The following is a 144,179-nucleotide window of genomic DNA, read 5'->3' as shown; positions in this document are numbered from 1 at the left end:
ATGGGACCACTGCCTGCTGCAATGAGAGATTGAAAATATCTGTGAGAACACAAGCCAGCTCATCTGCACAATCTCTAAGGACACGTCCAGGGATGTTATCTGGGCCTGCTGCTTTCCAAATGTTAACTTTCTTCAGTGTTTTCCAGACAGAGGTGACATCAAAGCTTAGCACTTGCTCATCAGGATGGGGCACAGCTTTCCTAGCAGGAGTGATATTCGATGTCTCAAATCTGCCAAAAAATGCATTCAGTTTGTTTAGGAGGTCTGTGTCATCCTTGCATCTTGGTGGATTCACCTTGTAATCCGTAATGGTCTGGATCCCTTTCCACATTTGCCTGGTGTTTGTAGGGTCTTGAAAAAAGTTGTGAATATTCTGGCAATGGGCTTGCTTTGCACCTTTTATGGTACTTTTCAGATTTGCTCTGGCTGTTCTAAGTGCCAGCATGTCGCCAGATTTAAAAGCCACATTCCGTACTTTCAGCATCTTGCGGGCCTCATAAGTCATCCATGGTTTATCATTCGCCCTCACAACAATGCTTTTATGCCGTACTTTCTCATTTCCCCAATACTGTAGTAGCGTGGCCCATATAGGAGCAATCTGTAGCATTATGAGGTCTTAGTTATTGCCTTTAAATCCCCTCGAAGTTGCCAGAAATTGTTATTTTAATGTGTCCAAAGTTGCTACATACAACCCCTCCATTTTAATAGAGTAGAACATTAGTAAGAAGCATTAGTAAGCAAAATAGGCAGCACTGGGACATTGATAGCATTGCCTAAGGAAGGCAGGGAAGGAACAGTGCTGGAAAGCTCAGGGAACTTGTGAAAGTCTATTAAGAACTGCAGAAGGAGGGATCAATGCTTTGTTAGGACTAGGGCAAATTCTTGATTTAAAAGATCAAGATTAATTAATCTTTAATTAGTACTCCTTCTTCCTTAGTTTAGTTTCAATTACATTAAAAACCTTAAATTGAATTTAACTTCTCAGCTAGCTTTTCTTACTTTTTGGGGAAGGAGCCTCAAGTTTAAAATCAAAGGTCAGGCATCCTGTTTTAAGTCATCCTAACTTGGCTCTTCTTATAGGCCTCTATATTTAGAACCATTAAAGAAGCATGCTTGGGATGGTATGCTAGTCGTATATGGGTCTACCCTTGCAGGAATTGAAAGATACCCATTTTTGGAGCCATATTCACCCCAACTTTTCTCCTCTATATGTACCCACCATTCGTCCAAAAAAGTTCTGTTGCAAACAGTCTTTTCAAAGGGTTTTTTTTAAAAAAATTTTTTAATGAGCATTAAAGCATTAAAAAAGCAGGATGGATGAAGTTTTTTACATGGAGATTGCAATTTTTGGTGAAGAATACAGCAGTTAACATTTTCCTTCTTAGCAGCACTTCCTTCCCTAAACACAATGGCTTCTTTTAAAACTGCTTCCAACAGATTCTTACATATAGTAGATCCGGCACTAAGGTAATTAAGTAACAAGTCGTCAGCTATCAGAAGGTACATTCTCATTCCATATTGGGAAGAAATTTAAAAGCGGTGATTTCAGTCATTGAGAGAAGTACTGAACTCTCTCCTTCTCTGGATAAATCCAAACAGGCACTTGAGAACCTTCGTTCTACTGAGGTTACGTGAACTGGGATTCCTGCACTGAACAGAGGATTGGAATGGATGACCTAATGGCATCTTTGCAATTCTACAATTCTGTGATTCTCCTATTATATAGATCTGCATAGAAAGCTATGGGTTATGAATGTGTCTGCTCCTTTTGGCACAATAATCCAAGTGTTCATTTCTGCTGCTCTCAATACCGGCAGCATCCTGTTCCAGACATAAAAGCACAATTGGCAGCTTGTCTGTTAAGACAATTTAGCATGGTCCCGATCCAGGCTGCCATGAACATTCTTTCTGTTAGGCTTTCCATGTGTCACTTTCAAATAAGAAAATCTAGAAAAGGATAGGAGGAGCATCTGTACTTAGCAGATTTTCAAAACGATTACTAACGGAGATATGGAAAGTTAGCAAGACAAAACAATGAGATACGGACCGTCTGAATGTGTGAGAACTGGTGAAAACAGGCATGTTGTTCGATAATGCACACAGCAAGAACACCAAGACAAATAATTTTATATTTGCTGTTCAGTCGCTAAGTTGTGCTCAACCCCTCGCAACCCCATGGACCACAGCATGCCAGGCCCCCTTGTCCTCCACTGTCTGCCGGAGTCTGACCAAACCCACGTCCTCTGCGTTGATGACATTTCGTATTACCTAGTCTATTTTTCTCATTCTATCAATGTAATATTTTCTGGTATATGTTAGGAATCCTTAATGCACCTGTTAATCTTGTGTTATATTTTCCTAGCATCAGGGACATGTAGTTAATCGTGTCTCCCCAAACACACTGGAGTTTGGGTAACAAGAGATGAAACCAGATATATGGATAAACCACACCTATACACTCCCCACAAGTATAGATTTTTTTTTATTTACAATACCCTATAAAAATGTAAATTTAGAAATTTTCATTAATCATAACCAAACCAAAAAGTAAAAGCACAATAATAATGGACCACTTGATCGTGTATACTGAAGGAGTAACAGTGGGGGAGAAGGCTCAAGGAAGGGGTGAAATGTCCAGTAGAATGTGGTTTCAAGAGGCAAATAGGGGAAGAGAATACTGTGGAGAAGCAGCCAGTTAGTAACAGGAGGTCACTCCTTAGAGCAGGGGTAGGCAACCTCGGCTCTTTTATGACTCATGGACTTCAACTCCCAGAATTCCTGAGTCAGCTATGCTGGGAGTTGAAGTCCATGAGTCATAAAAGAGCCGAGGTTGCCTACCCCTGGCTTAGAGGATACCTACATGTGCAAATTGTTTTTAAAAACAGAGTAAAAATTAAAAAAAAACAAACAAAACTCACCACATTCCAAAAATAAAAATAAGACAACCCAGCAGGACTTAGTAATGTACGATACCAAAATTCAGTAAGATTAATCTGCTCTAGAGGAACTCATTCCTGGCATCTTCTTGGTTAGTCTACAGGGAGATCTTGGTCAGCTTGAAGCAAGGTGCAGGTCAGAGACAAGCTTAGGTAGAAAATGAGTCTTGGGAAGACTAGACACGTGTGCAAAGATGATGTTGCTGCTTCATCACAAGGTTCAGAAAGATGACTACTTTGTAGGGAATGGGCAGCACTACAAGGCGGCATCTACCACAGGAAGAGCAGAAAATAGACTCAGTGGGTCAATCAAGGAGGAATTCCCATCATCTAAAAACACTCCAACGTATCAGAGGCACGGAAACATCAGGCCTCTCCACTTCCACAATAAAAAGACACCACTACCCCTTGGCTCTGTGTTCTTAGCAGTGATACAGGAAGGGTCTCTTCTCTTTAATAGTCCATCAGTAGTGTAGTGGGCAGAGGGGTCTGTGTAGGGAGGAGAAGCCGTTGCAAAAGTGCTAAGGAAAAGGATGGCGGAGCTTGGCTAGAATTCAATTGCGACAAGGGCATGCAGAAGGGAAAGCACCACCCCAACCAAGCTCAGGGCAAGAGAGCAATCTTCTGTGCTGGGCCAGAGACATCATCCCATAAGGATTTATATGAAGAAGGCACTGCCTCCTCTTTGCCCACTAAAAGATGCTGGAGTGACAGCAATGATGGGACGCCAGCATGACGACACTCTTGAGGCCTTCTACCGTATTCCTTGGATCAACCTGGGAAGAAGGGAATAAGAATTGTGAGGCGGGCTGTAGCAATGCTAGCCAGAAAAGTGAACAGTTCAGTCTTTCAGTATACGCTTTCTAAGCAAAAACTGACAATCTGATGAAACGAATTAAAACACTTGTTTATTTGATGTAAACGGTACGGTAGAACCCCTCTTTGAAATAAAGAGGATTATTTATAAATAATGTGAATAAGATTACATTTTTCCACTGCATGAGCTTACAGTCTAAAAAAGACCACAATGAGGAGAAAGGCATGAATAATCATGAGGAATGCCAGAAATTTCCATTATATACACCTCTCTACATCTTATTTCAAATAGGCTGAAAATATTTTGCAAAAAATACTTCAACCTGATTCAATGTTCTGCTCATATAATGACATTTAAAGACGTTACAATTATTGGATTTGGTATAGCCATATTTCTCTTTCCCGACTGTTTTCTTTTTTTATTCTTGTGCTACTGAAATACTGCGGGAATTTTAAGAAAAGTGGACTGAATAAACACTCGTAACATCCAAAGTGTCTCTCCTTCTTGCATACACTCCTTTATTTGCTACTTTAGTAACCCACCTTTCCTTCAGGAACTCAGTGGCAGATCTCCTCCCATTTTTCTCCACAACAACAATCCTATGAGGTAGGTTGCACACTAAGATGGAGTGATCAATGTCACGTTCTCCAGTCTCGTCTTCACTGCTATTCTTTATTTCTTCCCTTCATAGATGGATAATAGGACATACTTACTGCAATTTTGTCTCTAGCACATTCAGCTTTTGTGGATCAACATAGCGAGAGAAGAGCGATAAAAGATTAGAGGGAGTAGACACTGGCTTAGCCAAGACCGCCTGAGGGATCCGAAGAAACTCCCTAATTGCCATGATCATCACTTCCGTCCTGTCAAGGACAAAGTAACAACGGTTATGAAAACAGGGACTTTTATTCAGTGTTAGATACAGAAATTAAACTGCGGACAGTGGAATTGCCCTGGAAAAATGTTGCATTAAGCAAGCCGGCTTTACATTTCGAACAACTTTCTAAAGTCTAAATCACTGTTCCTCAACCTCAACAACTTTAAAATTTGTGCTCTAATGCCCAGAATTGGCTGGGAATGCTGGCTGAGGAATTCTTGGAGTTGACATTTACACATCTTAAAGTTGCTAAGGTTGAGAAAGACAGGTCTAAATGTATCCAATGCATACCATTTACGACTCACCACTGATTATCTTGTGTGAGTTCTGTAGCAGAATCTGAACTTTGCAACTCCTCTCCTCGACTTAAGACCAAGTATAGCAGAGAGAGGCCGAACTAAAGAATGGGGGGGGAAAAACGAAACAACAAAAAATTACATCTGCATACTGCAAAGCAATTCACATATCAATACTCTCCAAATTGAAAGAAAGAAAGCATCCTAGCTTGCTGTCTGGGAAAATGGGCTTTTGTGGCTGACCATGATCATTTTGTGGCCCTGAAAGACTGCCTACTCTTGCACCAAAGTAATTCTCAATTACAGTTAAAGCAAGAGTGATAAAAAGCACGCAAAACTGTCAGTTATCTCAAGGAGTATTACCCCTTAATATAGGGGAGGGGGGGAAAGTTACACTAGCTCAAGAGCTTCATTGAACAGATAGTACAAAAGCATTCCTATCTTAACAGCTATACCCAGGCTACATTGTAGACTAAGTATCATAGATTATCTTTCCTTCATTCTTCAGTCATTTCTGGGGGAGGGAAAATTCTGACATTAGCATTATTCCACATTTCATGAGCATTAAAAGGACCGCATTGGCTTCTAACACAGGTAGCCTTGACTTATGGCCACCTGAAATTATGACTGCCCCCCAAAAGGGGGCTTACAACCCATATTCGATGTTCCAATGGTTGGGCCCCCTCCATAGTCACAAGACTGAACTGCAGGTGCTCAGCAACACGGCCACATTTATGGCTGTTTGTAACATCCCATGGTCACCTGACTTGACGGTATTAACCTACATCAGGGGTAGGCAACCTTGGCTCTTTTATGACTCGTGGACTTCAACTCCCAGAATTCCTGAGCCAGCCATGCTGGCTCAGGAATTCTGGGATTTGAAGTCCACGAGTCATAAAAGAGCCAAGGTTGCCTACCCCTGACCTACATTTCCTTCCAGTTTTCGGCAAAACCATGTCTATAGCGAACAATTAGTTCACTTAACGACCGTGGTGTTTGCTTAATGACTGTGGATTCCCTTAATGGCTACCACAAAACCAGTCATAAAGTTGGATTGGTCACGTGACTGTTTACAACCTATGACTGTAATAGACAGGCTCCATCACAGCCATATGCTGAGGATTATCTATACATCCTGAAAAGAAGTAGCACCCTAAATTGGAACCACCAGGCAGGTACGATAAGGAATAGAGCAAAGCACAGTAAGAATTGGAAACCTTGTTCTGGAGAACTGCTGTGAGGTGGAGGTTGGCAGCTGTGGTCACTGTTGCACTGTGAGGTAGGTTCATTAGCTGTTGTAGGATGCTGGTAACAGTTCCCAATGGAAGATGATAAAGAACAAGGGAAAAGGGCCTCAAGAGGCAGGGAAGCACCTAAAGAAGGTTATGTTAAAACACATGTCACTTAGACAATACACACACTACACAAAGAGATGGCCTGGAACAAATCTAGAGTGCCACAGCCATTTCTAATTTTTTTTAATCTGGTAGAAATCATGGCACATTTTTTATTTGCTAAACAACAGTATGTAAACAGTAAATTTCAGTGGAAGTGGTTACTGGAAAAGAAATGGGGGAATTAAACTATATTACAAATGGAATGAAATTACAGCAAGGTTATTAAATTTTCATTCAAACCAATGTCATTAATGAATCTTGCCACTTTCATGGGTAGCTATCTTTTGGACTACAGTCCTTCTGGATTAAACGAGCTCAAATACTCAAAAGTTTTAATATCATATTTTAATACAAATATTCTAGGTAGTTTCATTCAAATATAAGTCCAACCATTATTTTTATTTAATTTTTTTTAAACTTGGTTTCTTAACTTTTGTATTTTGGTTTTTAATTACCCTGTAAACCGCCCTGAGTCCTCCGGGAAAGGGCGGTATATAAATGTAATAAAATAAATAAATAAAAATAAATAAATTTCCATGTATTTTATTATAACAGTGAAACACCTCAGTAAATTCTCAGGAACAACAAATCTAAAATACAGAAAGTTTCTTTTCATTTCTCAAGAGAATACCTGAAAGTGCACAAAGAAATTTCTGAATGATAAAATTCAGGATTACGAATAACCACAATGGTGTCCTTTGGTTGTCTGGGACAGAATTTTCTTGGATAGCAATGATTATGGAAGTTGTAATCTAAAATGTCCAGAGGACACAAAGCTTATCCCAAACATCTGAACAATTTGTTATGGAAAAATACTTCAATGACACCATTCCTCCAAAAATTAGATTAGTCTCAAGCCTGTGGGCCTTTTGCAAGATCTGGCTCTTCTCTCAGACATGGGGGTCAGGAGGTGGTTGAACCATGAGTTGTGTGAATTTGCTGCTTGACTGGTTTATCTTCTGTGGACTTTCTCCTCATTGGTTTTTATTTTTGCATTTTGTTTTGATGTTTTTATTGTTCTAGCCACCCACCACCATCATCATTGTCATATTTTTTTCTTCAGGTTGCATTTACCTCATCTTGAGCATCTTTCTTGATTAGAAAGGGCAAATTTCTGGCTGTTGCCATTAGTATCTCAGCCGCTTGTTCACTGGACAAGAAAGGTAGGATCCGTGCAACGAGATGTTTTCCTTTACGTATACACATAATCTGTACAAAAGGGTCATCACTAAGTCTGATGGAAGAGGATATATAACTTTCAGTTAGACAGAAACCAAACATGTAACGGTCTTCATATTTTCCAAGTAAAGCAAGCAGATCTCAGGATCTTGGAATAATTTTTGAATTTACAGCATGAAATGTATGCCTTTCAGGGGGTTTTAATGGTGAATGTATGGATCTATGCAAACCCATCCTGAAACACAATAGAGAGGTATGGAAATTTTTTTAGTCTGGACTGTGTCTCTGATTTGACATCTTTATCTGTTTTTATGTTCTTTCTAGTTTTTTACATTTTCCAGAGTCCATTGGAGTTGGGTAGCTAATAAAGTCAAATAAACTATCCCTGGGAGTTGTGTTGGCCATATTGATGTCAAATATCACTTTTTTTTTTGCTTTTATTTTACTGATCACTGTAAGCTGAGCTAGCAATTAAGTGATTTGAAAGAGACATTCAGCTCTCTTTTGAGAAGTGACAAACTGGGAGGAGTTGTTACAACTGTTATGGCAGCAGCACTAAGCCTAAGTCCCAAAATAATAGTAGTAAAGCATGGTGGAAGATAGGAGGAAAAAGGGGGAAACAAACCCCCAAAATATTACATGTTTTTGCACTTTCTGATACAAGGAATCTCTACTAAAGACAGAAGTTCCTTTCATTAGAAAGGAATTCAAAACAACATTTTCTTTACTGAATTGTTTGTAATTCTACCAGGTAGGCTCTTACCTTTCTTGATTGGGCACCTTTCCCCTCAGATTGTCATACATGTCACAGATTTTCTGCTTTCTCTCCTCCATCAAGGCCAACCTGTCCCCTTCCAAACTCAAAAGGTAGCGTCTCTCATAGTCTTCTACATCCAGGAGGAGGCTATATGTCTAGGTAGCAACACACAGATTTTAGGCATGCCACCTAACATTACAACACTTCCAAAATTTGAAAATGGTTTTAAACTGATAAATCAAGTCCACGCTTTATTGACAGTAGATAAGGAACAGATTTCTGATTTAAACAGCAAGCATCTGGCTTGGCAAGCTAGTCTATTTCTGTAAGATCATTTCACTTATTTAGAAACAACACTAGAAGAACAACGTTGATTCAATACATGAAAAATTACGGTTAAGCTATGGGAAGGATGCTCTTCAAGGAGACTATTGTTGAAATTGTATCTTAATTCAAATCAGGACTCATGTTGTTTTGCACTATGGAACTGATTTCAATTAATCTGCTACTGTTACCAGCTGCTGCTGGATGAAGAATGAATGCCAAACTCACTTTTTCAATAGTGAAGAGAGTCTGGCGCCTTTTATCTCGAACCTGCTTCTCCTTAGTTTCCTAAGGAAGAGATAGAAATTACAGCTGAGTGGACATACATTATTCAGAAAATTTCTCTCCCACAACCCGGGAAGAAAATTCAAAAATCCCCTTGTCATATTTGAAAGGAAAAACATGAAATAGTATGACAAAACACCCACTCAAAAACAAAGTAATTGTCACAAGAGAAACTTACATCTTCCTCTCCTCTTAAAGTCACAATAGCATCTATCATTTTGCGGGGGTTGTTCACACTGGAGACGGTCAGCTTCCCTAGCGAGCCCTCAAACTGCACTGCAAGTATGGAAGAAAAACAAGGCAGATGGGTCTGATGAGTCAAAATATCTTCACATGCACTTTTGATGTTCTAGTCTTCCTGCAAGTCAGCTAAATAAAGCAAAGAATGGACAAGGCGGCTCCATTTTGACTTCACTAACAGCTTGTATCTAACCCTACAAAATCCTTCTATTCCTTGGTATGCATAAGCTTGTTTTCCTTTACTGCCTCTACAATATTATGCTAAATCTACTGCAGCGGAATTGTAAAAGTGTTATACGCTGGAGTAAAATTAAACACCATGTGTGTCCATGAGGAGAGGAATATTTTTCCTGAATACAAGAAGCAAGGAAAATAGTAAGGAGCACATCTTTCCTGTGTCCAATGCATAAATTTTCTACTTGCAGATCTGTCTGAGAATAAATTACCTTAGCTGTGTTATCTCAATCCCCCTCCATTCCATTCATGAACTTTCTGTATTTTATCTCCCACGCACTGCATATATTATGTTTCCCAAAAACAAGACCCGGTCTTATTTTTTTTTCCTTCCAAAAGAGGCACCAAGTCTTATTTTCAGGAGATGTTTTACTTGCTTACCTTAGGACCGCCGCAGCCAGGCCTCCCATGCCCTGACACCTCCTTTGCTGTCCCACTTCTTCTGTGGCCGCTCACCATCACTCGTGGGCATCGCCCCCGGCCTCCGTTTCGCCATCAAAGGCCTTCCGGAAAGGCCTCTGTGCAGCTGAGAAACGAGCTTCTGGACAGAAAAACTGAAGCCAGGGGGCGCTGCACGAGTCAAACTGGGGCCAATTTCTTAGCTGCAGAGGCCTTTCCAGAAGGCCTCTGATGGTGAAACAGAGGCCAGGGGCGCCACGTGCATCAATCCAGAGGTCATTTCTTGCCTGCCGAGGCCTTTCTGGAAGGCTTCTGACAGTGAAATGGAGGCTGAAGATGACACGTGCGAGCGATAGCAAGCAGCCTCAGAAGTGGGCCGGTGAGGTGAAGCAGGTGTTGGGACGTGGGAGGCCTGGCTGCAACTAAGGTAAGTGGGTGCGGGGCACGGGGGGGGGGAGGTCCACCCACTATCCCCACTCTAGCTTGATTTTTACCCATGTGCCTTACCCCACCTCGTGCAACCAGGCACACTGGTGTAGGCGGGGTCTAATTTTGGGGGTAGGCCTTATATTGGGTGCATGTGTAAAAATCAAGCTAGGGCTTATTTTCGGGGTAGGTTTTATCTTTGGGGAAGCACAGCATAGACTAGCTTCTTCCTATACAACAGAAACTCACCTGGCTTATAGGCATGCTCTAGTTTCGCCACTTGTGGGGTGATTAGTTTAGTGCGTTCCTTTTTAGGACCATCACCATGCATCTCCTCAGCTGCAGACAGTTTTTCTAGTTTCTGAAAATAGTTCTAAGGCATCGAAAAGTTAATTAGAAGCCAGCTTGAACATCATGAGTTTGCCCTATTTTTGAACAAAATGAGAATCCACTGTCCCACCCAGACAACAAAGGAGAAACTTTGTATAAATGGCCTGCAAGGCGAAGAGGAATAGAAGCAGAACAGAACAATTCCCCTCCACCACTCCCATATTGCATCTGTTTTTGTCACTTTCTTATCTATCCAAGCACCCTTCAGATGCTACTGTTCTGTACCAGCCTACTACCGGCCCTGCAGAAAAGGCAGGGACAACCCCTTTACAAAAAGGCAAGAGGCTGGAACTAAGCCTGCCAAATTTATTGACACAAAACAGAGCAAACAGAACAAAACAAAAACACGAACCATGAAACAGGAGCTATTCAAACGGTTGCCTTCAGCAAACCAGCCCTCCCACACATTCCCCTTTTAAACAGTTCAAGGCGTGGCTTCTCTCTGCCTCTTTCCGAGGTGCCCCATTGCCTTCCTCTGTTTACTCCTGATTGACTGCCTCCTGCGTCAGGCGTCCTTGAACAGGGCCAGCTGTGGGTCATCTTCATCCACGCTGTCAGGCTCACAGCTGGGTCTGCGTCGTAACCAGATGGGAGGGGCCTGGCTGAGGGCTCTGCGAAGCCTCAGGGCTGTTCTCTACAGGCTCTCCAACACCCCCCTCCTCCTCCTCTGAATCGTCCGACCCAACTGCCGAACCTACAGACTGACCCTGAATCACAACAGCTACTGGCTGCATCTTCCATTAGGCACAGCCAGGGGCTATAGAACGGTCACTTGTTCAAATACACAGAACACCAACCTGATAGTAGAAGTCGTCTAAATAAGGATCAGTGCTTTGCAGTTGCATCATTTGAATCTTGGATACCCAATCTTTCTCCCGTTGCAGCATAAGATTAGCATAAGGGTCCTTCCTGATCTGCTCTTGATGGTTATTTCGGTGGCTCCCTCGGTCCCCAGCTGACCCATTTAGATTCCTGTGTTGACTAAAAGAAATGCAACATAATCTGGCAAAATACAATTCACAGCTGTATTCTGTATCCTTTGAAGAAAGTACTCTGTGACAGTAGCCTGCAACTTATAAAATACAAGTCAGTCCTAAGCAGAGCAGCCCCTTTTAAGCAAATTTCTTCACTTGTCATGAAAGACAGCTCCAGTTTAGTATAATGTTATATAATTTCAGTCAATAACATATGTTTTGATAGGGCAAAACAATACTCTCAGGCTGAGTACTTCTTTCAATGAATAGGGCAATGAAGAAACAAAAGTATAAATGGCAGATAGTGGGACAGGTATCCAGGCAGATATTTTCTCAAGAACGCAGGTAAAGCCTTGTTGAAAAGAGCAACTCATTTTGTCAAGTCCAAAAGTTCACCGCTTGCTCTATAAAAATGCATAAGAGGAATACACCTCCCTGTCTGTTCTTCATATCTAGTAAACAGATGCTTTGCTTATGGAAATTCAATTTTAGCTATTATAGCTAATAACTAACAAAAGTCTACAGATTATCTAATACAGTACTGTTAAGGCTCTGGATTTTCTCTCTCCTTGCAATGTATTTTTGAAATTTGTCATACAGCTTTTAAAGAGATTATTCACTTTCCCATAGTTGCTTCTGCCACCCCTAGCTTTAATGATAGGGTTTTATCTAGCCTCTTCCCCTTCCCGGAATTCTTGTTTTACATGTTTATAAACACAATCACTGCACTGCAAGTGTGCAAGTTGCTTGGGACACAAAAATGTGTTACCTTGATGCACGTGGAACGCTGACCTCGCCCTTTGCACTGTGGAAGCAATAAGGCTCTCCTTTATCTTCATGAAAGCACACAAGCGTATTGAATACTCACTTCCTGCTCTGCTGCTGTCTCTGGTGTAAGAGTCGTCGATGTTGTGGATGAAGGTGAGTTGTGTCCGGCCTGAACATCTGTGGCCGAGGTCTGGAAAATAAAAGATCCTTCTCAGAAAGGGCCATGGAGTGTTCACAAACACAGCTCAATCTAGTAGTATGTTAAAAGGATGGTGGAAGAAGTAGGTTACCGTAGATTCTGTAAGTGAGCTCCAGGACATGGGGAGTGGTGTTGCGATGGTGGTGTAGCTGGTGCCCCAAAAAAGGCATGAAAGCCACCGGCTGGAGGCATCATCTGTCCTACTCGGCCCTGGAGCAGTTTTGGATTCATGGGTGCAAGAGGGCTGCCAACAAGACCGGACACCCGTGCAAACTGGCTGGGAGACATCCTCCCTGCCTACAGAGTGGAGAGGGAAAGCAGAAGCATCAGATCTTCAACCACCCATACAGACTTGCTAATAGTTCCACTGCTCCTGAATGCATGAATCAGGAAGTGATAGAGGCACAAGCAGCAAATACAAAGAGGAAGAACTTGGTATAGCAGAAGTGAAGGTTCCACTGGAATGAAAGGCACGTAGCTCTTGTCAGGAAGAAAGCTGCATGTAAGAAAGGAAGAGAAACAAAGGACAAAAAAGAGGGCAAGGCCAGGATACACGATGAATCTGATTTAATTTAAACATACAATTAACAAAACACTCAGGGTTTCATGCATCTTTGGGATTTCAGGTTCTGCTTCTCATGCAGAAAATGCTGCACCCAATAATGGAAATGAGAAGTAGGCTGTTGCTTACCTGTGCTCCTCCGAGTAGCTGTGCTCTCTGGAGGTGGGTGAGAACAGGAGTAACATTAGGAGGGAACGGATGGCCTAAGAGGGACTTGTTCTGGTAAAAGAAATGGAATATTTGAATTCTTGAGGTAAAATTTAGTTTGCTTCTAGATACATTCAGGAGGAGGAGAACAAACAATACAAAAACTAGAAATGCCTGAACAATCAAAGAGAAGCAATAACACCACTTATTCTTTTTATATAAGCAGTGATTTAACAAAAGCACCCAGAATAATTATGTTAAAATACCAAAATAACTTGGACAGCACAATGAAAATGTAGTTAAAACTTTGTAAATATCTAGTACAGCAACTGTCTCTATCATACAGACAGGATAAAGAAAGAGGAAAGAGACAGAGGCTAAGCAATTCAATAAAAAAGGCAATATTTTCTAATAACAAGAGTGCCATACTTTATTGAATGGTCAATATGATCTGCAGATCACAAACCCCTGAAGGGCTAAGTATGGTTTACAGCCACTAGCATGGAGTTAATTCTGAAGCCAACAGCTTTATTGTAAGAGACCCGAGAGTCTTTATCCATAAATTGTTATAAAAATAAAAGCAAGGGTACGAGTATTTTTTTCCATATTCACTATTTGCAAGAAAAGCTAAAGTCTTACGTCCATCTTCCCAAAACTAATAGCTTTCCGAAGTGTTAGGATTACAATTCCCAAAAGTCCCGCTCCTCTTGAAGACACCACGTTATGGAAGTTAGACATGTAGGAAGACTGCTCTGGGAGTCTCCTTTCATTGACATGTTCTCTGCTGTCCACAGAGACTTAAATGGGCTCAAGATCAGAAATTATTATTTCAAAACAGGGCAGGGTGACAATATAATTAAGATTACATTTAGGAGATATCACCATCAGAAACACGGGAAGGATCAAGTGATCCAGGAGACAAGGGGAGGCAAGGCTCATTATCAAAGGCCAACAACATGCAAAACTAACGAGGCAAGACTACCGTTACATTGCAGAGCTGGTTCGGAGACATCCTCTCACTGAAGGGACTTGGATAACGCTGCTGAATTGGGACTCTGATGTGGACAGGCTTTGGACACAGGATCTGTTGGGCAGAAAGGGGAAGAAAGTAGAATAAGCATCCGGGCAAGTTGTTTAAGATTCAACTACCAATTGCTTCTGCCAGTTCCAACTTTAATTCCCAGATACCAAGCCACTTTCACAAATGGAAATAGGACTGGAAGGTTCAGGTTGGCACTGACAGCTGGCCAAAAAAGAAATGCATTCTCCACTGAAGGAGAGCTAGCATTCAGGGTATGCTATCCATTTTTATATTGCATTCTACTTTATTCTGTTCTTTTAAGCATCCTCTAACCTAGATCCATGCACCTTCTATTGCAGAAGGGGCCAATAATACCTGTTGGTTGAAGTTGGGCATGGTGGGCTGCTTAGGGGGCGTCCCAATAGGAACAGCCCTAACAGGAGGACTGCCGATAACCGGGGAGCATGACCGCCTGGGTAGTGCTCGCTCTGAGAGATCTTGCTCCTCGTCTCGGGACTGCGAAGGCCTCTGTGGCAGGGCATATTCCAGCACAGATACGGAGGGCACTTCCTGAACAGGAAAGAAACACATCTGGCATTCCCTTTAAATACTGCCCAATTAATCTCTTCCTCAGGTAGCAGGTAGACTAGCGACTGCCAAACGGTAAACAGAAGTATTTGTGCATCAAGCAAGAACGAACGGTGGAGGAGAGACATTCTTGTTAACTAAACATAGTACGTGCAGTTTGTACATACTAGATTGTTAGAAACATCAGATACTTTTCATCCGTGCCAACAGCTCTTTAGAGAAAAGAGAGCGAGAGAGATGAGAGGATGATAAAACACCCCATCGAATTTAGAAAAACAAATCTGTAAGCAGAAGCAGAAAGACTAGCCTGTACTGACAAGTGGTCTTTCTATCTTCCAGCTTCCAGACGCCTTAGATCTCACTCCCATAATTGTCTGTCAGCTCAACTGAATGGGGGACCAAGTTCTGAAAGGAGGGTACAAACTATTCAGCATGAAATTCCTTTAATCCTCATTTAAAGGGTCATTACATTTCTGATAATTAAAGTTTGTCTAATCTAAATGTTAAAAACTCATTTTTAACATATATTTTTTTTACAGGTTGTCGATTTAAGCCTACTATTTTGTTTGTTAAGCAGTGACGATTGCTAAGTGGCCACATCACGTGACCACAACTGATTTTACGACCTTTTTTTTGTGGTGGTTGCTCAATGAGCCTAGTACAAGTAGTCCTCAACTTACTACCGCAATTGAGCCCAACATTTCTGTTGCTAAGCAAGACAGCTGATAAGTGAGTTTTGCTCCAATTTATGACTTTCCATGCCACAGTTGTCAAGTCAACCACTGCAGTTGTTAAGTCAGTAACACAGCTGTTAAGTGAATCTGGCTCCCCTATTGACTTTGCTTGTCAGAGGGTCACAAAAGAGGATCACATGACCCTGGGACACTGCAACCGTCATAAATATATGCCAGTTGCCAAGCAGCTGAATTTCGATCATGTGACCAGAGGGATGTTGCAGTGGTTGAGTGAAAAACATCAATAAGTCACTTTTTTCAGTGCCAATGTAATTTCCAACAGTCACTAAACAAATGGTTGTAAATCAAGGACTACCTGTAAATGGTGATTTCCGAGGGGGGGACAAAATCATAAATTGTGGTCACGTGACTATGGGAAACGGTTGTAAATGGGCCTGGCTGCCAAATGCCCAAATGTGGTCACGTGAGCGCAGGGGACGGGGGTGCAGACGTTGGAATTTCAAATCCAGGTCTTAAGTCCTTTTCTCAAGGCCTGTTGTACCTGCTAATGGTCACTAAAGTGACCAGTTGTAAGTTGACAACTATCTGTAATTTATTTTTGCAGAAAATTTTAGATAATCTATTAAAATGCTTTAATTCAGTCTGATTAACCACAAACATCTAAGGCAGAGGTCACCAACTTTTCTCAGTTGGAGGGAAAGGCAGGGGGAAGCATTTTACACACGCGTATGTGTGCACGCATGGGGCCACAAGCATGTGTGTGATGCAAATGGGGCGGGGCTAGCGCTTGCATGATATGTGCTAGCCATGCCCTGTTCTTGTGAGGTTCAGCGCCCCAGTTTTATGCCCCGAGGCACAGTAGTGGCCCGTTTTCATGCCCTGGGGCTGTGGCACTACTGTGAGTGGGGGGTGTGTGTGCCCACATGTGTGCACGCTGGTCAGCCTGTCCTGTGGCATGGTGGCCACCAGACCGTGGCCCACAGGTTGGGGACCCCTGATCTAAGGTGCCAAAATATTTAGCAAGGGCTGCCCTCCAAAGTCTCTAGCTGCTCCACCTGGACTATCAATAGATGAAACAAAGAGATAAGATATGGCATGTTGTTATGATCTTTAGGGCACTTTGTTCCTTTTGCAAAACTTCAACAACAGAGATTTCTTTCTATCCTTTGGCCATCCCCAGTTATGATAGCATTTTGATTAAAATCAGATCCTTCATCAGCCAAATGGCTTCTACGTAGCTCTTGAACATTATGTAATGGAAATAAGGAAAGACAGACACCTGAATGGAAAAAACTAATATGCTTGGCAGTTCAGAAACACAATAAAAAGAGCACTGAACCTGAGTGAGGAGTGGTCCTCTAATACGCCTCAAAACTGAGGGCCCATCCCAGATGCTTGAATTGAGGCCACTTGGCTGCTAGAAAGAAAGGAACAAAAAATTACAGAAAGGACTTTACCGGCTCTGTGTGAACCATTGAAGATTAAATCCCATTTCCCCCATCATTTTCATCACTTGCTACACACCTGTACCTGAGGCCTAGTCTGCACAGCCTGCATAATGGCTGGATCTTCCAATTCATTATCAATCACCATTTTGCTAAGCCTCTCTGCCAGGTTTTCCTCATGATCACCCAACAGGTCCATCTCATCGGTAACTCTGTGATCCACTTGCTCTGTTGAGGATGCAGGCTTTTCTTCCAGCTCAGCCAATCTTTCATGTGCTTCCTGCCAGTCATCGTCTACAAAGGAATGACATGAACAGCATTTCCCTCACATTTCTCCTATACAGTATTCCCTCACTCCTCATGTTATTTATTTATTTATTTATTTAATTGATTTTATATACCGCCCTATTCCCGAAAGACTCAGGGCGGTTTACAGGGCAAGTTAAAACAATACAAATAAGTACACTTTAAAATAGAATTAAATAAGACTAGCCCACAACAAATTAAAATTAAAATTAAATTAAAACCCCCTCAGTCCAGGCCAGCAAGATCAAACAACCAAGTTTTAAGGTCCCGGCGAAACGAGCGAAGGTCTGGGGCAGTCCGAAGTTCTACCTTTAATCTCCCAGGCAGAAGATCCACTCCTTGGAACAGAAAGGGGCTTCCCCAGAAATGAACATAAAACCAATTTAAAAGTTACTCCATGGAGAACACATGAGACTGTTTACCTTAATTATGATGTTACATGTTTAGGCAGAAGGTATTAGAGAACCTGTCACAGAAATAAAAAGTCAGGGTATATTAGATATATGAACTCACCAATTGCCCCAGCTCCAAATGTGTCATCATTGAATTGATCAATATCCTCATCTTCCTCAGCCAAATTATGAAAAGCTTCTTCATCTTCATCTAAAGGGCAGTCCTCAAGGGCCTTAAAATAGAAGAAAATCTTAGTGAGTTTAGCCCACTTCTGCAGGAATCCAAAAATATTACTCTAGAAGAAAGTCTAAAAACTGGTTTCCCCCCAAAACAGAACTGGAACCCCAGGACCTATAATTTCACAAGTTGAGATCTTATCTCTGCACTTCCAAAGAATATGCAGCTATCACCGGATAATTTATAATCAAGAATAACTAGGAGTGAACCTAGTGGGAAAAAAAATCTAAATCCATGCTGCCTATAATGCAATTTACCTCCACAACTGACAGCTACATTCTGGCAGCCTTTTCAAACCTGGTACTTTCCATGTGTTAAGCTATAGCTCCATCATCTCCAACCAGTATAGTAAGCCTTACAGGCTTGAGACTCGTTGGATCTATTATTGGGGAAGGCTGCCTCACATTGCAAATTATGGCATTTCATAAGAGGTGAATGATTTGGGGTTCCTTGGGTAAAACATTTTGCCAAGATACTGACTGATTCACGTACCATATACCAGTAGGCCAAACCAAGACACGTTAAGGTATTGTATGATATATGGGCCCAGTCATTGTCTTATCCCTTTTAATTTCATTATATCTATACAACTGCAATTTTACTAAGTATATTTCACTCCTTTCTATGTTGTAATATTACATCATCAATTCCTAATATGCATACAAAAATATAATCTTCGTGGGTACCATGAAGTTAGCATATGTATTTATGTGTATGTGTATATGTGCATGGAGCACATCTTCTAGAACAATTATGGCAAACACTGTGCAGAGGAAATGTCATAGCTTTTCCTGCTTGAAAATAATTTGGTCTTATAAGTAACAAACTGGATTCACATATTTTACTAACCACAATGTTATTTATTTGGGTTTGATTTAACACTTGTGTATGAACCAAATCAATTGTGGTTTGCAATCCATAATATATAATTTAGCACAATGTGCAAACCCTGTCAACTATGGCTTCTACAAACCATTATTAAATAAACTATATTTCAGTACAATGCATCAATTAAACCAATTCCCTGCATAACTAACTTGATAGTTGAATACCACTTGTTCCAAAAGACTTTGTTCTCCCCAATTGAATCATTCTATATAAATACATTTGTAAATTTAATATTTTTATGCTTACACTTCCTTTTTAGCAAGGCACGTTTTACGCAGTGAAGGATTGCAATAATCACTCAATTCAAGATATATTTAGATTAAAATATATTTCACTTTCAAATCATAACAATCTCCCCCCCCCCTCCCCCGCCGAGAGAAAATGAGAATGAAGAATTTATCCTTAGCTTGTACAGAAATTTAAATTATTACAAGGAACAAATCAGGTAGGAGTTTGTCATGAATGAAGCAATTACTTCATATGTGCTTTATGTACTCAATTCAATTAAGTGTCCTATGAAATCTTAAATATTATATGTTGAAGGAGTTAAATATAGCTTATATGCATGTTAATATACAGCAAGAAGTTGTTTTTTAGCTTTTATCCTGGATACCAGGATCAGCCTATGATTGCAGAATAGAGTACAATACTGAAATTAAGGGGGTATGTGTATGTGTGTGTATTACTATAACAGCATTTGTGTTAAAAGTCTGCTTTAAAGGCAGAATAAAGATAACCCGCAATCTACAAAATTACCTTTTTTCAAAAATAATTATTTACCACATTGCCAATATTTGATTATTTATTCTGCAAGTTTTTCTTACATTATCTACCAAAACATTTCTAGATCTTTGGCCTAAAATGTCCAAAGGCTGTTTTATTTCTCATATATATAAACAGTAATGTTCTATTGCAGAGAAGTTAAGGAGAAGGGGGAAGTAATGATGGAATGGGGAGAACAATGCAACTTTCATTTTCTTATTTAATGGGAAATGGATCCATTTTATTAATGCTACCAGTCTAGAGTGCTTTCAGCTGCTCCTTATAGTAACTATTTCTTCAACCACACATCTAGAGATAAAAGAGTGAAAGTGTGAAAACAAGGGTGTGATTACTCACTCATCTCCTTGTTTTTACAGTTATTGTTACAGAACAAAATGCTTAATGGAATTTTAAGCATAATTATAATAAGTTAAGTGATCATGAGTTCATGTTCTTAAACTGATCTGGAAAAATTACACCTGAACTATCTAAAGGCGTTATATGACTTGGGCCACTTTAGTAATTCTAGAAATACAGGTTAAGTATAATGTGATTTTCTATGATTTAGTGAGTTATATGAACCCACCCATACATTTATAGTGAACAGCCTGAAACTATGTGGCATGGCACTTTGGGGTGTCACAGGAAATGTTTGCAACATACATTTCCAAAGCTGGATATTTCGGCAGTCTTTTGACCAAAAATTTTGGTCAAAAATTACTGAGACACTAAGGGTGTGTAAATGTGAAAGTTTGGAAATCTCTAAAGCATAGGCTAAAGGCACACACAATCACAGGGAATGTATAGGAAACAATGAAAATGCTGAATCTACTGTGACTGCTGCCTCTCACAAATGTTACATTTTCCACCTTATAGTTTAGTATGTTGTGCTAAACAACCTTCAAACATGAGTTAGTATATGATACTCTTCCCCTTTGTTATGGGGAAGAGTAAAGTTGAAGTTGAGGTAAAATGGAGATTGTTATATGGAGCTTAGCCCATTAAATTGCCCAGAGAAAAGAGCTTCATATAATACATCTGCATCCTCAACAGCCATGCTTGAACCACCAAACAAAATTCTAGCATCCAAGTTGTCAGTTCAAGCTAATTCATTATGCCTATGTCCTATAGCAGGGGTCTTCAAACTTTGCCCTTTTATGACTTGTGGACTTCAACTCCCAGAATTCCTCAGCCAGCATGCCTGGCTGAGGAATTCTGGGAGTTGAAGTCCACAAGTCATAAAAGGGCAAAGTTTGAAGACCCCTGTCCTACAGGGTTTGGATTACAACTCCTAGTCTTTTCAGCTAGTATTGGCTATGCCGACTAGGAACACTGATGGGTATAGATTCATGTGGAGGTCATCAGGTTGCAAAGGTTACTGTATTGTAATATTTTCCTGCAGGTCTGAATCTCATAAACATCATTAGATTCAATGCTCAGAATAAGAGGAACATATTCTCTCAAAATGCATGGGTCCTGTCCTCCATTGGCAACATCCAAATATAAACAGAGATCAAAACAATAATGGAATTATCAACTAAGGTCCATTTCTTCCAAACAGTTCCAATTTTCATACTCATCTGTGCAGACAAAAGATTACTTCCACACCACTGTAAAAAAAACATCACCCTTAAGCCACATTTGTAATTCAGATTATTGAACTTTTCAAGGCACTGGTCAGTTGCTTACCTTGACTTCTAAGAGATTACTCCTTACCTCCGCGTTTCCCAATCAGTAGATTTTCCTCCCACAAAACCAAAAAACCACCCTTGCCTTCCAATCCTGAAGCACTAGGTCGCAACCTATTCATTTACGTGGATTACATCTAGCTGTGTTCCCTCCAACAATTTTCTCAGGAGAAAAAGGAATAAGTCTCTGCCGGAATTCATGCCGGGGGTCTCTTCATTCGGCTCCACGTGTTTTAAAAGTTTTATCAGTCCCTCGGGAACAGGAAATACTACGAGAAAGCGGGCAATCCCTAAAAGGCCCCGGCTAACCAAAGAAGCTCCAGCAAAGCTTAAATTTCGTGGTGCGGCAAAACGGCTGGGGAAGCGACCAGCCTTCTTCCGAAAGCATCGGCCGCACTCCAGTTAGATCAGGGGTCTTCAAACTTGGCCCTTTTATGACTTGTGGACTTCAACTCCCAGAATTCCTCAGCCAGCAAAGCTGGCTGAGGAATTCTGGGAGTTGAAGTCCACAAGTCATAAAAGGGCCAAGTTTGAAGACCCCCGAGTTAGATCCTGCCTTTGCCACCTTGGTGCGCAGCGATGAGACCGCCGACCGGAACTGGGATGAAGCAAAGAAAGGAGCAAGAGAAGCCCGGTCCCGCCACCCCCACCCTAGAGTTCTGCTCCCGGGGCTGCTCTGCCTGGCCAGGCCGGGCTAAATGGCTCCCAGGCGGGCAGAGGGAGCTTTCGGCTGATAAGATCCAGCCTCTGCTCGGCAAATGCCGGGGAGCTCCCGCGCCGGGTCAAAGGTCACCGCAAGGGTGGTCCCTGGCCGCCTCCCCTCCCGACGGAGGAGGAGGAGGAGGAGGCCCCGCTGGCGCGGCAGACCGGCAGCCCCCGCCGTGCACTGCCGTCCCCTTCTCACCTGGTAGCGGAACATGGTTGGCGGGGCGCGGGGGTCTCCCCCTCCCCGCTGCCCGGGAGGCTCCGCGCGGACCCTGCTCTACCCCGGGAACCCCGCCCCCCCCGGTACGTGCTCCGCGTCTTGACGTATCACCTAAAGTCCACCACACAGATTTCCTCTTGCGTAGATGAATTCGGCGCGCATGCGTCTTGGCGGCCGCCTTTCCTCCCGGTCCCGCTATTGAAAAAGAAAATGTTTTTTTTTTCCTTCGTCAGAGGGGGGGGGGGAGTGCCGCCTTAAAGAGCCAGGCGACCATTTCTTTACAGGAAACGGGCTTAGTCGGCTGTGTAGAGAAAGTCTCCGTATCAATGGCTACTGCTGAGGACCGTACTGTATATACATACATTGGAAGTTTTGTTAGGGCTGTCTTCAGAATATAAAACTGTGATTTGACCCTGGCAGTATAGCCTGTGGGGAAGAACATAAAACGGCTGTGGGAAGTCAGCCGCCCCCCCCCCCGAAATATTTTTGGAAATATTCAAAAGACAGAATGTATTTCCTTAAAGCGTTTAAAGGCAGAAACCAACCCACCCACCCCCGTCCAAGTCTCTGTCCCAAACAGAAACCAAGTCTGCAGAAATGCACATGTGATAATCTTGTCGGAAAGATGAGCCAGGGAACTCGGATTAGGAAGAAAGATCCCTAGTAGAATCAACAACCCCTCACACCAAAAATCCAAAGCAGAGGTCTTCAAACTTGGCCCTTTTATGACCTGTGGACTTCAATTCCCAGAATTCCTCAGCCAGGCACACTGGCTGAGGAATTCTGGGAGTTGAAGTCCACGAGTCAAAAAAGGGCCAAGTTTGAAGACCCCTGATCTAAAGAGTCATCAGCCACGGGGGAGTAGGATATGGCCTTTGGGAGATAATAGGATTAACCCACCACCATCACAATACCAGAAAGGCACACTCAGAGTTAGGTCAAAGTTCATGCCACAGAAAACTCCAAACAAAAGGCCTCCAGAAGGTATAAAAACCCACTCCCTACATATGCTTTCTCTCTTTTCTTCCAGACCCATCTTTCTGTTTGGCTCTCCTCTTCAATAAACTGCAACCTTCTTTCTAAAGCAGTTGCCATGTTGTTTATTCCCGGCTTGGACTGAACCATGATAAAGATTTTTCCTTGGATGTCTTTTTCGGGGCTCCTGCGGCTTCCTTCTGCAGTAAATGGCACACAGTCTCCAGAAGGGTGGGAGGGGAATGCTTTTAATTTCAGATATTCCCAATGGATGTTAAAGAACATCTCAAAGTCTACTCAAAATCAAATCCGGATTGCTGCCCAGCGCTAAGTAATTCATAGAAACAGAAAAGAAGAAAATGCCTTTTTACCATTCTTCCTCTCACTTGCGTGAGACTGGCATAAATCTTGCTAATTTCCCTTGATTTCTTTTTTGTAGAAATATTCACAGTTTTGCCAGTCTGTCAAAGAATTTGGAGAAGGAGAAGGAAAAAGCCTTTCACTGTGCCACAAGTGGACTTGTAGAAACAACCAAAAAGGCGCACTAGTCCAGCTCCTTTCTGACATGGGGAGGCATTCCAATTAACCCAGGACAAAATGGTCAGGGAGGGCAATGACCAGGGATGGGAGAGGAGAGTATAATAAGGTGGCTAGACAGCATGCTGTGAGCCAGTGCAAGACAGAAAACACAACTTTTGATGTGTAGCAGAAAAAAGTCCAAAGTTGCCTTTCCAATGGGTTGGGGTGGGTAGAAGTCAGTGGGTGCTTCTGCCCTCCAGAAATGATTCATAGTCTGTGTTCTCACTGGATCAATCTGACCATGCAGATCAGCCCTAAGTATGGTGCCTGTCTGATTTATTATCTTACTAAATTATGTTACATGAAAGTCTCATTAATGAAACTTATGGTGGGAGGTGTAGAAGTCAATCTCTACTCTCACATTTAGTGATGACCGAAGCATATAGAAGACTGCAACTTGCTTTGTAAAAGGAGCCAGTGATAAAATAAAACCACAAATAAATGGACGAAAGGAAAGAAAGAAATATGTATAAGATGCTTGACTGAAATTAAATAATGGGAAAATGTGATAGATTTGATAGTGGTTTGATCTTGTGGAATGGAACTGATTTCATGAATAGTTATAATGATAAATATACTTCATTTTTTTAAAAAAATATATGGTTATAAATATTGATTATGAATGGTATCAAATTGTAGTAGAAGCATATAGAAGTAGAAATACACAGAGAATTGTATGTTATGTCTCAATGAATGTTGATAATGGAAGAATTAGATATGAATTTGAGGCAAAAATAATCGGGTACCCAGTCACCATTAAGCCATGTTGACTGTCAAATATTAAAATTGCAGCCAGAATTTTAAGGGTAGGACAGGGAAAGCTGATATAAAGTTAATAATGCAGTACATTTAACAAATATTTAAAGTTTTGCCAGTCCCTTGCTCCCATGAATTTAAGAGAGAACATTGATAAATATAAAGTTAATAATATAACAGTATTAAAACTTCTATGAATATAGAGATAAATGTTTCCTGTATTAGAAAGTGGTAGAAAGGAAAAAAGTATCAGCAGTCATTAGTAAACAATTGTTCATGAAAAAACAGAAATAGTTACAATTTCATAATTTGCTATGTTATAAATTCAATTTTATACATTCAGAAGAAAACATTATTGTTCAAATATGTTACCCTTAAATTATTATTGATGTTTTATGTATAGAAAAACATCAATAACAATTTAAGAGTAATATAAATATTTGAAAAATAACATATATATATATATATATATATATATATATATATATATATATATATATATATATATATATAATTGAAGCATATTAAGCATATATATTATTGAAGTATATTAAATTTTGAACTACAGTGTTTTCTGTCCTGCTGATTATGATAAAATATTCCATTAAGATGGGTGCCTCATAAACAATAGTGCGCTGGTAGATTGATAACTATGAAGCCAGACATGCATTGCTAGAAACAGGATTTTTACCAATCTAAGTATACACAAAGTAGTGTTGTTTGGATATCTGGACATGCAGAAAGAACATGTGAAGATAATGTAATTTAAATAATCAGAGATTGAATTATAAATTGGAACACATCAGGACTCACTATGCATTTGAATATTCAAAACCTACTAAACTGATTTACAAGCCAACTCCTTTTACATTTCAGTAGCTTAACTACTAGAGTATAAATCAGGGCTATGGACAGTAACTCCTATGAATTACATCAACAACTGGGGTTTCAAGAAAAACAAAAACTTTTTTGTATATCCATACTGTATCATTTCTTTTAACACTGATGATCCTTTTAAAAACTGATGGTTGCAGTTTTAAAGCTTCCGAGTTAGCAAGAAGGAAAGGAAACATAAATTTATTTAATAAGCATCAAATTAATTGTTATATTTACTGGCCTAAAGTATGAGGATTAGTGAATCAAAACTAACAATTCCACTAGAGGGCAGTGAAGTTAAATAAAACACAAAACTATCAATAAATTATAGTAGCAAAAAAAGCAAATGTCAGTAACTTCAGCATATTCTCCATTCCTGTCTGTGGGCATGAACTTGTGCCCCTGTAACCGTTCTGTATGCCAAGTTCTCAAGAGGCTGTCTTTGTTTCTATCATGAGCAACTTGTAGCCGAGGTAGCTTGAAATTTCCTTAAGCTGTTCCAGTGGTGAACCCATGTTTTCAATCTTCCCTAACACAATTTCTGCTGTGGAAACTATCCACCATGCTTCCTCAACAAGATCACTGATGGCACAGTAAGGGCTGAGACTTGTCCAACTCCAAAGGGCGACGTTTAGGCTGCTAGGAATATGCCTTTCTGCCTCTGGTCACTCAACATTTTTGTTTTGGCTGCAGGTCAAATTAGACCCCTGCCCTCCACAGAGATAATTACCTGTGTAATACATGATCAGCACTTTCCAACATGCTTGTTAGGGCTTATGCAGGCCTCTTATACTCAAAGGATCCTTGTATGCACATGGTCGATCACAACTCTTTTCAAACCCCTCCTGCATTTGCAACCTATCCATTGAGCTATGGGGAGGGGGGGCACGAGTTTAGCACTCTTTCAAAAGAGTGTTAGACTCCTATTCAGAAATAGCCTGGCATAAACACATTAGGGAGAGATACAAAAGTGAGAGAGATACAAAGCCAGAGGAATCCACCAAATCACTTTTCCTTAATTTATTGTTAAATTTATAAGGATACAACCACTTGCCAGCCAGGTTACTGCCTCCAATTTTTCCCACAACAACCCTGTGGGATGGGCTGGGCTGAGAAAGAGTGACCAGCCAAAAGTCACCCAGCTGGCTTTCATGCCTAAAGCAGAACTAGAACTCACAATCTCCTGGTTTCTAGCCTGGAACCCTAACCAGTATGTATGTTATGTTACCAGTTATGGAAAATGCCACTCCTATATACAGAGGATTGCAAAAGGCCCTCTGGAAGAGCCATGTTTCCACTTGCTTCCAAGCGGCTGTGAGGGTAGGGGCCATGTGTGCACATGAGGCAAGCTATTTGAGAGGAGGAGACTGTTGCAGAGAGTGCTCACCCATCAGTCTGTCTCCTACCATAAGGTGAGAATGCATCCGGGTGAGATGGAGACAAACCACTGGAGAACATCCAAGCCTTGAGCTATGTAGGGCTCTATAGATAGAGCCAGACTTGGAATTGCACTCAGAAACTAATAGTCAATGCTGCTTCTGTAGCAGATGGAAGGATTGCTGCTGACCACTGAGAACATGTGCTGTTGTGTTCTGCAGCAGCTGAAGTTTCCAGGAGGTCTTTAAGGGCAATCCTGTGTAAAGTGAATTGCAGTAATTTAAGTACCTGTGACAAGGGCACAGGCAATCATCTCCAGTGCATCTTATTCCAGGTTAGGGTTGCAGATGTCCTCCTGGCCATTGTCTTCACCTGCTTTTCAATCAGGAGTTGTGAGTTCAAGCAGCCCCACATTACCAATTGTTTGTTCCAAGGCAGCAAAATAATATTTAGAGTCAGGGATGATGCAGCTAATACGCAAATGTCAGTTAGTACAATAAAAATGAATTAATCTGAAGCTTGTGGAAGAGAGCTATCTATATAAGCAGCCCATTCTTGAGTTACTTCCCCAACCCTTCCTATCTTTCAAGGCTAAGCTGATGTTTTTGAAATGAGTGCAGCATGCATTCTTCAAGGCTATCATTCCAGTTAGCCTGGACATCGTGAACAAGTAAACTGTCCCTGAGGAATGAAATAAATCTCTCCTAGACCAAAGTAATCTCTCAACTGCTTTGTTTTTTCCCCTCTTAAAGGTAAAGGTAAAGGTTCCCCCGCACATGCGTGCTAGTCGTTTCCGACTCTAGGGGCCGGTGCTCATCTCCGTTTCAAAGCCGAAGAGCCAGCGCTTGTCCGAGGACGTCTCCGTGGTCATGTGGCCGGCATGACTAGACGCCAAAGGCGCACGGAATGCTGTTACCTTCCCACTGTAGTGGTCCCTATTTTTCTACTTGCATTTTTACGTGCTTTCGAACTGCTAGGTGGGCAGAAGCTGGGACGAGTAACAGGCGCTCACTCTGTTATGCGGCACTCGGGATTCGACCCGCCAAACTGCCGACCTTCTGATCGACAAGCTCAGCGTCCTAACCCACTGAGCCACCGCATCCCTTTTTCCCCTCTTAGGTTTAGCTTATTTTACCCACTGTAATGCATTTATTTTAATTATACATTTTTTTCTTCCATTTGTTTTAACTTTACTAGTCATTCAACATCTGCAATTGAAGGAGTTGATTGTCACCCAGAAAGCACTTCTGGGCACAGGGTCTTTCGGGCCAGCTTTTTCTTCCACTGTTTCAGCCAGTCCCGTAAGATCCAATCAAGTAGGCATGTTCCAGGTCCCATCTATTAAGCTATGCCACCTGACAGGATGCAGGAGACTTTCTCTGGAATGCTTCCTGCTCTCTGGAATAGGATCCTCCCCTGAGATGTTTATTCATTTAAACATTTGTATCATTTATATAGCTGCCCATCTCGCAGAAGTGACTTTGGGCGGCTTACAAGATTAAGAACAATCCTGACTGCTGTCCTTTAAATAAGCTTTGAAGACTAGGCTTTTCCTCCAGGCTCTGGATTACGTGGGGTGTGTGCCTGCTTGAATGGGATTGTGTTAATATGGATGAGGTTTTCAATTTTTCCTCTGGCATAATGTTTTCTTTTTAATCATCTGGCTGTTGGGATGTTGTGAGTTGGGTGGCTGTATAAATTATAAATGCGAATGACTTTCTAATTTCTAATCTCTGTGCCTCTGCCTGTGTGCTGTTCCTGGATGACTTGGAACTTTGAAGTGGAAACAGGCTATTCCTGACCTTGAGATTTATCTCTTCAAATTCTCTTGCAAAAGTTAGTTCTTGTGAAAGAATGTAGATCTGGCTGTGAGGAAGGAAAATAAAGGAACAAAACGTTAAGACAGGAAAAATGACAATTCAGCCCCAGAAAGTCGAAAGAAAGAAAGTGGGAGAAAGAAACTGAAAATAGTCCTGCCTTGATTATTTTTGATATCAATAAATTCTGACATAAATTCTGACAGGCTTGCAAGATTCTGTTATCCTGCTCTACAACAATAAAGAACATTCCTGGAATCCATGCTGTTTTTATTTCTTGATATTGTCTACTTCAAAGGGCTGGCAAATCTCACATCTGCTTTTTTACGCAGATAGCTTGCAGTATGGTTTGTGACACCTTGTTGAAAGAATTAACATTGCAATAATTATTTTGAGTTTGTTATAAAAAATATTTTCCTTGGTCTTTTATCTTTGTGTTTGTAAGCTATAAAATTATATGGGGAGAGAGAGAGAGAGAGAAATTTACCTACTTAAAGCACTTGCTTTGCATGGAAAATGAAAAGGAATAGACAGGAAATAATAACTGTGAAATTGTTTGCTATGCACCACAAAAAAAAGCATATGCTTCTTTCACTGAAATGGAGCAATTACAAACTGAAAATGAAGAATTAAAACACAGCTGTGACATTTGTCCAGGCAAGCTACTCAGAATTTAACAGTACTTATGGCATCATGTTATCAGTGTCCTATTTAATTGGACTTTTGACCAAGGTTCAACTTTTCTGGCCCAGTTCAACCTGCACATGAACCTTGTCCCTGTCTACTAAACAAAGTAGAGAATGGGAATGTCACCAGTTTTCCAAACAAATATACTTCAATGATCAGTGAATAGGATTAAAATCAGCTACCATCATATCTTTGCTATGAATGACCTAAATCTCAGAATCAAAATCCTCATAGGATGGATCTATACTCTTTCAGAGCTGAACATGGAGCTCTGCAAGACATCATAGGGAAAACAGATCAAGATGGAGTCCATTGTCACTAATACCCAACCCTACACTAACCATAATCATCACCACCCAAAAGCTTGAGTTATATCCCTAGCATATAATTTGGAATAAAATTCAACAAAAGCCTTTTTAATAAGATTTTGCTGAAACACCTCTTTACCCTTATATTCTATCTTATCTATATTACGTGATTTTTGTTTTTTCCTTAACAGATAAGCTAACCATCTACCTGGCTTATTAGCATTATAAAAAGTATTATGTTTAACATATCGTAAATTAGTTGCCACTTGATCTGCCATCAACATATCAAACTGCCCTCTTAACAAATTAATTGCTTCTTTCAGCCTCTTATTAGATGAGTTCAAAATAAAAGCCTTCTCTTTCATCTTTATTTCCTTCTCTAATTCTTTACGCTTATATTCCAGTCTACGTCTATATTTATTATTCAAATATATTAACACTCCTCTCATATAAGCTTTATTTGCATCCCAAACCATTTTGATGGGTGTACCCTTATGCATATTTATAACAAAAAATTCATTCATTTGTTTTTTGCATTCTTCCACATTTTCTTCATATCTAAATAAATTTTCATTTAACCTCCAAGATCTCCTATCTCCCTTCCCCTTGTCCAATTCCATCCATACTGAGCTGTGATCTGATAAAGTTCTTGGACATATCTTGATCTTCTTAACCCTAGGAAAAAAATCATTAGTAGTTAATACAAAGTCGATCCTGGAAAAAGATTGATGTCTATCAGAAAAAAAAGTAAAATCCCTTTCTTCCATGTTTCATTCTCTCCAGACATCTCTCAGTTCCAAATCATCTTTCATAACAAAAAAAAAAGATTTAGGCAATCTAGCATGATTTGGAGTACTTTTAAAAGATCCTTTTTTATCTTTCTGTGTGCCCAGCACTCCATTCCAGTCTCCCATTAAAATACACGATTTATAATCCCATTGAATTATTTTATTATGTAAAAGTTTGTAAAATTCTCCTTGTTGTTGATTAGGTGCATATAATCCAATTAAAGGGACGCGGTGGCTCAGTGGGTTAGGACGCTGAGCTTGTCGATCAGAAGGTCGGCAGTTTGGCGGGTTGAATCCCGAGTGCCGCGTAACAGAGTGAGCGCCTGTTACTCGTCCCAGCTTCTGCCCACCTAGCAGTTCGAAAGCACGTAAAAATGCAAGTAGAAAAATAGGGACCACTACGGTGGGAAGGTAACAGCGCTCCGTGCGCCTTTGGCGTCTAGTCATGCCGGCCACATGACCACGGAGACGTCCTCGGACAAGCGCTGGCTCTTCGGCTTTGAAACGGAGATGAGCACCGGCCCCTAGAGTCGGAAACGACTAGCACGCATGTGCGGGGGAACCTTTACCTTTTTACCTTTACTAATCCAATTAAAAGTATTTTCTTCCCTTCTATTAAAAGTTCAATTATAATATATCTTCCTTGTTTATCTGCTTCAATTAGGTTAGCTGTTAAAGTCTTCTTTACATAAATAACTACACCGTTTTTCTTTTCTGGAGCAGATGCAATAAACTGTATACCCAGTCTGGAATTTATCAAATATTTTTGATCAGATACACGAATATGCGTTTCCTGCAAACATATAACATCATTTTTAAATTGTTTCAAATACTGAAATATTTTCTTTCTCTTTTGTGGTGAGTTTAAACCATTAACATTCCATGTTATAAACTTTGTCGCCACCTTTTGCGACTTGAAGCTTTCAGAGCGTATCTTGCAGATCCACAAGCATCTGCCTCTTTGGTCTCGCTCCTCCCACTGCTTCACTATTAGATTCTTGAGTTGTAATTGTAGAATATTGTTTCTGTTGCTCTTGTTGTTGTTCCTTTCATCTGGTTGCAGCCCGTGTCACTCTTTGAGCCTTTGATTCTTCTAATGGGACCAAGGACTGCACAATTTCCAGAGTTTGCTGTGCTTCTTTTGGAGTCAGCGAGGTGGTTTCTTCACCTCACTATATACCTTCTGATTGTATCTGTCGGACTCCTTCTTCCTTCCCTCTTTTAAATTCTGGGGATGGCGGTGGGTCTGCTTTCAGTATATTACAATAAAAATCACGTGCCTTCAGAACTGTATTAAGACAATATCTTGTACCAGCATAATTCACCACTATCCCAGTTGGTATCTCCCATCTGAACTGGATCTGTCGTTTTTTTAATTCATCTGACAGAAAAACAAACTCTTTCCTTTTTCTTAAAATTCTTGATGGGATTTCTTTCAAAATTAAGACCTCTTGATCAGCCACTTTAAATCTGTTATTATAAAAGGCTTGTAGAATCGCATTTCTCATCATTCTCTTTGTAAAATAGACAACCACATCTCTTGGTAATTTTCTTTGCCTAGCAATCCAGGAGTTAACACGAAATATTTTATCTATTTCCAATATAAAATCTTCAGCTCGCCAACCCAAAATAGGCGCCACAGCTTTTGCCAATATCTCTTCCAAATTTTCTTGTGGATTTTCTTTCAAACCTCTTATCCTCAAGGCAAACTCCATGTCTCTATATTGTATCATTACCACCTCCTCATCAATTTTATCCATTTTATTCTCAGCTTCACACATTTTAGCCTCCAATATCAAATTATTTTGCTTAACTTCTTCCACGCGTTCATCCAGACTCTCAATACAAACTGTCAGTCCCTGAAATGCCAGCAGAATATCCTCTCGTATTTCTTTATTTTTCTCATTAATAAGCTCTGCCATTTGCTCAGATATTTGCTCAGATTGAAGTTTTAAAGCATCTTTTAAATCTTTTAGTGTTAATGTGGGTGTAGGTGCTGCAAGGGGTGGCATCAATGTCTGAAGTCCAGATTGTTGAACTGGTGATGCCCCCGCAATTTTAGAAACAGTAAATCTAGGTGGTTTGGAAGCCATTTTAACACCCAATTAACTTTCGTTTCTCACTTTCACTTTTCCGCCCAAATTGCAACTTTGTTGCTTTACTGTTAAATATCCAAATCTTTTAAGTCTCTTTTAAATCAACTTCAAATGTTTTTAAAAGAGTCTTTTACAGCTTTAAAACTCAACTTTCTGTCTTCCTCCTTGATCTTTTATATTATTTTCCTTATTCTTTTGTTCTTCCTGCTTTCTCCAAAAAATTTATTCCAGCGCCACCTTCCTCCCCTTCTTTTAAGTTAAAACGGAGTTAAAGATCATATACTTGCTGTTTCAATATTCTCCTGCTCAGCTCTGCCTGCGTCCAAGTAATCCAGAATACAATATTGAGTGCAGGGATGGTTGTAGCGTCCTGCTCTGTTTTAAAACCTTAAAACAGAGGAGTCCCCGAGTCCAAAGTTAATTCAGGCTCCGAGGGAGCTCTCACCCTTCGACCCCCAGATTTAAATTCTGGGGTCTAGGGGAGCTCTACCTCTACCTGAATGCTCACCCTCCCCTCTTCTCCCAAGGGGAGGATTCCCAAACCGCGAAACAGCTGATTGTCGCTGTTTTCACGATTCGAATGGAGCAACGGGGCTGACGGTCAAAAATGACCGCCATTGATGGAGCCTTGCCACCCAGAAGTCTGGAAATGGACTATTCAATCATTTTTCTGACCCCAAGATTTGTCTTGCTGGGCTTTATCTTTACAAAGTCTTTGTGCCTGTTTTCCATGTAGAGCAAGATGCAGTACAATTAGTTCTCGACTTACAACCACAACTGAGCCCAAAAATTCTGTTGCTAAGCAAGACAGTTATGGTGAGCTTTGCCCCATTTTATGACTTTTCTTGCTACTATCACTGCAACACCATCCAGAAAAGATTACGTAAAAAGTGAAGGAGCTATAGTTACAGAGACCCCTGAAGATTATCTATACCAACAACCCTAGATTCAGGCCTGCCTCGGACAGAAACTGATTGGCTACCCAAATGGATGACCTGTGGAAGGATTTGTGTAGAAGCAACATGCCCTTCTTTTTCTCATAGATCTCTTGGAGGCTTTTGATCTTGTCATCCTCAGTATCCTTCTGCACTGCTTGCAATACAGAATACAGTTGCTTATAAAACTTGGTTTAGACTTCACCATTGCTGCACAGCAGGGAACGCATGTGTCTGTCAGTCGGAGATGATTTCATAGCTGTTGCATTTATAATTTTGTGAATGTCAACATTCTGGCTAGGGGTGAGTGTGCCTTGCCTGCTGCCCCTCTCAATCAATCAATCAATCAATCAATCAATCAATCAATCAATCAGAATAGAACTGGAAGTGATCTTAGAGATCTTCTAATCCAGCCTCCTGCTCAAACAGGAGACTCTATGCAATTGTTGTGATTCAGGATCAGCCTGTGGGTTTGGCAGTTGGGTCGGACGATTCAGAGGAGGAGGAGGAGGGGGGTGTTGGAGAGTTTGATGAGGGGGTTGGAGAGCTTGCTGATGAGAGCCCTCAGCCAGGCCCCTCCCACCTGGTCACGACGCAGACCTAGCTGTGTGAGCCTGACAGCGTGGATGAAGATGACCCACAGCTGGCCCTGTTCAAGGACGCCTGACGCAGGAGGCAGTCAATCAGGAGTAAACAGAGGAAGGCAATGGGGCATCTCGGAAAGAGGCAGAGAGAAGCCACGCCCTGAACTGTATAAAAGGGGAATGCGTGGGAGGGCTGGTTTGCTGAAGGCAACTGCTTGAATAGCTCCTGTTTCATGGTTTGTGTCTTGTTCTGTTTGCTTTTGTATCCATAAATTTGGCAGGCTTAGTTCCAGCCTCTTGCCTTCTTGTAAAAGGGGTTGTCCCTGCCTTTTCTGCAGGGCCGGTAGCAGGCTGGTACAGAACAGCAATTTGAGGCAAGTGGATGTCCAGGCGCTTCTTAAAAACCTCCAGTGATGGCGCATCCACAACTTCTGAAGTCAAGCTGTCCCACTAGTTAATTATTCTAACTGTTAGAAAGTTTCTCCTTAATTCCAGGTTGCTTCTCTCCTTGATTAGTTTCCATCCATTGTTTCTTGTCTTGCCTTCTGGTACTGTATCTTCAATGTTTGTTCAAGTTGATACTTTGTAGCTGTTTGTTTGCACTTGGGTTCCTCTGAGGTTGTGGGTTCTGAAAATGAGCTAGGCAGGGTGTTTGTTTTAATTTAAAAAGGACTCGTGATTTAATTAATTATTTTTTTGTGTGTGGGGGGAGGGCTTATTTCTACTTTGGAAAGATTTAAACTGTTGTCATTAAGTTTTCTTCCTGCCTCCAGATTTCTTCTTCTATCTGAGGGGGGGGGTCTTCCTTCACTAGCTTAACAAGGAGTAGGTTGTGGTCCACTTTGTCAAATGCCTTATTGAAATCTAGGTATACTATGTCCACTGCGATTCACTGGTCTACTATTTGGTCAGTTTATCGAAGAATGAGATAAGATTGGTTTGGCATGATTTGTTTTTAACAAACCCATGCTGGCTGCTAGTTAGGACTTTGTTTGCTTCTAGTTGTTCGCAGATACGTTTTTTGATTATCTTTTCTAGGATCTTCCCAGGTATTGATGTTAAACTGATTGGTCTGTAGTCTCCTGGGTCTGTTTTTTTTTTCCTTTCTTGAAGTTGGGGACCACATCAGCCCTTTTCCAATCCTTGGGTATTTCCCCGGTGCTCCAGGATTTGTGAAAGATGTGGTGCAATATATGTATAGCCCATATGAAGAACTAAACTAACTGATGGTGCTTTTTCATTGGTATGTTGGATTTAAACAGAGTTCTTCCAAATGCAAGAATATTATCCCAGCCATTAAACAAGAAGTGATTGGACAAACATTCACATCAAAATTCTCTAATATAAAATTGGTTTAATTCGGAAATGGCAACTTACTCATGAGTTTTGGGCCTAAGTCTTTGTGATGAGAGTTGCAATCTAAATTACCAAGGAGAGATAATTGCCTTTCCATGTGAGCAACAGGGCTCGGTCTCTGATGCCTGACTTTTTTCAATCCACAACCATCACTGATGTTCATCAGAGAATTGTGATACTTTTTGCCTGTCACATAAGAGACTTCCTTATTTTAACAAGTCTCCGAGGTATGCTATAATGAAAGAAATTGCCTACAAAGGAAAAAAAGTATAACCTACTACTTAAAAACTTGCTTAATTGTGTCATCCTTCAAACCCAAGAGGTTCTTAGTTAATTACTTCTGAAAATTTATATAAAAGGTTGTTCAAATTATCATCAGAGATATTATTTGGAAAGTTTGGATTTAAAGGTATTGCCAGATTTGGAACTAATTTCAAGGTTATATTTAGTCTTTAAATACAACATTAGGTAAAACAACATTCATTACCTTAATTCCAGCTGAAATTAGAATTTGCAAGAACTTATTGCTTTGTTGTTATTTAGAACAAAGGAGAGTAAGGTAATCCATTTGAAATGTTTTCACTGAAAACTTTCCACATAATAAGATTCTCCATACAGTATTTTGTGTTGCTATCCAAACCAGTACAGCTCTGGTTGACCAGAAATTGAATTTAAAAAGTTACACACACGTTTTATAACTTGGTTGTGAAAAGGGTTAAAAAATGAGTTGTCAGTTTCTTTGCTGAGAAACTATGTAGAACTAATTAATATCTATACTCCCCTGTTATTCATAAATGAAACCCAACCTATTTGAATTGTCATGCTTTTATATATTTTGTATTGTTACAAGATTTTTATTGCAGAATTGCCTGAACGCATCCACAAAATTTAGTAAGGCCAGATGGCAACTTGTTCTTTTGATTAATGCTATGAGCGTTTAGAGTTACAGCTCATGAAAACATTTTGGAAAATCAATAAACACATGCTGCATTGTTGCAAATGATTGTTACCAATATGAATGCTGAAATGGAATAAAGATCCATCTTGGGAGTTCTTTAATAGGCAATGGCACTGTCTTATCAGAGATACATTATATTTAATCAAACATGGCCAATCCTATAATGTACGACATTGAAAAATCTTGACTGTGATAAGAATTCTGCTTGTAAAAACAAAACTATTTTCTGAGATCAGCATTAACCAGATAATAATACGCCAAGTTGCTGTTGGTAGCTTTAAGGGGAAAATACCTCAATAGTAAAGATTCCCCCCCCCCGACTCTTTAAGGAGACTTCAAAACCAGAAGCTGCAAAGAAAAGAAAGTGGAAGCTGATGTTACATTTCTAAAAATACTGGTAAGAAATGACAATATCTCTTATCCAGTAACCCACACTTCATTATCCAAGACTATATATAATAAAGTAATTGTATGTGCTTTTGTTGTTCGTAAAGCAAGTATTTTAAAAATGGAATAAACCAGCCAGCCAATCTAATGCTACTAATTTAGCAAAAAAAAAAGTATTCTTGCCCTCCTAATGCCTGATCAAAATGTTCTGCTTACCTAATAAGAGGTATGTAAAATACATACCTGTGTGACAAAATTTACCTTTAAAAATGTTTGTTATGTTATCTTGGCCTATAAAGAGTAGTTGGTTAAGCATTTAATTAAAAAAAATGACTACCTCTCAGCCAACATAAAGTACAGCACATTTAGTCTAATATTGAAAATCTTGGTGGTTTAATTATCTCTTGGTGAATTTCTTAAGTTCAACTTTAATTTCCAGAGATGTCATTTGCAAACATTTTTGTTCTTTCTCCTATTAACAGACCACAGGACTCAAATGAAGAGTGAAAATCAAACTGTGAGTCGAGAATTTTATTTCCAACCATTCACAAGCATCCCAGAGGTGAAATGGTTGATCTTCTGGACTTTGCTGATACTCTACTTGCTCAGCCTACTTGGGAATGCGTCCGTTGTTTTCATCATTTGCACTGCAAGTTCTCTCCATACCCCAATGTATTTTTTCTTGGCTAACCTGGCATTTCTGGAGATCGCCTACTCTTGTACCATTGCCCCCTTAACTTTGGCTCATCTTGCTTCAGTGAGAAAGATCGCCATTTCCTTGGGTGGGTGTGGCACCCAGCTCTTTTTTTTTACCTTGCTGGGGGGCTCAGATTGTGTCCTGCTGGCTATCATGGCTTATGATTTGCTGCCCACTAAACTACCCTCAGGGACACAGTGGCTCAGTGGGTTAGGATGCTGAGCTTGTCGATCAGAAGGTCGGCAGTTTGGCGGGTCGAATCCCGAGTGCCGTGTAGCAGAGTGAGCGCCTGTTACTCGTCCCAGCTTCTGCCAACCTAGCAGTTCGAAAGCACGTAAAAATGCAAGTAGAAAAATAGGGACCACTCCGGTGGGAAGGTAACAGCGTTCCGTGCGCCTTTGGCGTCTAGTCATGACCACGGAGACGTCCTCGGACAAGCACTGGCTCTTCGGCTTTGAAACGGAGATGAGCACCGGCCCCTAGAGTCGGAAACGACTAGCACGCATGTGCGGGGGAACCTTTACCTTTACCTAAACTACCCTCTCATTATGAGCTGGAGAATGTGTGTGAATCTTGTAGTTGGGGCATGGGGCACAAGTGGGTTCCTTGGTTTCCAGTTGAGTCTCCTCATGCTAACCCTGCCTTTCTGTGGCAAGATAATCACTAATTTTTTCTGTGATTTTCCTGCTCTAATGAAACTGACATGTGGAAACATCCATGTCCAGCAAAATATCCTTTTAATTACAAGTATGATTCTCTTGACTTTCCCCTTCATAGTAATCAGCATGTCCTATGCCTTTATCACAATGGCCATCATATGCATCCCTTCTGCCTTGGGGCGTCAACGAGCTTTCTCTACTTGTTCCTCCCATTTAATGGTTGTTCTTATGCAGTATAGCTGTACCAGTTTAATATACCTGTGCCCTACTTCCAGCTTCTCAGGGGTGCAAATTCGGATGGTGTCTGTCTTCTACACTTTCATCACACCTGTATTAAACCCCCTGATCTACAGCATGAGGAGCAAAGAGTTAAAAGAGGCAATGAATAGGTCCTTGAGAAGAATAATGCTACCTCAGAAGAAATGAGACAATTCTGTCAATAAGGGAGAAAAGACTCACCAACTATAATAAAAATATGGTGGAATCAAGAAGACAAGAAACTGAAGGATGGGTAGACTATCTACATGCTTACAACCTCTGTATATTATCAGTATCTCTGCAGAGCCCAATGTATGAAGTTCTTTCCAACTCCTTTATTGGCAGTAGACCTAGAAGGTGCCTGTGCTCTATGGAATATACAGTAATAATGTGCATATATGTGTGTGCTACATGCACATAAACTTTCTCCCAAAAGCCAACCAGGCTGCATACATGTTGCCTCTGAGTACATGTACATATGTGTATGAGAAAGACAACCTGGGGCCATATATGTTTTTATAAATATGTTTTATTATTTTCATAGTCACCTTAATATTAGGTAAACCATGTGTTGTCTGGGTTTACATTTAAGAAACATTCACTATCAGTTTATTTCTATAATCTATAAACCATATACCGTAATAATTTTATTTCCTCTTTTCCCCATAATGTTCTCTTTTACCAACCTTTTGTTAATGCAATTCTTGTTTTAATGAATGGTGATTGAGTATAAAAGTTTTCTAATATTTCTACAGATAATAATCAAATCAATATATTCCTTTTCTATCTAGTCATTCTGGTTGTCTCATCATAGATCCTGTTTAGAGTTCTTGTTTACATTTGTTTTTCCCACAATGTTCCTAACATTCTTACTGGTTAAGATTTTCTCAAAGTTAATTACATTTAAATATTTAAGTTTATTTTTTCTCATGTAAGCCAACCCAATACTTTTACCTTTCTTAAGGAATAAATAAGACTAAAAAAAGAAATAAGAATAAGAATTAAAAAAGATAGTATGCTACTTAAAATCCCTATTTCCTATAAGCTAATACATATTTATTTCCAAGAGTTTTTTGTTCTTTTTTACCATAATCAAAAATATATTTTATTTTTAAATATTCCATTTAATAAATCTAGTCCTCTAGTCTTTTAACTCTTATTCAAAACATTTTTAATGCATTGTAATTTTCTTAAAGTCAATCACTTTTAGATATCTAAAACATTTCCTTTATATAAGCCATTCCAACTCTTTTATATTACTCATAACAAGAAATAAAATAAAAATAAAAATAAAATACTATTTCTTTAACCATATTCGAACAGGTGTTTCTCTCTGATAGGCCCCATCGTCTATTTTCTTAATTTTCACTTTAACCTTTTTCTTTTGCCCAGTATCTTTCTTAATCAATATGTTCTGCTGAGTCAAAGAATCTCTCCATATTCTTGTAGGTGTTACTGTAGATATAAAAGGCAAGTCAAGTACAATAAAATACGCCCCACCCAAGATGGCGGACGTGCTCGGCTGAGCTCTGCGAGCACCAGCTGTTAGGCGTCCCTTGGGAGCCCCTCATGAGCCTTCGGGCTTTTTGAGTATGGGGATTGAGGGGTTGGGGAATTAGGCAGCGAGACAACTAGGAGGTCGACGAAGCTGGCAAGGACTTACTCCATCTGCTGAGCTGCCCATCTGCTGGCCCTGCTGTTTTTCGGCTGCTTCCTGTTGTCCGCCGGCTGTTTCTCTTTGCTGCCGCCTTTTTCGGACTATTTACGGCTGCTTGGGGCCGCCCGCTGGCCCTGCTGTTTGTCGCCTGCTTCTTGCTGTCTCCCGACGATCTTTTCCAGCGGCTGCTTTTTCGGACTATTTGCGGCTGCTTGGGCCGACGCCGGCTGTCTTCTTCTTTGTCAGCTGTTTCTCCCCGGTTTGTCTGCGGCTGCTCGGGGCTGACGCCGGCGTTTTTTTCCTGCTCCTCGGGCCTTTTGGGCCGCCTAGGCGTTCCCGGACTGGCCCCGGTTGTCGGGGTGGACGCCGGTGAATCTGCTCGGGCGGCGGCGATTTCGGGCGATGACGAAGGCGGTAATGGCGGCAATGATGGTGATGGCGGCAATGGCGGCAATGGCGTGGGCGGTGTCCCCGGCGCTGGTTGCGGTGGTGTCTGGGCCGCGCCTGGCGCCGACGGCGGCCTACGCTCGGCAGCAGCGGCGGCAATACGTGTTCGGCGGCGACGGCGAAGATGGTATGTTCTGGCCGTTTTTAGCGGCCCAACAGCTGATGAGACATTTCTGGGGCCTGCTTTTGGACTGCTTACGGCTACACCAGCGTTTCTTGGTCCGTGTGCCCGTTTGCCGGCGACTGACTTCGAGCTTTCTCGGCTTTTGGCCCTCTCGCCAGCGGTGGGATTTCCACGTTGCCCTATTTCGCCTTGGGCTGCTTTTTAGCGGCACTGTCGCCCTCGGGCCGTTTCGACGGTGGAAAGGGCGACTGTTAGTCATCTTGGCGGCGACGGCGTCTTCAGTCCATTCAGTGGCGGAGAAGATGACCGCGGATCATCATAATGGTACTAGGATGACGTGGTTCCCCCACCGCCTTTGGACTGCTTTTGCAGCGATGTTCGCAATTTGGACCATCTTCACTACCCTGGCCTGCTTGCCCTTTTTGTCTCGGACATATGGACATATATACTTATCATCTTATCTGCCTACCTTCCCCCTCTCCCCCTGGATTTTGGGACATAACTGGGTATCGGCCACGGTGGGAGAGTGGCTTGACTTTTTCCATCTGCGACCCCATGGAGGTGAGAGCTCTATGGGGTTGCCTACCCAGAGGATATCTGGCCCACCTCCAGGAACAGAGTTGCAACCCGTCGTGAGAGGGCGGGGGGTGGCCTGTCTCTGGGGGCACCCAACTGAGTGGCAGTGAAGTTGGGTGGGGACCAAGATACCTGTCTTTATGCTTCGATCCTCCCACTAATTGGGACGCCTTTCCTGGACTTGCTAGACTTATGCGGAAATATACTAGCACGGATTTGTGTGCCCTCAGGGGAGCCCCCCTCTCCTGGGTGCGACCCGCCTCTTTAGACACCTTCAACCTCGATGACGGGCCCGAGTTTTGGGACCCTGAGAGATGGCCGGGCAGGGGCAGGGGCCGTCAATATAAAGTTAACAGAAGGCCCCTGATTACTTTTTTATCTAGATTTTTTATAGGGTTAGGGAGGGGGGTGGGTGATAAGGGTTGTCTGGCCTCGGGGGGTGGCCAATCAACCATGGTTCAGGCCGGACTTGGGTCTGACCACGCGGCGGGAGAACGGGGTGTCGCTGTCTCCGGAGCTCACGAGCGGGTCGTGGGATTACCAATTCCCACGACGGGGAATGGCAGCAGGCGGATAGACAGGGGGCCGTATCGCTACCGGGAGGGCCATCTCCGCTACTTGCAAGCGGTGAGGCGCTCCGACCCTCTGCTTCTTCCCCGAGGTTCCGGGAGCGAGGATGTGCAGCCTCCTGAGCTCCGGCTGGTGTATCTGAATGCCAGGTCCGTGGTTAACAAAGCTCCCCTCGTTAGGGATTTAGTTGAGGGTGAGCATGCGGACCTGGCCTGCATCACGGAGACCTGGTTGGGCCCAGAGGGTGGGGTCCCTTTGGTTGACATCTGCCCACCAGGCTTCCGGGTGCTGCACCGGCCTAGAGCTCAAGGTAGGGGTGGGGGAGTGGCAGTTATCATTAGGGAGACCTTATGTCCGCGGGAGACCACCGTTTCTCAGATAGTCGGGTGTGAGTCTCTCTTTGTGAGATTTGGTTCTGGGGCGCAGTTGGGTTTGCTGCTGACGTACATTTCGCCTAGTCGTACAGCGGCAGCCCTGCCCGAGCTGCTTGATATCCTCTCAGGGTTGGTGGTTGAGTTTCCCAAACTTATAGTTTTGGGAGACTTCAATCTACCATCCCTGGGAGGCTCATCTGAGCTAGCTCGGGAGTTCATGGCTTCCATGACGGCCATGGACCTGACGCAAGTAATTTCTGAACCAACTCATGAGGGAGGCCACACTCTTGACCTGATTTTTTATCTAGACGGTGGTTGGATGATCTTGGTGGGGGCTCTCCATTTATTATGCCCCTGTCATGGACCGATCATCATCTCCTGCGGATGGTCTTCCGTTTTGCCACCCCCCGCCGTGGGGATACGGAACCAATTAGATGGTACCGCCCCAGACGCTTAATGGATCCTGACAGATTCCAAGCGGCGCTGGGGTCCCCACCTGCCTCCATTGCTCACAGCTCGGCGGATGCCTTAGTGGAAACCTGGGAAAGGGCAGCCACTGAGGCACTTGACCGGGTTGTACCCTTGCGGCCCCTGACCCGGCGCAGATCCCAGCGAGCTCCATGGTTCTCCGCGGAGCTCCGGGAGATGAAGCGTCGGAAACGGGGCCTAGAGAGCTGTTGGAGGTCGAGCCGATCCGAACCCGACCGGTTGCGGTTAAGAACCTATATTAGGTCTTATCTCGCAGCGATGCGGGTGGCGAGGTGTAATTACTTCTCTACCCTCATTGCGTCCGCAGATAATCGCCCGGCCGCCCTGTTTAGGGTGACTCGCTCACTTCTTAATCAGGAGGTGAGGGAGGATCCCTTGCAGGGTCGTGCCGAGGAATTTAGTCAACATCTGTCGGATAAAATCGCTCGGATTCGGACCGGTTTGGACTCCAGCTGGGCAGAGTCAGGCGATCAGGACACGGACGGTCTTGTCAATGTTATCTGGGAAGAGTTTGATTCTGTGACCCCTGATGAAGTGGACAGGATTATGGGGAGGCTGAGCTCCTCCACATGTTTGTTGGACCCGTGCCCTTCCTGGCTGGTTTATGCAGCTAGGGAGAGGACACGAAGCTGGCTCCTGGCGGTTATATCTGCTTCTTTGAGTGAGGGTTATTTCCCCACCGTCTTGAAGGAGGCGGTGGTGAGACCTCTCCTCAAGAAGCCTGCCTTGGACCCAGCTGTATTGAACAACTTTCGTCCGGTCTCCAACCTTCGCTTTCTTGCGAAGGTTGTTGAGAGTGTGGTGGCGCATCAGCTCCCTCTGGTCCTGGATGAAGCGGATTATCTGGACCCCTACCAATCGGGTTTCAGGCCCGGGTACAGCACGGAGACGGCATTGGTCGCTCTGGTGAATGATCTCTGGAGGGCTCGGGACAGGGGATATTCCTCTGTCCTAGTCCTATTAGACCTCTCGGCGGCTTTCGATACCATCGACCATGGTATCTTGCTGCGGCGTCTCAGGGGATTGGGAGTGGGAGGCACGGTTCTTCGGTGGTTCTCCTCCTATCTCCTGGGACGTTCGCAGTCGGTGTTGGCAGGGGGGCAGAGATCGACCCCGAGGTCTCTCGTTTGTGGAGTTCCTCAGGGGTCGGTTCTCTCGCCTCTCCTGTTCAACATCTACATGAAACCGCTGGGTGAGATCATTCGTGGTTTTGGAGTTGGGTATCATCAATATGCCGATGATACCCAACTTTTCTTTTCGACCCCAAACCACCCCAGTGATGCCCTCGCTGTGATGTCCCGTTGCCTGGAGGCGGTTCGGGTCTGGATGGGGAGGAACAGACTTCAGCTCAACCCTGACAAGACTGAGTGGCTGTGCATTCCGGCATCCCGGGACATTCAAAATGTTCCATCTCTTTCTATGGGGGGTGAGCTCTTACCCCCCGTGGATAGGGCTCGCAACTTGGGAGTCCTCCTAGATTCACGGCTTACCCTAGAAGATCATGTAGTGGCCGTGACTAGGGGGGCTTTTGCCCAGGTTCGCCTGGTGCGCCAGTTGCGGCCCTATCTGGACCGGGATGCCCTGTGCACGGTCACTCATGCGCTCGTGACCTCTCGCCTTGACTACTGTAATGCTCTCTACATGGGGCTTCCCTTGAAGACCACTCGGAGGCTCCAACTGGTACAGAATGCGGCCGCGAGAGTTGTCTTGGGAGTTTCCCGGTACTCCCATGTTACACCTTTGCTCCGCGAGCTGCATTGGTTACCAGTTGTCTTCCGGGTGAGGTTCAAGGTCTTAGTTATGATCTTTAAGACCCTACATGGCATGGGTCCGGGGTACCTCGGGGACCACCTGCTGCCGGCTTCAACTCCCCTCCGCCCTGTGCGTTCCCACAGAGAGGGCCTCCTCAGGGTGCCTCCGGTCAGGGAATGCCGACTGGCGGCCCCCAGGGGGAGAGCCTTCTCTGTGGGTGCCCCGGCTTTGTGGAACCAACTGCCGGTGGAGCTCCGGACGGCATCGGACCTCCGAACTTTCCGTCGTGGTCTGAAGACCCATTTGTTTGAATTGGCCGGTCTGGCCTGATGGGGGAGTTGGGTTTTAAATTGTCATTTTAGATTGTATTATTGTTTTTTAATTGGGCACTGATTTAATCTTTGTTTTAACTTTTGTATAGTATTGTATTTTTATTTATATGCCCTGTGAACCGCCCTGAGTCCCCAGGGAGAAGGGCGGTATATAAATTAAATAAAACATAAACATAAAACAAACATAAACAATATTTTTGTGAGAGGCATTTGCCCATTCATTTTTGTTGAAAATCTTTTTCTTTCTTTTTCTCTCTGCTTCTTTTATCATTTTTTGTCTCTCCAGTTCTAGTGTTTTTCCTGGCATCTCTGCAGTCCATTTTGTCTAATCTTTTTTCTTATCTTCAAATTTGTTTTGTAGTGTTAAAGTATAAGTTGTCTTTTCCAAATCCAGGATTTCTTGTAATTTTTTTCCCACTTGGGTTAAATCATACTTCTTTGTTTTGTTAGGTTCCATCTTTAAGTCTCTATCCTCAAATTTGTATTCAGTTGTCTGTTTTATCTGCTCCTTCTCTGTTATTATTTCCTGGGGTTTTTTTGTTGTAAACTTAAATTGGAGATGAATTGGTTTATGTTTTCAATGTTATTTTGGATTTCTTTGTGGTTTGAAGTCATTGTTTGAATTAGTTGCAGCATCTCATATGTCTCCTCTTGAAAGGTATTTATTTTTTCTTGATAAGTCTCTGATTTTCCTTTTTTTTATTAAAGAGTTTTACAAAAACAAAATTTTACAATATATCCCCAAATCCCGCTCACCCCAAACCCGCCCACTTCCCCCCCCACACTTCCCAGAGCTAAATACAGGATTATAGTTACAATAATCATATTCTAAATAAAAATTATGCATAATATACAATTAACCAAATTCATAATGTGCTTTAACTCCCCTTTAACATAACAACAAACAAAGTACCAATAACAATATCCCACTAAAATCTACTCATAAGCTAAATGGAACTTTTTAGTCCCATATTTGTTCTGAATATAATTTATCCATCTCCTCCAAACTGAAATATATCTTTCCTGTGAATGATCTTTCAAATAAGCAGAAATCTTAGACATTTCTGCAAGATTCGAAACTTTAAACACCCATTCTTCTATAGTGGGCAAACTATCCTTCTTCCAATATTGTCCCACCAGTACTTGGGGCTGCCCTTGAGATCCACTCGGAAGCTTCAACTGGTGCAAAGTGCAGCGGCACGGACACTGTTGGGAGCCTCCCGATACTCCCATATCACACCTCTCCTCCGTGCACTGCACTGGCTTCCAGTTGCCTTCCGTGTGAAGTTCAAGGTGCTAACAATGACTTACAAAGCCCTACATGGCATGGGTCCGGACTACCTACGGGAGCACACCTTCTGCCAATGTCAGCACCCCACCGTCCTGTGCGCTCCCACAGAGAGGGCCTCCTCAGGGTGCCACCGCTCAAGGAATGTCGGCTGGTGGCCCCCAGGGGGAGGGCATTCTCAGTGGGTGCGCCAGCCCTCTGGAACAGCTTACCAACCGAAATCCGGATGGCCCCCGACCTCCGCACCTTCCGGCGCGAATTAAAAACTTATCTGTTCCAGCAGTCCGGCCTGGCCTGATAGCTCTAATCTGGGGTCCCAGTTTGTATTTTACTATTGTTTGTTTTCACTATTGTTCATTCTGTATGCCTACCTTATTCTGTACACCGCCCCGAGTCCCTCGGGAGAAGGGCGGTTTATAAAAACAAACAAATAAATAAATAAATAAATAAACCGTGCTGCTGTTATCATGTTCAACATCAAGTTAGTTTCTTTAACATCACAATCTACAACAATACCCAATAAAAACAATTGCGGAGAAAACTTTATCTTTCTCTTAAAAATCTTTTGAATGTTCTACCAAATTTTGATCCAAAAAGCTTTTATATTTCTACAAGTCCACCACATGTGAAAATAGGTAGCTTCTAAACTACCACATCTCCAACATTTAGACTGTAAATTAGGATACATGTTGGACAACTTCTTGGGATCCAGATGCCATCTATAAAACATTTTATAAAAATTTTCTCTTAAGTTTTGAGCCTGAGTAAATTTAACATTTCTGACCCAAATTATCTCCCAGGTGTCCAACGAAATTGGTTCCTGAATATTTTGTGCCCACTTTATCATACAGTCTTTAACCAGTTCCGTTTCCAAATCCAATTCAATTAAAGCATTATATATCCTCTTTATATGTGCACAATTTAAATCTCTAATTTGTTTTACTAAATTTTGATCTGTAATTGTGATGCCAACCTTTTGATCTGACTTCCACCTAGCTTTCAATTGGGTATATTGAAACCAAGAGTAACTTATGTTTTCTTGTCTTAACTCCTCTAATGATTTAAGTTGCCAATCATTCCCTTGCAATCTAAGTAGTTCCTTATAAGAAACCATATCCATACTCACTCCCATAGATATGCCCTCTATCGCGTGTCCAGGAATTCCCCAAATCGGTATTTTATAATTTAACTTATAATAATACTTTTTCCAGACACGCAATAAAGCACTTCTAAGAATATGGGATTTAAAAGCCCTGTCCACCTTCTTATCGTAAAGCAAATATGCGTGCCATCCATGTACCAAATCCCATCCCTCAAGATGAAGTATTCTCTTGTTAGTTAAATTAAGCCAATCACTAACCCACGTCAAGGCAACCGCATCATAACACAATTTCAAATTCGACGCCTTGAGTCCCCCTCTTTCTCTGGCATCTTGTAAAATCTTAAATTTAACTCTTGGTTTTTTCCCCGCCCAAATAAATTTGTTAATACCCTTCTGCCATTGATCAAGGTTGGCATCCTTTTTCAATATAGGTATCATTTGAAACAAAAAGAGAAACTTTGGTAGAACATTCATTTTAACAACTGCAATTCTTCCCAGTAATGATAATTGTAATTTTTCCCAATTATTTAAGTCCCTTTGTACCTTCAACCATAGTGTTTCATAATTATTCTTATACAATTTTACATTTGAGGCTGCAATATATACTCCTAAATATTTAACCTTCTTCACTATTTCAAAACCTGTTAATTTAGATAACATATCCCTTTCACTCATAGATAAGTTCTTAGATAATATCTTAGTCTTATTACTATTCACCTTAAACCAAGAAACCTTACCATACTGAGTTATAATTTCCATCAAATCTATAACCGATTGTATCGGTTGAGATAATGTCACAACCAAGTCTCTGATTTTCCATAGTGGTCAAGAATCGAGGTTTTCTTTTCTCTGCAAATAGCTTTAGAGTCACAGTGTAGTAGATATTTATAATCCAAAAAGGTTCAAAAAGGTTTCCTGAAATTGTCTGCAATACAAATTGCTTTCTTTTTTTGTCACAGCTGTTCTCTGTTTTTATAGCTTTGAAGGTCACAAACACAGATTAGTTTTTTCCAGATTTTACAAAGTCCTATATAAAAGCCATAGCTGTCATAATCTTTATCCACCACTAGATGTCAGCACCAGTTTATTTTTCAAATTATCAAAATAGAAAATTGCCTTTAAAATGAGAATCTTAACCATTAAGTAACTTCAAACTTATCCAAATTTAGGTTTCATAGTCATTTCATTTCATTTCAATACGTTTTTGTCCTCCATAAAAGGTTTAATTCACCACTTCCATTAGTAAAAGGGTGGGGCAAAAATCCCCCTCCTTCACTTTCAGAGGTTTTTTGCTTCTTGGGATTTTTTCTTCCTTCAGGAAAGTTGATAAGTAGGATTAGAGAAAATCAATGTTCTTACCCAGATTCAAATGCATTGTTTACAATCAGCTTAAAATAGTGCTTTTGACTTCGGTTGCTTGCAGCTTGGGCTAGACTCTGAAGTTAGGCTAGCCTTTCTCCTGTTGGTTTCTGAAAGGCTTCTCCTGGACCGATCGGGTCAACCGCTGTCTCTCCGAGGTCCCCAGGACTTCCTTCCTTCTTTGCTGCCTCTTTGGGGCAGTTTCCTGCCCATTTAGGGTCCCCTAACATGAAGAAACTCAGCCGAAGGGCACAGAGTCCCCAACCCCTTGACTATGTTACTTCTCTGTGTTTCTACTCTCTCCTTGTATGTCTGTGTGCTTGGATGTGTATACATCTATACTGGGGTGAACTGCACATCCTTCACTTTGGGTCTTATGAACAAGAGGGAGGGGGCCTATAATGGAGAAATCAGCAACATTCTGATCTGCTGTCCAATTGTTTCTTCCACTGGGATGTTGTGGATAATTGTTTCAGGATTTTTTTCCCTCTACAGCTAAATCAAGATTTGAAATCAATCTCCCCCCTTTTTTTCTTTTTTTCTTTTCTTTTTTCTTTCTTTCTTTCTTTCCTTTTTCTTTTTTTGGCTGGCTTCACTCAGCCCCACCAAATTTAGTCTTGTTCTGTTCCTTTTTCAAAGAGTTTTTCTGCTGGTGGAAGGAGAGGTAAAGTTCTCTTAAGTAATTTCTTCCTGACATTTCATCACATAAATAAAATGTCTTTTGTCTATTGTGTATGTTGTATAATTGCATTACCTGCCACTTCTCTAGACCTGGATATTCTTGTTTATGAGGCAAGCAAACTTTCTGCTAGGATACTCTTTTGGGGAACCACTTCCCCAAAAGCATAGCTTTTGTGCAGCTCCTAAATAAAACTCCATAAGCATTATCATGAACCAACACCACACTGGAAGTGGTGCCATAGAAAATCCCACCAAATGTGAAGATGCTAAAGAAGTACTGCTGGTGAAGTTCATGGAGCATGGTGAAATGTTACAAAAACTCAGAAAAATTCCTGCTAGTCTAAGAGCAGACCACAACCAGGTTTGTTTTGTTTGCTTTCTTCAAGACTGGAGACCCAGGTAGAAGCCTTGACTGTAATTCCATTCCTGAAGGCAGCCTTCTTTTAGAGTGAAGTTATGTCCATGACTGACTAGGGAATTCTGAGTGTTGAAGTCCACAAGTTTTAAAGTTGCTAAGGTTGGAGACCTCTGGTCTAAGACTTCTGTGGCTAGAAGTAGGGAGATCTGTTGAGAGTTAGGCAAGGGCACATCTTCAGCAAGATGTCCCTAGATATGGAATTAATGAATCCTTGTGAGAATGGACTGAACCTAACCCTCAAGCGAATATTTCTGTAATATCCTGAAAAGTGTGAGGGTTGAGCGTGCTTTGAGAGAGCAGGAAAATAGGATAATATAACTGATTAAAATTTTGGCACATGTGGCAACCATATCCATAACACAGCCTTTCGCTTCAGCACAAAGAAGAGCAAATGGTATGTTTCTGAGGAATAGTAATTCAGTTTTCTTCCAGATCTTGCACAGTTTCTAAAGAAACCATTGCTGAAGATCTTAAAAACTTTGGTGAAAAACAGTATTATTGAAAAAAAAATTTAAAAAAACAATCAGGTACAAAAATATCACTCTGGCTTTATTTAATTCTAGTTAGATATTTCAAAACATTTTATTTTTCAGAGAAATAAAAACTAGCTGATACATGATAGAACAGAGGTCCTCAACCTTTTGGGTACCAGGGACCAGTTACCTGGAGAGAGGAAAATGAAGGTGTAGGTTTAATTTTGGATGAAAGGCATAAAAAGTATGGCAATAAATATGTATTAGTGTCTCCTGAGTGCTGTGAGAAAATAAAGCAATACAAACAAATAAATTATAAATTAAATTAAAGTAGAAATATGTAGGTTGGCAATAGTTGCATGTTACATTTCTGTGACTGGTGATAATGGAACAATCATGGGTGAGTTTTGGGATAATCTGAGTATTATTCCAAATGAATGAGATCCAGGGTGAAGAATTATTTTATTAGGTAGCAGGACTAAGACATTGTGCATTTTAAAGGCAAGAATGAATGAAAATGGTGATCATAAAATAAGCATTTGCTTAAGAAAAAATGTTTCAAATGCATGCTTATTAGCTTATTCGGGCTTAACTTATAAAAAGGAATGAATCAAGAAGCATGATTAACATAATTGCTTATGGTAAAAGATTACAATTATTAATGAATTCAGAATGATCAGAGTTCCAAACATGAGTCTTAGGAAAAAATAAACATGGAAGAGAAAGAAATGAAAGAAATAGAATGAAAGTAGATTGAGTACAGGAAGAGAAACAATGGCTCCTGTATGAAAAATTATTAGAATACAAGTTATTTCCCAAGAAGAATCAATAGAAAACAAGAGAAAGAAGCTGCCTTTATTCCATGTCCTTAATTTCTTTTGCTTACTATTTCTTATTGTTTTTCTGTGTTTTACACCATATTGCTTTCTCTGGAAGTAATGTGATGCATATACAATTTTTTAAAAAAATCATACATAATGTATTACAATATTAGATATTGAATACTGTTTATAGTTTTGGTTTTGTTAACTTGGTGCACTATTATTTAGTGCTTGTAATTTACTGAAACTCTGACCTTGTTGTGATTCAGGGTCAGCCTGTGGGTTCGGCAGTTGGGTCGGAGGACTCAGAGGAGGAGGAGGAGGGGGGTGTTGAAGAGCTTGCTGAGAGGATTGGACAGCTTGATGAGAGCCCCCAGCCAGGCCCCTCTCATCTGGTCACAGACCCAGCTGTGTGAGCCTGACAGCGTGGATGAAGATGACCCACAGCTGGCCCTGTTCAAGGACGCCCGACGCAGGAGGCAGTCAATCAGGAGTAAACAGAGGAAGGCAATGGGGCTCCTCGGAAGGAGGCAGAGAGAAGCCATACCCTGAACTGTATTTAAGGGGGAATGCGTGGGAGGACTGGTTTGCTGAAGGAAACCGCTTGAAAAGTTCCTGTTTCTTGGTTTGTGTCTTGTTCTATTTGTTTTTGTAGCAATAAATTTGGCAGGCGTAATTCCAGCCTCTTGCCTTCTTGTAAAAGGGGTTGTCCCTGCCTTTTCTGCAGGGCCGGTAGCAGGCTGGTACAGAACAGACCTGCTGAATTTTCTGTTTTATTTTACGTAGATTTTAAAAAGCAAGTAATGGATAAAATAAAAGTAACTCAATTTTACATCATCAGAAGGAAACAAATTTTCAGCCGCCAGTTCAAGTAACATTGACAGTGGTAATAAGCTATGATCTAACATGGTATTATTTAGTACTCTGTGTGGAGAATGCTTACATAACAGAACAGCAGCTTGTTCCAGATATTCTTTATTACAGTAAAGGTTCCACTGACTTCAAAGAAACATACTTCCAAGGGAGTCTGCATTTTAATTAAAGTAAGAAGAGAAAAGTGCAGAAATAGAACAGATTTGGAAAAGAAGCTGCGTGGTTACCTTTAAAACACAAAACCATTGCCACAAACAGAAAAAATAAATAAGGCAATATAGTCAAATTAATAATATTCAGTTCTTGGATTCACATTAATTTCCCAAAGCTCCATCTCAAATATTCCTGCTATGGCTATGCTATTCAATTAAAGTATGTGATATTGACTTTATTTGCAAAAGAAGAAGAAGAAGTGGGGGGGGGGGGAGAAAGGATTCTGCCTTCCATTGGCAGCTAGGAATTGATTCAACCTGTTGAAAAATACAAAAAACCTGCATCCTTGTGATTTGTTTTCTTGCTTTCTATCTTGCACGAAACCATACTGTGCGATGTACATGGAGAGTGAAAATGACACCAGACTGACCTATTTTTACTTTCATCTCTTTTCAATCTTTCCAAGGTGCATTTGTTGATATTTTTCCCCCTTGTTTTGTTCCTGCTCAGTCTTTTGGTGAATTCTGTTTTTTTTCTCAGCGTGCACAATGAACACTCCCTCCACACACCCATGTATTTTTTCTTGTCTAGCTTGGCTGTGTTGGAAATGGTCTATTCTTTTGTCCTTGCTCCCCTTACCTTGGCCAACCTCCTCTCTGCAAAGAAACCCTCCATCTCCTTGGTCAGGAGTGGCACCCAAATGTTTTACTTTATCTTTTTGGGAAGCAGTGACTGTGTCTTGCCATCCATAATGGCTTATGACCGCTATGTGGCCATCTGCCACCCTCTGCGCTATTCAGCCATTATGAGCTGGGAGGTGTGCACTGCCCTTGTAGCTGGGACCTTCACCATGTGTGGCCTGTTTGGCATGCAAATCACTATCTTGATATTACGCCTCCCATTCTGCGGCAACCATGAGTTTAATCACTTTTTCTGTGATTTCCCCCACTGTCTTGAAACTAGCCTGTGGGGATACTCATGCTCATCAGGCTACATTCTTCATCACCTGTGCCATTATCCTGGCTATTCCATTTGTCCTAGACTCGACCTCTTACACCTTCATTGTGAAGGCCATCTTGAAAATTAGCACCACTTCAAAACGGCAACGGGCTTTCTCTACTTGTTCCTCTCACTTGATGGTTGTCATTATGCAGTACCGCTGTGGTGGGTTAATATACCCGGGGCCTGGCTCCAGTTACTCAGCAGAGGAAGGTCAAGTGTTGTCTATAATCTATACCTTCGGCACAGCTGGGTTAAACCCCCTGATCTTTACCATGTGGAACAGGGAATTAAAAGATGCACTGACGAAAACCCCTGAGAAAGAATCTCTTGTGCTAATGAATGGTGTAGCAATCCCAACTAGCACCACCGTGTGGTAAAAACAAAATACAACATGTGGCAAAAAAAACTGTATGGGACTGAAAGGTTTATTCAAGGTTTATACAAACTAGTCACAAGCATTCTGACTTAGTGATGAAACTGGAATTTTAGTTTCTTCGAGTACCAGTAAGAATGTTACTTGTTGAGTCTGATTGGTCTTCTGAGGAGCTTATTTTATATGTGGAAGTCAACATATTATTTACAGGTGGCATTTTATTTACAGTTTGATAAGCAGGTCTTTTCTCTTCTTGTTACCAAATTCAGAAAAAAAATGCTAAAATGGGTAGGAGACCGAAAATATATGCTTGAAAAGCAGCTGTCTAAAAACTGAACAAATAATAGGGCCAACTGAGGTTCAGTATGTAGATTTGTTAATGGTAAAAAATAAAATAAAATAAAAAGTTCAATCACTGCTAAAATTAGTATTTTAACTGTATATATCATGTTATTTTTTCATGAGATTTAGTGCCAATGTATAATTTTCTACACTATATGCTTGTTTTTTTTTACTTCCCCCCCTAAAGTTAAACATTGCTTGAAAACTTTATTTACCTCAACTTTTTGCAGAATCATAAACTTTCCTGAGCGGATCTGGAGAAATTTTAAACCAGGAAGCTTTGAAAGCTCTCTATCAGTTAATTCACTTCAAAAATAAATGTTAAAGTTAGTGACAGTAGGTTTTTCTTTTATTAGTACATTTGAATCTCAGCTTTTAACTCTTTCTCAGTTGTTTGCACTGCTAAATAAGCACTGGTCTTTTTTCTGTTCCTAAGTAAAGATAGCATCCTCTAATCATAACTGCCTCTGGCTCTACCAGAGACTGCTTCCTGAAGAAGCTGAAGGTCAACAAGCTAGTTATTATTTAATCCAGTGTTTCTCAGTCTTGGCTAGTTTAAGAGGTGGGGGAATCAACTCCCAGAATTCCCCAACCAGCCTGGGGAATTCTGGGGGTTGAAATCCCCACATCTTAGAACATAGAATCATAAGGCTGGAAGAGACCTCAGAGGTCTTCTAGTCCAGCCCCATGCTCAAAGCAAGTGATCCCCAACTTTCCGACTTTGCAGATCTCCGAGGGGCGGGAGGGAGAGGCAATGGATACATGTGAGCTGTGGGCAAATGCGCACAAAGCTTCATTTCCATGAGCAGCAAGCACATATGCATGCCACTCGCACAAATGGAGCTTTGTGTGCACACTTGCCCACTGCTTGTGCAAGCGAAGCAGTGTAGTGGGCTGCAGCCCAGGGTTTGGGGACCCCTGCCTTAGTCAAATGGTTGTTCAATCTTTTTTTAAAACCTCCAGTAATGAAACACCCACAACTCCAGGAGGCAAGCTATCGCACTGATGGTTCTCAGTGTCAGAAAATTTATCCTAGGCTGAATCTCTCTTTAATAAGCTTCCAACATTACTTCTTGTCTTGCCGTCTCATGCTTTGCAGAAAAAGTCAGCCCCCTCTCCTCTGTGACAACCCCTCAAATATTGGAAGGCAGTTATAATGTCCTGCCAATTCTTCTCTTCAATAGACTAGATCAGGGGTAGGCAACCTTGGCTCTTTTATGACTCGTGGACTTCCAACTCCTGAGCACAGCTGATCAGGAGTTCTGGGAGTTAAAGTCCATGAGTTATGAAAGAGCCAAGGTTGCCTACCCCTGGGCTAGATGTTCCTAGCTTCCTCAACCATTCGTCATACAATTTAACCTTCATACCTTTTATCATCTTTGTTGCTCTTCTCTGCACGCATAGGTCTCAATGCCTTTTTTGTATGATGGTGATTAAGAACTGTATTAAGTATTCCAAGTGTGGCCTCTCTAATGTAGTATAAAGTGGCATTATCACTTCTTGTGATCTTGATGTTATCCCTCTGTTGATGCAAGACTGCATTGGCTTTTTTTGGTGGCTTTTTTTTTGGCTTTTGCTGGCTCAAATTTAAGTGGCTATCTTAAAGTCATCTCAAAGTCACCAAGGTTGAGAAACACTGATTTAATCTCTAGAATAATTTTGAACTAGAAACTGGACATATATTTTCAGGATTTTCTTGCCCAGCTACCAAATAACTGCAGTAGTGTTTGATTTTAGGCATACTAATTTGGAGGAGAGTCAGGCAAGGCCCAATCTTTAAGCAAAGCGGAAAGACTGTCTTCTTACTGAGGAAACTAGAAGTCTGGCAGGCAGAGCTTTCTAAATGTTTATTGGGAAAGAATCAAGATCACGTGAAGTGTTAATACCACTTTACAATGCCTTGGTAAGGCCACACTTGGAATACTGCATTCAGTTTTGGTCGCCACAATGTAAAAAAGATGTTGAGACTCTAGAAAGAGTGCAGAGAAGAGCAACAAAGATGATTAGGGGACTGGAGGCTAAAACATATAAGGAACGGTTGCTGGAATTGGGTATGTCTAGTTTAATGAAGAGAAGGACTAGGGGAGACACGATAGCAGTGTTCCAATATCTCAGGGGCTGCCACAAAGAGGAGGAACTCAAGCTATTCTCCAAAGGACCTGAAAGCAGGACAAGAAGCAATGGATGGAAACTAACCAAAGAGAGAAGCAACCTAGAACTAAGGAGAAATTTTCTGACAAAACAATTAATCAGTGGAACAACCTGCCTCCAGAAGCTGTGAATGCTCCAACACTGGAAGTTTTTAAGAAGAGACCGGACAGCCATTTGTCTGAAATGGTATAGGGTTTCGTGCCTGAGCAGGGGGTTAGACTAGATGACCTCAAAGGTCCTTTCCAACATGAACATCATCATCATCATCATCATCACCACCATCACTATCATCATTATTATTTACGGTACTAAGGAAAGCATTAAAAAGAAATCCAGCCAGGATCATGTAACTCTGGGTGGATCCCAATCAACAAATTTCATGTGCCTTTTTCTCCTGCCCTTGAGGCACAACAGGTGGCCCTATTGTTGTGAATGAGAGGAGTTTTATTCTTGTAATGGTCTCCGGCTGTTTGCTTCTTGGCAGAGTTTGCCTCACTTTGTGTGCTGAAGAACTCTCTTCAGTCTGCTGAGATTTCGTCTATTTTTTGACATCTCTAAGGTTTGAATAGACACAGATTTTTTAAACTATAGTTGTAGCACTCTCTTAGATCCCGAACTGAGTGTGGGCTGTTGCAGATGGAAAGGGATAGAAAGCAACTGTCAGGGTAAGAATAATACCCATTATTAACTAAACTAAACTATTAGAGTTTGGAACATTGGGGTGAGATCAGGGAGACCCAAAGTGAAGCCCCACTTGACATGGAATTCCTTGGCCCATTTTACCTCAGTCCAGTGAGGGGAAAATAAAATTTGGAGAGATACTGCCACGTACCCTCAAGTTTCCCCAAGAAAGATAGGGTACAAATTAATAAGTAGATAGATAGGTCTAGAATTAACACATTTTTTCTTAATGTTTTTCCTAAAAAAAAATCCAGCTGGATAAGTTGTTTGTGTCATACAGGCTTTTGGAAGGCTGAATTATTCTTGAAAGAGTCCGTGTGGTACGTAAGTGGGAAGGAATATTTAACCACAAATGTGCTAGACAATCATGAATAAGCCACTGTTGCTCATCTCCCAGCCCTAGGGAGACAACATGAGCCTGTCTTGTGAGGCTACTGCATGATGTACTGGAATGTTAAGTCTCTGATCCCGCCCAAATGCTAAAAACATGTTCATGTTTAATAAGTCCTATAAAAGGTAAAAGGAAAAGTACAGCTGTACCATTTCAGAGGGCTATCGGTGCTGATTGGCAGGGAAATGGTTAGGATCTCAGATGGCTAAAATGGTTTTTTTACCCCCAACTGTACATAGTCTATTTGTCAGCTAGCAATGGAATGCTGATCTTCAGGATTCCAAGGATCAGTCTTGATTCCCAAGTAGGTAGTGCCTTCTAATTCAATGATTTTTTTCTTTATGCAGTGTTTGTGGTTGGGGAGTGGGGAGGATTTTAGATGCAGTGTATGCCTCCCAGCATACACAAAGGACAGCACAGCAGGAGGCTGATGGTGCAGATCAGCAGAGGGGCTGGACAGCTCCGGGCGATGACTGCTCACTCAGGATAAGCCTAATGAGTTAAGCTGTTGACAGCCCCAGGCATGGTCAGCCTGGTGGGAAGCCAGGATCTACACCCATTGTCACCTGCACTGGCAGGAAGCCCAGGTTTGAACTGATTGGATGCCATCCACCTGGGTAGGTACAAATAGACGCCAGGCTTCCCTGTTTTCCCCAGTTCGTTCTGTTCAGAATAAACTCATCTTTACCCCAGCTCTGTGTCCGTCTCTATGTGAAGCACACAACTTTACATTAGATACCCTTTTAGGTTTTCATTTTTCAAAGCTAGGGAGGTCTGAAAAGAAAAGATGGCACTGTGGAACACAAATTGGAAAATATTTGCTGGGAGAATACAGAAGACAACATACTCTCCTTTAAGGAAAATGCTTTTCAAGTATACAGTTCATTTAGTGACCATTCAAAGTTACAATGGCACGGAAAAGAAAGCAACATGACCATTTTTTACACGACTGTTGCAGCATCCACATGGTCATCTGATCAAAATTCAGACGCTTGGCAACTGACTCCTTTTTATGACGGTTGCAGCATCTCCTGGAGTCATGTGACTCCCTTTTGCAACCTTCTGACAAGCAAAATCAATGGGGAAGCCAAATTCACTTAACAACCGTGTCATTAATTTAACTGCAGTGAATCACTTAACAATAACGAGAAAGGTCATTAAATGGGGCAAAATTCACTTAACAAATGTTTCACTTAGCAACAGAAATGCTGGGCTCCATTGTGGCCATAGGCTGAGGACTACCTGTAATTTTAAAGGAACCAAGCAAGATTGTGATGTGCAGTATACCATTTCCAGCTGTCACAATTTTCAGAGATCCTACCACTTACCCAGAATTATTTTTTCTTGGAAGAAGGTAATTGAAGGTCTTTGACACATCTGTGGAATTATAAACTTTCCAAGAGAATTCTATTCTCAATCCATTACATTTTTAAAAGAATTCATGTGATTCTGCAGAGACTAGTTTCTTATATATTTTTTTTCCTAACTTTAGCATACATTTCTAGTTCCAGCTATAAAAAGACCATATTCATATCTTTTGTTGAATCCTAGAAAGGGAAGAATATCCATTTTCTCATTGGCTGCTCCAGCTCCTATTGCCAGTTGAGTACTCATGTATTTTTTGCCATCTGTTGTCATTTCTCTATCTCCAAAACAACAATCCTGGGTGATTACTTGGGTTGGGAAAGTGAGTGAATGGTGCAAAATCAACCAGTGAATTTTCATGAGTGGGGAACAACTCGAATATGATGCCAGTTCTACATCAACCCAATGCCACACTGCTTCTCTTCCAACCACCAAAACATAATCATGAATATCAGTGACTTAACACAAACATGAGAATCGCCTTTTGAGAGATAAAATTTAAAATTAGATATCATTTAGATAACTTTATTCAGAGAAAACTTTAGCTCTGAAGAATTAAGAGAATCCTTGAGAGATCGCATAGTCCCACTTCACATTCATACAATAGTTTAACTAACCAATGAATACCGGTAGTCCTCAACGTACGGCCACAATTGAGCCCAAAATTTATGTTGCTAATTGAGAAATTGGTTAAGTGAGTTTGCTCCATTTTACGACTTTTCTCACCACATTTGTTAAGTGAATCACTGCAGTTCTCAAATTTGTAACAAAGTTGTTAAGTGAATCTGGTTTCTCCATTGACGTTGCTTGTCAGAAGGGCACAAAAGGAGATCATGTGACTCCAGGACATTGCAACCGTCATAAATCTGAGTCAATTGTCAAGCATCCAATTATAAATCATGTAACTATAGGGATTGTTGCAATGGTCATAAATGTGACAAATGGTCATAAGTCACTTTTTTCACTGCCATTGTATCTTTGAACAGTCACTAAATGAAGTTTTGTATGTCAAGGGCTACCTGTATTTATACAAATAGCTATCAGTACCTTTAGTGTTGCTGGTGGATTTTACTCAAGGAAAGATTGTGTCATGAGACAACTTCTTTTAGGAAAAAAAATAGGAGGAAGAAAGAGTATTATGTATGTTTGCTGCCTTATTTATAAAAATAATAAAGGCAGATTAAAAATATAATAAATATCATATTAGGCAATGTGCATGACTAAAACATACACAGCCATTGAGAACCACATCTCTTATCACCTAATATCTCTGTGTCATCTATCCAACAAAGCCCTGAACGAGCATTTGTTCTAAAGCAAAACATAATTATTTAATGTTTTTTAACTTTTGTATTTCGTATTTTGATATTTATTGCCCTGTACACCGCCCTGAGTCCTTTGGGAGAAGGGCGGTATAAAAATCTAATAAATATAAATATATAAATATATTTTCAGCTTGTAAGAAATGTAGGTACCCTACATTTTATGTCCAACCAGCCTGCCTTTGGAGACTACAGTCCTGAATTGTGAGGTTCTTACTACACCATGGGATTAAGTCTAACCTGTTGTGAGAGAAAGCAAATTTTAACCTTGGTACTCCAATGACTGTAAATATCAAGCAGAAGTTTCATAGATCAAGAGGCATGGGTAGGCCACTAGTGTTTCAATCCCACAACATTGTAAAGGATGGCAAGCAGCAAGACGGTTTTGCCTGAACATTGCAATTTGTTAACCAACAATATATTCTAACAAGTGTATATTTGACACATGGTGAGGGAGAACATTAATTTATCTATTAGTTTGCACCAGAGAATCTCCTCTATCCTCTGAGTGTCTCGCTGACATTTAGAATTTTAATTTTCCATGGTTCACAAGAATTCTGAAAAAGTAATGCAATCATTTTTTTCTGCAGTTCAAAACTCTCCATACTTGAATCACAATCAGTAGAGACCAAAGATGTGTGGAACAATTATTCTTATTCTAATTCTCATTTTCAGGTTAAATAATGGCAGATTTGAGACAGACAAAAAGAAATAGTCTTTCATATACACATAGACCATACTTAAGCTTTGGAATTTGTGGCTTTCACATTTTGATAACTGGAAATGGAAGCCAATTTGATTGAAATAGAAACCAACAAATGGCGGACTTTAATCAAAGAGCTGTGACAGTTAAAGAGTTGATGGCAAGATGGTGGGAACTGTGCTCTTACAAATTAAGTGGGTTGCTTAGTGTAGCATGTCATCAAGAATTTTTGTTGGATACTGTTTGATACCCTGAACACTGAATCCCATCTTATGTGTTTCCCATTTCCACAGGTGAGAATGAACACTGGGGTCCTCATTCATTGCTGCATCTGCTAACAAAAAAAAAAGAATGTCATAAAGCTGAAAGCAACTTTATTTGATTGTCTTTACTAAAAAGCTAAATGGCAAAAATGGCTTGGATATTATTACTTTCAAATTTACTTATTACTCAAATTTATATGGCCACCCACCTCACAGAAAGTGACTTTGGACAGCATACAACAATCCAATAAAAACAGTAAATAAATATGGACAACTATTAGTTAAAACCATTATATAATAATTACTGCAAAGAACTAGAAATTATAAAAGCAGAACTAGAACAGAAGAAAACAATAAACGGAAGGAATTCAATAATTTAATAATAACAATATTAATAAGGGAGTCATCTCAGGAGTGCCCACCTGTCCCCTGAGGCATAATGAGGTTGGGAGGCCAACTTTATTTCTGGGCACAGAAAATTTCATAATATGGGCACCATAGCATATAAATAACACTGTGTTTCTTTTGAAGAGGGAAAGTTATGAACCCACAGTGCTTTAAGTGAGACACAATTTTCTTATTTCTTATAAATGAGACAATATCTTATGATGAAATAAGTGAACCGAGGGATAAATACCAAATGTATAATACTGAAAAAGGAAGCAAAAACTATCAAGAAGCTTTATGTAATTCAAACAGTTTAAAATTACTCAACAGTCACAGAAAAAAGGTGATTGACTTATTCTCCAAAGCACCAGAGGCTGGACAAGAAGTAATAGGTGAAAGTTTGTCAAGGAGAAATCCTACTTAGAAGGAGAAATTTTTGGACAGTGAGAACAATTAAACAACATAATAGCTTGCTTCCTGGAGTTGTGGATGCTCCATCACTAGAGGTTTTCAAATAAAGATCATTCAGTTTCCATATAGGAGAAATTTCTCTACCAATGACTACAAAATTCTGAGATTCAGAGATTTCATAAGACTGAATTTAATATATATTTTTGATGTGGTGGTGGGAGAGATAAATTATCTTGCAAGCTCAGTATTCCATCTCATGATAACCCTTTCTATCTGGCTGCAGGTGCCCCACTTTAAACAAGGAGAAATTCCAGGACAGGATTCAGTTTTAGACTGGGGGGGGCGTGGGGGGGGAAAGTTAATGGGCTGGTGTCCCTTTCTCCCTCATTTTAAAAATATTTTCCTATACACAATTACCCACAGTACAATTTGATATAATGTATATGATGTATGTAGTTTTGGTATGCTTAAATACAGTTTTGCTACTCACCCATATTTTCATGGAAAGTTTGCAAGCCAGATAATTTTAGCATGTACTTATATATAGGATTATTCACTCTTCCTTTTTCTAGATGGCTGCTTCTTTGCTCTCCCATGACATCTCTCAGCCAAAGAGCAGATACACTACAGGTGGTCCTCAACTTACGACCACAAGTGACCCCAAAATTTCTGTTGTTAAGCAAGACATTTGTTAAGCGAATTTCACCCCATTTTACGACCTTTCTTGCCATGCTTGTTAAGTGAATCACCGCAGTTGTAAAGTTAGTAGCATGGCTGTTAAATGAATCTGGTTTCCCCCATTGACTTTGCTTGTCAGAAGGTCACAAAAAGTGATCACGTGACCCCAGGACACTGCAAGAGTCATAGCTATCAGTCCGTGGTCTAGCAACTGAACTTTGATCACGTACGCATGAGGATGCTGCAATGGTTGTACGTGTGAAAAATGGCCATAAGTCAATTTTTTTTTCAGGGCCGTTGTAACTTTGAACGTCACTAAATGAACTGTTGTAAATCAAGGGCTACCTGTATCTCCATTCTAGCAAATTTCTTAATACGTTCTGCTGTCTTCTCATAGAACACTCAGAACGGAGTTCCGGCACCGTTTTTGGATGGAACCTTGTAGGGTAGGCAAGGTGGGTTGTATGACATGTGTGAGTTCCGGCACCTTTTTCTTTTACAAAAAAAGCACTGCTTCTATTGCAGAGAGAATCATCGGCCTGGACCGACCTCAGCATGAAAGGCAGCTGGTGCAATTCTTCTTACCTTGGGCTCCGGAAATTATTACATCCCTGGTTGTTCAAAAGCCTGCGGGAGGAAACAGTGGCGTTCCCTCTTCTCTTGACCCATTTCTGCCTTCCGACCTTTAGGCGTGTTTTCCAACCCTGGTTCTCTTTTAAACACCTCCCAGATACTCAACCTTTTGGCTTGTTCCTGCAAGGGTTGTGTTTCCCCCCCCCCTTCCGTTAAAAGTCAACGAAGCCAAACCGCACTCGCGGATGTTCAGCCGTCCTCACCTGGTCACGGTGCGACTTCGGGGACTTGCCGTTCGGCTCGTTACTGCTTATAAAACAACCCAACCTAGAACAAGAGGAAGTCGCGGGAGTCATAAAAACGTGTCGTCAATATTCTCCCGGCCGAAGCCACGACTCCTCGTTGACAGAGCCGCTTGTCCGGGCCGAAGTCTCTTTAAGAGAGCTTTCTGCCCAGGTAAAAGGGGGAGGAGCCTCCGCCCTCCCCTCCCCCCCCTTTTCGTTCCCTCCGCGTCTGTCACCCAGGATTAGCAGCTGCAGCCAGCTCAGCGCCGGAGGATCAGGCTCGCCGGGAGGAGCGAGAGCCAGATTGAGATTGCGCGGGGTGAGGTGGGCTGGGGATGCCGGCATGTCCGTTCTCCCTCCCGCCCTGGTGCAACTTGGACGCTCCTCCTAGAGAGTGAGCAAAGGAGGCGAAAAAGGAGGAAGCTTCGTGCTGGGATTCCACTTCCTGGAGGAGCCCTCCCAGTGAGTGCACAGATCTCCTGGGTTCCCTGCTTGGCCGGGGGAGAGGAGCCGTGCGCGACCACAATGAAAGACCGGCTGGAGCAGCTGAAGGCAGTGAGTATCGCTCCCCCACCCCCCCACCCCCCACACACTGGATCTCCCACCCGGAGGATCTGGAGGGTGATCCGGGAGGAAGACGAACCTGGCTGCTCTCAATGGAAATTCCCTTTAACTCTTGCGGGCTTTACTTCTGGGTAAACCTACACAAGGTCCGGCATCGGGAATTCATTGACCCAGAGAGAGAAAAGCGTCCAGTCCCCTCCCAATCCAGCTGGATATACCCCTCTATAGAGTCATTTTGTACCTTTTTCCTAGGTAGAAGCAGGATGAAGGGTCGTTATCTATCTGTTGGTTGATTTCTCCGTGAAAAAAATAGCAAAGGGGTTATAGCCTGGTAGGTTTTAAAAAAACTTGCTGGAAAAGTAAATATTGAAGGTGCGGGAAGAAGAAACACAGTGGGCTAAAGCTAGGGATTCAGGCCAATTCTGAATGAACACAAACACTTCTTAGCACACTTAGAAGGTGTGCAGTACAACCTGCAAGAGACACAAATCGTAGGGGGCAACCACTGTTAACCAACCACCTGCTGTGTTTCTGAGTTGATGAGAAGAGGAATCTGGTTGTAGCAGTCTAGTCCCATTAGGAACAAACTTAATTCAAGTAGTTGGAGAAGGAGTGGCAAAGTAATGCCTTGGTAGCCTTCAGAAGCTTGAGGAGTGCCACCCATTTCTTTCCATGCCCGAAGAACATAAATAGAATCAGCAGCTTCCTCCTATTTGATTTCCCTCCTTGTGACACTCAGGTTGTATTTGGTAAACGTAGCCTTGCCACCAAACTATGAGCCTGGCTAACATAGCTGCACTTGAGATGTCATGAAAGGGTTAGGCACATCATGAGCTTAGGTTCCCACTTTATTTTATCTCTAATACTGACTTATTGAATGACTTGCAACTGCTGAAGGTCACACACAAGTTAGAACAAATTTTCTTTTGAAGGTTCTTTAGAGCATAAGGAGCAAGCCTTTTGTTAAAACGTGGTGCGACTAACCATTGTATAGTTTCCATTTTTAAACTGTTGAGCCATTTGCAAAAAAACATGCATCTAGATTGTAAGACAAGTTTGCCTGTGATTCTCAACAAGTGCATAATTCTTGTGTAAGTTACCTGTTCTTAGCAGGGGATGGTACTATAAGGCTGGTTGTTCGGCTTGGGTCACTGGCACAAGGACAGCTTCTCATTGGCTGCATGGCCAAAATACATTGTTAGTTCAGTATGTGTGCCAGGCTTTGCAGAGGCCCAGATATTTTAATCTTCTGTGAAGGCCCTTTGCACTGTCAAATTCCTAGACTGCTTGTTTTCTAAGGATAAAGTTAAATGTGATAGTTATACTTGCTAGGACACAGAATTAGCCATTTTCTGGCACACTGAGTACTACTTGTCTCTTAGAATGAACCAGTTGCTTAGTGTTGCAACGGACGCTATGGCTCTGTCACTGGAAGCAGGAAGCAAGTTAGGATTATCACAAGCATGGCTTAATTTATAGAAGAAGAGGTGTTCAGGTCATTTTTTGAATTTTCATTTTTTTCACTTGCAAAGCAATAGTATATATAATCATGATTTATTAAAGAAACTACAATTTGTTGAATCCTCCCAGTATATTTAACCAGAAAAGATTGTTTATATGCCACAGTAGTTGAATTCACATGTGTGATAAAACACAAGGAAGCAAATCACATTTTAGCTTGCTATGGTGTACACATTCCAGTCCTCCATAAAAGCAAAGGCTGTGTCATAGGAAGGATGGTGCTGGAGAAGTTACTTAGTAGGTGCTACTAACGTGTGTTTTTTTATATTTCACATGATCTGAGATTAAGTTCTGACCATGTGACTGCAGATAATCTGCAGGAGATGAAAATAGGAAGACAAAAAAAAAACCACAGGAGAAATAATGCTGGCCAGCAGAAAAAGAATCTGTGAATTTTCTTATGTTGCTTAACTGCAATGCTCAGGCATCCTGGCCAATTATGAAGGAGGCTGAAAAAATTAGTTCAGCAATATTTAACCAAAGTCTTCTAATTTTAGACTGTGCGGGGTCAATTTAATCTGTGAGTTCATTTGGATTGAGAACTTTCCTTGGGTGGGCTTAATTTATTACAGTAAATTTGTCTTTTTTGATCAGGCTTGTTTTCCAGTTCAGCTGATAATAGATTAAATAAAACTGTCGAACAGATGAAGTCAGAACTGAGATCTTAAAGGAAGCCATACAAATGAAGACTAGTAATAGTTACTCATCATACAAATTAGCAATAATAAAAATCCAGCTTTGATCCAACAACTAAGTCTGTGACAGAGACATATAATGTGTTGTCCCAAAATAACATTTGCATCCTTAAAACTCTGGGTTCAGTTTTCAAAGCTCCTCCAAAAATTGCAACAATCTGTAATTCTTCTTGTGATAAAAGAGGAAATTATTAATTATGCTGGGAGTAATCCTATTCCCATAACTAAAAAGTATTCATTTGGACCACTTTTGGTAGTATGACCCTTAGCACAGCATTAAACAGCCCATAATAGTGCTTCTTAAAAAATACCCTTGCTATAATGAATGAGAAACCCTACTTTAAGATTTAAATAAATTAAATCAAGTTGTTAATTACTTTTACTTGAACTCTTTCTTGCTGCCTTTTGCCCTGAAGATTTGCTATTTTTTTGAATTATATTGATTTGGGGGTTAGTAATCGAATTTCTTGGGTGAGCGATATTTGCTTGCTATCAAAATAGACATTTAATATTAAATCTGTGACCGCTTATTGTTTAGTTAGTTAACTTGTTTCTCTTCTTTAGAGCAACCAAAAGTATTGTGAGACTTACTCAGCTTTCAATATAGCATACTACCATGGATCTTCTGCTTTTACTGAAAATGTGTGAAACAAAAGTATCTGTTAGTAGTTAAGGTCAAACTAAATTCCTCTTTTTAAAACCAATTGTGCTTTTTGCTTATAAGGTAAATATAATATTTATAATAAAGTGGAATAATTATATTAATTCTTTACAAATTTTAAATTAGGCAACCTGAATTCTGCAGAAATTCTGGACATTTGCATTTTGTTTTCAATGTGTGTAATTCATTTTTCCTGGTAATGTCATTGAGCAATATAACTGACTGCTGACGGTAGGAAAAGCAACTGAAGTTCTTTCTGGTAAAACTTCCCAGGCATTTCAATAAATTTTTTTTAAGTGCTGATTTTAAAAAAAATAAAACAATGAATCGTCACCTATTTTGCCCTTGAGCAGAATTTTGGAGCAAATATGGTGGTAATGTTTTAATTGGGAGGAGGTAAACTCATTAACTTTAATCTGAAAAGGTATATACCATAAGTGTTTTGAATTGTATTAGAACAGGGGTGTCAAACTCAATTTCATTGAGGGCCACATCAGCATTGCGGTTGCCCTCAGGGGGCCGGGTGGGTATGGCCAGGGTGGGCGTGGCCTATTGGGTGGGCGTGGCTAGAGTGCGTATGGCCTACTGGGTGGGCATGGCCAGCTCTACATCGTTCGCATCAAGGGTGCCTATGGGGGCCTGGGCAGGAGTGGGACAGATCTGAGGGTCTCTGACAGAAGGGAGGGTCTCTGACAGAAGGGGGGGTCTCTGGGCCAGGGCCAAGGCAGTGGGGGCTGTTCCCTCACTGTTTCCAGGATGGCTTCGCGGGCCACATGAAACCACTTTGCGGGCCGGATCCAGACCCCGGGCCTTGTGTTTGACATGTCTGTATTAGAATGTAATGGTAGTCCTATGAACCTGGAATTTTGATTCCATTCACTTTCCATAAGTTCTTCTTTCTGAATAGCTCTGAGGAGGAGTGATGGACTTATGAATTTTTTATTTCAGGAATCCCTAACCCCTTGTCCATGGTCTGCTACTGGTCTGTGGCCTGTTGGAAACTGGTCCACGCAAGTGGTGGGCAAGTGGGCAAAGCTCCACTTGTGCATGCATGGGATTAGGTTGAACGTGTGAAACATCCCTTCTCCCCTGCTGCTGCTGACAGTCTGTGGAGCCAGAAAGTTTGGGGACGGCTGTTTTATTTCATTAAGTGGGAAACATTCCAACTGCTAGGCAACCTTGGCTCTTTTATGATTCGTGGACTTCAACAATTCTGGGACTTGAAGTCCACGAGTCATAAAAGAGCCAAGGCTGCCTACCCCTGTGCTAGACCATGCACAGAAAACAATTAGATTCTTAAAAAATGAATGAGATCATTAACCACTTTGTCCAAGATATTGTAGAGGAGAGATTATAATGAAACCAAGAGTTAAAAGAAAAAGATGTTGAATGTGAAAGTCTAACTTTTTCATTGGTTTCTTGGGGGGAAGTTGGAAGAATTGCAAAACTACTTAATTCTTTTTGTGTCATAAGGAACTCTACATTTATAGTCGTGTTTTTTTTATCAAACTGACTTGGGTTGTGTTGTACTCTGTGCCTCAGTTGTCTCTGTAAAATATCTTTTTGTCATATAATATCTGAAATGTGGTTGGCAGGTAGGGGAGTGATTATCAGACAAAAATTGGTCTCCTGGTTAAAGGGTTAGCCTAGGAACCAGGAGTCTGCAACTTGGTCCCACCTTAAGCATGAAAGCCAGCTGGGTGACCATGGGCTAGTGGTCTCTCTCTCAGCCCAACCCACCTCACAGTGTTGCTGCTGTGTGAAAAATAGGCAGAAGGAATATTATGTGTGTCCTTGTATTGAGTTAATAAAGTCAGAATAAAAAAATATCTATTAAAAAAGTAAATCAAGCTAACATTCTTTAATCTATTGTACCTCAGGCTCTTTAATTCCTATGGTAGGCAGTGTCATTCTTAAATATAGATTGCTGGCCCTACAGTGAGGTGGAGTAAAACTGTTTTGTTAGTAGAAGAAATTATAGTCCTTCTCTCTGGTGTTCCTTTTCAGCCTTCAAGTTCTCTGCCTCATTAGAATTAAGGGATAAACTTGACTGAGCTTGTGCATTAATTCATGGCTTGCTTAAATCTGACTTACTGAATAAATCACAGTGGATGGTTTCATGCAACATGCTATAACACACTAGCAGTGAATGTTTCTACTCCTTCAAGTACTGTGGTAGTGTTGAAATATAAGTTCACACAAATTCAGTTTACTTTGTATAAAATAAAATGTGCCACTTTTTCTTTTGGTCCAGACATTAAACTGTCTCAGGCTAGGCTGACAAATCTGATATTTGTCAGAAATAGTAAGGGAGAAAAAAAACAAGACAGGATAATATAACCTGCAGGAATGCCTGACCACATTGTGTGAAGCTGAGATACATATTCCAAACTTTAAATTCTTATCAGCTTCATTTCCTTCTTTAAGAATTAAGAGGTATTTTTTTTCTCATCCAGACCTGTTTTGCTGAAATTTGGAACTTAAAATATTTTTGCCCCTGTTTTTGGAGAGAGTTTTCCATCCTCCATGGCTTTCATTGGGGTATGTCCATTTCTGAAAGATGAGACCCTGTTTCAGATTTTCCATTTGGACCAGTGTCTCTCCTTGCTGCCTCAACTTCCCATTTCCAGCATGGTATAGTTAGCTTTTGTACTGAGCGGTGTTCCATACAGATATGTCAGCTGTTGATCCCCATCCAGAGATCCAGTTTCGTTACACAGAGTTAGGTGCTTCCTGAGCAGGTTTAGAAAGGGCAATAGGTAGCAGGTCTACTTCATTCAAAGAGGTTTGTGGGGAGGAATATTATTAATTCTTTGCATCTTTGGGGTATTTTCCCCTCAAATCTGACTTTTCTCTTAGCTAGCAGGTGGGTGGTGGTGGGGTTATGTATAATTGTCCTTTTTGTTGCTGAACAGGCCTACCTCTGCTGTATGATCTCATATAGAGATATACAGATGCAGTTTAGTGGATGATTATTCTCTCTCTCTCTCTCCCTCCCCCTCCCCTTCCCCTTCTCCCTCTCCCTCCCTCCCTCCCTCTCTCTCTGAATGCTTTCCTTGGGGCATGGTATCTGTTAAAGACCAGATGTGACCTCTCCCTATAACTCTATCTTGCTTTCCCTGGCACAGAAATTAATCCAGTGAGGGAAACCACCTTTTGTTTTCTCTTCCTGAACTTGAAAGGGAGAACTCTGTGGTTTTCTTTATTTGAAAGATCCAAAGTCCATGAAACATTTTGAGGGAATGGACCATGGTTATGAGGACCTTGCACAAATGAACTACTTGTTTTTCTGCCCAGGCTTCAGAAAGAGCCTGGCGAAGGGAGGAAAGAAGTGACAGATTTAGTAAGGATTATAAAACCATCAATCAGGAGAAGAGAAGATAAAATGCTCAGAGGGAAGGGGATTAATTTTATTTTTATTCCTCTGTGAACTCAAGTTCCAAACAGGCAGTGGTTTTATGGAGGATTGCAACTAGGGAGGGAGTTCCCTCCCCCTTCTTGATGGAAAAGGTTTCCAGGTGGAGGGAACATTCAGAAAGAGAAACATTCCAGCATGGAGTTTTTTCCTGCTTTCTTGGCACAACTGCATATAACATTCCTTGAGTGTTATATCCATGACAGAAACAGAAGCCTGTGTCCTGCAGTGCTTTTGATTGTAGTCTCATCTGAGTGAGAACATTGGCTCTGAATGGTATTCGTCCAAATATCAGAGGGGGAAAAAATCACACTACTGGATGCTGTTTCTGTGTCTGGGGACCTGGGTGGTTTGGAAAAACATTTAGTCTCACTATCTAGGCCACTTACGGTAATTTTCTCTCTGTGTAATGATTTGCATGCTGTCTTCACAAGCATGTAAGTCTTTGATTATGTCAACTGAAATGTGAAATAATGTGCCCATAAACATGTTTTTACTTCTCTTTAAAGAGAAAGTAAAATAGTTTTGGGGCATATATTACCATTCTAGATATATTACTGTACCCCTCTTCCTTTTCCTATTTACTTCCTGAAGTGGATGTATATAGCTTGAACACTACAATTTGAATGTCCATTATAAGAGAAAATCTTAAATTGGACTATCTCTTTACAATTTAGTAATACAACAAGGTGAAATGTGAAAAGTCCCTTTCTTTATTACACAAGAGTTGTAGCCTTAATTGGAGGCTTAAATTATTTCAAGTTACCTGCTATTTACCATCATCCTTTTTATTGAAGAAAGTTCTAGATTGACCACACCCCAAGGTTCATCCAGCTAATACATCACTATCAACAATAATATCTTCATATGTTTAAAGTATTATGACTTGTGGGCAGACACTGTTACTGTGTTTTAGTTTTTTTCCCTTAGGTTTTGCTTGTAATCCGAAGTGCTATACTTCTGCTACAGTTCAAAATTTATATTTTAAGAATAAAATACTGTGCAACTATAACAATTATATTTACCACATAAAGAATGGTATGTTCCTGATATGGCTTTTAATATCAGATCTAGAACTTATGTGAATTCCTCCTGTTTCCGCCCACCTCCCCCTTTGCATGAGTGAAATCTTTTCGGAACTATATAAATCCTAAAATCATGAGAATATCTGATTTTCTGTATAAAAAAGCAAAGCTCTTAAAGCTTAAAACCCCATTCCTGGGAAAAGATCATCAGACAGAAAGTATTTTTTTAGATACCGGTTAATTTGGGGTTCTTTTTAACTGACTACAGGGTTAATTTAATATTTTTTAATTTGGTTCTTAATTTTTGTATTTTGGATTTTTAATTCCCTGTAAACCGCCCTGAGTCCTCAGGGAATAGGGCGGTATATAAATATAACTAAATAAATAAATAAATAAATAAATATATTTTTCTTTAACAGGTGAAGTTTGTTCTGTCAAGTGTAGCTTGGTTTTACTGCTTTGGCTCATCAGTGATATCACATGGATTCCAAAAATTTCTATGAATCAAGCAAAAAATACAGAACTTGTTAAATCTCCAGGCAGAGTTTGGAATAATTTGGTTGGTTATTCAAAGAAAACCCTTCAGAATAAGATTTAGAAATAAAGAGAGGAGGCATTTCGTTTGACTTTGATTCTTCACCTTATGATAAATTCCGTCTCTGAATCTAAATGGCAGGACCCTTATCCTCTTTGCTACTTTGGAATGTGTATGTCTTGCAAAACTCTCACAAAATGAGCAAGTTACATTTTTATTAGACTAAACCACAAGCTACATAAAAACAGAGCTGAAACTATAAAGGAAAGAGTGAGTCAGATGGACAGGGGTGTCACTGCTCAAGACAAATTTATTTTTCAACATATTTAGAAATCTTTTGCTCCTCTCTTTGAAATACTTAGTCATTAAAAGCAAAATAAACAAATCTTCTTGATGGATCTACCTATAATTAAAAGGCAAATGTTTCAAACATGCATTAGGGGGTAAATAATATCAGACTCCTGATGTTTTAAAGAGGTCTAAAAAAATGAAAAAGGTCATTAATTGGCACTGATAGAACTCCTAATAGCTACCAGTCAAGTCTCCTGTGGAGGCCATTTCAAAGCTGACAGTATCTGAAGCACCCTTTCATTTCCAAGGTCACCTTTTCTTTGGCTAAAAATTAAAATGAAACAAATTCTGATAAGTTTTACTGTAATTGTGTTATCCTTTTCTAAAATGTTTATGCATCATTTGTGAATATTGTCCTATTAATTTAAACCATAGGTTTAGAAAAATTATAGCATCTGTAGAAACCACAATAAATGAAGGTGCTTAATTGACCCTGACTGACCTCAACTAGAGTTGGACCAAGTTAATATTATATTTGGATGGGAGACTATCAGGAAATCCCAGGATTGCAGTCTTGACTTGGAAATTAAAAAATAAATAAATCCCAAAAGTGGCAGTGGCAAGTGGTTTCCATCAACTACCATGAAAACTGCATGAAACTCCAGGAAATGAGCTTGATTTGAGGGCATCTGTTTTTATTTTTTTTCTCACCAGCTGTCAGTAGGTTCTCTTCAGAGGCACAAGTCACTCCAACCAGATGAGCTTCCGGCATATATGGAAGCTTTGATCTTGGAAGGCAAGCCTCCTACTCATCTGTAGGGAAGAATGCTTTCTACATACCAAGAAGTACTTACATGCATTTATTTATATCCTGCCTTTACTATTTTTGTAAATATCTCAAGGCATGAACACACCTACTACCTTCTCATCCTATTTCCTTCACAACAGTGACCCTGTGAAGTGAGTTGGGCTGAAAGAAGGTGATGCCCAAAGTCACCCAGCTGGCTTTCATGCTTAAGGCAGAACTAGAATTCACATTCTCCTGGTTTCTACCCTGGTGCCTTTACCACTAGACAGTATTTTAAATTATTTTTTGAAGGGATAGTGACAGCAAATGGTTAAAGCAGAGTTTGCAAGAATTAGTCTTTCTATTTACTGGTATCACTGCAGTTCAGCACATGTAGAGGCTCCTATATGACAAATCTGATCACAGGCTCTTGCTGGAACAGTTCTGGAGTATACAGAAGTCAGCTTGCAAACAGACTAAAGGAACAGTTTGGGTGTATGGTGTGGAAGTGAGGGAAACAGAGATTATTGACTTTTTAATTTGCTTGCATAACAACCCTATGAGACAGCAAGTTGCTCTAAAACACATGGTTTGTTCATTCATCTAAGCAGGAACTTGACATTTGGGCCTCCAACCTAACTTCTGTTATGAAAGTTTGTTAGAATTGGTACTGCCAGTAATAGAATCAACCCTTCTGGGTAAGATAGCTAGATAGACAGATACACACAAACCCTTTTACCTCTCAGCATATTCATTTATGGAGAAAACAGGCACAATTAAATAGCATATATGTCCCTATCAGATAACAGAATGCATGCTGTTCATTGTGGTTTCCTGAGTTAAAAAATGTAGATATACTTCCTTAAAAAGATAAAGATGGGTTATATATTACAGGGTGTATGGACAGCAATTCCTGTGTGAACTGAAAAATGTGGAAGTGGCAACCACCAGGGATAATCAGCATGATCTGTTAAATGAGCGTGCTGCTTCTTCCCATATCCCTCTGAATGGGGAATTGGCTAGATAGCTGCTTCAGTAGCTAAGGTTTGGCAGGGTGTAGTGAGAGTAAAGGACTTCTGGATGTATGTCACGGTTGAAGGCTGCAGGGAACATATGCCTAAAGTCTTTGGACCGTGACAGTAGAGTAATACTGTTTGAAGGGTACAGGAGGTTCTATAGGACATATGACAAATTATTTATTTAAAAATCTTAATCGCCTAATAGCCAAAGGTCCCTGGACACTTTACAATAAGTGTACAATAAGTACAGTTTGAATAAAAACATCTACAATAATATCAAATAAAATGGAAAATGAAATGACATATCAACCAGATAGAAGCAAGACAGTATTATATCATAGAACTAAGGAGAAACTTCCTGAGAGTTAGAACAATGAATCAGTGGAACAAGCTGCCTCCAGAAGTGGTGACTGCTCCAACACTGGACGTTTTTAAGAAGAGACTGGCCAGCCACTTGTCTGAAATGGTATAGGGTTTCCTGCCTGAGCAGAGGGTTGGACTAGATGACCTCCAAGGTCCCTTACTACTACTACTACTACGTCTTCTTCTTCTTCTTCTTCTTCTTCTTCTTCTTCTTCTTCTTCTTCTTCTTCTTCTTCTTCTTCTTCTTCTTCTTCCTATTATTATTATTATTATTGTTGTTGTTATTGTTATTGTTATTATTGTTGTTGTTGTTGTTGTTATTATTATTATTATTATTATTATTATTATTATTATTATTATTATTATCTAAAATCATAGGAGTTAAAAACAAGAACCAAGGCAGTGTCATCTAAAACAATGGGAATTAAAAACAATTAAAGCACAGTTTAAAGGCAATTACAAGGTGGGAGGGAGGAAATAAGTCTTCAACTGGTACTTGTCAGCCCCATTACATAAACCAGAAATCAACTCCCTAGGATGTCTGCAACTCTTTTTATTGAGACCGATTAGAATAGCAGCAACATACAACTCTGATTTTGTTGTACCTCCCTTCTAGTTTAGTGAATTAAAGAGGTGTTCATCTCGGCTGTTTCTGACTGTTACCTGGATGTTCTGGATTTTAAAAATGCCGCTTAGGCCCTCTTACCTTGGCCTGCTGATTTCCCTCAAGATCATTTTCCTTATTCTCTACAGGACCAAAATGAGACTAATGTGGGCACTAGGCAAAGTACTCCTGCTTCCTTATTATTGTCATGCCAGTTGAATCTCTGTTTCTTTTTGGAGCAATTTTGTTTCCTGTTGTTATCTTCTTTACTGTAAGTAAGCTTTCTTCGAACAGTATAAATTTAAATGTTGCTAAAGGAAATGCCTTATGACATTGGTGGCAAACCTATGGCACACATGCCAGAGGCGGCACTCAGAGCCCTCTCGGTGGGCACACATGCAATTGCCCCAGCCCCGCCTCCCCCAGCACCCCTCCTTACCAGAAGACCCCCCCAGAGAGTCGACCCCAGGCATGGCCTGTGAAGAGCAGCACAGCCAAGAACATGGCAGCCAGGCAGCAAGGACAAGTTTCCACCTTCGCACCCCGAAGCGCACAGATGGTGGTGCTGGGTGTGGGTGGAGGGCATGGCTGCCATGGTGCTACAGGGCCGTCTGGGTGATCAGCGGGCGGTGGAGGCGGTGGGTAGCCCTGTGAGTGGGCGGGGTGGAGCAGGGGGTAGAGCGGGGGTGGAGCAGGGGCAGGCGGCAGAGCAGGTAGGCGGGCCAGAGGGGCGGGGCGGGTTTTGGGCACTTGGTCTCTAAAAGGTTTGCCACCACTCCCTTATGATGATTGGCATCAAATAATTACCTTAGAAGTCTTATCTTTCTTTCCAGAGTTATATGGATGCTTTGTACAACTTGTTAGACGATAGCTAGACTGACATATTGTGTAAGGCATGGTATGGAATCATGATTTATTACAGTGGTGGGCAATGTGTAGCCTGTGGGGCATATCTGCCTGCCTAGCAGTGCCAGAATTTAGTGGTAAAAATTGCAATATTTTGTACTTTTGTTTTACAATTAATGGGTGGATCGGGAGCAGGGGAATTTGAGGGGAGCAAAGTACTCCCATTTACTTAATACCCAACCCCCCTCAAAAAACAGCTATCATTTTAATAAAATGCATAATTAAATTTGGTTTTGAGGAAACCACAGATAGTAAACTGTAACTATTGTACCAGGAATTCATATTAATGACAAGTTCATTCCACCCAGTGTGCTATGAATGGCTTTGAGAGGTGGCAAATGCCAAAATTAATGTTAACCCTCAGGAAAGTTCATGCGTAAAAGTGCAGATTAAAACTCATTGTCCTTTTCAGGAACTTCTTGTTTTAACCAGCTGTGGCACATGTGTCATAATACTTGAAACTGATGGAAATTTCCATATAAATGTGGTTAGCACTGTAACTGTAAGCAAGAAGATGCAGCCAGTGTTTGTTTGTGCACATCAACAGCAAATTTGTGCATAAGCAAAAGAACCAAGGAACCTCTCGGTAAAGGATGCTTTTCGATCCAAAACTTTTCAGAAGCCTTCTTTGAGTAAAACTTTTGAATGGTAGTTGTTGTCAGCTTGATGTGTAAATATTTAGGTTTGTTTTTCCTCTCTTAACTTGTATGCAGTGACTAGAAATTTTAGAATTTTATTCTACCAACCCAATAGAATGTGGGAAATAAACTGTGGATCCTGATTCTGCCTGCCTGTCGCCTAGCTAAATAGAACAGGATCAAATTGTTGCATGGGAAGAAGCCAGATTTAGAAAAAATGAGTTTGAAAATGGATCTGTGCAGAGAGAAAAAATCCCCAATTTTCCTTAATGCATCTTTGTGGAAGAGGCAGTTGGACAATAACTTAGCATGTTGCTGAGGATTCCAGTCTAAGACATCCCCTTTCCCATCAAATGATGTAGAGCTGCACATTTGCAGTATGCCTGGGCTTCCCAGTATACATCAGTAAATGAAATCACAACATTTTATTTCATTATTCAGAAGAAAGAAGAAACACTCCCAACTGCTGGTAAAGTGGTTGGAAGAATTCCAGCAATTGTGCACTACATATTTCCCTTCTGTGTTTAAAATGCAATTTTACAAAATGGCTAAAAATTGGGAATTGGGAAGTGTGGGTTGAGATATAGGAGCAAATAACTTTCCTTTTTATTTTGATCATTATATTCCTGAAAGTAAAGGTGCTTTTTTTCCCCTCTAGCATGTTTACATGTGAGATATCTGAGGAATATGAGTGGGTAAGATTGCGCTTTCACCTGACAAGCTTTTCAGTATCCTAATCATGGAAAGCAGGAAGGCTAGGATTAGGGCTACACATGTTTTTAAATATCTTCATTGTTCCTGAATAAAACGATTTCCCCAAGGGTAGAAATGTTTCTCTGCCTACAGAACAGAGTTTAAATAAAGTGCTCTACATTTTGAATCTCTGTGACATTAAAAGTTATAGCTTAATAAGGATGGAAAATATCAGATATGTTAAAGGCAAAGCATTCACATCCCTTGAAAAACTTTGTTTTTAATTAGCCTATTTTTAGAAACACAAAATAACTCGAGTGCTTAGTGCAATAATGGAAATACCCAGTACTTCTTGTTCATATTTCCCATTGTCATTGTTTCTCAACTTCAGCAATTTAAGATGTGTTCACTTCAACTCCCAGAATTCCCCTAGCCTGCTCAGTGTTGTTTCCTTGTCTGGTCATTATCCCATTCAACATTCTGGCTGGGAGAATTCTGGGAGCTGAAGCCCTCACATCTTAAAGTTGCTGAGGTTGAGAAACATTTACATTGTTCTGTTCAGCCTTCCATCCTACATCCCAGTGTGTTGTGGCTTTTTCTTCCAACTCTATATCCACCACATGTCGCAATGTGTAGACTGGTTAAATATGTATTTGACATTGCCTGATAACAGGGAGAGTTCTGTAGTTTATACCAAAAAAAAACTCAATTTCAAGAGTTGGCACAGAAGGTTTTGCTTTTAAAAGCAGCATCTCAGAAGTGGAATGTTAGACATTATCAGTACTTTTGTCCTTCAACAAAATTGGTGTGGGAGACTGGAAAAAAATGGAAGGATGAACTAAAATGTGAATTTGTAAAGCTGAATAGAAATATTGGCTGCATTGGCTTGCAGATTCAAATGCCCCGGTGTCTCAGTAGAACTGCTGTGTATTTGGTTGGAAAAAGTCAGTAAATATAGTCTGTAATAATTATTAGCAGAAACATGGCTTTAAATCAGGGGTCTTCAAACTTGGCCCTTTTATGACTTGCGGACTTCAACTCCCAGAATTCCTCAGCCAGTGTGCCTGACTGAGGAATTCTGGGAGTTGAAGTCCACAAATCATACAAGGGCCAAGTTTGAAGACCCCTGCTTTAAATAGTAGCTCCAAAGGAGGAACCAAAGGTTTGATGAATATTTTAAGCTAATAGATAAAAGTGTTCCAAATCCTTTTCCCTGCATTTTTTTGTAATTCTGGGAATACAGATGTTCATTTTAGCTGTTCTGCTGATTTTTCCTCATGCCAACGTATAATCCATCTTTTCTCAATAATCTTTTCTGATATTATAAATAAACTTGGGATCAGTGCTCCATCTGGATAAAGATACTGTCTCTGAGTTGCTTCCAAACACTGGAATGCACTCCCTTAGAAGTTGTGCTGGGCCTTATGCCTTCTGCTTTTAGGAAAAGAAATAAAAACTTTCATTTTAAGCAGATTAGTTTGAATTAGTAGTCATTTAAAACATTTTAATAAGATTTTAATCATATAAGTTATATTTTGTTAGTTATCTTGAAAGCTATCTAGGTTGAAACGTGCGTATTAATTGTGAATGACAACAGCTCTGACTCTACCATTTCTGTAAGCCTGACTGAGCACAACAAACCAAGAAATCTACTCTAGAGAAAAGTTAAAACTACTTTTATTGAGATCAGCTGTAATAACAGGACATCGGAAATCTGATTATGTTTTCCCTCCTTCTATTACTTATAGTTCGATGAATTGGGGAGATATCTGCCAGAGATACTTCCAAATGTTATCTGACTGTTGGGGACTTAAAATATGTTATATTTCTTGTCAACTTGGCAAGAAAGCTTGCATATCTCCTTCAAGGTATTCTTCCTTATGCTCTATAATACAGTTTTAGTTGATTTGCTGAGGATAAATATATTTATTATGTGCACATTAATCTATCACCAAGTTTGGTACCAAAGAATTTAAGGAGAGCGATGGTGTTGAAATATATACAGGCAGTCCTCAGCTTATGACTGAGTTGCTTAGCAAACAGAGGTATGACAGATCTCCCCAGAGTTATTTACAACCTGGTTTTGAAGTTCCAATGGCTTTCCTTCACCCCCTAGCAGTCATGTGATCGTATTTTGGATGCAGTTACCTGATTTTACAGTTATCTGCAGCATCCTTTGTGACCATGATTTAACATGATTTTTGCCTGAAACCAGCATTTACTTCTGGTTTCCAGCAAAATGCCCATTGCGTACAATGGGTTCACTTATTTGCTTAATGACTGCCACAAGAAAGGTGGTAAAATAGGGTGTGGTCTCATGGTAACCTGCTGAATGACTGACATGACTTGTGATATAATTCCATGTTTAATAATTACAGTTGTAATTTAAGGAGTACCTGTAGGTGATTTCTGTACTTGGCAATGGATTAAAAATATTTTAATAACATATTCATTGAAAGACATTCTGGTGGTCTTTCAATCCTACTGTTTAGCTCCTCAAAGAAAACAATTAAGTGGCATGTAAGGAACAGCCTCCTCCCTTGAGTTTCAGGTGCGATGGATGGAGCCCAGGTATTTGTTTTCAGTACTAGGGATGAATCACAGTTGACAACTGCAACTTCTCCACACCCCATGCCCTGAGAGCGAAATAGCAGTTTGTGTGTCTGCTGTTGTTGACATCATTGCGTAGACACCTTCTATTTTTATGACTGGGAATGCCCTTAGAGAAGGATGTCCTTAAAAATGGGAAATCCTAGGCAATCCAGTCTGGTAACTACTAGAAGACATAGAAATTTAGAAATTGGAATTAATGTACACAAAATGGGTTCCTTATTTATGTGTGTGCATGTGTACATTGTTTGAACATTTTGCATGTTTAGTATTTAATATTTACTACAAATGTGATTACGTATCTGGACCAAAATGGTTGTGTAGGCAATCTATCTCATTTTAATGGATCCTAAAATGCCACCCCTCAAGTGCCTACATGTTGCCAGAGTTGCCATCCTTCTCTACTCAACTTGGGGTCTTCTCTCTGTGTACAACCTAGTGTGGAATTCTCTCCCCCCCCAGTCATTAGCTTAAAGGCTTTCTTTGTCAAGCATGTTGGTGTAATGCAATTAAATAAGGACAGCAGCCATCTGGTCTGCTTTTTCTCGGGCTGGGGAATGCAGCATGCACATGCTCCTGCAAAGGCCGAATTGGGGCATTTTCTCCTTTCCCACCCTGCTGAGAGCCAAGGGGCACTGATGATGCTGGGAAAAGGATGAGACTCTCATAGCCTTTGCTTTCTGTATTACAAAAACATATTTTAGAGGGATAAGAATGTTGAGAATCTCCGCAGTGCCACTGTGTAAAACAAATGTAGGTTAAGATGAAGGAGGAAATGGAAAGTTTTTAGCCTCTCTCGCATCAGCTTTGCAAGAAAAGCCTGGAGAAGGACAAATTCTCCAAAGGGGAAGGTGATTATATGCAGGTAATTGGTATATTCCTAAAAGTGGTGAGAGCAAACAAGTCTCCTCCTCTAAACGCAGTCTGCTAATGCTGCTTGTTCAGTGTGAGGCACATTCAGGACTAGATGGGAGATTAGCTGTGCTCCTTTTGGCCCAGATGACTCAGTGACTGTTCAACTAATGTAACCTCTGACCTCCATTTTGTGAGACTCTGAAAACATTTCATTGCAGAAACCGGACTTCTGCTGTTTAGAAATAAGACTTTTTATGCCTCTCTGGGTTACTGCATTTCTCTCCTCCCTTTTTTCCATAAAAGAAGATGGAAAAAAGGAACTATTGAGTTTGCTTGTTCTTGGATTCTTTAGGCATCGGATAGTCATTGGTGAGAGGACATCTTGCCTTTCCCTTCTATTTCCTGGTCAACAGCACAAAAATGCTGTGGTTGTGGTGGTGGCAAATTACGAACTCCATGAGAGTGGCTCAATATCTTTCTCCCCTTTACCTTACCTTCCTGCTGTACTAATGTTTTCTTTCAGCAAAACACTCCAAACTAGCATGGAATATTGTTTTACCATGAAATGAGAATTGCTGGCAAGTCCAGTCACAATATTACTTTAAAACTTATTTCAAAAGGGCTAAAATAGCACGTGGTGAATTAAGTGAGATAAGAGGTTGGCTGTGAAATATTTAATTTTTGGTCACCTATACCAGCCTACCTGAAGAGATCCTGTGTTTAATATACTTCTTGCATTAAAAAAAGTACAAGTAGGAAATGTTTCTTCCTTGTTCCTTTCTTTGGGGCTTCAGTCTTCTGTAAACACATTGTTTCTGGCTTGTAGGCAAGAAAAATATGTGTACTTCCCATATTTATTTTGTCATACAAATAAATAGAAGCATTTTGAAGTGGAACTATTCATCTGAAAAGAAGTTTGCGCTCTGGAGGAGGATTTTACAAACCCTCTGTTTCCAGCAATAACATGGAAACCTAGCCTAACTAAGCAGCAATTCATAATTATATTTGATTGATCTTTGGACCTTTGAATAGAATAGAGCTGGAAGGGGCCTTGGAGGTCTTCTAGTCCAGCCCCCTGCTCGAGCAGGAGAACCTGTACCATTTCAGACAAGTGACTGTCTAGTCTCTTCTTAAAAAACTAGTGATGGAGCGCCTACAATTTTTGAAGACAAGCTCTTCCACTGGTTAATTGTCCTCAATGTTAGGAAGTTTCTCCTTAATTCTAGGTTGCTTCTCTCTTTGGTCAGTTTCCAACCATTGTTTCTTGTCTTGTCCTCTGATGCTTTGGAGAATAATTTTACACCTTTTTCTTTGTGGCAGCCCCTCAAATACTGGAATACTCCTATCATGTCTCCTGTATTTCTTCTTTTCTTTAGACTAGCCAAACCCAAGTCCTGGCCTTTAAAAGTTCTTGGCTTTGTGCAATTTGAATTCCCAGTCAGCTGTTTTTGTGACTTAAGATCTTTTGTCCTAAGAGCCTGGCAACCTTTTACAACCTTCCTACCTAAGATAGAATAAATCGCTATAAAGATGGAGATTGTTTAGCTAATGTTCCTCAATGAACAACATGAATAATGAGTAACAGCATGAATAACAATCACAAGATTGCATCCCAGGCACCGAAGTAGGCATATACTTACTTCAAGTGCAACAAAATCAGACATAGCAGATGTATTGCCATTGAGTGAAGAACAAAGGAGAAATTGGGACAGTGGTAGGGCACATTTTGAGAAAAGACTAAAATCTTTTACCTGCCACCTTTCCACCAGTAGATTAGGATTAATATTTTGCTATCTTTTTTATTCACTTATTTTCTCTCTAGTTAAATGTGAATGTTCAATGGTGTTTTGAATGTATGTAAACCATAGTATATTGTAGTGAGATGATATTACGTTAATGTTGAAAATAAATAATGCCATATGTGATCTGTCTTCTCTAATTTTACCTAATGAAAAACCTGGCCTCAAGGTACTTGTGGATGAAATGTAAGAAATTGTGTTTTCCCCCCTCTTAGAATGCAAATTGCAAAGTAGGAGGACTGAAAAAAAATATGTGGAAACTAATTCTGTAAAATGAGAAAATGTGTACAGAAGGAAATGTCCACGTTTGTCTTTATCCAAACTTGATATCCAATATGAAAAAGTGTGGATTTGAGATACTGCTCTGTGCAAAAATCTCCCAAAACAAAACACTTTCCTGTAAATGGCCCTTTCACGGTTGTTTAAATTTCTTAATTGAGCAGATTAAAATCACATGAACCCTCTTCCCCAATTGGTCATTGGTTTTTGTGTGCATGTTTCCAAAAAGTAAATGAAAGCCACAATAAAGGATAACTACAATAACAATAATTCAGGTAGGCTTTGTATTCCTTAAATCATGGTTAGTTAATGCTATGAAGTTATTGTAATTCAGTTAGAACAGTTAGAACAATTAATCAGTGGAACAACCTGCCTCCAGAAGCTGGGAATGCTCCAACACTGGAGGTTTTAAAGAAGAGACTCGACAACCATTTGTCTGAAATGGTATAGGGTTTCCTGCCTGAGCAGGGGGTTGGACTAGATGACCTCCAAGGTCCCTTCCATCATCATCTTATTATTATTATTATTATTATTATTATTATTATTATTATTATTATTATTATTATTATTATATTTATTTATTTATTTATTTATTTATTGTAGAACTGAACTGTTTCTGTCAACTGTCGTCTCTGGCTTTGATATTAGTGGCAAAGCAGTGGCAGAACACATTTAATGCAAGATCTGTGCCAATTCTCTCTAGGTTTACTGTCTTTTCATTTTTTGTTAATAATTTTATTGATGCATTTAATAAGCACAGTAAAAACTAATACAAACTAAACTAGAAGAAAAAAGTACAGAAAGTACAGAAAAAAGAAAAACGTAGAAAAGAAGCAACAAAAATAATAATAAATAAATGGCTTTTAACCTTCATCACACTGAGCATAAGCTAATATACTATTTTTTATCCCCTTTTGAAGCAACAAATAAAAAAAATTTCTCCCCATAGATTTTTATAATTTAGAAATCATCATTTTTTTAATCCTATTTCAGCAAAAAAACCAATTAGGAGTTAGCAGAAATATCCTTCTTTTTGCTCTGCACAATCTTGACCTTTAAATTATTTCTGTGACATCCGGGATTTGATCTTTCATCATTCTTTAGCATTTAAAAGGAGTCTTCAAAGCTTTTATCAGATTACCGGTACTTTGTAAATCCCATAAAGAGGCTTCATCCAGAATTTTTTGTTGTAGCTGTTCTATGTCAAGGTCCTTTTCTTGATTTGGCTTTTGTATTCCCATTTTAATAATTTCAGTTTTGCTGTCTTCCTTACCTTCAAACGCTATAATGTCTAAACGTTTATCCGTTGAAATCTCTATTCTTTCTATTAGTTATTAATATTTCAGTCCAGTTTATAAAAACTTTTTAAAATAAAACAAAGTTACGGTATATTGTAGCCAGCTTAGTCATTTTAATTCTTTTTTGTCTGGTTCTTTAGTTCCCTCTAGTGTCCATTTGCAATATTCATAAAGCTTCAGTTTCTAACAAGCTTCATTCCATTTCAGTCCATGAGTTTATTATTTAATTTTATGTTTTTGCTTTGTAAGTCTTAAAGCAAAAATAACCAATATTCCAAATCTCTCTGGACTCCCAATCTGTTTAAAACTTTCTTAATTCAAAACCCCTTTTGGCTAATTGCATATTATTTTAAATTCTTAAGTCTCTGCTTAAATTTTCTTAAATCTGAAGAAGGTAAAACTCACTGTGTGTCAAATTAAGCTTGCTGTTTTGAAGGTCTCTAATATCCATAAAGTGGTTAAATTGAACATTTACAAATGTATTTAGAAAGTGAGTTGGCTGGCTGTATGTCCTTATGAACGGCCCTACCTCTGTGGAGAAGATGTTGTCTCCCCTAGCTTCTAGTGCTGATAACTGCAGGAGACTGTTTCCTGATCTCCTCATGAGATGTTGCCATTCAGAGTACCTGTGAGGATCTCCCAAATCTCTCTTTCTCCAGAGATTCAATGGACCAGTCTACTTGCTGATCTTTTCTTCTTCATGGTAGTTGTCACCTCCACTTGTTGTCAGTCAGCCATAACTCACACTGGGAGCTGTTTCATTGTCTTTTTATTATATTTTCACTAAGTGGGCCAACTTGCATGTCTTTGTGTGGCTTAAGAAAATTAATATATTTGATTATTGTCATTTTGTCAATGTGAATATTGCCGATATAGATTCTGCATTTTTCCTTCACCAGGCCAGATTCAGGAAATCAAGAACCATATGATTCTAATTGGTGTTACTGTATTTGTTTCTTTGCAGAAGCAGGATGATGACGCTGAAGATGAATTGGAAATTGCTATTGACAACACTGCTTTCATGGACGAATTCTTTTCAGAGGTAAACATTGCTGAGAAAAGAAAAAGTAGCTCTGAAATTAAAGCTGGGGCTTTAGAATAATAAAAGTGTGGAACATTGTGAGATTTATTTAATTGTGCTGTGAAAGCTCTTACTGGAGGAGACGCAAAAAGTTAGGGTTAGGGTTAGGGTAGTTGAGTAGTTGTTGAGGACGATAATAATTATAATGATAGGGTGAGGCAAACTGTTGTGATGCTAGGAGCAGCGAAGAATGTAGGTCTGAATTCTGCATTGGTGTTCATGAAGCCATAAAGAGTGAATGTGAACATAATCTTAAAAATATTACCTTTAAACATATATGCCATTTGTATATATGAGCGTGGAGTAAATGGTCGGTCCCTAGTGCATATATATGTCTAGATTGGCCATCGGGGAAACTGAGTCTACTGGTAGATCAAAATACGAACCAGAAGCAAAGCTCACACTTTTACCGACATTGGTGAAAATAATATACCACTTCAACTGAATATTGATTCCCCCCCCAGCTTGTAGCTGGGATGGTGGGAGTAAATAGAAGATGAATTGCACTTTTGCTTGATGCAGAAGAAAGGTCTGCCTTGTTTTGTAAAATATACCCTTCAAATCACTGCCTGCAGAATGAGGCAAGAACATCATACAATTGCCTCCAACGATAAGAAAGCACTCTCCACCACTTGCATAATGGTCATTGCTGCTGCTATTGCTGTTTCTGTGTGAATTCCTGTAATGAAAATGAGCTTTGAGCCTTCAACTGACTTGACAGAATTTGGTCTTCCCTTCTTGGCCTCTGGCAGTGATTCCTTCTCAGCATCTTTTCATAATTTGCAGATTGAAGAGACTCGGCAGAATATTGACAAAGTTTCAAAGAACGTAGAAGAGGCAAAAAAGCTGTACAGCATTATCCTGTCTGCTCCTATCCCTGAACCAAGTGAGTAGGGTGTATTGTTTTCAGATATGCAGTGTTTTAAAAATTCTGAGCCTAAATCCTCCTCAATTTTCTCTAAAACATTATATCTGTGTCAGGTAAAAGTAGAAAGATGGTTGCAGCTTCTGGAAAAAGCTAAATTATTTGCCATCTTGAATGGATTCATCTAGACTGGTGTGTGTGTGTGTGTGTGTGTGTGCTGTGTGTGGTGCAAAGGAGAAAGGATCTTTACTGCTATTCTCCTACTGGTATTAGAGGAAATCTATTTGTGTTCTGTAGAGACAAAGGATGATCTGGAGCAGCTGACGGCAGAAATCAAGAAAACGGCCAATGCTGTTCGAAACAAACTTAAAAGTAAGAGACCTCTTCCTGGAAGAGGCTGGGTTTGTTTTATTTGTATCGCTTAAACAATTATTAAATTTTATTTGTGTTGCTTAAATATTTGTTGCTTGCTTAGCTGCCTTTACATGCCAGATGCGAATCTTGTGAGCACATAATTAATTCCATAGACATCTTCCCCAGTCTCTCTGCCCTCCACAGGTGCAGAGCTGAAAGCCAATCACAGTGAAAGATGCCCACCTTCGGGAAAAGTTTGGTAGCCATTACATAAAGGGAGGGTACTGTTCCCTTTAAATGTCAAAATCAAATCCATGCTCAAAGCTAAGAAATCACAGTTAGGTTTATTCTTCCTACCTGAACAACCTACCACTTCAAATGCTAACAAGTGACTTAAGATTCACAGGATTATAGTACTGGAAGTCATATTGAAGAGCTTTTATTCTTCCCAGTTTTGCTCTGCATTTTGTTCCCTTTGTTTTGAAATACCATAAATTCTGTCAGTTTACACTATAGTACAATACTGTACTAGTGTCTATTCTAAAATTACTATTTTTTTCTTAAGCTTTTCTTTGATGTGTTGAAAAACTGAATGTTTATTTATATGGCACAAAGAGAGTGATTTTTAATCCATGCTTATATCCCTATTTAGATATCTTTAAGGTATGTTTAAAGTTTCTAATCACTTCTCATTGATAAAACTATCCCAACCTGGAGATACCACCATGAAAACAGTTTAGATAAAAATTATAAAATTTCTAAAAAAAATTCCCACATTTTAAAACCTTTAGATTAGTTTTAAATCCCTGTGAAGCAGGTCATAACAAACAGAGTATCAACAGATACAACCCAAAGAAGGGATTAACTCTGCAGAATATAGCCAGTGTTCCTTTCAGACTGTGATACCTCCTCATTTTTCTTGGCTGCATAGGTATGGAGCAGAATATTGAGCAGGATGCGGCTCGATCATCAGCTGATTTGAGGATACGGAAGTCCCAGGTAAGTGGAGCTCCATGGTGGTTGGATTAAAATGACTTCGCCAGCTGTTAGCAAGGGGTAAGTGAGTGATACAGAATGATATAGATTAGACAGAACCATATTTTTTGATGAGGACTAGCATATTCAGATTCCTAGGCACATTTCATGAGAAGCTCTAGGGCTTAACTGTTCCAACGACCAAATTAAGCACTGAAACCCAGCTTTAATTAAAAGGGAAGTAAAGTGACAATTTAAACATAGCAAGTGAATTACTAGATACAAAATACCTTTTAATTTTGAAGGATTGCAGGATTGGAGCTGTTTTTAATGCTTTGACAAAACTCTGATGATTTTAAATACCTTGAAAATAGTTTTGGGGAACAAACAGAAGTAACGGTTTTTCATGTTTTTCAAAATAAAAGGAAAAGGGAAAAATAAATTAGCTAGAAGATACAGTATTTAGTAACTATTTTAAGACACAAATTAAGGCATATTTAAATTTTCATTTACCAAAAACAAAACAAAGGCTGTAGATTTTATTTGAAATAGAATGAAAGCCAGGGTCTCTGAAGCATGACTTATTTTTCTTATCACCAGCATTCAGTTCTTTCCCGAAAATTTGTGGAGGTGATGACTAAATACAATGAGGCACAGGTTGACTTCCGGGAACGGAGTAAAGGGAGGATCCAACGACAGCTTGAGATCAGTAAGTCTTTTTCTGTTTGCCTTAGATATCACCTGAGTAATGTAGGATCTTGAAAGATTGGAAGAGAAATGATTCTGCCTTGTTTTTAAAAATGGAACTCTTCTGACAGAGGCATTACACGGACTTGGGATCATCTAGAATCTTGTTGTTGAACTCTCCTTATGATGTTTCCAATCACGGGATTCAAAATACATCCCATTTGCTCCCTTTTCAAGGGTCCAAGTTGAGAAAATGGCTCTGCACCATTTATTTGATATTGGTCCTTCATCTGTCATGAAATCTGAATGACACTGAATTTTGATACTCATTTCAATATGGCTGGTCAGGTATCAGCAAGAGAATGCCATGCAAACTTCATCTCAATACTTAGTTACCTCCATGCTAAGCTGCTGATTTTTGAAAATCAGTTGGCCCTTGCTCCCATTTTAAATCTACTCTACCCTTTTTAGCCTTCAGAAGTAGGAATACCTTTAAAATGAAAATTGAAATCCTCAAGATGTTGACCTGATAGTATTAGTATATTAGGTAAACCAGGAAAGTGGATAGTTCCAGTTATAGTAGCAGCAGGTGCACAACTGGAAGACTGAGATGGGTTAAGGACAGATCATTATGGAGAAAAGCTATGGGGTTTTGTCTTTAGTGCATTTATTTTTAAATTCCTGCTCCTTTTTGCGTTTGTAACCCAAACGATGGCAGCACATACAGAGAGTCCTCATTTTATAACCATTCTTTTGGTGACCATTTGAAGCTACAATAGCACTGAAAAAATGACTTATGATTGGTCCTCTCATTTACAACCGTTGCATCATTTTATTTATTTATTTATTAAATTTCTATGACACTGATCTCCCCTGAAGGGGACTCTGGGTGGCTATCATCATTCCACTGTCACGTAATTAAAATTCAGGTGCGTGGCATGTGGTTGCAACATCCCAAGATCACATGATTGCCATCCGCAACCTTCCCAGCTGGCTTCCGACAAGCAAAGACAACGGGGGAAGCCAGATTCACATAATGAAAACATACAAAACATACTTAACAACTGCAGTGATTCACTTATCAGCCATGACAAAAAAAAGGTCATAAAATAAAGTGCAATTCACTTAACAATCACCTTGCTTAGCAATGGAAATTCTAGTCCCGATGGCGATTGTAATTTGAGGCCTACCTGCACATAGTAACATACATCTCCGTTCATGCTCTCAACTAAGACACCTCTTGACAGCATCAAAACTATTCACCCATAAAGACATTAAATTAACTAGGTGACAGCACACATTCTTGGCTCTCTTCTTGCTCAGTGCTGAACCACTTGCCAAACCTGTGTATTTTCATATGTGCTTTACTTTCAACACATATATCCTTTTGCATTCATTTACCAATCTTCCATTCTGTTCACACAAAATGCGCTTTCATTGAAACTTGTATGTTTTCTCTAAACTAGCCAATGTATGATAATCACATTATTCCTCACATTAAAGTTAATATTATACCCAATTTTCTTTTTTTATTATTTTCATTTTATACACTTTGGATATGCTTTTATGGAACAACAAATTACAACAGAATAATGACAGTTTATATGGCATTAGTGCAATTAAGCATTATATTTCCTCCTACCTATTGTGTATTAATTCTTACAATGGGCATGAACATGTTCATTCATATTATAAGAGTTGACATTCTGGCTTTCTCTTTTTTCCTTGGGATGCAGCTGGGAAAAATACAACAGATGAAGAACTAGAGGAAATGTTAGAGAGTGGGAATCCTTCAATATTCACTTCTGGGGTAAGTGTGTATGTGAAGCAGGCTGGGGGGGCAGGGGGGTGTTCATAAAAAAGAACTTTATGATCCTAAATGCTGGTGGTTTGCAAGAAGGATGGTTTGGGTTTTTTCCCCTAATGGTGTTGAGTGTTATTGATTGTAGCAATAGAAGAATCAATGAGTTGGATGGGAAGTGAAAGTGAAATATATATATACAGGTAGTCCTTGACTTACAACAGTTCATCTAGTGCAGGCATGTCAAACTGCCGGCCCTAGGGCTAGATGTGTCACTCTGAAACCACGCTCATCCATTACTGGCAATGGGCAAAAAATCGCGATACGTCACGTGACGTCACGACATGTTTGACATGCCTGCTCTAATGGCTGAAAATAGTGACATAGGACTGTTTTCCACACTTATGACCATTGCAGCATCCCCATGATCACATGATCAAAATTCAGATGCTTGGCAACTGACTCATATTTATGACGGCTGCAGTGTCCTGAGATCATGAGAGCATCTTTTGCGACAATCGGACAAACAAAGTCAATGGGTAAACCAGACTCACTTAACAACCGTGTTAGTAACTTAACAATTGCAATGATTCACTTAACAACTGTGACACGAATGGTCATAAAATGGGGGCAAAGCTCACTTAACAAATGTCTCACTTAGCAACATAAATTTTGGGAACAATTTTGGTTTAAGTTGAGGACCACCTGTATATCTCGGAAGGAAGAAGCTAAACAGGGGCAAAAGAAAGCATATGCTGAATATTGTTCAGGATCATTGCAGAAAAAGCATTTCTTCCATGCAATGGTCTCTGGATCTTCCCTAGATCATGGATTCCCAGATCTCGAAGCAAGCGCTGAGTGAGATTGAGGGACGACATAAAGACATTCTGCGACTTGAGAATAGCATCAAGGAGCTTCATGACATGTTTGTGGACATTGCCATGCTGGTAGAAAATCAGGTAACTGAACCTTGGTGGAAGGATGCTGGAAAAATAGCCAAGAAAATTAAAAGAGCCCTTGTTTCAGAAAAAATAACATCTTAGGGGACTGAGATGATAGATCCTTGCAAAGAAACAGAAAAGGGAGAGGACAACGAGTACATTTCCTATCAGTCCACCTCAAGGTCTTGTCATATTGCCAGTGCTCCAGATCCGTCGTTTTCTTTGCTGCTTGGAAAAACAACAACAGCAAAAATTCAACTGGCATTATCATTTTCAGATGAAGCAAAATATGAATATAGAAAGCAATGTGTGTTCCCCAAATAAGGCTAAGGCTTTTTATAATACTCTAGGGCTTGGGAAGAAAGAGGCATTCAATGGCACCGTTAACATAAAATAAGGGAGGGCTTAAGCATGGGATACTGACATCCAAAACAGACTGTTCAAAATATAAGGAATTAAGAAGGTATGCAGTGGGGGTAATGTTGGTCTAAACCTGGGAGACCTGCTTCAGTTACTCAGTCAGCCACTGAAGCCCATTAGTAATTTGGGGCTAGATTATCTCTCAGTCTAACCCAATTTCTCAATCTTGGTCACTTTAAGCAACGTGCTGGGTAAGGAACTCTGGAAATTAACGTCTACATACTGTAAAGTTCCCAAGGTTGAGAAACACTGGCCTAATCCATTATACATGGGGTTACAGGGGATAAAGGAGAAGAAGTTACTCTTTCCTGAAGTTCTAGACAAAAAATGGGGCATAAATTGACTGAAAAAAAGAAATAGCTTGAAATTGAGTGAATAGATGGCAAAATAGTAGATAAGATCCAATTAAGGTAAGTTTAAGTATGCTTTTGGAATCATATAATTCTAATTAACACTCCAATACTGGAAGTTTTTAAGAAAAGATTGGACAGTCATTTGTATGTATAGGGGTTCCTGCCTGAGCAGGGGGTTGGACTAGAAGACCTCCAAGGTCCCTTCCAACTCTTCTTATTCTGTTATTTACAGCTGAAAAGACACTAGAGGAGGCAAATTTAAAACTTGAATACTTTCCATTTTTAATGTGACAGAACAGATCCACTTGAATTTATTTAAGCATGGCTTTGAATGTTAAAACTGATACTATAAAAGTTCATGGCTTATAGATGTGCATGATGGATTGGTTGGCTGTGCATATACTATATAATGGGAGACTAGTAACAGCTGAGATAACTTGTGTATCAGAGGTAAGATTTATCTACACTTTTGCTTGCTGCATTGCACTATTCCATCTATAATTTGATTTTTTTTTCAAAAGGCCCTTTCCTATTTCACATGATGATAATGATGATGACTAATATAATCCTTGTTAGAATCAGTTATGGGTGAGAAGAAGTCTGCTTAATAGTATTTAGACTTTGATGCCAGTCTTTAAGGGTCTTTTCTTGTTTTTTGCTCACAATGCATTGCTGAGGAGATGGCAATCAAGTCAGTTTATGGTGAGTATATTTTTAGACCATGAACCTAGTTTGGGAGGGAGGCAGAGAATGTAAGGGAATTTATGCTTGATTATTGTGGCTGAAAGTCCTTGGATCTGAAACAAATTCTTACTCAGAGAGGCTCCTCGCTAAGATGAAGAATTGGCATTTGAGGAGAGAGAGCATAGCTCTGCTATGGAAGGATGGCTGGATGAGAAAGAAATCCAAGAGAGGCAGGATGCTTGGGAAGCTGTGGGTAACGTTCGCAGTCCTTTTCCACAAAACTTTCTAGCATGCTCACATTCCTTCTCTTTCCCCTTTTTTAAACTTCACAGGGTGAAATTGTAGATAATATAGAACTCAACATGATGCACACCATGGACCACATAGAGAAAGCACGTGAGGAAACCAAGAAGGCTTTAAAATATAAGAGTAAGGCACGCAAGGTGAGCCTCTCCTATAGACCTCCAGCTTGGCGCTCTCAGCCACTTTGCCAGCTTACACTTTTCGCTTCTGCCTCTTTCTTTGGCTTCTGCCATCTTCTTCCTCTTTAAGGGAGCCATGATTGACCGCATAGAGAGCAATATGGACCAGTCAGTAGGCTTTGTGGAGAGGGCTGTTGCTGACACCAAAAAGGCTGTAAAATTTCAGAGTGAAGCACGAAGGGTGAGAAGAATTACAGGAACCCAGCCCCATTTCTCCTGCTTTAGACCCTAGTCCCAGTGTTTATTGAACAGCAGATGTCTTTCTGTCAGCTTTGTTTTTAGATTCAGACCCAGTTTTTTTTGTTCCTGCTTTTCCTGTTCCTCAGCCTACCCTGCAGCCACTTCAAAACCCATCCATGTTGTCAATAAATGTTATTATTTTGCTAAGCACTGCTTTGTTTCATGAGTGGCCATCTTATGTTCCTTCCCTTCAACATGAAGAAGATCTCTTCTTTCACAGCTCTTTTTAAAATATTTTAAATGTCTTTGAAGTATGTGAGGCTTGAACTTCTCTCAAGCACTACTCTAAATATCCTCTGCTTCTGCTTTAAGTTGTCTTTCCCTTCTGTGATTGTGGTTTATGTGAAGGCTTATCCCTGCTACTTTTGGTAAACTATATAGAGGGTGTAGCACATGGCTGTCGAAAATCCCACTTTTAGTAAAATTCTCCCTCAACTTTAATAATATATGGTAGGCAGAGGTTCAGTCACCTAAGAGTGATTTTGAATCGGGAGTCGGTAAGTAGAAAATATTGAAAGTTCTGCAATTGGGAAAGGATGAGGTCTGCTTAGTTGAAAGTGGCAAGGAGAACTAGTTTGCTTCTACTGTAGTTTTCGCTTCCTGCTGTAAGAAAGCCAGACACTGAAAATAGTTGAAACCCATTGTTCAGTCTAGCGTCACAGAACAGTGTGTCACTTTATTTCAATTTTTATGGCTGCTTCTCTCAAAATACATGGTTCTGAAAGGCTTGTGAGAAATGAAAAACTATGTGAAAGAACAAAATGTTTTCATGATGAAAAAATTAGCTGGTTTGGGGGATGTGGCAGAAGAAAGCCTGAGAATTACAGCTTTTTGCATTTACCATGCAGTGTATGACATAAATTAAGACTGAAAGTATGTCTTACCAGGATCTGCTAGTACTTTTATATAGAAAGGACATTAAAGCAGATTTGTCCAGATTTGTAAAACTGAACTTTGAAAAATGAAACTCTAAATTGACAATTACAGGCACTCTGCTGGCTGATGAGGGAAGGATCCTCATTATGGCTTTGGTAGTTGGCTGAAGAAATAATCCACATTGGATTATTGGTTACAAGGCTGTGAAGAGCATTGAGTTCTAAGGAAAGTGGGAGTTTAGGAGCACATATCAGCATGCAAGTAACACCTGTGGGTGACTCCTTAAGTGATCCCAGGAAACTCAACTGCTTTAAGGAACTGATGAATGGTGCAGAACCATATGCACATCAGAACATCTTTTTTCTTTTGATTCCAAAGTCCTACTCTAATTTAGCACATCTCTGATTCAGATGTTCAGGTTTGGATTGCAAATCCCATTTTAAATGCAGACTGGATCTGTACTATATTGTATATTTTTTTTCTCAGCAGGTCCTGGCCAGATCCAGCCTATTTAGAAACTTTAGAAACTTTATCTGATTTCTCTCACAATATCAGATTTGATCCCAATCTTTTCAGTTTTCAGAAATATCCCGCTGACAGAGTCCAGCATCTATTTACGCTAATTCTTCCCAAAATTCTATTGGATTGGAAAAATGATCCAATTTAGAACTTTTAGTCTACTTTACTAATATAAACAGAAGCCACCAAGTCCAAATGAAGCTTCCATCCTGTTCCCTGTCATCCTGATCTTTCTGAACCCAGCCTAAGAATTTAAAATAAAATCACTTATACACCAGAAATTGTCTTCTGGTTGGCTCTGATAATCCAATCTATTCTAAAAACTGAATAGTTGGATGGAGGTTTCTAAAAACCTGAAAACCTGGTTTTTTGATCTATCAGGCCTGGACTGAAGGGGTTTTAGCTTTTAATATTGTTTTAATTGTTGGGCTTAATTAATTTAATCTATTTTAATTTTATACTATTTTTATATTGTATTTTATGTTGCCCTGTAAACCGCCCTGAGTCCTTCGGGAATAGGGCGGTATAAAAATTTAATTAAATAAATAAATAAAGCCAATGTCACTATTTGTTCATTGGCACATTCTCACTTATTGCAATGTAACTTAACCTTTGAACTTTTATTTACATGATTACTTTTTTTAAAAAAAACAAGTTTTATTGGTTTTTCAGTTAAAATCTACATATTTAGAAAGCATCATGATGACTGGGTAATCAGAGATTCAGTAACAGAGTTTTCAGTACATAATTCAGGTGACATTATCAAACCATCCTTCTCAATTTCCCTTAACATTTCATACAACCAGTTTAAACTAGTAAATTTCTAGAGATAGCATGGTCAGTTGAAAAATTTGTCAATTCAATTTCATTGAGATATATCTATGTCCTCTTATCAAAGTTTACCTAATTTTAATTGTAATTATATTATTCAAATTTAGCCTTTAACATCCCAAATAATACTCACAACCCAAATTTCCCTTATTTCATTACAGCAAAAACTATAGCATCTAACATATACGCAGTGGCTGAGTAGCTATGTTCTACCTAATAAACATCGTCTGTTTCACATCCTAATACATCACACGTTACTGACAGGGCCACAGCCTATATTTATCAATCTAGAACTATTTATACACAACCAAATTCTGTTTTAAATTTTAGCTAATTCTTAATTCTTGAATAGAATAATCAAACGTCTTTTAACATCAAACGTGGGATCTATAAACCAAATTTCCATTATGTCAGTGCACAAATTATAATGTCTAAAATAAGCCTAATACATAAACACATTCTAGTTCTATCTCATAAACATTTTCTATTTTAGATCCTGATAGATCACTGATTACTAAAAGGATAACCTTTAATGGTTTTCTAAGAACTCACTTTTTAAATCTAACTCGGGCTTTCTTTTTTTGCCAATCAGGTCTCCAGACCAAGGCCTTTGAATTGCCAGATAGGTCTCCCTTCGCTCCAATACATATTATTTGAATCGAAGGAGGCCATCTAGCCATCAGTGGTCTACAAAAACCAAACCATTTGTAATCATTATGTTGTTGCCCTGTTAGTTCTAGTCTGTGTATTTGCTCTAAAAACTTTATCTTCAGTTCGGTTTGGATTCGTCTTCCGTCTGGGTTCATCTGCTTTAAATAGAGAGTCTTATCCAATTTTGTAATTAATGCTTGGCTATCCAGACTTTCAGGAAACTGTCTTTGTTGATCTTCCGCATCCTCTATGTTAGCATCACTATCTTGCACATTAGGTTTTCCCATAGTATGTTTTTGGTCCTTAAGGTTATTTGCCATAGTGATAGTTCCTTGTACTTTTAAAGTTGTCGGTTCTTTGGATAGTTGTTGCTTATATTCCTCTGTCTCAATAGTAATATCTTCCAATTTTATTATGTTCTGAAGTGTAAATTCTTTAGTTGCAGTTTGGGTTTCAATTTGTGACTTAAGGTTGGCATGTAAATTATTAAATCTGGAGATAGACATCTCAATGACTCTGTAGATTGTTTCAAGTATGAGGTTATAATTAAGCAAGGTTTGTGGCTGATCCTTCTCCATTTTGTAATAATTATAAATAGTCCTTAGTGGAAGCTATTTTTCAAACAAAAATCAGTAAGAGTCCTCCTCCACAAGTCTAAGCCAAATTCATCTCCAGCTGTTTCAAGTTTTTATCTTAATGCCAAGGTCAGTCCAAAATGTAAGCAAGCTTGTTTGCCAATAGTACTAACTAAATATCCTCAGAGTACTTCAAAAGACAGTATCTTTTCATTTATTTCTTTTTTTGCCCCCTTTTTAGACTAATAGGTAGAATAGTCCATTTCTGTAAATATAGGAACTTTGGGCCAAAAGTAGAAAGGCATTAAGTCCAATAAATCAGTATAATTTAGTAGAAAGCTGTTTCTTTTCTCTCCCAATGTAGACAAAGACCGCTCTTGAGGAGAGTGGGGAAAAAAAATCCCTTCCCTCTCTCCTTGCAGGGGGAAGCAAATTCAAGAAGCTTTTGACAGGGAACGTAGACAATTAGGAAAACAAGAAGGCAGTTCTCACCCAGTTTTCAAGTGCTTTCAAGTGCTTTTTTGTGCTTTTGGCTTCGACAGGAAACGGCTAAATGATGGGCCATGGGAGTGGCCAATACTTTCTTCTTCGGTTCGGAGAGTAGCTCCAAGCCGAGGGGAGGGCCGTCGCCCTTCTACCCCCGACTGGAGAGACCTCTCCCCCGCTCATCACCCCTCCAGGGTGACTTTCAACCCCTTTACAGGGGCCCCCCGATGAAGAAATCCAGGTGACACGAGGAGCGAATCCCTCGCACGTCTGGGAGCACCAAAATTCCAGAACCGGAAGCCTCTTACATGATTACTTGAATAGAACTGAGTGTGTATACATTTGGGAACATAGTCAGTGGTGATTAGATTATTTGTTGATTATGCATATAGATTGTCAATTCCAGTAAATCATAGAATTACAAGCATTGGTCCTATAATGGTATGTGGAAATGACTTTGAGAGACAGGAAGAAAATCCACAGCAAGGGGAACTGTTGGATAAAAGGCAGCCTAGCCTGTAGAAGAAATGGAGACATGGCAAACATCTCAGAAGGGACACTTTCTATTTTTTTGGGTTGTAATGCTTTTCATCCAATTTGCTCAAAACTTTCTTCCCATTTGTTGGCACACCGTGGTTAAATATTCCTTTTTTCCCCACCTTTCTAGAAAACAATAATTATCATTGTGATAATAGTAGTCTTGCTGGGAATTGTAGCTCTCATTATTGGACTTTCAGTCGGACTGAAATAAAAGTAACCAACTGGGTTTCTGGCACTGAATCGTAAGTAGCCTGTGAAGTTGAATTATTCTTTCAGTTCTTGACTGCTTTTTCAGGATTACTTTAATCTGTCATTGTCAGCGAAGATTTTTAATGTTTTCCTCTCAGTCTGAAGATCATAATACTTGGGGTCAGGGCTGATTGGTTTGTTTAATCACAGTACCCAAATGTATCCTTTGGTTTATAAAAAGAACTGCACATAATCCAATATGGGTCTTTCCATAATGTGTGGGACAAGGGTGTCCAATTTGCAATTTTACATATGCTTCTGAATTTTGGCTTCCCAGCACTGGAAAGTAGTAGAAAAGAATGACCAGCTTCATGTATCAAACTAAGCCACAATATTATTTGTGTGGTTTCGGCTTTGTACCACATGCCCTCTCTGCCATTGTTCTTTTAACAAATAATGTTATAGCATCATTATACATGAACTAGGTCACCATGGCTTAGTCAACTACTCTTAAAATAAACCTTGCAAATGTTTGATAATCTGGAGAAGTTTGAGTCTTTCCTCAAATATGATGTATTCTTCCTGAATAGGCGTCTATTGTATATTCCAGGGCTTTTCAACCAGTGGTATGGGTACTACCTGTGGTACATTGGCACCAAGCAGGTGATACGCAACCATCCTAGAAAAGTGGTAGCAGGGGAGGGGAATGAGCTGAACTGGTGTCAGCACTGCACAAGCCTGAGCAAGAGACAGCTGGAGCTGCAGGGCTGTCAGGGCTCCACGGAAGCACCAGGATAAGCGCTAGGCTCCAGCTGGAGCTCGGTGCTGATCCTGGCACTTCTGAGCCCAGAAGAAGTGCCGATCAGCTGGAATGTTGCAGCATCTCCAGGGTCTTGTGATTTACATTCAGATGCTTAGCAACTGATTCATATTTATGATGGTCACAGTGTCCCAGGGTCATGTGAAGTGACCAAAACCTGCTGCAACCACCCAGCAGAGGCAGGGGGGAATAAAAACCAAACACCCCCCACCCCACCCCCACTTCCAATCCTCAACAGAAATGCTCAAACAATGAAAACCTCAGACAGGAGGAAAAGCGCTGCCGGGTGGGCAGGCAGGCGTCTTGCTCAGCTGTGGCTTGGGAGGGCACTTTTTTCAGTGCCATTGTAACTTTGAACAGTCACAAAGCTAACTGTTGTAAGTCGAGGACTACCTGTACTTCATCACTTTTTTCCTTTTTTTTTTTTGGATTATCAAGTTTTTGACACCTTGCTAGGCAACTGGTGGTAGTCGGATGTTGCTATATCCTAAAAGCGGTACAATGGGTGAAAAAGGTGAAAAGCCTTGGTATATTCCACAAAAATAAATTGTATTTGAGAATGGCATTAACAGTACTGCTTGGTCCTCTGGTAAAATTACAAGGCTAGAAATTGGTTGATTTTTATGTTTGGTTAATCTATGAAATTTTCTCTTGATAATATAGGTCCCTGTTTTTTCCCATATTAGTCCCATCACTTCCCCTCACCATTGTTCTTTGAGCACCTCACTCAGTGTAACTTTTTGTTATACCTCAAAGATGATGGTTTTCTCTTCTATCTCTCATTGCCTTTTTGTAGATTAAAGCTTAAGGGCAAATAAGGAAGTCCATTGTGGGGGAAAATATATAATTGGGTTTTAATTGGAGTTTAATAGGGGTTTTATTTTATTCAAGGACTAAATTTAATTATTTTAATTGCTCTTAACTTTTGTAATTTGTATTGTTATTTTAAATTCCTTGTGAACCGCCCTGGGTCCTACGGGAGAAGGGCGGTATATAAGTCCAATAAACATAAACATAAACATAAATTTTAACTCATTTAAGTTGAATAAGGAAGGCCATTGTGCAAAAGAAATATAATTTTAACTCATTAAGTATACTGAAAGTTAGGTAAGGGGATGATTCCCATCATGGTCTACCATTCTATAGGAGTTTCATATATTGATATATGACTACAATAAAGTGGGCTGCTCTTTCCTTTTTGAGGCCTAACCTTTCCCATTTTGTTCCTTTCCATCTTCCAGACATTCCCAAGCTTCTTCTAAGTCAGTAGCAAGACTTCCCTTCTTGAACTTCAATGCCATGGTTTGTGCTTTCCTTCCCTACCTTGCTTGGATGAAGTATGAATGGTGCTTGGAGTGCATTTGCACCCGGGCTTCCTATGAGAGCCGGCTGTTCCAGTTCCATTGCCTGAAGACCCTAATGTACCTTCCTGCAGCCAGAAAATCCAGAAATCTCATGGCATTCCAGACAGAAGTTCTTGTCTGATCTGCTCCTTATCCATTCCTCCTTTCCTTCCTGATTTACCTCCTGGCTTCAATTGAAGGATTTCTTGTGGAATGATCAACAACACAGTGGAAATGAACCTTAAAGGAATTTGGGGAGCCTTATTGCCTACCTCAGTGCTGTAATTTAACCCTTTCAAAAATATTGTACAGATTATTGGAGATGTCAGACTATTGCTTTCAAAAAAATCCATGTTAGAACTAAGACTTAAACCACTAAGTAACGCCTAATCTTTACCCCATTTTACTCCACTGGCTGGAGCAGATTTTGTATTTTTTACAGAAAACATGAAATGATAGCCCAGAGGGAGTCCTTCGATTCACATGAGCACTTAAGGGTAGCTATGAGCATGAGTCTGCAGTCAGTTAAACCATTCTTGGAAGACAAAACAGATTTAGGCAAACAAACAAAATTCAGGCACTCCACAATGACCAAGGTGTTCAGTCCGTGTTTGAAATCAGGCCAATATCTGTGTTTTGCATTAGCACTCGCACCCTTGAAATCTGAGTTGCTTGTATTTCATTAACTACTCAGCTCAAATGTTTTGGTATAGCCACAGATATTCCATATTTTCGGAACTTAGAACTGATCTGAGTAAGAAGGAAGACCTGTCTTTAAATACTCATTAACAAAGACACTCCCTGGGATATGTGTTACTTCCTACTGGACAGCTCCTTTCACTTGTGGAATGCAATTATATTTCTGAGGTATTGTCAAGTAGTGGTGTATGCAAATGTATTTTGAGTTTGAAACAATCCAGTTTTGAGGGGTTGCTCTGAGTGCACTAACATTGTTTGACCTTGGAACTAAAAATGAATATGTCACCTTGAGGGAGGACCACTTCCAGTACACTTGAAACAGTCCCTTTTAACCCAAAATGTTTTTGTACTGCTCTATTAGCAAAGTTTAATTTCTTTCAAATCAAATACTGAAGGCACAATTATATTTCCTCTGTTTTTCTGGTATATATAATTGTGTTCACAGTCTATCTGTTTGAGGACATGAAGATTAGGGATGTGTGTGTGTGAGTGTGTGTGTGTGTAAGGGTTCTTTCTGTTTTAATATTTTAAATTTTGTACTGACAGTTTCTGGTTGATAAATGTTGCACCCATCACTGAACTTGCTGTTTGTAACCTGACCAAGGTTTGTAGGGCAGAAAAACTGGTCTGGATAAATACATTGGGTTTAGTTGATGTGGCATGGCAGCTGAGACCCATGTCTATCATCTAATCTCGTTATAAAAATATTTTATATTTTTATGCTTGGTAAAATCCTTCTCTTTTGTTAAAGATGAAAGAGAAAGAAGCTTTCTTTCATGAATACTGTTATAGCATTAATGTTTTTTCTGATAGAAATTCCCATTAATTTTTTAAACCTTTGTTTTGTATATGAGAACATTTTGCCATGATTAAAACTTGTATGCCCTTTGGCCTGCTCAAAAACACCTGTTCCACTCTTACGGTGGTATCACTCATGGAAATGGAAAGATTTGTGTATTGCTTAAAAATGTGAGAATTTTTTTAGTTGAGGGGGTACGTTTTTGTTTATTTAGAGAAACTAGTTATATCATCAGAAGAGTGCCAGGTTTTTTTCCCTGGGGGAAAAGTTAACACAATTGTTGTCTTCAAAATCAGTATATTTGCTGCATGGAAATCTACCTCAGAGACTGAATCAACCAGATTCTCTGCTTACACCTGATTTTTTATGTGAGGCTGTAGACGATTCATTTTTATGGCAGATTTGGGGACTCTGACAGTAGTGTTTTATGCAGAGTTAGAGATCAGCAGCATATTCAAATTCTATAGAGATAATTTTCTTTCTAATTAATTAAATGAGACATAATAGTCCTTTGATTGGAACTGAAGAGAAAGTGATTTCCATTTTGTCTGGGAAGATTAGTAGACTAGCTACTAATTCCTAGCAAAATCTATCAATTTCTCCACCAGTTCCACCGTTCAGGTCTTAGTTTGTCCAGCCATGGTGGGTAGATAAACAATTTATATAACATTATTTTAAGGGTACACCGACAGAGCTAAGAAGGTGGGGTGGTCTCTCTTGGCTTTGATGTCTGTGGCTTGCAAATGGGGGTGGCAGTGAAATGACCATTTATGAAAACTATCTGTAAAGATGGGAACTGCACTTCAACATACTAAGCTGCCTATGGACAGCGGAGATTCTAGGAAATTGTTTTTTGATGAAACTTTTTAAAGAAATGAATAAATGAATTATTGGAACATTGGTCTGTAATTTTTGTGTCTGTCCACTGAACTCCTGAAGCAGTGGGTATCATCATACAATTAATTTTGAGGAACATGTGCTTCTTTTGGCCTGTATCATGTTTGCCATATGGTTGCAGCGTCTGTAGGAAGGTATGGTAAGAATGACTACGAACACAGAGGTACTCCCCTTATGTATTTTTAGGATACCAACCTGAGCTGAATATTTTTCTCTCATTGCCAGTAATTATAGAGAGATGTCCTGGTAAATGAATCCACAACTAGAAGTGATGTTTTGGATAGTGCCCTTTCCATCTAAAGCAGAGGTCCCCAACCTTTTGAGCACCAGGGACCGGTTCCGTGGAGAGAGGTTTTTCTGCGGACTGGGTTGTGTCTGGTTTCATGTACTGCCTGCATCCCATGGATGGGGCTTTGTTTGCGCAGAGCAGTTTCTGGCATGCCATGGCCCAGTGCCAGTCCACGGACCAGGGCTTGGAGACCCCTTATCTAAAGCAACTGTGGATTGTACAAGTCCCAACATGAACAGGGCCTAACAGTGTTATATAAAAAGAGCTTGGGGAGACAAAAACTCAATGAAGAAAATTTTGCAATGTACTGGGTCTGTGAAAGAATAGCTTGTATCTTCTTCACCTCCTCTGTGTTGTCCCTCAACCTTCTATTGTATAGTCTAAAATCACACTACTACAGGTAATCCTTTACTTACAATTTGTTTAGTGACTGGTCAGTTACAACGGCACTGAAGAAAGTGACTTACAACCAGTCCTTGCACTTATGCACATCGCAGCATACCCACAATCACATGATGGAAATTCGGATGCTTGTCAACTGGCATGTATTTACGACAGTGGTAGCGTCCCAGGATCACATGACTACCATGTGTGACCTTCCCAGAGAGGTGCTGGCAAGCAAAGCCAGTGGGGAAAACTGGATTCACTTAACAAATACATGATTCACTTAACAACTGCAATGATTTGCTTGACAACTGTGGGGAAAAAGGTTGTAAATGTGACCCATTTCCATTGTTTAGCAATGGAAATTCTGGTCCCAATTGTGGCTGTAAGTTGAAGACTACCTGTACTATGTGACTTATATAAAATAAGCCCTCTTCTTCCTCCAATTCTATCACTGCCTTGTTTATTAATATATCTGGGTATTTTTTCCTCTTGCTGAGCAGAAGAAGATAATGATTATGTTATGCTGCGTCATCCTCATCATTATCCTGGCTTCTACTGTTGGGAGCTTCTTTATGTGAACACTCATTCCTTGTTCTTTGCCATTTGTCTCAGGTAAGTTGTATGCAAATACAGAAGCGTAGTGTAACATTGGGATCCTCCAAGTTGGGCTTGTATTAGGCTGTATTTCTATTTTCCACCTAGACTAGTACGTGCCTAGTTGTGGTGAAAATGCTTCACCTGATACTTCTCTGCAGCAAATAATTGTTTACAGAAAAACAGACATCTACATCTAAGTTTGTGCAATCTAGGCAAGTGGGGTTAAATATCATATTCCTAAACCGAATTAAGTAAAAAGATAAAATACATTCTAATTAACAGGAGGGAAACTCTACATATTAAAGTAATTAACTTCCAGGATCTTTATTGGGTAATATGTTCAAACACCACTTACGATCTCTGTATTTTTTCATTTCTCTTTCTTTTCAGGATGGATCTGTAAGATGATTTTGGCCTTTCAGGCTTCCCCAATCCTTTATCTCCTATTCTTCCACTTTTTGGAGATGTCAAAATGTCTTAGTTGGTACAAAAAAGAGGAAGGAGGAGCCAGAATAAAGCAATGATTAGAAACCTTAGCTTGAAACGGGGGAGTGAACATTAGAACATAGGGGTCTTTTTTATAACAGTCAACCAACCTCAACTAACCTAAATCTTGACTGATCGGTCAACATTAATACTTAGGTTTTATGGGAATTCATTACCAGTTATGCTGGCTCCTTCTACCCCAGTGTAAACTTGTTGGAATTGAAACCAAATTCTTGGGAGATATTTGAAATGATTCTTATGGAAGATGACAATAAGCTACATATTCCCCTGCCTTATCTTTGCTGTCAAAATTTACATGCACCTCCTTGCTTTGAAATGTGAGGTGCTTTCCCTGGCTATGCTTTCTGCTTCTAAGGCTCTCATATTCCAGCTGTAATGATATGAAATTAGATATCTGGACAAAGATCTGTCCTATATTTTATCACTTTCGGAACAATATCCAGAACAATCTTGGTAAACCTTGTGATGCCAGTCACAGATATGTATACATTTCTAGCTCGTTTAATTGTAGGATGGTAAATTCTGACCCAAGCTGCAGCCATTGGTATTGGAGGCAAGGCTCTAATGTTCATAAAGATTTGTTTGGACATAAACTCTATCAACATATTTTTACATACTGAATTAATACATTTCTTACATACTGAGAGAAAGTTTGCCTTTTATTTAAAGAATTAAAACTTATTTATTCAAGCATGTAATATTTATTGCTTTGGATCATGGCCCTGGTTAGGATGAGTAAGCGTAGTTAGCATATTAGTCATTTTATCCTGGTCCAATGATACCCGTTTAGCTTCCATTTGGGTAAACTTCTATTTTCCCCTTTGAAATGAATTCATCATTGGATAGGGAAAGGGAGATATTTGTAGCTATATAATGAACTATTCTAGTTAATTCCAGATTTAAGTTATTCTGCTACTGGTCCAAAAGCATAGATGTTAACAAAGGAATCCTCCTGAATAAAAAGTTTATTTCATCTAGAATCATGTGTGATGGACTAAGTCAACGAGGAATTGCTCAGATACAGTAGTATGTGGGGAAAAAAAACAAATTTGGGTCTTAGAACCTCCTAGGATCTTCCCAGTTCAGCTCCAAATACTGGAATAACTTCTTTTCCATCTGGATTTATAGCAGGGATAGGCCTAAATACACACTTTTAAAAATTTATATACTACTAAAACTTTTATGTTTGTTTGCAACATTCATTTACCAAATGGTACATATTAATTAGGGCAACAATTTTTGAATCAACGTATCTCAAATGGGCAAACGTACCAAATGCGTCCAAAATCCTGGGCCCATGACTCCTGTGAGATTGAAATGTGGCGAATTTGTAGCTACTTAGTGCTGCCAGTCAGCTGCAGTTACATTACTGTCATTTGTAAAGCTCCCTGTCAACTTCCTACAAGTCAACGGGGAAGCCAGCCAAAAGTATAAACTCAATCTGATTGCCCGTACTCCCTTGCCACCTTCCCACAAGCTATGTCTTTGCTTGTAGGATGCTGGCTGAGAGCATCAGCAACAGGGAAGCAGGCAGGAGAGGTACAGCTTCCCCATCCCTCCTGTGCTCACGCCACACCAACCACTCACACCCCCTTCCTGACCCATGCTGCATCTTGCGCACGCTCCCCAACCTCTCCACACATTTGCGCACCCTGCTCAATCCACACTACACTCATCCGTGTCTTCCCTGATTCACCCACCTCTTGTGCACTCTCTCCAACCCATGCTGTATCATGGCTGGCTCTGAACCAACTGGCACCTCTCATACACCCCTAAACACATTTCCCAACCCATGCAGCACTTTCATGCATCCTTCCTGTCCTGTGTAGCATGCAGCTGTGTGCCCTCATGCAGGCAGCCCTGTGCCCCCTCCTTCCCAACTTGCACCACTCTTCCTCGACCTGCTGAGCATCCCTTGTGTACACTCATGTCCTCTTCTTCATCCATGCTGCACACCTGTGCCCCTTCTCCAACCCACATAGTATCTATTTTTTAGTTAAGCCAATGGGGATGCTGGCAGGAAGAGGGAGGAAAGAAAGAGGAGGGAGATTAGGCAGGAAGGACAGGGAGGGGAAGAAAGAAGGAGCAAAGAAGAAAGAGGGAGGGAGGGAGATTTCCCAAGCTTCCTGCTAATGTCCCATAAGAAACTAGGGAAGTTGACAGGATGTTGGAAATTGCTCCTGCTGCCACTGATTTTCTTTGCCTGCCTTTGGTCCCTCTATTTGTCTAGGTAAGGAAATACCTCCGAAACGACAACCCAACAGATTATGGAATTGTCTAGTTTTTATTAAAGGCTGCCTGAGTAGTATTCGTTAGTTTTTTAATTAACAAATAAAGAGTAGCAGCAACAAAGGGCAGCTTCATTTTTACTTCTACATTGATCCTAAAGACATTTTTACTGTAGTAAACCACAAGGCTGTGATGCTATGTGGGAACGTCCTGAGGAAACAGGAGGAAGACTCTTGCCTAGGCTGCAGGCCTTCTGCCTGTCTCCCAAGTCATTTCCAAATACCATTACAAATGATGAGCAGCCATAATCAGTGCTTTGCTTGGAAATGCACACTCACCCAAAGAAAAGAGCATGCTGGAAGGGTAGCAAATACTTCGCTGGTTTACTGTCTGGTAAATCTATTGAGCAAGATTGCAGCCATTTTGTAGATAGGAAATAATTCCCATAAAATGTTCTACAATTCCCAGCATGTCGAGCTGTGTGTCTCATAGGAAAAATGCCTCCAGCTTATGAGAGGATAATATCTTTACCAAACTCATTAGGCACCCAAATATTTCAATTGGATTTTGAGAATTTTGTCCCAACTTATTTCACAAATCAAAGATGTACAGAATTTGTCAGACAAAGGTCTAAATATCAAACACTGTAACAAGCTTCCAATGATGAGTTTATTTATCCCAAGTTCTACATCATCATCACCACCACTCCATCACCCTCCATGCTTATTGGACTTCCAGATATATAGCCACTTGTTTTTTCACCCACAAATATCTTTGCTGAGAAAGACAAAAGTTTTCAAAGAATTGCTACAGCACAGCAGGTTCTAAAAGTCTCCACTCACACCCTGTCGGGCAGATAGAACTTTCCCCAGTAGCGACCCTTGTACATTAAGTCATTGGGGCTCAGATATTTCCGTATTCCCAGCATATTGGCAGTCATAATGCGCTCAAATGTCCATGGATTCTGGTTATTATGCCGCCTCTCCTCTTCTCTGTCCCGCATCTCTTGAAGGGTTTCCTTGCTGACTGCATGGGCTTTGAAAGGCAATTTCTTGGCCACTTGAGTTAGGAAGTATTTCACCTCAGCAAACTCACAGTGCCCACCAATTTCCACTATGATGCGACCTGATTTCACTGCTGTCACATAGTGATCAATTGCACCTTTGCCACCGCCCATACGGTGTCCTAGTCCTTTGCGAGTAATGGGTTTGTAAGGAGCAGGGACTTTCCACACAGCGAACATTGTCTTGGGATTCATGTGGCGATTAATACTCAGACGCATCACTTCAAAGTGAATCCAGCGAAGATAGCCACCATCCATTGCCTGCAGGCCAAGGAAAGTTGAGGGGGATTTTTTTTTAAATAATTCAAGTATAAGAAAGACCATGATTAAATAACTTTTTTGAAATTGCAAGAGGGGATCTCCTTTTTCACTTCCAATTGCCATTGTCTTCTACTTTTGTTTTATACAACAATGAAATTGCACCAAGAAGATTCTTACTTACCACAATACCAAATTTTCCTTCAGTAAATTCAGTGCCTTCTGTAGAAGGACCTCGGATGTCACGTAAATTCCTGGGTTCTCGCCTAACCCTGATCAAGTTTGGTCCTCTCTCAACCATTTTCAATTTGGGTTTCTCAGGAATGATTATTCCTAAAAGAATGGAATTGTAGACTCAGGTTTTCTCAGAACTGCTTTTTAGTTGGACTACTCAACAGATTTGCTCAGATTTCTGAATTTCAGCTCATGAATTATCCTTGTGCCTCCTAACTGCCAACCTTCCACAACCATACAAGAGCACTATCACTATCTTTTAAAACAAAACATTATTTAGAAATTACTAAGTCAAGAGACCAAGGCATCTTATTTGAGAGCATCTGGTTAAAGTTCTGATAAAAAATAACTGATAGGCTGATAGAAATTCTGTCCTTTTATGTAAGAACCAACTTCGAAGGAACATAAAGAAGGAAGTACATGCCAGCAACTTAATCCAAAGCGATAAATAGAATCCACATACAGCAGGCAAGTACATGGTATTGACCAAAAGAGGGAGTACTAGAAGTGATTGCAAAAAATGTGTGCCTATTTCAGCTTTGGAACTACAGTAGTCTAAATTGGCCTTAAATTAGATTTCCCATACATTTCAGTGACACTCCTCAGAGTTATTTAAAGATATCACATGTATTTTTATTCCCTTCAATTAAATCTAAGTTGTGGCCAAGGAAAGAGCCTATCACGTTGCTAAAGCTAAATTCAAAAGCGGCAGAAGATAGGGTGGATTGTCTACTGTCCATGGCTTTTATTGAGATAAACTGAGCAAGCTATCTCTGAGATTTTTTAAAAAAAAATAGGCTCAAATCTACATCTGAAATAATATAAGAGGCTCTGTGGAATAAAGTTATGATCTAGGAGCAGGTTCTAATCCAACCTGAGCTAAATAACTATCAATGGCATAGCTAGCATGTTACAATTAGTTTGATTTCAGGTCTGATACAAAGAACTTTTTAACAGATGTCACAGTATTGATTTGCAAAGTATTATAAAATGTATATAAAGATGACCATGTGCATTAATTGCATGACACCTCAAGGGTATACACTGAAAATATTTTAGAAGCATATGCCCCAGTTCCATCAGAAGAAAATAATAAAGTATAGGTGTTCAAATTATGCACGTGTTTATCAGTCTGGAAAATTCTTCCTTTTGAAATTCATGAGGCTCTACATTATACTTTTAGAGGCCTGCCTATTTTTTCACTCATGCCTTTCATTCATATTTATGTATGTGTTTGTGAGTGCCCTGTATACTGGCTTCACTTGTATTCTTCTTTCCCTGAGTTTTCAACTATACATTTTTTAAATTATCTATATTTTATATTTTAATTGACTCTACTGTTTCAAGATTTGTTCTTAAAATGAGAAATTTATCTACAAACCCATTAAACAAATAGCATTCATAGGAAATTATTTTATCTTTATGGTATTCTGTGATATGCTTGACAAATGTCAGCAACAAGAATTTGGAATGTTAAAGATAAAAAAATGTACGGGGGGGGGGGAATGTGTTAGTACCAAACCAAAAGAATGGTATATTTCTCATTTTGTGTATTACTATAAACATACATTTAAAATCAATAAAAGTAAGACCACTTCAGTAACATTTTCCTCTATCCCTTAGCACACCTGTATAATCTGGAAGCGGATCATATTTCCTGTAACCAGCACTGACAATTTTGATTCCACCAAAACCTAAAAAAAAAAGTACAAAAAGTTATTGCCAAAAAGTAATTGGCCCATACACAACTCTTCCATCTAACAAACCTGTAGCATATCCTGGAAACCTTTCTCTCATAATAGGAGTTGGCTTCAGTTATTCTTCCTCTGAAGATATTACGTTGTGTAGCCTATCATGCATGCTGACTGGGTATGATGGGAATTATAGTCCTAACACTTCTGCAAACCACAGCAGCTTATTTGAGACTGCAAAGAATTACACTCAACAGTACCTGCCATACAAATAGTGGACAAAAACCAGTTACAATGTCACTTTCAAAGAAAATCCTGAGGAATCAAACACAAAAGGTTCAACAATTAATAGAATAAACTGCTGTTTCTCAAGACCATCGCCAAACCATCTCCCCAAGCTGGCAACTAAGGACAGAACTAAAGACAACGCGCCAGACCGTAAGACCTCATCCTCCTAAACTTCATTATGAACTACTCTTTATTATAAATAAAACTTGCAGTGGATAAGGACAATTTATACTGGTTAACGTTTGCTTCCTTTCACAACTATTACAGATACGAAATGACTGTACCGTACATGCCAGAGAGGCAGGCATGGAACAGGAGCTCAACCATTTAACTCCATATCCCTAACAAGTGTGTGTGTGTGTGTGTGTGTGTGTGTTGTGTGTCTGTGTTGTGTGTGTGTGCGTGCGTGTGTGTCTCACCTGAAGGCGTGGGCGTCCCCGCGAGGGCGCTTAAAGGGCGCCTAACCAGCCTCCACATTCCTTTCACCCCGAAGACGAGCCAACCTTGTAGAAACACCAGGCGGGATGGGGAGGTGGGGTCCCCGGCTATCGCCCCGACAAAGTAACGGAGAAAGTTATCGCCTCTCCTCTGCTGTATTGCGAAGGGCGCGGGTCTAATCCACCCGGGCAGTAACGCTTCCGGTGGGAAGAACTCAAGGAACGTACCCAGGAAACAAGCGCTACGATATTTTGGTTCCGGGGGAAAAAAGCACGCTCGCCGGTTCTGTGGTGCTATAGCGAGGAAGACTAGGCTGTTAGGAAGAGGAACTTCGATCCATCCATTGTTTCCTGCATATTTTAGATATACTATACCGAGTCAATTTATTTTCTGTGACATCACGGCGAATAAGGGCGGGGGGGGCAGTAAAGTAACCACGCTGTGCTTGAAATAGCCTAAATTTGTGGCAGTAAATCATCCTTTAATATCAACAGATCACACGGCGTAGAGCAGTGTTTCCCAACCTTAGGAACTTGAAGATGCGTGGACTTCAACTCCCAGAATTCCCCAGCCAGCTATGCTGGCTGGGGAATTCTGGGAGTTGAAGTCCACGCATCTTCAAGTTCCTAAGGTTGGGAAACGCTGGCGTAGAGGTACAGTTACTACAGTCTGTTAGTGTGGGGGTATTTTATATATAAAAAAGTAAAACCTACACAGGATCCTGTCTTCCTCCTGCCCGGCTGTTTAGTTTGGGATTAGGATAAATTAATCTAGGAGAGAGAAATTCTACTGGCAGGTGGTGAATTCTTTAATTAGTTAATAAAAAATGGGCAGTCAGGATACAGAGGCGGGGGAAAAAGTTATTTAAAAAATGATCAGCATGAAGGCCTTTCAAAGCAAGAACTTCGCTGAAAGCCATCCAGTATTGCTTTATTGGTGAGATGGACGATGTATATATTAAATAATAAAGTAAGCATGCCTGCAGTATTCAGATTCAGCAATTTCTGTCCACCGTTGCTATGGCCACCTTTCTAAAAATGTTCTGGTCCTGTCATTTAATAGGAAGTGCACATCAGGATAACTTGCAATTAGGAAAGAATTTAACTCCAGCTTCTGAGGGTAATAAACAGGTCATTTTAGAAAAAATGTGCACCTGCCCTCAGTTTTGCTGTCTGAACATAGTGTGAGACGAATCCTCCCCCCAAGTCTCTCTGCCCCAAACAGAAACCAGCTCTACAGAAATGCAGATGTGATAATCTTGTCAAAAAGATTGGAGCCAGGAAGCTTGGATTAGAAAGACAAAGATCCCTAGAATCAATAATCCCTCACACCAAAAATCCAACAATCATCAACCACAGCCCCAGGGAAGCAGGATATGGCCTTTGGGACATAATAGGATTAACCCACCACCATCAGAATACCAGAAAGGCACACTTAGACTCAGGTCAAAGTTCATGCCACAGGAACAACTCCAAACAAAAGCTCAAGAAGGTATAAAAACCCATCACTCCATACTACATGTGATCAGCTTTCCCAGAGCCATCTTTCTGACTGGCTCTCCTCTTCAATAAACTCCAACCTTCTTTCTAAAGCAGTCTCCATTTTGTTTATTCCCAGCTTGGACTGGACCCTGATGAAGATTTTTCTTTAAACAATAGACATACACACTTTTGATGGAGGACATTATTGAATCTCCTCATGAACACCATTGTTGTGGATGGAATCTCTTAAGTGTGTTGTATCAGCGGAAGTGCCCTTATGTGAGATCACCTGTCATAAAATTATTTGGAAATGAGGAAAGGTGAGTGTGATGTAGCAGAGATATGGAGTGTTAAGGCTCTATTTTCATACTGTGCAACATGATTGAGATTCTTCATTTGACCTTGCTCCAGTCTTCATCTAAGGTAGGGATTTCTCTAGCTAGAAAACTGCATTTGCAACAATGCAAAGGATGGTGGATTCTTAATGCATCAATTATTCAATCTCATTGTGTTTTGAGATACTTCCAGATGAGTCTTTTACACAGTTATCCTCTCATCCATTACCTTTCGTGCCGTAATGCCATCAAATGTGAATAGTAGGAGCCAACATCTGGAAGCACCTTAAAATAAGGATTGTTGGACAAATGATAGGCAAACAGGAGAATAACAATATATTCCTTTGTGTCATTATCTTGCTTAGAGAATTGCATTCTACTGTCTATACAACATAATCCTGTTCAGTGTTTTATCACTTGCATTGATAAAAAAGGCTTCTACTGCTTTATGTGCCCATCTCAGTTTCTCTGTTTACCTCACTTCAGATGAAAGGTGTTCAGGTGGAACAATCATTAAAAACATGCAGACAATGTTTTAGAAGTATCAATATCATATTATTGATAGTCCTATGTTTTGTTACAGTGAATGAAATTCATATCTGCAATGATATATTGTTAGCAGGAAACATGGGGTTAAAAATTGCAATGTGAAGGAAAATGTTTGAACGTCTGCTACAATGCTGTGATTTTTTTCTGTTTTGTTTCCTCTGCTGAAATGTAGTTTTGTCCGGGGTAATTTGTAAAATATGATAAATGTGTTCATTTACAAATAGGTTGCCACCATGAATTTAATAGGAAAATATTTCTGCTCTCTGAAAACAAAAAGCAAAAGATAATCAGTCAAGATGGGGGCTGATTTCTACATAACATTTTAATATTTTAGAATAATAAATGTACATGAGATATGCAAAATACTTGTGATGGTGTTTGTGGTAACTTGAATGTTCAGGGGAGGCCTCAAGGAGTATTACTGTTGATGTTAAAGCCACTATTGACAAAAATCTGAGAATGAATTGTAATGTCTTTGAAGGTGTATATTTTGGCATATTTCTGCTTTAAATCATGCAGATGAATTGTAAAACTGCTGTACATTAAAAGACCATTTGGAAGTAGCAGTGTCATCCAGAGAAGAATAAAGTAGGGAAATCATGCCCCCCCCAAGCCTCATTTACAAGTTAATTGCAAGTTTCAACCTATTCCTTTGAAGGAATGTAAAAGAGTGTTATTAATTCTTATCTTCTAGCTGGATATAGGTGGTCTTGTGATTATGGTGGCAATTGGGACTCAAACTTCCATCACTCAGTGATGCAGTTGTAAAGCATGTGATTACACTGCTTAGAGACAGCAATTTTGCCAGACCTGGTTGTCATTGTAGCCTCAAGACCACATGGATCATTAAGGAGGAAGAGGCAGGAATCCCAGGCGAGAAATGCAGGATGGGAGGTGGGGAAGGGCCATGGGCAGATCCTACAGAGCACAAAAGATCATTTATTTATTTTTCTGTTGGTTTCTAGTTAGTTTTATTTTTGGTATATTGTAAACTACTTTGAGTGTTTTGAAATGGAGAAGCATCAAACTAGTTAGTTAATTAAATGAATATCTAAGGTGCTTGTCTCTCACTTTAGAGATAGCCTTCTATTTCAATAGGTATTACAAAACACAGAAGATAACTCTGGAGACCAGAGTTAAAAAGATAAAATACTTGTCCATCAGAAGTTAATGAAATGGAACATAGTCTTCCTCATTTCAGTAGGATGTATTTATGTCCATTTCAATTATATTATACATGCTAAATTTGTATTCATATATTTAAATCAGCATATGCTAGCGTTACTCAAATCTCTGCCCATTTATTTCGATGCGTTTCAGTTTGCAGAGCAAAGATCTCTTTAAGATTTCTCTCTATTTTGCATGCCCATCTTTTTTTCTCTATGCTGAATATATCCCTGGCAACATGTAATAAAATTGTCAGCCCTTTTGTAAGTATTTCATTGTATATTATCTTATAATAATTTACTTTTGTTGACATTCAGTTATTCGTTTGAAACATATAATACATTTCATACATCAAATCAGCACTTTTATTGTCATCTTGCCATATTTTTTGTCTGAAAAGGGCATCCTCTGATAGAAAGCAGGCTTAGTCCTATCTTATATTGTAGGTGATAGTTCAATATCTACTGAACATAGCCACAATTTCCTCATTATCTTTCGGCTTGTAGCTGGCAACACCTGTAAAGATAAAAATATGATGTTGAAAAGTAAATCATACTCCCTACATTAGATATAAGCTTTCAATATGTATAGATGCATGCAGATACTCAGCTGCCTTGCATACATGACCACAGCCAGTCACGATGAAAAATAGTATGCATACAGTAATATCACAGTACAACCCCATACTATCATAGTGGCATTCTGATACTAGATGCAAATGCATAAATTGTAAGATTTGAGTCATGAAGCACAGTTTTTCATTTGCCCTGTGCCCCTGCAAAGGATGCCTAAGCTGCAGCTGCCATGTAAACTCCCCAAAAGCCACAGCTGCTTTAAAGAGTAGAAAACAAGTACTATATTCACACTTCCAAGTGTACTGAGGCATCTTTCTAGAATCAAATCCAAAGCACAACATACTCCTATCCACTATACCAGGCATGTCCAACACACGGCACACGAGTCGCATACAGCCTTGGACAGTTAGTAATGCAACCCCACAGGATAATAAAAAATATTAAACATAAAGGAAGCTTGTTATTTATATACATTAACTATATTACATGCATTATGTGTGGTTCAAGACAATTCCTCTTCATTCAGTGCAACCCGGGCAAGTCTAAAGATTGGACAACTATGTTCTGTAATATATATGTGTCAGCTTTACTGAACATTACTGGATAATGTTAGGCAACCGTTCATTAGAAGACCAGTTAGTCTTCTCAATCTTCAAGGTTCTGTCCCTCTGCTGCCACTGAATCTTTACTTTGCTATTGTACCCCCAACCTCTTGTTCAACTCAATCCTTTGCTCAGTCTTTTTCTGGGACAACATTTCAGCCCTAACTTCATTTGATTGATGCCCTCGCTAATGCAACTATCTTCCTAGACTGGGTGCTGAACTGATTTACAACCTTGATTTTTCTTGAGTTGCATATCAGTTACTTTGGTAAATAGGTAAATCTGTATATTATGTTTCCTCTGTACACCTTACCATTGGGAATTAGGCTTTTTTTAAAAAATCCCATTTATATCCCGCCCTTCTCCGAAGACTCAGGGCGGCTTACAATTTATGCACAAACCAATGTGCTTAGCAATAGCCTTCATTCTATGTATATGCCTGCTTATTAGGGCTTTCGCCCCCCCAAGCGGCATTATTACAAAGTCAGCTTATTGCCCCCAACAATCTGGGTCCTCATTTTACCTACCTCGGAAGGATGGAAGGCTGAGTCAACCTTGAGCCTGGTGGCACTCGAACCTGCACTAATTGCAGGCAGCTGGTGTTACTTAAGGAGGCATTAGCCCACTGCTCCACCAAGGCTCCAACAATAGGTTGTCTCGGGTCAAAACCTAAGTAGAGTCAAAGCTGATTAGTCTCTGGATAGGATATTTCTAGGTCACGCCAGCACATTAGTGTAGACTGGGAAGTTGAAAGCCTATTCCAGAAGGTCACATAATTTCAGTGTTGCTCTGAGAAAACTACCTAGATATATCTATGAAATCATGAGGAGTTGAGCTCTACTTGAAGACTTGCCATCTGAACAGGCATCAACCTATTATTTTGGTCATGTTGATTATTATTAGCTGCACATTCACTTCTCCATTTCAACATACCGGTAATTAATATGGGAGATAAAACTGTGGGTATCTGGAGGACTATATTGTATCTTTCAGGACTTTCTTTCTTCCCAAGAAAATATACCTTGTTCAAGGGGCGTTTTGCCACTGAGGAACTGCCAGTAGGTCTTTTCATTGGTGTTGGCTTGGAGGCCACTGATAGAGATGACCATGGGGCCCCAAGAGGTCTTCTGTGTTTGAAAGCTGCAAGATGCCAAATTCATTACAAAAGCAGGAAGAAGGAAGGATGAATAAGAAAATGGTGAATTATACCGTGGTAATTTAAGAGGTATTTAATGTACACACAAGAAAAATTGAAAGAAACAGAAACGATGAGGAATGTTATAGGTGAAAATAGTTCATGCAAATCAGATATTCAGATTTATCCAGCTTCCAGCCCAAAGACAGCTGGTTTAAAGTACATTGGTAAAGGTTTGAGGTTTCTTGAGCTGGAAATTAGAAAAGTTTACATAGTTCACATCCTGGGCTGAATGCCCTCCCTAAAAGTTCAGAGACAGAACCCATAATGAGTCTACCAGGAGTCTGTTTACCTGAATTCCTTTTCATTAAGTTGTCGAGCTGCTTTCAAGACAGCGAGCAGCACTGAACCCTTTGGCACTTTCACAGTTGTGGAATACTCAAAATAAGGTCCTATTAGCTTGTTGATTACCCTATAATGTACTGTTACTTGCAAAGAAAGAGAAGAGAAAGCAAGTGAAATAACTCATTACACCTCAATATCCTATGACTATTCTATATTTTCGCAGCTGAGATTTAGAAGAGTCAGTGATATGAGCTAAACTTGGTAGCAAAAACTGGTGTGAAATTAAAAGACTGCTCCTCCTTGTTGTAGTGAAAGTGGATCCACGGGCAGAATTAAAATATGCTTGTTATACCAGAGCTCCATGTCTCCATTGCCCTTTTTTTTCTTGCATCTGGTATAACAGAGATGGTGTACAGCTCTCCAGTTGTATTTTCCAGAATCCCTGTACAAAAAGTCCAGAACCAACCCTGGCCAGTCTGACAAGCGGAGTGATGCTAAAGGCCACACAGTTTTCATCATTATGGATGAGCTGTTAGGTAGAAGCTGCAGATCAATAACCCTAAATAAATTGGATCGTTACAGGGAGGGCAATCCATGGCACACACCTACAGCATCACCTTTGTTTTGTGGATCCAAGAAGCATTTAATTAGATGAAAATTCTGTTTGACTTTGGTGGCATAATTTTGTGGAGGCTTCTGCAATTCTAATTAGTGACATAGGCCACTAATTTTAGTGATTTCAACCTCTGGTAGCATAACGTTTATTTTGAATAAAAATAGATTTGAATAAAAAATGCTGAAGGTTGTGCCCCATGCCTTTCCAATAGCTTTAGAGTGTTCTCATAGTGCCTCTTTCAACCTTTGGACACATCAAATAAATACAAAAAAGTGCTTGTCTTTCTTTAACTTAGCTGATTCTGGCTCCCTCCAGGGAAATATCCAAAATGCATCCAGGTGAAATAAATATTACCTGGAAATAGCCCTGTTTCCTCCACACACACACACACACACACACACACACACACCCCGTCATTCCCTTTCTTCCAGGATAACTGTTATAGTTCCAGGAAGTCCAGCAGAACAAATAACTGCAAAACTACTTTTTTGTGGCATGGAAATATGGTGATGGGGAAAGATGGACCTACAATGCAGGCTTTATTAAACTGTGCCTCTATTTCTCTATTTTCTCTCCTTCAGACAACAAGCAAGGTGCCAGAGAAGTTCCTTTCCACTGAAGAAGCTGACTCACCAGTTTCAGAAGTGCAAATGAGACTGCTCACATCCAAGTAGGTTTTGCCCACCAGAGAAGGCAGGATCTGAGAAGCAGCACCTGGAGTGCTAAAGGCTCCCTCGGTGATCTTACTCAGCACTTCATTCAGGGTCTTTGGGCAGTTCCATGCATTATCAGAGTAGAACTCAGAAGTAACATTGAGAGCCTGGAAATCAGCAAGAGAGAGAGAGATGCTGTAAGATTTGAAGGGATAAAGACCAGATTCCTGGATTTTCATCCCTCCCAAATAAAAGATCAGGTGTACCTGCATTGCAAGGCCAGTGCTATAGATATTTCCAAGGAGGCCATTCGCCTGCTGTTCATTAAGGATTTGCTTTGTGCTCCGGGCCAAGGCTGCTTGCATAGTTCCTAGAAGTTTGCTCTGCTGAGATGAGATGCTTCCTTCATACGCACAGAACAGTGCCAGACTTGCTACGGCAGCAGTATCTGTGAATTACATCAAACAAGGGATTGAGCTGTGAGAAGAAAGTCAGGAGTATTTGCCAATCTAAGAAGAGTCATGGATCTCTTTGGTATAAGTGCTGGACAATAGCAGATATCAGAGAGAAGCAGGCCAAATTGGAAAAGGCTGTTTATTACAAGTTATCATTGTGGATGGTGCAACGGATAATGGATTCCTAGCTTATCAATCACTTGCTCATCATGAGGTTCCCCAGTGTCCCACTCACCTTCTCTCAGTCCAACCTATTTCCCAGGATCATTACAGGGTATCACTAAGGAAGGCTATGGTCAAAAGTCCTTCAAAGCTCAGAATAAAAAGATAATTTAAAATCATATTCAGAAATCACATATGTATCTCTTACCTACAGAGAAACGACCAAGGAATTGGAAACTATCACCCAGGGCTGCTTTGGCGAGGATGGTGGTAGCAATTTCAAGTTCTGGACTTTTTTCTATACACAGAGCCAAAGTATCTAGAGCCAATTGGTAGTAGGTGGTCTTGGGAGTCCCAGTAGTATCTGGAAAGTAAGCATGTTTATCAATTACTTCCTGTTTGGTCACAGAGACATCCATTACTCTTTGGAGGTTTTCAAAACACAGTAGAAATGGAAAACTATTTCTAAAGAGTGCTACTGGAGAAGGAGAGATCTGAAATTACAAACCAGCTGTATTTCCATGGGATCCCCATGGAATTTATAACCATAATGGTGCAGGATTCTAAATCACGAAAAATAACCTTTTATCAAATAGCATTTTCCAGATCTGTAGAAATCAATTCCAGAATTCTCCAGCTGGCATCAACATTGAAGTCTATGCATCTGGTAGATGTCCACATAGCTACTGTATGGGGAATGATTGGGTCTGTAGCTGCAAATTCAGGTTCAAATGCTGGAGAAATGATGACAAGGGGCAGAAAATGGTCCCATTCTCCTACTGCATGATAATTTATAATGCTATAGGGGGAATATCTCCAAAGGGCTATAAACCCCTACTAGGCATAATTATTAACATTACCTACCCCACAATACTGAGTTTTGTGAATAGTGTCTGTGAGATAAATTGTTGGAAACTCATGATGCAAAGATACAGATATCAAATTGCAAAATAGATTTTGTACTTTGTACAAAAGTACAAAGTACAGCACACAGCAATTCACCCTGAACCAAGACAAATCTTCCCTACAAGTACATTAGTCCAACATGGCCTTTCAGAAATCTTGCAAAGGCTTTGCTGTTTTTAGTAGCTTTTATGTACAGTGTCGATTGGTTGTGACATATGATGTGCTACATGGGGAAGTTTAGTTGTGTCAGGTCTATTGGTTTTAATGTTTTTATTGTAGTTGATACTGTTTTATTTTTGAGTAGTGAGCCGCCCAGAATTTGGTTCATGATGAGTGACTAGATAAATGTTATAAATAAATATTACAGAACCCAGATCGATGATCATCACTATTCTAGATCCATTTTGCAGCTGTTATAAAAGTACATTTTCTTCAGAAAATACATTTCTGCAGAATAAGATCAGAATGAATAGAAATTGTGAGATATTGTAGGTAGAGAACTGGATTCAGTCGTGTGATGAAGATGTGCCCAAAGGGTTTAAGAATGTTTGTAAGCAATTAAACTTGCATTACACTTTCAAATACAGAAGAGAATATGTTATAATTAGTTGCCAGCCTAAGAGAGTAATTATAGTATTGATTATTTGTATCCTGAGACAGACAGTTGAGTGCTAGCTTTATGTTGATCCTGAAACCACTTGGAGCTATCTGAATAGCATGCCATAGACAACATTCCTGAAATAGGTGGACATTTCACTTCAACCGAGTACCATCCTTGCAAGCCAATGGTGGGGAAAGAGCACAGAGAGCCAAGGATCCGTGCATGAATTATCCTTTTTGTTTCTTGTTATCTGAGTGAAAGGCAGGAATCTAATGCCCATTTGTCTCCTTACGGATATGCTTAATCTCTTCCTTTGTTTTCTCTTCAAGGACTTCGACCAGGTTGACATGTTTTTCTGGTGTGCTGACATCAGCAGGATTCTGACAGGCGGACCGAAGAGCTAGGACATAAAGGGCCACTTTGCCAGAGGTCATCTCTGCAAGAAGGGACGAGAGAGGACAAAGACTGAGTAAGCAATGCCTCAAAAGCAGTAAAATACCCTTTCCCATCCTGGCCGGAAGTCTAGAAACTGCAGCCCACCACATCTGGGAGAGCTGCTTTAAAATTGGGATGTAACCGGAAACCCCCTCTGATTCTTTTTCCTTGCATACGTTGCAGAACCATCTGGTTGATACTTTAAAGGCAAACTAGTGATAATGTAAGGTTTCATGGTCTGGAGTTCCTGGTGTCAGATGCACCGTACCGTAATCTGTAAAAGTCTAGACACAGATATGGCTTGAATTAATAGAGACTCACAGTTGTTAATGTAATTTCAGCTCCAGGAAGGAAAAATGCTTCTAAGGCTTTTAATCAAAACTGTTTTTCTCTTGCCATGAAGTTCTTAATTTCTGTTTTATCATTAATTGAAACCTATTGTTTGTTGGGGGGCTTTTTTAGCTGCAATTTAACACCCACTTACATGAGAGCTGCTTTGGCCTATTCATGAAATTGCTCTGATTTCTTGTGCCAGATAGTAACAGGGAAACATTTAGCATATGAAGTTTTGCCAGTTGTATACATATGATCATGCTGAAAACTTTGCCCCTTAGTGGCCATTTACTGCCAAGAAAAAGGTTACTGGCATTTATATAAATAAAATAAGACATTTAATTTTATTTCATTTTGGGAGGTATATTGTGGTCAAAACTAGGATGTACTATGGTCAGGGCTTTTTTTCTCATTGAACGTTTAGAACGGAGTTCTGGCACCTTTTTTGGATGGAACCTTGTAGGGTAGGCAAGGCGTGTTGTATGACATGTGTGAGTTCCGGCACCTTTTTCTTTTACAAAAAAAAGCACTGACTATGGTAGTAAAAACAAAATCACAAACCTTCATGGTATTTTTCATGATCAATTACGTTTAGTAAGTTAGACACAGGTATCAAAAGGGATACCTGAAAAATTATTTCCACATTTCCCTCTTTCCAAAATGGAACAAATTAAAGATCTAAACTGGTTCAGAAATGGTTGTAGAAACCAATAAACTCATTTATGTAAAAGCTTCTCATTTCAAGCATCATCATACCTGTTCCCGCTGTTTCTTTTATCTGCCGGACCAAATGCATTATCACATTAAGGTTGTGGTCCTTAGCCAGGTTCAAAGCAATAAGGATACTGGGATCAGGTTGGCCCTGCAGGTTGGCCCAATTTTCCAGTTGATTCTGAATGTCTCTAACCAATCCTTGCTGATCATTTGGGACAGCTAGAACCAAGATAGCCAGAAGTTTATCAAGAATGGCACTTGTTCCTAGACAACTCTGATGTAGCTTGTGAACAGAATTACAATTCAGCCTCAGAAACTGTCTCTACAAGTAGTCCTTGACTTATGATCATAATTGAACCCAAAATTTCTGTTGCTAAGCAAAACATTTGTTAAATGAATTTTGCCCCATTTTACGACCTTCCTTGCCACAGTTTGTAGTGAATGACTGCAGTCATTAAGTTAGTAACATGGTTGTTAATTTGAATCTGGCTTTCTCTTGACTTTGCTTGTCAGAAGTTTGCAAATTGTGTCACATGACCCCAGGACACTGCAACCATCAAGAGTCAATCGCCAAGTGTCTAAATTTTGACTATATTACATTTTAATTACCTTTTTGTATAGAACTATTTCCATGAGGTAAAGTTGGCCCTATGCATCGATAATCCACACAGTGCACAAATATTATAATGTTTCTAGGGCTGTAAAAAGAGGTGCTTTGCACAGCACAGTAATGCAAATGAAGCACTTATTTTCAAAATAACAGAATAACAGTTGGAAGGGACCTTGGAGGTTTTCTAGTCTAACCCCCTTTCAAGCAGGAAACCCTGTACCATTTCAGATAAATAGTTGTCCAATCTCTTCTTAAAAAACTCCAGAGTTGGAGCACCTACAAGTTCTGGAGGCAAGTTGTTCCACTGGTTAATTATTCTCACTGTCAGGAAATTTTTCTTTAGGTTGCTTCTGTCCTTGATTAGTTTCTATCTATTGCTTCTTATCCTGCCTTCAGGTGCTTTAGAGAGGTTATCCCCCTCTCCTTTGTGGCAGCCCCTTAGATATTGGAACACTGCTATCATGTCACCCCTAGTCCGTCATGTCATTAAACTAGACATACCCAATTCCTGCATGTCCTTTGCAAGGTTCATTTGGCTGTGAAGATCAGTCAAAAGATCTTCAAGTTAGGAAGAAGCATCAGGCTAAGGAAGGCTGACCCAAGAGGAAGCATGATTAAAAAAACTTACAGCAAGTTCCTGAAGAAATGGAAGCTGCATTGGTGACTGTGCAGAACACACACAGGATAATAGTGAAGAGGAACATTTTGGGATAGGAATCTGTGTCTGTCCTTTTTTTAAGGCCAGGTCTTCCTTGATGTGGCATAATATTGGAAGTCAATGGTGAAGAACTGCTTTCCCCCCGCTTTAAATAGATTGCTGGTACAACCTTTATATAGACTTCCTACCAACCTTTTATCTCCAAATAGTCACTTCATTTCTAGGGCTGTTGACTTTTCTTTGGTTATCTCAATTTCCTCAACATTTCGTGGGAACCAGTTTGAGAAGGAGATGTCAAAGAAAAAAAAACTTTTCAGAGAAATTGGTGGGGCAAGTGTACATATTAGCAGAAGGAAGATGGCTTATGTAACTTGGCACCATATGTGAGATAACAGCCACTTGCTAAGAAATCATTTGCTGAGCTATGCATCTAGCACAGGTTAATGGCTAGGAAGGAATAAATTTCATGGAAGAGAAGTTGGGTTGAGAAAAGAGGAAATAAAACTGAACTGGACCACTGAACTGTCTTGCCTAGGAAAAATAGCACTGTATCTTCCACCAGAATCATGACTCCAAACTCTCTTAGTTTGGTAGAACATCGTGGAAATGCTATAGATGAGGTATGTTAGAACAGAACAGAATAGTAGAATAATAACTTTATTATCACTTTGAATATAGACTAATCGGCATGCATTAAAATGAAATTTCACTGCACACAGCTCTCAAAGGGTCACCACCTCCAATATACACTATGTAAACATGACAAAAATACAGAACTATGCATATACCCACGTATATTATGTGACACAGAAAAATGACACAGTCTAGTTCAGATTATGATTATACGATTTAACCAAAAAAGCAGCCTGTGTTTTATCCAAGAAGGGTATGTGAACCCAGCCTGAGTATGTATTATATCACCTCAATTGACTCAAAAATAGAGGAAATGTTTTCTTCATTTAGGTAAGAAAATAACTTATAGTTTCATTGGAAGAAGCCAAGGCACCTGCGTATTGCATGAGCTACAAATGAAGCCAATGAGAGGGCCAAGGACCTGGTTCTCATCTGAGAGAATTCTTGAGTAGTTGCTGTGAATGATGGAGAATCATCTAAGACAGGGGTGTCAAACTCAATTTCATTGAGGGCCGCATCAGCATTGCCGTTGCCCTCGGGGGGCCGGGTGGGTATGGCCTACTGGGTGGGTGTGGCTAGAGTGTGTATGGCCTACTGGGTAGGCGTGGCTAGAGTGCGTATGGCCTACTGGGTGGGCGTGGCTAGAGTGTGTATGGCCTACTGGGTGGGCGTGGCCAGCTCTACCTCGTTCTCATCAAGGGTGCCTATGGGGGCCTGGGCAGGAGTGGGACAGATCTGAGGGTCTCTGGCAGAAGGAGGGTCTCTGGGCCAGGGCCAAGGCAGTGGGGGCCGTTCCCTCACTGTTTCCAGGATGGCTTCGCGGGCCGCATGAAACCACTTCGCGGGCCGGATCCGGCCCCCGGGCCTTGTGTTTGACATGTCTGATCTAAGACTATGGGCTTTGTTGTTTTTAATCACTGGTGTTTTTAGTCAGAACTCCTCAGGTAAATGTAGAGAGGGAACACAACTTGGAGATATGGAAAGAAACTGGTTGGTTGTTTTTGGTGTGCACTGCACTATGCCTTCAGAGGAACAGACTTAAACGTTCTGTTATTTACAAAATGTTTCCCATTATTAAAGATTTACCAAAAAACTAATCTAATGAAAACTGTTTTTAATTAGAATTAATGAAATATTTTTAGGAAACTATATCAGTGCTGGTGGTGCATTATAAGCTGTAACAGAAGAGTTAGCTTCCTTGCTTTACTGTGCTCAAAATAGAAAGCACCCAGCTTCACCAGGCTAGTGAATCATTGCTGGGTTAGGGGAGAAAATTTTATTAGGACACCTCTCCAAGTTGTAAAAAAGAAAAACATTGGGGAATCTGGCTCAGAATTAAAAAGAAAATTCAATGGTTTTTAAGTTCTGGACATTTTCTTAGATTTGCTGTTTCAGATCAATAGGCAAGTCTTGTTTGGAAGCCCCTTAGTTAAGTTAGCTTGTGCAAAATAGATTTTCAGTTGCATGAAGGTTTTCTGGGTTACGATAAAGTGGTTGTTTCTTTTTGTTTTTAAATGAACAGATACAATTCATGGATTCTGTGAGGTGGAAATAAACAAACATGTAATCTTTCAGTTTATCTAGTGGAAGTTTTTAAATGGAAGTTTGACTGGAATAATATCCAGTAATTGAAGATATGTAGGTTATATATATAATCTGCAGCTAGCAAATGGCAGTCCACCGGGTTTTGGATCTATCTTTGTGTGATTATTTTTTTCCCCCCAAAGCTGGGCCAACCAGGATTAAAAGCCAGTGAAGGATGTTAAAAAATAGAATCCACTCAAATGTCAAAGCACTGGGGCAGCTTTTGAATTCTCAAGAACTCCTTTGTCTAGAGCAGGGATCTCCAACCTTGGCAGCTTTAAGATGCAAAGACTTCAACTCCCAGAATTCCCTAACCAGCATGTTGAAGTCTACAAGTCTGGTGTAGAGAACAAACTTTGGATTGCTTACAAAATGGCTGGTGTGGGGCACAGAGGGGTGGAATGCTGATCAGTTCCTAAAATGGCTGCCCTGGCATATTATGACTCATTTCTTGAAAGGCAGTTGGATGAGACTGAGAAAAAGAATAGCTTGCTGAAGTACCAGTTTCCTTTGCAACTGTGGAGCACTCTACCTTTCTAAATCCCCCAATACTCTGATATTTATTTCCCCAGAGAACAATCGATAAAGTCAGCAATAAATAACTTGGCCAAGAAAGTGAGCAAATGGGAGGGGGAGGAGTAATAATGCTCAATAATATATTCCTCCCTTCCTCCAGTCCAGTGCAAATAATGATATCACTGAATACACACTTTTAATGCTAAAGAGCACCCACCCCACCCCAAATCTCTAATGAAAAGGATATAAAGAGAACAGAAAGATAACAAAATGGATTTTTTTTTGTCCTTGGGTGTTTTTTTGTCAGTTAGCTCAACACTACCTACTACACCATTAAAGCCAGATGTGCAACAGGCTGTCCTATTTATAAAATGCCTAAAGCAGCTTGGGCTTTATTGTTCTTTCTTTTACTTTTTACATTTTCAATTGAAGGCAACTGTATCTTTTTACAAGGGACTCTATAGGACGCTTGATGTCTTTTCCCAAGCTAACTTTTTATTTTCTTTTTCTATTTCTAATACAATGCTCATAAACAGCCTGGGTTTATCAGATGTACATGTGCATATTTGTTAGCATAAGAGTTTTGGTTACTTTGTCTTCAGGATCCTTCACTCAGCCTGTTTGCTGGGGAGGCACCATGTTTGATCAAATGTTTTTGTTTTGCAATTGCAAAATAAAATACTGGTTTTCCTACCATTGCCTGCTTAATTGGGACAGCTGCTGGGCCCTGAACTAATATTTGGAAACAGTCCATTAGACAAATCCATATATATGTGGAAAATAAAAACTAATAGAAACTAATAGAAACTAAGAAAAAGAAATTGAAGAAAAAGCTAAAAGTACAAAAAAGAAAAAGAAAAAAAGTACCTTTCAAACTTATTTACAGAAGCTATAAATACAATTATCAGTTTCTATTGATATATTGTGTGTGTCTGGAAAATGGGGTAATTCAGTAATCAAATCAAATTAAAGGATTGTGTTTATGTAACCAAGCCAATAAATCAGTCTGAGAGCACCTTTATAGAAAGGTATGCAAGGTAAATTTACAGAACTCCCGGGACCACAAACTACCAGTACTAATTGCCTTTTAGATTTGCATATTGTAATTAGTTCAGGGTTGACAATTGGGTTAATTGAATAAGTCTTGATTTAGTTAAGTTTAGGAAAGCAGCATGATTTGTGAGCAGAGCCACAAAGTGGCTTGATAGGGCTGTCAAGTGTCCTAAAGAGCTTGGTGGCTTATCTATAACAAAGAGTTTGATCCTAATTTTCTGTTGTAGTAGTTATTTCATCTGAAGTGGCTGCTTCTGTGCACCTAACTTTGGATATGTGATTGCTTCAGTTACTTGTTGGATTTATTCATGACTTGTGGACTTCAACTCCCAGAATTCCTCAGCCAGGTATGCTGGCTGAGGAATTCTAGGAGTTGAAGTCCACAAGTGATAAAAGGGCCAGGTTTGAAGACCCCTGACATAGGGGCTTCAGACCAGCCATACTGCTTTCTCCCCTCAGTTGCTCTCATTCCCCAATTATCTACCATCTGAGCTGGTTAGTTGCTCTGCCAAATATAAGGCTAGCTCTGAAACCAGTTGGTAGGGACCAACAACAAGAGAGGTCTTTATGTCTTGCTCCTGGCCTCTTGGAGGCATCTTGTGCAATTCAGTCAGAACTAAAAAAGCTTCTTGGATGAGAAGCAAAATGTTTTCAAGGAAAAAAACAGTCACCTTTTGGAAAAAACACATTTGGGACCTGGATAATTAAGAATCTCCATAGACAACTGCCAAGCCAAGTCTTTTTCATCCTATATTCTCTCCATTTCAACCCATAGCTCAAACCTATGTAGTTCTGTTTGAATCTTCTGTCTTTCTCATTTAAAGTATTAGCTACCCTGCCTAGCTTTGGATTGTCTGCAAAATTATTCCACAACAATTGTTGGATTTGTCCTATAGAGATAGATATTACTGTTGGGATAGTGTCAGTGATAAACAGTACTTACAAACTTACAAGCTAGCATAATGTAACGAGTTTTCATTTAATTTTATTTATTGCCAAACCTTGAATAGCAAAGTGCAAATATAATCTAAAAGTTGGTATTAAATAAAACAGTTTAATATGTAAAATAATTGATAAATATTACATAAAACATTTTAAACTCTCTTATTGATGTGTTACTAGAGACCTTCTTTTAATTGCCATAGTGAAAATGTGGCTGTTGCTGTTATAATTTTAGGATTCTTATGTGTGAATAAAACTTAACATATCCAGAAATGTCACTCCTTGGTTTTGATTTTAAAGGAGATTGAATAACATCCTGCTGAAAATTCACAGTACAATAAAATACGATCTACTTTGATTCAACTCTGAGTAACCACATAGGCAGATTTTCTCCATGATGATCCATCCCTGGTTCTTCAGGTCTTCCAAGGTGAACTTAGCATAAATGTAACTGAGATCAACCCACCTTGCTCCTGGTTGTCCTCTTCTCTTCCCTTTCACTTTTCTCAGCATTAAAGCCTTCTCCAGAGAGTTAGGACTTTGCATAATGTATTCAGAATATAGAACTTTGCACAATGTATTTAGAATAAATAACTTTACATCATGTATTCAGAATAGGATAATTTGAGCCTGAACATTTCTCAGTGAGAAATCTGAGCTAATGTGTTCAATGTTCCACATGTGGTGGGGTTGTTTTTTTTTTTTTTTTTTGCTATCCATGGGTATTCTCAGGAGTCTTCTCCAACACCTAAGTTCAAAAGCACCTATATAATTGACAGGAAATAAAACCTTCCCTAACATTCAATATTCCCTTGTTCTTCAGTCCCAACCTCACAGCCACTGCCAGGGCAAAAAGATGAAAAATTACCCTAAAACAAAAGCTAACAAACTTCACAAAGAAGTTGAAATTGGCCAAAGGGGGCAGCTCATCCATATAAACAATTCTTTCATGAGAGCAATGAGTTATCCTGGATTTCCCATTTTTCTAAGCACATTCCCCAGCTTTATGTGATTGACATAATCAAAGACTTTTCTATAATTAATAAAGCACATAATCACTTCTTTTTCATGTACTTTGGCTTTCTCAATTATCCAGTGTGCACCAGAAATAAAGTCTCATGTTCCTTAGCTTTTGTTAAAGCCAACTTGAAAAACACACATACACTCACACATTCCAGGAACAAAATCAGGATCTTTTGAAATATACTCTGTGGCAGGGGTCTTCAAACTTGGCCCATTTATGACTTGTGGACTTCAACTCCCAGAATTCCTCAGCTAGGCACGCTGGCTGAGGAATTCTGGGAGTTGAAGTCCACAAGTCATAAAAGGGCCAAGTTTGAAGACCCCTGCTCTATGGCATATTTGATGGCAACACATTTAATCTAGCTTTTGAAAAGGCTATTCTGTATCTAATTAAATATAAACATAAGGAGCTGAAAAGTATATTTGCAATTTATTCCAAAAGTCACACAGTAAACACAGACCTTTAGCTTTTGCCATTCTGTACTGAGTTATCCCTCAATCTTTTTATAATACAATAAAATGATGATGTCATAACCCAAAAACAAATAATCAGGGTCAATGCCAATCTGATTAATCTTTTGGTCCACCTGTTTAAACCACCTGTATCTTTAGCAATCCTTCCTTGTTTTCAAGAACATAAATTTGTGACCAAAATTTAATAATACTCAGCCAAGTGTTTGTTCAAAGGACATTGTATAATTTCCATGGAAACACGAAGTTTGGAACAGTACTTGGAACTTTTAAAGGAGATATTAAAACTTCTTTTGCAATTGGGCTATGTTATTTTTGACAGCTGTGACAACTCAGTACTTTACTGTGGTTGGCCTTCAGTTATTAAATAATTTTAAACAAACAGAACTTTGCACATATCAAACCACTATTTTATTGTCATCTTGCCAGAACTGTAACGTATCAAATTCCATGCAGAAGACTTGGCTATCATCTGATAAATACAGACTTGATTCTTGATTCTTTATTATAGGTAATAGTTCAGTATCTACTGAAGATGGCCACAATTAGCTCATTATCTCTTGGTCTGTAACTACCAACACCTGCCAACGTAAAAAATTAAGTTGAACAATAGGTCATACTCTCTAGATTAGATATATTATAAGCTTTAATGTGTAGATGTTTGAAAACTAGTTATAGATTAGATATATGCAGATACTCAGCTGCCTTGTATACATGGCCACAGCCAGTCATGATGATCAAAATAGTATCCATACAATAATATCACAATACAACCCCAATCCTAATACTAGATGCAAATTCATAAGTTGTAGGATTTGAGTCATAAAGCACACTTTTTCATTTGCCCTGTTGCACCCCCCCCCCCGAACCCCCCCGGATGCCTAAGTGCTGCTGCCATGTAAACCCCCCCAAAAAGATGTAGCTGCTTTAAAGAGTAAAAAACTATATTCACACTGTTAAGTGAACTGAAGCATCCTTTTAGGATCAAATCCAATGCACTGCATTCTCCTATCCACTATACTAGGCATGTCCAACACACGGCCCATGAGTCTCATGCAGCCTTGGATGGTTAGTAATGCAACCCCACAGGATAATAAAAAATATAAACATAAAGGAAGCTTGTTATTTATATACATTAACTATATTACATGCATTATGTGTGGTTCAAGACAATTCCTCTTCATTCAGTGCAACCCGGGCAAGTCTAAAGATTGGACAACTATGTTCTATACTGTAATATATATGTGTCAGCTTTATGCACATCAATAACTGAACATTACTGGATAATGTTAGGCAACCGTTCATTAGAAGACCAGTTAGTCTTCTCAATCTTCAAGGTTCTGTCCCTCTGCTGCCACTGAATCTTCACTTTGCTATTGTACCCCCAACCTCTTGTTCAACTCAATCCTTTGCTCAGTCTTTTTCTGGGACAACATTTCAGCCCTAACTTCATTTGATTGATGCCCTCGCTAATGCAACTGTCTTCCTAGACTGGGTGCAGAACTGATTTACAACCTTGATTTTTCTTGAGTTGCATATCAGTTGCCTTGGTACATTGGTAAAATCTGTATGTTGTGTTTCCTCTGTGCACCTTGCCCTTTGGGAACTGTGCATTTAAATAGGCTCCCAACTATTTGCAGCACTTGGCAAATCTTGTCTGGGATCAAAAGCTAAGCCAGATCAAAGCTGATTAGTCTTTAGACAGGATATTTCTAGGTCATGCCAGCACTGTAGGGTAGACTGGGAAATTGAAAGCTTATTCCAGGAGAAGGCAAAGACACATAATTTTCTCAGTGTTGCACTGAGAAAACTACCTAAACTATGAAGTCATGAGGAGCTGAGCTCAACCTGAAGAATTTGCTGTCTGAACAGGCATCAACCTATTATTTTGTTCATGTTAATTATTATTATCCTATAGCTGCACATTGACTAACAAGTTAATCATAATTAATATGGGAGATAAAACTGCGGGTATCTGGAGGACTATATTGTATCTTTCAGGACTTTCTTTCTTCCCAGGAAAATATACCTTGTTCAAGGGGCGTTTTGCCACTGAGGAACTGCCAGTAGGTCTTTTCATTGGTGTTGGCTTGGAGGCCACTGATAGAGGTGACCATGGGGCCCCAAGAGGTCTCCTCTGCTTGAAAGCTGCAAGATGCCAAATTCATTACAAAAGCAGGAAGAAGGAAGGATGAATAGGAAAATGGTGAATTATATCATCGTAATTTATGGGAAGATAATACGTACACAAGAAAAATTGTAAGCAAGTAAATTTCAAAAATTAATAAATAAAATAAGAAAAACTGAATGAAAAAAGATCAGGCATATTATAGGTGAAAATATTCATAGAAATCAAATATTCCAATTTATCCAACGTGCCACCTTAAAATCAAACATTAGAGTTTAAAATACATTGGTAAAGATTTGAGGTTTCTTGAATTGAAAATTTGAAAAGTTTATGTAGATCACATCCTAGGTTGAATACCGTCCCTAAAAGGTCAAAGACAGAATCTAGAATGAATCTATCAGGAGACTATTTACCTGAATTCCTTTGCATTAAGTTGTTGAGCTGCTTCCAAGACAGCGAGCAGCACCGAATCCTTTGGCACTTTCACAGTTGTGGAATACTTGAAATAAGGTTTTTTTAGTTTATTGATTACTGTATAATGTACTGTTACTGCAAAAAAAAAAGAGAAGAGAAGGCAGGTGAACTAACTCATTACATCCTTAGTATCTAATGCCAATCCTGGGCTTGCATAGCTGAGACGAGGGATAGCCAGTGAGATGAGCTGAGACTTGGAAGGAAAAATTGGCATCCATTTGAAGATGCTTAAAATGTTACTATTGCTAGTGGCTGCAGTTGATTTTCATCGTTGTGGACAATCCATTCAGTAGAAGTTGCAGATCCATAACAGTGAGTTAAATGGATCGTTCCAAAATAGGCAATCCTCAGCACCACAACACCTTCCTGTTTCATTTTCATTTTCATTTTTGTTGAGTCCAGAATTAAGCGAAAGTTAGAATCAAGCTATGTGAAAGTAGCATAACATTGGTAGCATAGCTTTGTGGAGCATTATATGATTGTTTCCAATGTTATTAGACACTAAACACCTGTTTTCATCTCCAGCCTCCATCTTTTCATTTCTTTCAGAATAATTCCTTGGTCTCCAAGATAATCAATAATAGCAAAACTACCTGTTCCTGGTGTGGGAATGTAGTGATGGGGAATGTGGACCTCATTAAGCTATGATTATAGCTCACTAGCCAAATCTGCTGTTTTCTCTCCTTCAGAGAACAAGGGAGGTGCCAGAAGAGTTTCTTTCCAATAGCTGCCTTACCAGTTTCAGAGGTGCAAGTGAGATTGCTCACATCCAAGTAGGTTTTGCCCACCAGAGAAGGCAGGATCTGAGAAGCAGCAGCTGGAGTGCTAAAGGCTCCCTCAGTGATCTTACTCAGCACTTCATTCAGGGTCTTTGGACAGTTCCATGCATTATCAGAGTAGAACTCAGAAGTAACATTGAGAGCCTGGAAATCAGCAAGAAAGAGAGAGATGCTGTAAGATTTTTTTTTTAATTCCATTTATATCCCGCCCTTCTCCGAAGACTCAGGGCGGCTTACAAACTTAGCAGTAGCCTTCATTCTATGTATATGCCTGCTTATTAGGGCTTTCACACACACCCCAAGCGGCATTATTACAAAGTCAGCTTAATTGCCCCCAACAATGTGGGTCCTCATTTTACCTACCTCGGAAGGATGGAAGGCTGAGTCAACCTTGAGCCTGGTGGGATGCGAACCTGCACTAATTGCAGGCAGCTGGTGTTACTTAAGGAGGCATTAGCCCACTGCTCCACCAAGGCTTTGAAGGGATAAAGACCAGATTCCTGGATTTTCATCCCTCCCAAATAAAAGGTCAGGTGTACCTGCATTGCAAGGCCAGTGCTATAGATATTTCCAATGAGGCCATTCGCCTGCTGTTCTTTAAGGATTTGCTTTGTGATCCAGGCCAAGGATGCTTGTATAGTTCCTAGAAGTTTGCTCTGCTGAGATGAGATGCTTCCTTCATACACACAGAACAGTGCCAGACTTGCTACGGCAGCAGTATCTGTGAATTACATCAAACAAGGGATTGAGCTGTGAGAAGAAAGTCAGGAGTATTTGCCAATCTAAGAAGAGTCATGGATCTCTTTGGTATAAGTGCTGGACAATAGCAGATATCAGACAGAAGCAGGCCAAATTGGAAAAGGCTTTTTATTACAAGTTATCATTGTGGATGGTGCAATGGATAATGGATTCCTAGCTTATCAATCACTTGCTCATCATGAGGTTCCCCAGTGTCCCACTCACCTTCTCTCAGTCCAACCTATTTCCCAGGATCATTACAGGGTATCACTAAAAAGGCTATGGTCAAAACTCCTTCAAAGATAATTTAAAATCATATTCAGAAATGAAATATGTATCTCTTACCGACAGAGAAACGACCATGGAATTGGAAACTATTAGCCAGGGCTGCTTTGGCCAGGGTGGTGGCAGCAATTTCAAGTTCTGGACTTTTTTCTATACACAGAGCCAAAGTATCTAGAGCCAATTGGTAGTAGGTGGTCTTGGGAGTCCCAGTAGTATCTGGAAAGTAAGCATGTTTATCAATTACATCCTGTTTGGCCACCCAAGACATCTATCCTCAGCCCATTACTGTTTGGAGGTTGAGTTCAAAACACAGTAGAAATGGAAAACTATTTCTAAAGAGTGCTACTGGAGAAGGAGAGATCTGAAATTACAAACCAGCTGTATTTCCATGGGATCCCCATGGAATTTGTAACCATAATGGTGCAGGATTCTAAATCACGAAAAATAACCTTGTATCAACTAGCATTTTCTAGATCTGTAGAAATCAATTCCAGAATTCCTCAGCTGGCAACAACATTGAAGTCTACGCACCTGGTAGATGTCCATATAGCTACTGTATGGAGAATGATTGGGTTTGTAGCTGCAGATTTTCCCCTCTAACCTGGAAAGCAAGTTAGCTTCTAATGCGGGGAAATAATGAGAAGGGGAAGAAAATGAAGTCCCATTCTCCTACTGCATGAGAGTTTATAATGCTATAGGGGGAATATCTCCAAAGGGTTATAAACCTCTCCTAGGCATAATTTATAATACTACCTACTCCACAATATAGTCTTCAACTTAAAACTATTGGTTTGGCAACTGTTCAAAGTTACAGTGCTATTGAATAAAGGAACGACTGGTCCTCCCATTTATGACTGTCATAACATCTATACAGTCATGTGATCAAAATTCATGGCCTTGGTAACCAGTATGCATTTACAACAGTGGCAGTGTCCTGGGGTCATGTGATTGCTATTTACAACCTTCCCAGCCCGCTTTTGACAAGCAAAGTCAATGGGGGAAATCAGATTTGCATAATGTCTACATAATTATTGTAGTTGATACTGTTTTATTTTTGAGTGGTGAGCTACCCAGGATTTGGTTCATGATGAGTACCTAGATGAATGTTATAAATAAATAAGTAGCAATAGCAATAGCCATAGCCATAGCACTTAGACTTATATACCACTTCACAGTGCTTCACAGCCCTCTCTAAGCGGTTTACAGAGTCAGCATGTTGCCCCCTCAACAATCTGGCTCCTCATTTTATTGACTTCAGAAGGATGGAAGGCTGAGTCAACCTGGAGCCGGTGAGAATTGAACTGCTGGCAGTTGGCAGTCCTCAGAATTAACCTGCACTACTGCATTCTAACCACTACCATGGCTCTTAAATACATGTTAAAAAGCCATCCTCAATCATCATCACCACTCTGGCTCAATTTTGCAGCTGTTACAAAAGTGCATTTTCTTCCTTAAAAAAAAAAGGAAAATATGAATGCAAAATGGGGGTCACATTTGACAGCCGGATCTGTATTCCAACAGCAGATTGATTCAGCTGGCATTTGCATTGTGAAATAGGGAGAAAAGTTATTTGAGTTATCTGGAGAAAAGTTGTACAAACATTTTAAGTTGTATCAGTCATTTAAATGTTAGAAAGAAAATATTACTCGCAACTGGAACAAAGAACAGATACTGCCTGTATGGCTAAGAGAGCAATTCTCATAGGCTGAGAATTGGGCATTTCAGTTCAACTGAGTACCATCCTTGCAAGCCAATGTTGGAGAAAGAGCACAGAGAGCCAAGGATCCATGCATTAATTATCCTTTTTGTATCTTTCATGAGTGAAAGGCAGGAGGAATCTAATGCCCATTTGTCTCCTTACGGATATGCTTAATCTCTTCCTTTGTTTTCTCTTCAAGGACTTGGACCAGGTTGACATGTTTTTCTGGTGTGCTGACATCAGCAGGATTCTGACAGGCGGACCGAAGAGCTAGGACATAAAGGGCCACTTTGCCAGAGGTCATCTCTGCAAGAAGGGACGAGAGAGGACAAAGACTGAGTAAGCAATGCCTCAAAAGCAGTAAAATACCCTTTCCCATCCTGGCCGGAAGTCTAGAAACTGCAGCCCACCACATCTGGGAGAGCTGCTTTAAAATTGGGATGTAAGCGGAAACCCCCTCTGATTCTTTTTCCTTGCATACGTTGCAGAACCATCTGGTTGATATTTTAAAGGCAAACTAGTGATAATGTAAGGTTTCATGGTCTGGAGTTCCTGGTGTCAGATGCATCGTACCGTAATCTGTAAATGTCTAGACACAGATATGGCTGAATTAATAGAGACTCACAGTTGTTAATGTAATTTCAGCTCCAGGGGGGGAAAAATGCTTCTTTCTGTTTTTCTCTTTCCATGAAGTTCTTAATTTCTGTTTTATCATTAATTGAAACCTACTGTTTGTTGGGGGGCTTTTTAAGCTGCAATTTAACACCCACTTACATGAGCAGGTTTTTTTAGACAATGAAATTTCTGAGAGGACTATAAATAAATCCATTGTATTTATGCCACTCAACAGACTGGCAATTTATTTTAAAAATGAGAGATACAAATTCTGAGGATACTATTCAGTTAACATTCATCCACAATATGGTTCCACATGAGTGGAGAATGATGATCTAGAGTAGGTTTAGGGGACAAAAGTGAGTTACATACATACTATTATAAGGTATACTTAAATATCTACTTTAATGGTTATGTGACCATGGAGGAATCACCAGCTAAAAGAGAGGTGAGAGTAAGAAGGGGCACCAGCATGGAGTCACACCCTGGGAGGAAACTTCACAAATCGGGCTACTGAAGCCTTACCTACTGGTTCCCAAGGGAATGGAGCCACTCTGGCAAGATTCTTTTAATACGAGTGATCAACAATAAAAACAAAACTGCTTTGGCCTATTCATAAAATTGTTCTAGTTCCTTGTACCAAACAGTAACAGGGAAACATTTAAGCAGATTTTTTAAAAATTCCATTTATATCCCGCCCTTCTCCGAAGACTCAGGGCGGCTTACAAACTTAGCAGTAGCCTTCATTCTATATATATGCCTGCTTATTAGGGCTTTCGCCCCCCCCCAAGCGGCATTATTACAAAGTCATCTTATTGCCCCCAACAATCTGGGTCCTCATTTTACCTACCTCGGAAGGATGGAAGGCTGAGTCAACCTTGAGCCTGGTGGGACGCGAGCCTTTTGCAGGCAGCTGGTGTTACTTAAGGAGGCATTAGCCCACTGCTCCACCAAGGACGTTTGCTAAGTGTGGGCATATGGTCATGATGAAAATTTGTTATTTAGTGTTCTACCTGCTATACTACCAGGGGAAAAAACCTTGTGGCAATTCTAGAAATAGAATTGGGCTTCCTTAGTTTTGATTAAGTTTGGGACGTACATTGTAGTCAAAACTAGGATGTACTAGTAAAAACAAAATAAATCATAAAGCTTTTTCACTGTCTGTTCGGTTTAGCAAGTTACTCATAATTATCAAAAGGGACACCTGAAAAATTATTTCTACGTTTGCCTCTTTACAAAATGGAACAAATTAAAGATCTAAACTGGTTTAGAAATGGTTCTAGAAACCAATAAACTCGTTTATGTAAAAGCTTCTCATTTCAAGCATCATACCTGTTCCAGCGGTTTCTTTTATCTGCTTCACCAACAGGGTTATCACACTAAGATTCTGGTCTTCAGCCAGTTTCAAAGCGATCAGGACACTGGGATCAGGTTTAATCTGCAGGCTGGCCCAATTTTCCAGTTGAGTCTGGAGGCCTCTAACCAACCATTGCCGATCACTTGGGACATCTAGAACAAAGACAGCTAGACGTTTATCCAGAACAGCATTGTTCCTAGACAATTCTGATGTACTGTATTTTCTGGCATATAAGACTAGTTTTTAACCCATGAAAATCTTCTCAAAAGTCAGGGGTCGTCTTATACGCCGGGTGCTGAAAATTTAGGGACAGGGCTGGCTGGAAAACCTGGAGCGGATCTCCCATTTAGTCTGCGCAGGGAAAGCAGGACCAATTGGAGAAGAAGCTGCAGTCTGTGATTTTTTACAGGGTTTATAGGGTTTCCTGCCTTAGCAGGGGGTTGGACTAGATGACCTCCAAGGTCCGCTCCAACTTATTATTATTATTATTATTATTATTATTATTATTATTATTATTATTATTATTATTATTATTGTTGTTGTTGTTGTTGTTTAATCCACTTGCACTGTTTTATGTTTACATGTTTGATGACAAACAGCCTTATGTTTATAAGTGACAGTTTTCCTACTAAGCACCTGCATGTCATAAGCATTTGAATTAAAATTACCATATTAAAATCAAATCTGATGTTTTTTAATTTTTATTTAGTGTGCGTTGGAAGAGGGGTATTCTTATACGGCGAGTATAGCCCAAACCCTATAATTTAACAGGAAATATAGGGGGTCGTCTTATACGCCCAGTCGTCTTATACGCCAGAAAATACGGTACGTAGCTTGTCAACAGCACTGGAGTTCAGCCTCAGAAATTGCCTCTATTATATTTTTCTTCTGCATTGGTAGCATTTGGGGCTGTTGCTCCTTTTTTGCCCACCAATTTTTCTCCCATTAGTGAATTCTGTAATTATAATAAGGTTAACTTCAAATACTTTGCATATATCACGCAAGATCCATACAAATGAGTTGTTAATATTCACGTAGCAGACTTGTTATTCATAAAGGTATCCAGACTTATGTGAATTTATCTGCTTTTGGCAAAAATGTTGCACATGAAATTTTTCACTGACAGTGAGCCAAAAAAAAGCTGTGTTTAGTTATCGGTATACATTTAAGGTTTTGTTTTTTCCCTTTTGTATCTCTTTGTACTTTTTTGTGGGGTGAGAACTGAGACTATTTGCAATTATCTGAGCCTCGCCTTCAGCTATGAATGTGGATATTTTGCTAAACTCCAACCAAGGAATTGGTTGCTAGCCCCTCTGGAGGATCAAAGACTTTTCTTCAAGTGTCAAAGCTTAGATGGAGCTTTTGTAGCAATTCCTAAATAAGGGAAAGGCACTCTGCATATATTTACAGTTACTGTAATTCTGCTGACAATGTACAGATTCTAATACGGAGCACATTTTACCTTATTTTTCAAATCCTACCTTAGCCATGAAAGCTAGCTGGGTGACTTTTGGGTTGTTGTTGTGGGGAAAATAGAAGGAGGAAGGTATGTTGGTTATGTTCGCTGCACCACCACGGCAGGATACAAATAAATAAATAAATAAAAATTTTATCCAACAAGTGCAAGGTATAAAAAAGCTACATTAATTTGATGCTAAGAAGGAGCTGTGAACCTCCAATATCAACTTTATTGCAGTCATAAATGATGTGTAGTCTTGAGCAAACCATTATCATTTCTTTTATTCATGAAATCCCAGGCTTTTATGGATTGTTCTGCATTAGAAGATGCTTAATACAATACTCTATGGCTAAAGTTTCTTGAGTGTTAAGACAAATGGAATTAATATAATTATTTTATTAATAGTTGACATATCTATTGTGTCAAGTTTCTGACGTATGGGCTTTTCAAGTGACTCTGAGGCATTGTTTACCTTAAAAGTCCTTTATTAGCCTAATACACCGGCAAATGCTTGCTCGAAGGAAGTTTGCACAATATATTAAAACACAATTCTCCACCTTTCTAATTTTGTTATTAATCATATTCTCCTATTAATTTAAAGAATCAGTTTTTTATTTTAAGATGGCCTTGAGGAACAATCCTCCTCTTCCCCCTTCCCAATCTCTTAAAGCAATGCACAAGTTTAGCATATGAAATGGCTACTTCTTCATCTCTTGTCAAGCAATATTCGATGTTAGCAGCCTTGACATATTGTGCTTGTGAGAAAGCATTGTGTCAATAACACCCCATCTCTTCGAAAAATGGGGAAAATGTAATCATATAGAAGAAGTAGGAAAATAGTTGATATTCCCTAAACTGGGATCCAAGGAAGGACAGGTGCAAATGCCCTGTAGATTAGAACTGGAATTACTGTTTTGCATTCTTTCTCTTGTTTCTGCTTCTGTTGGTAAATTGATTTGCTTGTGTTGGAATCTTGACGTGCATGCAAATAGAAAGAAATTTCTAAAATTCTGTTTTCACTTAATCATTCTGGAGTACTGAGTGTAGGTTAATGAAAAAAAGGAATCAATTTCAACAACTGTAGAATCAGGCTGCAGAATAACAAAATTGACAAAAATGAAGGGGGTCTGAATACTTTCTGAATGCACTGTAATTCATTTTTAAATACCCATCTAAGAATCTAGTTGAATGGATAGTAGTACATTGACCTGTGCTGAATTGGGAAGAGATAACAAAAAGCTGTCTTGGTAAGAAATGTTATGCCAATAAAGGCTCCTTAAGAATCTGATACAAAATGAAGATCAGTTGGAGTGCATCTGTTGTTGTTGAATTCTGTTTACTGATACAGAGTATTAATAAACTCTTTATCATGCAAGGAGATTATGTTTTTCCTTCCAAGGAAACTGATGCTAAGTAACCACTAGTATTCACAAATTTTCCTCACCCCTTAAAAGTGGAACACATGTAGCTAACAGTAGGAAAGCAAAGATTTTGAGGTTGATTACATCCATAAAGAAGCTAGTGAAGCGTAAATTGTTGCAGCAGATTTCTGGTGAGGAGGAAAACGCATTGTGTTTTCTAAGGGCACCTCTTGAAATAAAGGAAATAAGGACTTAAGGAAATAGGAATGCAAATGGCAGCGTCAAGTTCTTCCTACTTACCGCAGCTAAGGCAGTGCTGTCCTTGGTTGAGAAACAAGAGTAGGAATCCCAGCAGAGCCCTCATCATCATGCAGGTCTATCATGCAATAGGACAAGCACAGGGAAGTACTTCTGCTGTGATTTAAAAGCAGAGGCAGAGGGCTCCTCCCTTGTCCTGTTGCTTTCCCAACAAAGCAAGAGTTATTGAGTAATGCCTCTTAATGTGGACATGTCCTTCAAGACATGCAAGCTGACAAAACTGCGATTTTAAGGTCGGACTTCGGCGAGCCTGGCAGTGGGGTACTGAGTACCACTGCAAGATGATTCCCAGAGAATATTAAAAGTCCTGTTTAATAATAAAACGTGGATCAACAAAAAGCACTGGATGAACCAAATGTTTTATCTTGCCCAGTTTCCAATTCTGTGGTCAAAGATCAGGGCAGAAAGAAGAGAAAGGTGGGGGTGGGGCATCAGCAGGCAGAGAACGATGCCCTTAACCTCACCTCCTTTGGAATGCATAAAATGGATTAAAATATTATATGAGTTGCCTACATCTAAAGTCAAGGCATGGTTTTCACTCTTAAGAAGAAATACAAAAGGATGCCACTTTCACCTTTTTAAATATCTGTATAGAGATGACATTATTTTGTTTATTTCGAAATCTCACGCTGCTATTTCAGTGTTGATGTAAATGATGGGTGCTTTAGTAGAGTGTGAGGGTACGCTATTGGCTGGTCCAAATTGGAATTGATGCTAATTGGTGAGAATTTGGTAACCTTTACATTTAAGGAATATCAACCCATTGAATATTTAGGTAAGTATACCCCAAAAGATATAATACAAATAACATCTATAGAAAAGTTTCTTCAGATATGGATAACGGAAGTCATTAAACTTAATCCTTTGGGGAAAGGTTAAACATAAAATGAATGGCTGCAATCAGATGGCTGTGCCCATCCAGCCACACTGTGAGTCGTCATAGACCCCTGCTATCATGTGCCCCCCTAGTTCTTTTCTCTAGACTAGCCAAACCCAAATCCCGCAACTGTTGTTCATACGTTTTAGTCTCCAGGCCTTTAATCACCTTAGTAGTTGTTCTCTGCACTTTATCCCAAGTCCCAACATCTTTTTTCTAATGTGGTGGCCTAAACTAGATGTGTGGCCTTGCTAAGGCTTTATAAAGCAATACTAATACTTCACGTGATTTTAATTCCATGCCTCTGTTTATACAACCAAGGATTGTATTAGGATTTTTTGGCTGCCGCACACTGCTGGCTCATATTTAAGTGATAGTCCACTAGGACTCCAAGGTCCCTCTCACAGTTATTGTTTCTGAGCCAGGTTTCACCTAATCTGTAGTTGTACTTTTGGTTTTTCCTGCCTAAGTGTAAAACCTTGCTTTTCTCCACATTAAATTTCATTTTGTGGATAGGGCCCATTGTTCAAGTCTGTCAAGATCTTTTTGGATCCTCAGCTTGTCTTCTGGAGTGTTGGCTATTCCTGCCAGGTTACTGTCATATGCAAATTTGATGAGCTATTCTATTCTATTCTATTCTATTCTATTCTATTCTATTCTATTCTATTCTATTCTATTCTATTCCCTCATGTAAGTCATTTATGAAGATATTGAAGAATACTGGGTCTAGGATGGAACCTTGTGGTACCCCGCTGCTTACTTCCCTCCATGTAGATCTAGTACCATGAAGGATGACTCGTTGAGTACAGTTTGTCAGCCAGTGACAAATCCATCTGTTGGTGATGTTGTCTATCCCACATTTTTCTAGTTTACCAAGAAGTAGGTTGTGGTGTACTTTGTCAAATGCCTTGATGAAGTCTAAGTATATTAGGTCCACAGCATTTCGCTGATCTGCTAATTTAGTCACTTTGTCAAAGAATGAAAAAATATTGGTTTGGCATGATCTATTTTTAACAAACCCATGCTGGCTTTTAGTTATAACTATTTGTTTTGAGATATTTGCAAATCTGTTTTTTGATTATCTTTTCCGGTATCTTCCCAAATATTGATATTAGGTTGATTAGTCTGTAGTTTCCTGGGCCTGTTTCCCCCCCTCCCCCTTGTTTGAAGATGGGAATCACATCAGCTCTTTTCCAATCGTCTGGTGTTCCAGGATTTTTGAAAGATGTGGTACAATGGTTCTGAGATAACATCTGCCAACTCCTTTAGAACTCTGGGATGTAATCCATCAGGTCCTGGTGATTTATATTCGTCAAGATAAGATGGGTGTTCTCTAACCATTTTTTTGGCTTATTTTAATTTTTATTTCAAGTCTGTCTTTTACAGACAGACTGTAGGTTGGGCTATAGTTTCTTTTTGCGTGAAGACTGATGCAAAGAATGAGTTAAGCAGTTCTGCTTTCCATCTGCTGCCTCTTACTTCCTTGCCATCTTTTCTCTTAAGTGGACCTACTGTTTCCTTGACTTTTTTTCTTGTTATTTATATGTTGAAAGAAACTTTTTTTTTATTATCTTTGATTTTTGTTGCAAGTCTTTGTTTCATTCTGAACCTTTGCTTTCCTGACTTCACCTTTGCAGATTCTGCTGATACTCTGCCTTAGTTATCTGTTTTTGTCTTTCAGTTTAGCAGAGAGATCTTTGTGCAACCATGCTGATTTCTTCTTGGTTTTCTTTGTAGAGATGGAGGTCAAGAATATGAAGGGACCTGTGCATCAATCTGCCTGCCTTAGTATCTTGTTCCATACTGTATGTCATGAGCTCATTCCAATTAGCCTTGCCAAGCACTGCAGAGAACCAGCTAGATAAGGAAGACTCTGCCCTGGCTTGGATGTTTCGGATGTTCTCTAAAATTGACAAGGGAGTACACCAATAAACAATGCTTTTGCTGTGCGTAATTTCCTGCTTGTTAAACTGTATAAATACAATAAATTCTGCGTAGGCAGACAGACATTTTTTGGGACACCCTGCGATGACTGGTCTCTGAATCCTACATTTTGGCCTACACCCTGAACAGGGACAATAGATCTTTAAAAACAAATTAATAGGGATCATAAATCTTTAAAAACAAACAAAAGGAACCTCCCTCCGGGGGAGCAACTTTCAATATATTTACCTTCGTCTGGAATAGACCCCAAAGGTACCTTCGTCCTACGGGACCCCTCCGAAGTAAGTATGGGTTGCAATCTATGTCATCAAGAGCAGCAGCAGCATGTAGAGGAACTTACCTTCCTGCTACAAAAGTCAGGGCTTAAAGCACCTGTGGCAGAGATAAAGAAGCTCATAGGAGAGATAGGGAAACATTGTCCTTGGTATCCGGAGCGAGGGACGCTCCGTTTACAGGACTGGGTAAAGATAGGGCATACTTTACATCTTGAACCCCGGGCTCCAGTTCAGATATTACATCTATGGTTTCAATGCCGTCAAGCAGTGGAAAAATTTGGCTCTGATGCTTTGGCAGGACAGCAATTGACCAGAACACCTCCACCTAATTATGATCAAATAAATTTTTTCCTCCAAAGTTATCTTTAATTGGACCTTCAGCTCCTCATGAAGAGGTTAATTCTTCTGTTTCTTCACAGCCATTATATACCCCCATGAAGCACATTTTAGAGCAGGGGTGTCAAACTCAATTCCATTGAGGACCGCATCAGCATTGCAGTTGCCCTCAAGGGGCCGGGTGGGTATGGCCAGGGTGGGCATGGCCTAGTGGGTGGGCATGGCTAGAGTGTGTATGGCCTACTGGGTGGGCGTGGCCAGCTCTACATTGTTTGCATCAAGGGTGCCTATGGGGGCCCGGGCAGGAGTGGGACAGATCTGAGGGTCTCTGGCAGAAGGAGGGTCTCTGGGCCAGGGCCAAGGCAGTGGGGGCTGTTCCCTCACTGTTTCCAGGATGGCTTCGCGGGCCACATGAAACCACGTTGCGGGCCGGATCCGGTCCCCGGGCCTTGTGTTTGACATGTCTGTTTTAGAGGAACAATTAGCAAAAGTGGGGGGGGAATGTATGTAGAAGAAATTGCTGATGGGTCTGGTCCTTTTGTTCCAGTTGATGTTCAGATGGTTTTACCAGCTGCTACTTTACAAATTTCTTACCAAGCATTTGGAAAAGTACCTGTTTCTGGCAAACCTCATCAAGCCTTCTCTAACATCAGGCAGAAGGCTACTGAGCCGTATCCTGATTTTGTTAACAGATTACAGGTTATAGGAACAGTCTTTTATCAAACCAATTTATTGGCAGCCACTTTATCGCAAGGCAGCAAGCCTCAAGGAAAGTGTTATAACTGTGGAAAACCCGGTCATTTTAAAAGGGAATGTCAAAATCCAAGGGGGGGGGCACGTCTGCAGCATCTCGCAGCCCTTTCTATAAGAGGTTGAAACCAAAAGCAAGTTTTTTCTTCTGTCTTTTACTTTTAATCTGGCTCTTTGGACTATTTGACTTTTGTCGGAGATGAGGACACCTCCCACTTCACACCTACAAAAGATCCCAGGTTCAATATTTTTTTTAGTCTTTCCCCACTGTCTTTTGAAGTTGGTGGGATAAATTGCAAGTAGCCATAAATGATCCTCTTCTTTTAATTAAAAGGGGAAGCTTGTTTTGGCCTCAAACTCCAAATTGATGTGTGTTTTGTTTTGTTATATACTTATATCTGTACATTTGGAACATTAAGCTTGGACTTGGAATGGTGAGAAAAATGGGAGACGGTTAAAACCGTGTTTGGTTGGAATCACCTGATTTTTCTCGCTTCTTGTGGTACAAGCCATATGTCTAAATGAATGTTGTTTTACTAGTATCTGTGTATATACGTCTGTCTATGTTGTTCTGTGTTATTCCAAGACTTGGAAGAGGGTCTAAATCCCCTCTGATAACAATAAACAAAAAGGCCTTATTTAAAAACAAACAAAAAATGATTTGGAACAAGGAGCTCATTCACTTGTAAACAGCTCCCTGCAATTATAATAATAGTGATTGGTTTGCCTGGAGAAAGTATGAATTGAAATTTTTGTATGTGAAATTGTTTATGCCGGTAGTTGGAATGGACGTGAATAAGTTAATTTGCTGATGTGTAAATGTGTGTGTGAAAAATGAGAGAGAGAGAGACAGAAGAAGGGGGGGCTGGTCGCTTTAACTGTTTTTTTCTCTCTGCTTAGAATTCTAGTCTGAGAAAGGG

At 39.9% G+C, this 144,179-nt stretch overlaps 5 protein-coding genes, 1 long non-coding RNA gene and 1 pseudogene across 12 annotated transcripts; 3 read left to right on the top strand and 4 right to left on the bottom strand.

Moving 5' to 3' along the window:
* Positions 1-2,467: 2,467 nt before the first annotated feature.
* On the bottom strand, positions 2,468-22,276 carry PATL1 (PAT1 homolog 1, processing body mRNA decay factor). Of its 5 annotated transcripts, XR_014491850.1 has the most exons (20): positions 22,135-22,276; positions 17,776-17,887; positions 17,036-17,250; positions 16,851-16,928; positions 14,604-14,798; positions 14,190-14,291; positions 13,190-13,279; positions 12,590-12,795; positions 12,400-12,489; positions 11,355-11,538; positions 10,417-10,540; positions 9,047-9,144; positions 8,812-8,871; positions 8,266-8,414; positions 7,398-7,557; positions 6,144-6,299; positions 4,936-5,027; positions 4,467-4,616; positions 2,857-3,712; positions 2,468-2,736 (listed from the first exon to the last, which is right to left on the bottom strand). XR_014491850.1 is itself a non-coding variant. In XM_083357216.1 (19 exons), the coding sequence occupies exons 1-19, from the start codon at positions 22,147-22,149 to the stop codon at positions 3,691-3,693; spliced, it is 2,298 nt and encodes a 765-aa protein (XP_083213342.1). In that variant the 5' UTR covers positions 22,150-22,276; the 3' UTR covers positions 2,468-3,690. The 5 variants fall into 5 exon arrangements, 4 of the variants coding, with proteins under 4 accessions (XP_083213342.1, XP_083213343.1, XP_083213344.1 ...); XM_083357216.1 differs by having other exon boundaries at positions 2,468-3,712; XM_083357217.1 differs by having other exon boundaries at positions 2,468-3,712; positions 16,851-16,925.
* Positions 22,148-53,116, top strand: LOC310639052 (olfactory receptor 10V1-like; annotated as a pseudogene). Its single transcript has 3 exons — positions 22,148-22,238; positions 37,117-37,420; positions 52,425-53,116. The product of its transcript is annotated as an olfactory receptor 10V1-like (transcript).
* On the top strand, positions 37,892-38,416 carry LOC310632485 (olfactory receptor 10V1-like; the record flags this gene model as incomplete). Its single annotated transcript, XM_083349705.1, has 1 exon — positions 37,892-38,416. One exon carries the CDS (start codon positions 37,892-37,894, stop codon positions 38,414-38,416), a length of 525 nt encoding a protein of 174 aa, XP_083205831.1.
* A 6,894-nt stretch (positions 53,117-60,010) lies between the features above and the next one.
* LOC310631617 lies at positions 60,011-62,800 on the bottom strand. Its single transcript, XR_014490670.1, has 3 exons — positions 62,643-62,800; positions 61,619-61,797; positions 60,011-60,401 (listed from the first exon to the last, which is right to left on the bottom strand). It is a non-coding gene; the product is annotated as an uncharacterized lncRNA (long non-coding RNA).
* A 113-nt stretch (positions 62,801-62,913) lies between these two features.
* Positions 62,914-101,544, top strand: STX3 (syntaxin 3). The gene is made up of 11 exons (XM_083348202.1): positions 62,914-63,218; positions 84,186-84,263; positions 85,089-85,188; positions 85,465-85,539; positions 86,453-86,520; positions 87,097-87,205; positions 88,920-88,993; positions 89,809-89,943; positions 91,715-91,825; positions 96,710-96,824; positions 98,833-101,544. Exons 1-10 carry the CDS (start codon positions 63,189-63,191, stop codon positions 96,791-96,793), a joined length of 864 nt encoding a protein of 287 aa, XP_083204328.1. The 5' UTR covers positions 62,914-63,188; the 3' UTR covers positions 96,794-96,824; positions 98,833-101,544.
* A 4,449-nt stretch (positions 101,545-105,993) lies between these two features.
* MRPL16 (mitochondrial ribosomal protein L16) lies at positions 105,994-109,493 on the bottom strand. The gene is made up of 4 exons (XM_083353036.1): positions 109,292-109,493; positions 108,522-108,587; positions 106,844-106,992; positions 105,994-106,662 (listed from the first exon to the last, which is right to left on the bottom strand). Exons 1-4 carry the CDS (start codon positions 109,347-109,349, stop codon positions 106,177-106,179), a joined length of 759 nt encoding a protein of 252 aa, XP_083209162.1. The 5' UTR covers positions 109,350-109,493; the 3' UTR covers positions 105,994-106,176.
* Positions 109,494-114,970: 5,477 nt separating this feature from the next.
* CBLIF (cobalamin binding intrinsic factor) lies at positions 114,971-139,148 on the bottom strand. Of its 2 annotated transcripts, XM_083348200.1 has the most exons (9): positions 139,060-139,148; positions 135,915-136,091; positions 134,130-134,273; positions 132,329-132,484; positions 131,785-131,966; positions 131,203-131,389; positions 130,406-130,541; positions 129,894-130,012; positions 127,805-128,445 (listed from the first exon to the last, which is right to left on the bottom strand). In XM_083348200.1, exons 1-9 carry the CDS (start codon positions 139,127-139,129, stop codon positions 128,384-128,386), a joined length of 1,233 nt encoding a protein of 410 aa, XP_083204326.1. In that variant the 5' UTR covers positions 139,130-139,148; the 3' UTR covers positions 127,805-128,383. The 2 variants fall into 2 exon arrangements, with proteins under 2 accessions (XP_083204327.1, XP_083204326.1); XM_083348201.1 differs by lacking the exons at positions 127,805-128,445; positions 129,894-130,012 and adding an exon at positions 114,971-115,159.
* Between the last annotated feature and the right edge of the window lie 5,031 nt (positions 139,149-144,179).

Source organism: Vipera ursinii, assembly GCF_947247035.1.
Source record: "Vipera ursinii genome assembly, chromosome: 1".
Classification (NCBI taxonomy): Eukaryota; Metazoa; Chordata; class Lepidosauria; order Squamata; family Viperidae; genus Vipera; species Vipera ursinii.
Note: the sequence above shows the minus strand (reverse complement) of the source record. Positions and strands in the feature narration are given on the sequence as shown.

Bases quoted from the DNA above. Each gene is read 5' to 3' on its own strand.
- CBLIF (XM_083348200.1), bottom strand. From the start codon at position 139,129: ATGATGATGAGGGCTCTGCTGGGATTCCTACTCTTGTTTCTCAACCAA. The intron at 136,092-139,059 runs GTAAGTAGGAAG...TCTTTGTTCTAG, and splicing joins ACAGCACTGCCTTAGCTGCG to ATGTCCCAAGTGATCGGCAA. The intron at 131,967-132,328 runs GTAAGAGATACA...TGTAATTCACAG, and splicing joins CCATGGTCGTTTCTCTGTCG to ATACTGCTGCCGTAGCAAGT.
- MRPL16 (XM_083353036.1), bottom strand. From the start codon at position 109,349: ATGTGGAGGCTGGTTAGGCGCCCTTTAAGCGCCCTCGCGGGGACGCCC. The intron at 106,993-108,521 runs GTGTGCTAAGGG...CCATTCTTTTAG, and splicing joins TCCGCTTCCAGATTATACAG to GAATAATCATTCCTGAGAAA. The intron at 106,663-106,843 runs GTAAGTAAGAAT...CTTGGCCTGCAG, and splicing joins AAGGAAAATTTGGTATTGTG to GCAATGGATGGTGGCTATCT.
- PATL1 (XM_083357216.1), bottom strand. The intron at 14,799-16,850 runs GTTCAGTGCTCT...TTTCCTGTTCAG, and splicing joins GAGGACCACTCCTCACTCAG to GAAGTGCCCTCCGTATCTGT. The intron at 10,541-11,354 runs GTTGGTGTTCTG...TCGATGCCTTAG, and splicing joins TAGACGACTTCTACTATCAG to AACTATTTTCAGAAACTAGA.
- STX3 (XM_083348202.1), top strand. From the start codon at position 63,189: ATGAAAGACCGGCTGGAGCAGCTGAAGGCA. The intron at 85,540-86,452 runs GTAAGAGACCTC...TTGGCTGCATAG, and splicing joins TGTTCGAAACAAACTTAAAA to GTATGGAGCAGAATATTGAG. The intron at 91,826-96,709 runs GTGAGCCTCTCC...CCACCTTTCTAG, and splicing joins ATAAGAGTAAGGCACGCAAG to AAAACAATAATTATCATTGT.